Source organism: Uloborus diversus, chromosome 8 (genome assembly GCF_026930045.1).
Source record: "Uloborus diversus isolate 005 chromosome 8, Udiv.v.3.1, whole genome shotgun sequence".
Lineage (NCBI taxonomy): Eukaryota > Metazoa > Arthropoda > Arachnida > Araneae > Uloboridae > Uloborus > Uloborus diversus.
In genome coordinates, this window is record NC_072738.1 from 141,111,668 (window position 1) to 141,255,846 (window position 144,179).

General features: G+C 34.6%; 3 protein-coding genes and 1 long non-coding RNA gene across 4 annotated transcripts; 3 read left to right on the forward strand and 1 right to left on the reverse strand.

Moving 5' to 3' along the window:
* The first annotated feature begins 7,970 nt into the window (after positions 1–7,970).
* LOC129228639 (uncharacterized) lies at positions 7,971–17,727 on the forward strand. The gene is made up of 4 exons (XM_054863322.1): positions 7,971–8,120; positions 11,112–11,164; positions 14,782–14,898; positions 17,662–17,727. Exons 1-4 carry the CDS (start codon positions 7,973–7,975, stop codon positions 17,725–17,727), a joined length of 384 nt encoding a protein of 127 aa, XP_054719297.1. The 5' UTR covers positions 7,971–7,972.
* A 3,607-nt stretch (positions 17,728–21,334) lies between these two features.
* Positions 21,335–45,606, forward strand: LOC129228301 (uncharacterized). The gene is made up of 3 exons (XR_008580915.1): positions 21,335–21,401; positions 31,117–31,173; positions 45,420–45,606. It is a non-coding gene; the product is annotated as an uncharacterized LOC129228301 (long non-coding RNA).
* A 7,209-nt stretch (positions 45,607–52,815) lies between these two features.
* On the reverse strand, positions 52,816–74,371 carry LOC129228185 (uncharacterized). Its single transcript, XM_054862848.1, has 6 exons — positions 74,167–74,371; positions 70,212–70,258; positions 58,628–58,744; positions 57,874–57,921; positions 56,602–56,655; positions 52,816–53,081 (listed from the first exon to the last, which is right to left on the reverse strand). The coding sequence occupies exons 1-6, from the start codon at positions 74,309–74,311 to the stop codon at positions 52,908–52,910; spliced, it is 585 nt and encodes a 194-aa protein (XP_054718823.1). The 5' UTR covers positions 74,312–74,371; the 3' UTR covers positions 52,816–52,907.
* Positions 74,372–106,936: 32,565 nt separating this feature from the next.
* Positions 106,937–126,562, forward strand: LOC129228640 (uncharacterized). The gene is made up of 6 exons (XM_054863323.1): positions 106,937–107,138; positions 108,434–108,486; positions 111,083–111,193; positions 113,185–113,232; positions 120,429–120,485; positions 126,506–126,562. The coding sequence occupies exons 1-6, from the start codon at positions 106,937–106,939 to the stop codon at positions 126,560–126,562; spliced, it is 528 nt and encodes a 175-aa protein (XP_054719298.1).
* The last annotated feature ends 17,617 nt before the right edge of the window (positions 126,563–144,179 follow it).

The following is a 144,179-nucleotide window of genomic DNA, read 5'->3' on the forward strand; positions in this document are numbered from 1 at the left end:
GCCCGACAAGGTCTCTTCTTCCGGTGCAAATAGAGTCCTTTACGTAGTTCAGAAGGCCTGATATATCGGATATATCTTGATTATATCGGACTTATTTGTAAAGAAATAAAATAAAAAAAAGGAAGAAACTTAGAAAAATAGATTTTTTTTACAATTGAAAAGAATCAGTCGGTGCGTTCTTGTCAATTTCCGAGTTATATTCATAAAATATTTAATTTTTAACTAAATTTTCGCCCCATTTTTTACTAGTGAAGTTATAATAATATTTTTCTGCATACAAGATGGATGTGTTAATTATCATGCAAATTTATAATCAAAGATGGATGTGTGTCATGTGTCAACTATTATGCAAATATTTAATCAATATCTAAATTTATCATGCTCATAAAACATACAATTTTTATTAGATTTTCGTAGAATTTTTTTTGTTATGTTCACTGGTGCGAATACTGCTCTAGAACAGATTATAATGCAATTTAACTAAGTCATTTTAATACATTAAATTTTTATTAATTAAGTGAAATAATAACTTAAGTACTTAATTAATAATAGTTAAAATTCATAGCCAACTAATGAGCGATTTTGTCTTATTGTTGAGAACTGAAGAAAAAACCCGAATTCAAGAAAATTGTCGTACGTAAGACTATATCTTTGAACATGCCCCTCCCCCCCCTAAAATGAAATCCTATATCCACCCCTGGCGGTGGCATAGAAACAATATAATAGATAGAGGCAAATCAATGAAATTTCGTAATTTAGAAGAAAGTTTTCGAACCTTTAGTGCGCATTATTAATTTAGACAACAGAAACTAATCAGTGAACATCACATCATATTTATTTCTTTATTTATTTTTTGTGGGTATTGTAATATTTGAGACTAACTTACTTGACAACTACTATTGCGTAAAACCTTGATTTTCACTAATGGTGTTTCCTTTCTTTCCTTTTTTTTTGATTTATTGGGGAGGGTGTGGGGGGTATGACTCATCTAAACCGTCGACACTATTATCCATCCACAATATGTTTAAATATTTTATAAATATTTTATGGACTTTAATATTTATAGCACTATTAGTAATCACTTTTTCTGCCAGGGTGCGATATTTTATAGTTATTTTGTATATAGGTGGTTAAATGCAGAGTTAAAACTACAATAGTCTCTTAACTGCTACCATTTTAACTATCCCTTTTTCATCCGAAACTTTCGATTTGTCGTTCGATTAATCGAGTTTCTACCTAAAACATGCCCCGTTAACCCCTTAACTTCATAAGCGGCCACCCTTGATGTTGTTATTCTAAAGAAAAGATAAAAGTAACTTTATCTTCTTTAACAAATCGGCAGTCAATTTCGGAACCACATCAGCTAACCCTAAGGTGTACAATAATTGCACCTTTCACAAGTTTGACAATAAACGAGGCGCTAAAACAGCGGCCTCCCGCAGTATCGACTTGGGTGGTCTCGCCACCCAAGCAGACCACCAACGACGATGTAACTTGGGTGGTCCCGCTTTCTCAACGGTGGTCCCCACCCCATTCGGTATCATTTCTTTGTTTGTAACTGCAGAGGAGAAGACCAGATATGGAGAAGTCCCGTCTTCTTTCTTGATATAATTAATGATATTACTCGGTTAGCTTCACTCATACAGAGGTATGAAATGACCAGAAATCTTCCAGGCGACAGTCAGGAAATCTGTAAAATAAAAGGGGGTAATGGGGTCGTTTCCAAAATTTTAAAAGTATTTTTTTCTGAAAGAGCATGCTTAAAAACATAGGATCTGACCATTTTTAAATAAATTGTTTAAGTTTAATATGTTTATAAAATTACTTAAATCTGTGCGCTTTCGTTGTTTAAGCTTCTGTCGTGTGACATCACAAATGATGAAATGCCATTCAGTGTTGCCAATCACAGAGTAAAATATTTAATTCGCTTCTTGATTATCATAACGTGGAAACGTGTTAGAAAGATGCGCCAAAGTGCATCATTTGTGACATCATAAAGACCACGCCTTGTTTTCAAAATCGGACATTTAAAAAAATTTATTAAAAATTAAGCGTTGGGAAAATGAAAGTTTTTTCCCGCTCCGTGGCATTTTTTTTTTTTTTGCTTACTCTATCAATTTCAGTGACTAAAAGTAGTACTTTTGATTGAAGGACACAACCCCACTGAACAAAATTTAAATCTTGAATGCGTAGAGGTTTTGAATAAGTTGGTGAAATTCACTTAATACATAACTTCATATTGCACTCCGGCAACATAGTGACAGACACAATTAAAAAAAAAAAGGTGAAAATTGATTTAAAATACATGTGTCCCTTGTATAAGACGGTTAATTCGTTCTGTGTAGTATCGAAATCGTGTTATGCAAGACGTTTTTTCTAAAATAAACGTTTTTACTAATTTTTAATACTAATTATGTACGTGCATGAGAAAAGTCAGGTTAAGATGTATCGTGTTATATCGAAACCAAGTTTCATAAAAACAAAGTTAAAACTTATTAGAGTTATCAACCGTTAACACAATGTATTAAACAAAAATGAAATTCCATCTTTTTTAAATATAACATTCGAGTTATATGAAAATCATGAAGTATTTAATTCAAGTTTCGTACCATATAATATCGAAACCGTGTTGTACGAGGGACGCCTGTATAAACATTGCTTTTGTTTTTTGCCCCAAAATTCACACTGAATTGTTTACAGTATTGTTGCTTAGTGACGCATAAACGGTGTAATCAATAGTTGAACATTATTAAACTTTTATAATTCAAAAGAAAAGTTCTCCAGTTTGAAGTATGATGATTAATTTCATTTACAAAAACCAAGCAGTGATAACATCATAACTGTTTTGTGCTTATTGTACTTTTCAAAGATAAATAACATGAAAGTAGTATTGCGTAAGAATTTGATTTTCTCCAACGCTGTCTTTTCCTTATTTTTTAGTTTTTATTTTATTTTATTTTCATTTTATTATTATTTTTTCATTTATTTAATTATTTGTTTTGAGATATGTTGCCTCTGTTGTCGGGATGTAATGAAGGATCTAGATACAAAAGAAAAACAAAAATTATTTCTTTGACGTTTTCAACTTTTTTAATTTTAGAATAAATCAGCTTTTATATTTAATCAGACTAATGATTATATTACATACTTCTTGTTGTACTTAGAACTTAGATAAGGTGACCAGAATTTTCAAACTAAAAATCAGGACATATTACTGATGGGGGAGGGTTTTTTTTTTTTTTTTTCCCACGAAGCTCAATGTGTCACCAAATTGAAGAGTTTCAGATCTCCCATGGAAATAAAAAACTAAGCTCCCCTCCCCTCCCCCGCTATACAGAGATTTTATGAAGTCACAGTAACTATTTTTTAATTTCGAAATAAGAGCATAACTAATAAATTAGAAATAATTCAGACAGAGCATAAAGAATTGAGGTAGATTCAAATCAAAAATTTTAAAATATAAAGACAAAATGTACTAAAGTGGATTCAAAATTTCACAAACGAATTGAATAATCTAGTTTATTTATATCCCCTCCCCCCCCCCCCCCCCCCAGCACACAAAGGGTAGAACTTGGCGGAGAAAAGCGGGACTTTAAGGGATAAGTGGACATTTTTGTAGAGCATTCAGCGGGTGGGATTGAAACAAAAAGCAGAATAGTCTTGCCAAAGTGGGAGGCGTCTGGTCCCTTTAACTGAGTCAGTTTTAACATAACAAATATCTTCTTAGTTACTAAAAAGATATTTATTCTGTTAAAATTACACCAGAAAGTATCAAAAATGAACCTTAACCACACCGGTTTCTGTACGATTCGCAAAGTTCACATAATGTAAAATAAGGTTTTTATTTTTTCCTTTAAGATTTAAATTCATTGTAGCCGAAAATGTCAAGTGTTTGGGAAAAAACTAAATTTGGTTATTATCTTTGTCACCTCTACTTAAAAGACATCTGTAGCGAAAGCTAAATTATAGCAATATTAGAGACTAGAAAATCGCCCATCAAGATATGACGGGTGAAAATTGCTTCTACATTTGAACGATGCAGTTGCCCGTTTGGTGATATTTTGATGGTTGAAATTTCAGCCCGAATTCCAGTGGATGAACCCTAAACTCCAGTAGGTAGCGTTTATTGTTGACCACTTTTTCGTTTCTTCATTCCCCTGAAATGACAGCCTTACCAGTTAAGCAGATAAGGCAACCAAACTGGTTAAAACAAACTAAATAATTTTAATAGGAACATTTCCAAAAACAATGTTGCCGAAATTTAAAATTAAAGATTTTATTTGTAAGCAAAATTAATCATTGAATAAGACTAAAATTTTCATTAAATTGAACAAAAATATCGTTGGATTAAAACGAAAGTTATTAACAAAAAGTAAATCCGCGAAAAAAAAAAATATTAAGCTATTAAAAATCCATTGAAATTTCCATTAAAATGCAAAGTTAAAAACAAGATGCGCTGAAATGGAGCAATGACATTTTTTGGAACCAATTCGGTTTATTCTACCTATGATGATGATTATTATAGTTGTTATTATTACTAAACTAGAAAATCGCCCGAGAACAAGGTATGACGGGTGAAAATTGCTTCTACATTTGAACGATGCAATTGCCCGTTTGGTGATAATTTTGATAGTTGAAATTTCAGCCCTAACTCCAATGGATTAATCCTAAACTCCAGTAGATAGCGTTCATTGTTGACCACTTTTTCCTTTCTTCATTCTCCTAAAATGAGTCTTACCAGTGAAACAATTAAGTGACCGGATCCAGCTCATCCTAGTCAAAGCAGAGAATTTCCCTGCTTGTCAAACTTTTTCCCCTCCAAGGGGGCTAGTTTTTGTCATAGTTTGTGCGAATTAAGGGGTTACAAACTAAAAAGTATTCTGAACCCAGGGGAAAAGTTTCATTGCTTTAGTTCAAATATTTAAAAAGTTATGAGTGGTTTTAGGCCATGCTCGCTATGTGTTTTTATGCAAAAGAAAAACTTCAAATTGCTTTTTCTCGATGATGGTTTTTTTGTTTTCATGTCATTAGAATCCCTAAGGATTTTTTTCTATTAAAGATACAGCTTCAATGTAATACTTTTTGCAATTGGGATAACATATTTGACAAAACTGTGCATTGTATAAGCATTTTATAAATTACTCAAATGTTTAAATCATGTTAAACCTTTTAAAACCATTTTTTTAAACCTTGATTTTTTACATAATTAGTCACAGAAAATTTTCTAATAAACTCATAAGCAAATGAATGCACAGATTTTTAGAGATGAGTGATCGTTTAGCAAAAAACTTTTTTCAAATTAGTGCAAAAATAAAAAAGCCTTAGGGATTTTAATAAATTGAAATTTCCTCAATCTTTTGAATTTTTAAAAAAAGTAGGCAATATCTTTAAATTTTGAAAGTAAATTATTGATTACGAAATAAGTATGCATGTTATGGTTTCAAAAAAATATAAAATTTACTTAAATTTTAAAAAAATGTTTGAAAGGTGCTGTGACCCCTTAAAATAAGTTACTTAAACCAACAATGAAAGATAAATTGCATTAACAAATTCCCTTTTAAAAATTCATAATTGCATAAGAGTTTCTTAAACATATGAGACTTTTAGGCTGCATTTTCTTTTGATTAATATTAAGCCTTACACAAATAAATCGTGGGTATTTTTTTCAGATTGGAAAAAAAAAAAAGTAATAAAAAGTCATACATTAATTTAAGATATGTAAGGCGAGTAAGATTTCTGATAGTCTAATGAAAATCTGAAATGGTTAGAGGGGTTGATCTTGTTGATTTGACATGGGATGACTCACTTACGTTGATTTCGTACATATTTAAAGTCTTTACCAGTCCATTATTTTGTTTATCATTTTGATATTTTGAGGACGTTGAATAATCAGTTAACTGTCAACTTCGATAGTACCAAGCTTCAGTAGCGGATTTTAAGGAGGCATAGCATCCTTAAAAATTTAATAAATAATATTGAACAAACTGTCCCATGAAATACTTTATAGTCTATTTCTAAAACGAGCTGATGTGTGCATCATATGACTTCCTTTTACTCCAATTTAATGTCATTTTCCCATTACTGGCAATTTTAATGTGATTCAATAATCTACTCTCTAAATATCACCAACAGTGGCTAAATTGAAACTTAATTTTAAAAAAACGTCAAATTTGTCGCCAAGTTAGCGACAAAACTTGGCGACCAAAAGACTGGCGATATATCGCCAAGTGTCCGCCAAATTATAACATCTCCTGAGTTTACATCGAAATTAACAATGATTTCCGGCCAAAAAGATGCAAAATACCCCTTTAGAAACACCCGAATGCAACCAAAAGGGGAGGTACACAACTAGTCCCCACTAGGAGTCTACATACTAAATTTCAACTTTCTAAGACATTAAGTTACTGAGTTATGCGACCTACATATGCACATACACATGTACGCACATCCGCATATACGCACATACATACATACGGACATACAGACGTCACGAGAAAACTCGTTGTAATTAACTCGGGAATCGCCAAAATGGTTATTTCGCGTGTCTACACGTTCTTAGGCACTTACCCGCGTGTGGTCGAGTCGAAAAAAAAACTTAACATTTATTCGGGGGTGAGCAAAATGGAAATTAAGGTAGATTTTTGAGTGAAAATTTTTTCGCGAATACAATACTTCCTTTTTTATAAAAGCAGAGACTAACATGGGTATCAGAGAGAATATACTTTATTGACTTAATTCAGTGATTTATAATTTAAAGGTTCATATATCGCTATTCGTCCATCAAATCTTCTCTCACAGAAGCAGGAAACTTTCCTGGTTTTTGCCAGGTACAGTGAAACGTGTGTATAATGTTACTGTCTCTGTCTATAGCGACATTTTCATGGGTCCCCAGCAAAATATCAGCATAAATAATCTAACTGTCTATAACGATAACCTGTCTATAACAATATAGTATATAATAACAAGATAACAAGAGTACAAAGATAACAATATAATATAAAAAGTATCGTTTTAGACAGGTTTTACTGTATGTTATTAGCAGAAATTAGACACAGTAGCTGCCCATTATTTTCTAGAAACGCTTCGATGAATGAAGAAAGAAAAAAATTTAAATTTCAAAAAGCATCACTACGTTTCAAGGCTATCTAAACAATGGGGTGGTTTCTTTCAGTCAAAAGTACTACTTTTTAATCACTGAAATTGATAGAAGGAGTAAAAAAAAATAACATGGAGCCAGAAAATGTTCTTGAAAACAAGGCGTGGTCCTTATGACGTCACAAATGATGCAATTTGGCGCATATTTCTACCGCGTTTCCACGTTATTATAATCAAGAAACGAATTAAATATTGCGCTCTACGTTTGCTATCCACCATATCGTTGCCAATACACGTGAGTAAAGTTGTGAATTAAATATTTTGCTCTGTGATTGGCAACACCGAATGGCATTTCATCATTTGTGATGTCACACGACAAAAACGTAAACAATGAAAGCGCACCAATTTAAGTACTTTTTTTGTAAATATTAAACTTAAACAAATTAATTAAAAATGGTCAGATCATATGTTTTTAAGCATGCTCTTTCAGAAAAAAATACTTTTAAAATTTTGGAAACGACCCCATTGTGACAACAACTGTCTAAACAAGACTATGTATGCAAACATGATGTCAGTCATTTAGATAATATTTTTCATGACAATAGATTTTAAACCGATACAAGCTGTATCACTGTTTTTCCGGGAAAACGCACAAAGAGTTACATTCTCACGCGATAAACGTATTCATTTATTTTAAAGTTCGAATGAATAAATTCCGGAAAAGATCCAATTATATCTTTTAGAAGAGGATGATGTTGTCCATTGTTAGCATAAACGTAGGGAAATAGTAGCTGTTTGTATTAAAATTTTTGAATATAAAATTAATAGCTGATAAAAGGATTGCGCTGCAGTTTTTTTACACATTCTGTTGAAGATCATGTTATCTAAAACAGTGATATTTCTTTTTGTGTGTTTAAGTGTTATTCATGGCTTTCGCTCAAAAAACTTTGGTTCAAAACCAGAAACTTCGGCAAATGAAGAAGAAAATGTCTATCCGTGTTACCGAGATGTTAATTGTGCATTAGGTACGTGAATATTGTTATAAACTGAATAAATATTAAGAAATAAGATTATAATACTACGAATGTTTAAATTAATTGTTGTGGGGAAGTTATCACAACCAAGGGTGCCCATATAGGGGGGCAAGGGGGCTCAAGCCCCCCCCATAAATAAGAACTTCCTTGCCTTTAGTGTTTTTTCATTGCAAAAATGTATAAAAATTTATTTTCCAACCATTAATGAATAAGTTATTAAAAATATCAAATTTTAATATCTCTAATCTGTACTGAAATCGGTTTCTAAGGGGAAAATATTCGGTTGAACCATTGGGGAAAATTTTGAGTCCCTCCCCCTAAAATTTTACATATGGGCGCCATTGATCACAACGTGGAACACTTGGCGAGTTTTCAGAAGTTTTTGATCAAACTGGTTAAAACAAACCAAATAATTTTCATAGGAACATTTCCAAAAACAATATTGCCGAAATTTTAAATTCAAGATTTTATTTGTAAGCAAAATTAATCATTGAATAAGACTAAAATTTTCATTAAATTGTACAAAGAAATCGTTAGATTAAACCATGAAAAAAAAGTAAATCCACCAAAAAAAAAAAAAAAAAAATACTAAGCTATTAAAAATCCATTGAAATTTCCATTAAAATGCAAAATTAAAACAAGATGAGCTGAAATGGAGCAATGAGATTTTTTGGAACCAATTTGGTTTATTCTACCTATGATGATGATTATTATGGTTGTTATTATTACTAAAGTAGAAACTCGCCCGTCAATGTCTGACGGGTGAAAATTGCTTCCACATTTGTACGAAGACATTGCCTGTTTGGTGACATTTTGATCCTTGAAATTGTAACCCTAACTACAGTGGACGAACCCTAAACTTCAGTAGGTAGCGTTCATTGTTGACCATTTTTTAACACTCTTTTATTATTACCTGTATTTTTATTTTTATTTATTTACCTGTATGTATGTATGTAACTTGTAACGGAATCTTGCAGCTCAAATTTCACCCACTTCCTGCGATCGGATTCTTTTGAAATTTGGCACGCGACCTCAGACCCGATGACAATGCAATATTCTATAATCAAATTAATTAATTAACTCTTTTAATTGTTAGAATCCTCCAATTTTAATCAATATTTTGGCATAAATCCAACAATGTGGAAAAGGAAAAATTTAAAAAAAATGCATTAAAAAATGCTCGCAAAAATTATTTAAAAATATCTACAAAAGCCTTTAATTTTTCTGCATCAGACAAAATTTGTTCCAATGTTCCAAGGTAATTAGAACATGAAATATAATTGTTTTTAACTAATTTCATGCTAAAATTTAGGTGAGCCTTCAATTGGAAATTCATTGCTGATCAGACCATTGTTGAACAAAACTTTTATTCAAATGCATCTCAAATTTTCAAAGATTTGTTTTTAATAGTTTAAACACCACATGCAGTTTCAATTAGCATTATGGTTTGGTTATGCGATTTACTTCATTTTGCTATTTTTTATAAGATGAAAAAATAAATCTATTATTTTGCAAATAGCTCCTTGGATTGAAATGACATAATTGAAGCCTCTTGGCACATTTTGACACGTTTAAAAAAAATTTAATTACTGATTCCATCAAAGAAGAATTAGTAAACGAATGGCGGTGTTACGTTTCTTTGAGTTCGGAACCAGTAAATTAAATTGGCGCTCTGGTCTCTGACTCTATTTTTTTTCCGCTTTGGCCTCTGACTCCAGTATTACTTCTATAGCAAACAAAAATGCTCTCATTCAAATGAGATTTATGTCTTTTGTGCTCTTTTAAATAACTGTAAACATTTCTTCATGTTGTACAGAGAAGTCAATTTAAAAATAATAATAATAAATGGTTAAAATAATTTTCCCTTTTGGGGGGTGCCGGGGCCCCCTAGTCCTTCTTTAAATTCCGCTATTAAGTAGGTGGCGCTAAAATCAGAGGAAATATTTCCCTATTTCACTTTCCCTGCTGTTTCACTTCTCAGCACACTCCCCTACGTACTTGCAGTTCTGTTTTAGCTTAGCTATGGTCCTGATAGCAAAGATGCTTCAGAAGTTATACTAGTAATTCAGGAAGATGCCAGCTATAATTCTAAACCTAACTAATTTTTCTCTGAAGGTTCCTGATTCGTTCCAGCTGGGCTGGAACGAATCTGGATGGCTCTTAACTGGAAAATTTCTGAATTCTTCAGGCATGAACAAATAAAGAGGACTTCCACCACCGCATCTCCACACCAACTCACACAGCTCCCTCTACAAAATCGATAGGTCGAACCCTCTTTTCAAAATTTCGCTTGCCCTTTCTTCGAAGCTTAAGTCAAATATAACTACTGTCTGTCCACGGATTGTATGGAAAGTCAAACATCCGTTTTACAGCCGGAAATGGACAAATCTATTATTTTTAGCGATATCAGCTTTTGCAGAAGCAGAGTCTCATTCAAATGAGCGGAATACACGCATCAAATTTGGACTTTTCCCCCTCATTCAGACAGATTCGTCTCATCTGGACGTTTGAAAATTCCATACAATCCGTGGTTGGACAGTATAGTTGGACCAAACCTAACCAGGCAACCAGGCAGAATTGTGAAGGCTAAGCAGATCCTAACTACAGCAGGTTAGGTTTGCCCCAACTATAGTTAACACGAACCAGGTCAAAAGAACCCTACAAGGGGCGCAATGAACCTCGAAATAACTTTTTTTATAGCCCAATTTTTGTATTTTACTTTAATTGTTTTTTTTTTTTTTTTTTTTTTTTTTTTTTTTGCATGTTTGAGTACAGTATCCTGAACAGATTAGTATTTATTTATTAGTATTTATTTCTTACACGTACGTTCTGTTATGAAAACGGCATCATTTACTTTCATGAGATATTTTGTATAAAATTTCTAAAATGGATAAAACGTTTTTGTTTTTTCATGTTTCTTTGTGCATCGATCTTTTTTTTTTATATAAGTATTATAAAAGTACCCCTCATTATACTTTTTAGGCAAGGAAGCGAAGGATAAGGCAAATGAATGTTACGATTATCTTAGTAAAGAGGTAAGGTTTTAGGATGTTATTCCAGTACCTTCAAAGTAAGTAATATAGGTAATTACTTTTTGTCACAAAGTATTGGATGTTTTACGACTCTTATTGGTCTGTTCTTTAGAAAACAGCCTTAAAAAAAGAAGAAGAAAAAGTAATAAAATAAAATTTTTATTTTTTTTTCCTGTTATACGATCGTTTTCCTCGGATAATTTAACTTTAGTTTTGTATGCTTACCTTTCTTTCGGATGAAACGAGACAAAATATTTTGTGCAGTGTTTCCAACACTAACAGTAAAAAAAAAAAAAAATCCGAAACAAAAAAAATCCGAAACGTCACCCATTACTTCCGGGTAACTATTCACACACACACACACACACATATACACACTCATATATATATATATATATATATATATATATATATATATATATATATATATATATATATATATATATATATATATATATATATATATATATATATATATATATATACTCTATAACAAAAAAGTCGACGCACCAGGAAGGAGTTGTCCGATTGACACGAAAATTGGTGGATAGGAAGACACTGTACAGAATAGTAATTGATTAAAGTCTCAGAACAATTGAATAGTTCATGTCAGAGTTACAGTAAGAAATTCAATACAGTGTTGACCTGCCTCTAGCCTGGATACAAGCCGACGGGGTATAGGCCAATCAAGCTCCCGGATGGTGTCCTGTGGCATTTCCTGCCAAATTCGCTCCGATTGTCGAACCAGGTCATCAACATTCCGTGCCAGATGCAATCGCCTTCCCATCATATCCCAGACATGTTTGATGGGAGAGAGATCTGGCGATCTGGTAGACGAAGGAAGTGTTTAGCAAGCTTGCAGACAGTTCATAGCAACACGTGCCGTATGTGGTCTCGCATAGGTCGCAGGATGTCGTCGACTTACTGCTGTGCTGTAAGTGCACCTCTAATTACGACCAAAGGGAGCAGGTTATCAAAGGAAATGCACCCCAGACCAGTTGCTGAGGGCCGGTGTGGAGTGCAATAGTTAAAGCAGGATCCCCCTCTCTCCTGGGTGTCTCCAAACACGTCTTCAAAGATCGTCAGAGCACAGTTGGAAGCGGGATTCGTCGCTAAGGACTATACGTCCCCAGTCGGCATCATTCCAACTTGATCAAGCCATGCACCACTGTAATCTGACTCGGCAGTATGCAGGCGTCAGTGGCAGGTGGCGTAACGTTCGGTAAGAGGGTAGATTTCGCTGTCTCAATCGTTTGTTAATGGTCTTGATGGACACTGGTGTTTGGTTTGAACGTCGGATGGTTGATAGAGATGAAGAAGCCGCTGTGACAGCTGATCGGACAATCACTCTGTCCTCACGATCTGTATTGGCCTACTTTTATGCTGTTTTAAAAACCTTTTATTGCTCAAAATGGGACTTCAAGGTGATAAATAAAAAATATTTAAAAAAGGTACATATTGTATCATTTCCTAAAGTTAGAAAAAAGCTATTCAACTCAATTCAAATGAACGTTTTACAATCTGTGGTATGTAAGATTTTAAAGGAATATAGGAGGACTGAATAAATAAAAAGTAACAGAAGTAAACGAGGTAGAAAAATTGTAACACCTGGCAGAGCCAAACCCAAATTAAAGTAAATCGTCCAAAATAATCGTTGAAAAATGCTTCTTACGTCCATAAGTGTTGGAGAGAATGTGTAGTTATCTTTCGACGCCAACTACACTTGGACGGTTGCATAAACTGCAGTTTTAACTGCAGATGTACGAAGTTAAGACCAAAGATAAACATGAATCAGAAACGTGCACGACTCTCCTGGAGCAAAGAGAAGCTCATACAAGGGCAACAAAGTAGGAAAAATGTTATATTCAATGATGAATCTTTTTTTGAAATATCTGTGAACAAAAAAAGGTGTTCGGGTTTAATGTTTAAAAAGAAAAGCGTATGAGAAATCTTGTGTAAGACGTTGTCTCCAATTTGACACATCCGTTTTGGCTTGTTGGTGCATGATGAGGGCTGCTGGAATTGGAAGAATATGTATATCTTAAATTAAAACAATAAGTGACTTCCGCTGTTTATCAATAATACTGCATGAGATTTCATCTGCGGCAAAACAGTTACTCATTTAGTGACGCATTTTATCTTTCAGCAAGATTCTACTCCGTGTCACATCTCTAAATCGACTCAGATTTTAAACAGAAAGAGGATCGGTATTAAATTGGTCAAGCAAGTCTACCAATCTTAATACGATCAAGACTTTGTGGTAAATCTAAAGAAAGCGGTTCAAGACCTGGTGCCCGCCAACAAAATTGAGCTCGTTGCCGCATTGAAGAGGGTATGGAAACAGTGTCAGAAACGATTAATATAAACAGATGTTAGATTCCGTGTGTGAAAGGACTAAAGCATTGAATCCAGAAAAAAATGACCCATTCTAGTATTGATAGTGCTTTTTTTTTGAAAGTGTTTCTCCCCCTTTAATTTGAATATTCTAATTTTTTGACTCAATGTAAACCTTCATCACTATAAACTTTTGAATTATTCTAAGTTTATTTTTAATTGAGTATATTTGAAATGAAATGCACACTTTAAGGTCTAAGAAAGGTAGCACGTTCATTTAAACACCTAATTTACACTTATATTAGGTTAAAATAAACTTTTCTCCAATAAAGAGAAGTATTCGATTATTTTAAATTTGGGTTGTAGCATGGCACCTTCCTGATTTACCTAAGGCTCCTATAAAAGGGGCGCTGACTTATTTGACATTTTGAATCCAAAAACATCGAGCAAAAAAAATAGTATTTCTGCAAAAGCCTCATTGCAGAAAACTGGTGTCCAAGCTTTAGGTGTTGCCTGATTGATGATTGATTATTTTGTTCTATAGATGCAGACGATTTAATTAATACAAATTAAAAACCAATAAGGTGTGAAAATGAGGTTTATTACAGTAAACATTAATTGATACATTTTTGTTGTATTTGTGAACTAAGTAACTTTTCTAGATTCACCTTAAGTGACGTTTTACTCAATATCAGTTGTTTTACGACATAGCAATCAGCAAATATTATAACGCATTTTTAAATATTAGAAACGAGGTTAGATCCAATTTTATCTTGAACCAAGATGTCAGATAAGTCAGCCTGTCATTTTCAAGGGGCTCCAAATGCGCAATTGCAAGCATTTTCAGATCAGAGGTAAAGTTGCAAGTATGTATCAAGAATCTAAATATCCTGCACTTCTTTCAAAACTGCGGAATTCAAAGACTTATGCACTTCTTTCGGGAACTATAGTCTGTTTCGAACGGCCGTCATTGAGCTGAAGCCGATACACTTAATGAATAACCTCAGTTTATCTTTAACCTGGAAGATAAAAACATTTTTTCACAACAGTGAGGTGTTTGTCTCTTTCAATTTTTAGCAATTCAGGAAACTTTCTGACAAAGATACTTGATTTTCACAGGATATCAGGAAGTGGATGAAAACCTGTGAAATCGAGAAACATTCCACTGAAATGATCAGAAACGTTTCGGAATTTTTTTACAGTGTTATACAGTTTTCTATTTCGGAAGAAACTAACAAAATGTTATTCTACTTGTCTACTTATATCGTGAATATATGTATTTTTAGAACTTGAAACTGGGGATAGATTGGCTCGAAGAAAGCTCAAAGATGATAATCAGTAAAAAAGACAGAGAAGGAGCAATGGAACAATTCTGTGAAATGGAAGAAGCACCACGCAGTGGCGTACCAAGACAGATGGGGGCCTGGGGCGCTACTCGAAATGGGGGCCTACCTGGTATTAAAACTGAAGTTTCTCAAACTATGTGTACGTACCATATATTACAATAATTATTTTAAGTGGTACATTTTTACATATTTCAGTAGTGTTGGTTTGATTTCGGACACTGTTGTAAATACCACGGCAAAACACATGGTTTTAAGTAAAATTAAGTAAATACTATATTTTTAATAAAATTGTGCTTTGTCAGAAAATATCAAAAACAGAAAAAAGTCCTAAAATTATATTGTATCTTAAAAATTTATTGCATCTGAACATCCAAGTACAGTGAACAGAAACGTTTACGCATTCCAGATTTAATTAATTTTAGGATATAAATTTTCTTTTACAGAAAAAAAACCCTTTACTATTCCTTTGAGTAAGACACACCAGTTAACTATTTACCTGATAACATCACCTAATCTCAGAGAAAAATATTTTTAAAACATGCTTACCGAAATAAGGATGAAATTCACACGTTCACAGTCTAAATAAAATTTTTCTGCTAGGTCTCACTCAAAAAAAAAAAAAAAACGCTCTTTATGTTTTTCAGACAAAAAAACTCTGGTGTGACCCTATACTTGCCTGGTGCGTTTGATTGAAGTGGAGAAAACGCTCCGCGCGGCTTTGCTGGTAGAATTAAAAATATTTAATGTTCGACAGAAATTAAGACAAAAAAATTTTGCGTATGCGTGGGTTTAACTAACTAATCCGATTTCTAAAGCGAAGAGCGTAATTTCCCCCGATTAGTAGTGTATGAATTAAGACTAGACCATCGTAGTCTTAATACACAAAACAAAACATAAAACAGATATTTTAGCTGTATACTGTAATGATCAAAAATTATAAACGTGCATCTGTTATGCATTAGTTTTTTTTTTATAAATTGTTTGGAAAAAAAAATGCATAAAACTTTGCTGAAAGCACTTAACAAAATAAAAGCAAATGATTTTTATTGGTTTAATTAATTTAAAAATAAATTTGGGGCCCCCATTAAATTCGTGGCCCAAGCGCTCATGTACCTTTGTACACTAGGACGAGTCACTGAAAAAAAGTCATATTTAACAAAATTTATGATATATACTCGCATATATAGGTAACTGATTAATATTTCTAATCATGATGTATATGACAGATCTACTGGAAAAAATAAGATACAATTTCAGGGCTTATGTCAAAGCGGGGCCTGTGGGACATAATTTGCCCTCTCTTTGTTTAGGCAAGAGTCACTGAGAAAATATTCATTCTACATAAAAAGTCAACTTTTTATTTATCTAAACCATGACATAGGCACGTCTGGCGAAAAAGAAAACGAATTAAAATTTTGGGGCCTATGTCAAAGCGGGGCCTGGGTATCATAAACCCTCCATTGATCCCGAAGAGGTTATTGATTGTATCCCTGAACAAATATTTGGTCTTTAAAAAAATTATGATTTATTAAGCCAACTTGTTTAAGCATTCAAACCAAGATATGCGACAATATTGGTGAAAACCAAAAATTGAAATTTGGGGGCCTATGTCAAAGAGGGGCCTGGGGCGGACCGCCCCCTCCGCCCCCCCTTCGGTACGCCACTGGCACCACGTGTAAGTATTCCATTTCCTTCTTTTAATTACGAATAATTAATTAAAATATAGAACTTTCTTTGATTCTTAACATTGTTACTTTCGATCAAATGACATTCTAAGAGCAATAAATAGTGATAAAACAGTACTGCTTATGCATGAAAATTATACGCTGATGGCAAGTTTTGAAGAATAGAAATCTTTTTGTTCCACAAAACGACTATTGCGTACCGTACACGGTATCTGCGCACCAGGGGCGGCGATTCGGACTAAAAAGAGGGGGAGGGGCAACCCCCCCTGAAACCATAGGATTTTTATCAAAAAAATGAAAAAAAAAGAAGGGGGGCGTACAAAATATTGCTAAGACTCGTTTTGGGAGAATATGAGAGTTAATTGATGCAAATCTAACAGCTTGACTCACGATTTTCTTAAGATTTTGATGAATTATGTAAACAATAACTTTCCTGGAAGAAACACTTACAAGGAGACGGCACGAAAGTGGGGTCGGAGATTTGCGTCAATTTTTTTTTGTGGTGAAAGAGGACCGTTAGTACCTTACGTGGTTAAAGTAATACGACACAATACTCAAATTATGAGAAAAGTCGATTTAAAGTCGCCATGGAGTCTCCTAGGCACCTTACGAGTTTAAATGTCAGTCTTTTGAGGAGCTGCCGCTAGCCTAGTTGGTTAAGGCGCAATCTTGTGCTCTAGAGATAGCACGATCGAATCCACTCTGGGCCTTTTTCTTTTCTCTTCTTTTTTTTTTTTTTTTTTTTGCTACCACAACAGTTAGTGGTAATGAAGTAGTGGTAAGATGAAAAATATGAATTGTTTTTAAATTGTTTTGCTGGAAGAAAAAGAAAATAATTTTAAAAAATGATGTAAATAAATTCTTGAAAATTATGTAGGGAAGAGAAACTATTCTAATAACTGCTGTGATAACAAAAAAAAAAAAAAGATTCGAATGTCCTATGAGCAGATGTTCCTTATAACCGTAAGGGGACCACAGGTCAAAAACCTTTACTAGGCAAATCAAACCGTACAGAATAACGAGGAAGAAGGTTTATCAGTGAATGAAAAAGTTAGCGATCCTTGGCAAAAATAAATTTCAGAAAGTAATATAGGGTGAAACGTGTTACCACTAATTGTTGTGATAGCAAAAAAAGAGAAAAGAAAAAGGTCCAGAGTGGGATTTGATCGTGCTATCGCTGGAGCACAAAATCGCGCCTTAACCAACTAGGCTAGCGGCGGCTGGTCAAGAGACTGATATTTTAAACTCATAAGGCGCCTTGGACACTCCATGGCGACTTTAAATCGATTTTTCTCATATTTTTCTGAGTATTGCGACGTATTACTTTAACCACGTATGGTACTAGCTGTCCTCTTTCATCACAAGAAAAATTGACGCAAATCTCAGACCCCACGGTCCTGCCGTCTCCTTGTTAGACACGAATTTGACTTACATTATTTACCCTAAAGTATTTTGAGATGTCACAAACACTTTGTAGTAATATCATTAAGCAAGTACAGGGTGATCATCGAATAAGACCTTATTTCAAAATTAAATATCTCTACAACAAAGATCAAAAACAATTCAGCGGTAAACTCTACGTTTATTAACAAAAATGTAAAAGTGGTGCACAAAAGTTTTGAAAATTTAGTTACGAAAATCGTCAACAGATGACGCTCTGAGCTCAAAACTCTTCCTCTGAAAGGAATCTGAAAAAGAAAAAACCGAACAAAGTGAAGCAGCCTTTGCAAGCAGAATACAATTTTTTAAAATACTCACCGTTCGAAGCAATAACGTGGCGTAAACAAACAGTGAAATTTGACATGACGTCCAGCAATGTCTCAACGGAAATGGAATCACATGCAAAACCATCAACGATTCAAGCTCATATAGAGTAGTGGTATTGTTTCCACAGACACTGTCGTTCAATGCGCCACACAGAAAGAAGTCACAAGGAGTCAGATCGGCAGAAAATGGAGGCCAATCTATTATTGTGTCAGTAAAACAAGTCAATAACTGGTCAATCCTCCAACGCTAGTTGATTGCTGACAAAAGTTTAACGTAACGCTCCAAACGTAACGTTCCAAAAGTTTAACGTAACGCTCTGTAGAATATTGAATTGGTTTTGAAAACCGCGACGTGCTGCCGTAGGACTCTGTTGTAATCGGAGGAATTCCAAACATGTACCAAAACGGAACGTATATCAAAACACATGTTCTTCAATGGAATACATTATTTCAGTTTCTTAAGCTAGCCTCTCTTCACTATCCAACAGTCGTACTGATCGCTTCATACTTCAAAGCTCATTTTAAAGGCTATTGATGGGTCATTGTGATTACAGTGCTATCTGTTGACAATTTTCGAAACTAAATTTTCTAAAATTTTGTGCACGATTTTTACAGTTTTGCTAATAAACGTATCGTTCAACGCATAATTTTATCGATCTTTGTTGTAGAGATATTTAATTTTGAAATCAGGGCTTATTCGCTGATCATCCTGTATGACTTGCATAAGTAAAACAATTGATTTACTGACGTCTAAACAATGAATACATAAACTAAAAGTTACTGCTTGTGCTAAATAGCGTTTCGTAAACAGATATAAAAAGTAAAACAAATAATTATGATCTGAACATTTTGGCACTTCATATTTTTTTTATAATTTCTAAGTTTTGGTTCCTAAATTGGAAAATAAAAATATAAATGAGCTATAAAAAGGTAGAGTGCCCCACCCGCCCCCCACGCGGAGTGACGGAAGACCCCACACGGAACTCCCACTTAGTGAGGAGGTGCTGAATACGATGAGCAGCAGAACTATATTGGAACATATGTCAGTTAACGCAATGCTGACGCACTACGTGCACACAAAACCCAAAAACAGATGGATGCGAAACACGTTACAGATTTATACATTAAGGCGATTTCACACAACATTGTAGTCGTTCATCTGTTACAAAAAATCTCCTATCTATACTAATATTATAAAGAGATAGTGCGAATTTTTGTATGTTTATAAGCTCGAGGTAATCTCCGGAACCATTGCACCTATCTGAAAAATTCTTTCACTGTATGAAAAGTGCGTTCTTAACTGATTGACATAGGCTATACATTATGAATATATGCATTTATACTAACTTTTTAAACCAATAGTTTGTCTTCGCTACCAGTTTGTGTTTCGAACTGCTTTATTCTTATACATGTAAAAACTACCGCCGTTTGTCCTGCAATTGCAACGAAAGAGTGGGTAAAGGTTCTCTTAAAACTAAATGCAGAGGGTTGAAAATACATAGACGAACGAAAATCTACAATGTCAACATAAGAATCGCAAAAGAGTGATTCCGTACCAACTCAACCACTTGGGGTTGCATGACCGACACGGATTTTGTTTAAATTTGATACACAGATTGATGATATAGAGGCATAGAAAAGTCCAAATTTTTAGGTTTCTGCTCCTCTCATTTTTTGAACAACAGGTCCTCGAAGTTTGTCCACCCGCTGAAAATGCCAAAAAATTGATGTCATTTAGTTTTTTCTTCTTAAAAATTCCACTCATGCAATATAGAAGTGTTTGGTATCTATGAAAACTAGTCACTCCAGGCATTCAAAAAAAATATTACAATGTTTAAAATGAAAACCGTACACTACTTTTCTAAAAGTAAGGTACACTACTTTTCTAAAAGTAGTGTACCTTAAAAGGTTAAGGTACACTACTTTTAGAAGTTGTCACCAAAAAATTTGATTTTGTCGATTTCGCTGAAATTGAGACATTGATTCCAAAAAAAAAAAAAAAAAAAAGGGGGAAACAAAACCAATGGTTTGCTTACTTTCTGGTAGTGTACTGGTGTTCCCTATAAATAATTACAGAATAAATTATTTGGATTTCACACTCCGTCTTGGAAATATTTAAAATGAAAGACAACCCATAAGGCAAAAAAAAAAAAAAAAAAAAAAAAAAAAACGAAATTTTGACCATATTGGCAGCTATTTTTCTCCTAAAGAGAGAGCATTAGGAAATTTTTATTTTTTTTCTAAATAAGCTACTGATATGTTAACTATTCACGGGAAAAGATTTTACTTTTGGTTATTATTTGCATAAATAGATATCCTGCTGATAGCATATGCATGTTTTCCTCGAATACCATATGCTTGTGTTCGTCCTCGCAGACTTTACAATAATAAAAAAAAGAAAAAGAATGCATTTTTTTTGTTCTATATCTAGAAGAATTCAAAAAAAAAAAAAAAAACATTAGTGCATTAAAAAAATATTTTTAAAAAAAAATCTGCATTCACTCTGTTTCTGGCTGCTCGTGTCAGCCTTGCGTTTGCCCATACGTTCCAACACTATTCTTGCTTCTACTTTCCCCTTCAAGATCGTACACGGCATTCGGGGACACGCTGTATATGATCTTAAACGGGTTATAAACAACTGACCGCTGAAAAATACGTCCATAAAATTTACGCTTTCGACAAAACACTTTTTGATAGCACAAAACAATTGATGTATTAAAAATAAACGTTTTTAAATAAGCAATATTGAAGCAAGAATTCTGCATAGATCATTATTAATTCTGACTTAGAGTTCGCCCTCAAATGGTCGGTAAATTTAAGCGCTTTGAATAAAAAAAATCCGTTTAACTATGAGATTGAAGTGTTGCTATATTTCATATTCATTTGGATGTAGTAGGGTATTTTATTGGTTTATTCATTGTTTATTTATTCATGTACGTTGAATTTTCACCCAGGATAAAATATTTAACAGTTGATTGGGATTAAATTACATCATGATGATTTATTTTCATGGAGCTTTTAACAACTGAAATTTACTTCTGAAGTATGTCTTCATTTGCAGCAAGAAACGTTCATAATGACACTAAAGAAAATTCTTGACGTAATGGGGGTAAGATTTCTTCTCATGTATCTTTGCATATATTATAAAAGACCGTTCAATTGTATTTGTTTGTATTTGTGTGTATGTGTGTGTTGTGGTATTATATTTATATACATATTACATATTTATACACACACACACACACACACACACACACACATATATATATATATATATATATATATATATATATATATATATATATATATATATATATATATATATATATATATATATATATATATATATATATATATACAGTCGGACCTCGATATAAGATCACTCCACGGGACTTCACAAAACTGACCGTATAAGCGGGGTGCGCTTATAACCGATTTATATATATATTTATTGATAAATAAGGATGTATTTACAAGGATGTATACATTAATTCCTTTCAATATTTAATTCGTTCAAAAACATCAGTTAATTAAATTATAATAGCTGAATCGATTTGAACCAATTTAAATTTTTGGAGTTAATAAGAAATTTTGAAATGCGTTTTAAAACTTCCATTTAGAATAAAACTGCATTCAAATATGCCCAAGCAAAAAACTGATGTGTAACTTACCTTACTTAAAATTAAATTAATACATGACTGGCGCGTTTTTTCTTTAGTTTAAGCACAATGGTTTCTAAGTAGCTTCTGAAAATTTTCTTCGGCTTCTAATGACTGGTAAAAAATTGCGATATGTACATACTGAGTGCCCACGTTTCTGCTTCATATTTTAGTATCACTGTCGTAACACTCACTTTCCACTGTTAATTTACTACGTTAATAGGAAAAATGATTTTTCTCTTTTTAAGGATAGTATATCGCGAAAAATTCGTGGAAGTGAATTTATTAGGAAATGAAATCATTTAAAGAAGTCAGACAAAAGTGACTTTATAAGCGATTAATATATATGACCTGACCATATATCCAATAATACATAACATAAAATTCCTATTCAGTAAGCCGGGACTTTAGAAAAGTGACCTTATATGCGGGGTGATCTTCTAAGCGGGTGACCATATATCGAGGTGTAACTGTATATATATACACACACACACACACACACTGCTCGACATTGAAAATGCAACACCAAGAAGGAGTGGTCAGAAAGTGAAGAAATTTTGAAAAAAGACACAGCAAGGAATAATAAATGATCCTAATTTCAAAATGATGGGCAGAATACAGAGCGAGAAGGCGTCGGCTCAGTAGGATGTAGGACCACCGCGGACAGCGATATACGAAGAAACACATCTAGGCATAGAGTCAATAAGGGTGCGGATGGTGTCCAGAGGGATGGCTTTCCATTCTCTTTCAACCATTTGCCACAGATCGTCTTCTGAACGACAGAGTCTGCAGGGACAGAATCTGCAAACGACGTCCAATCACATCCCACACATGTTTGATTGGTGACAGGTCAGGAGAGTATGGCGGCCAGGGAAGCATCTGTGTGCCTTGGAGAGCATGTTGGCAGATGTGAGCACTGTGTGGTCGGGCGTTATCCTGCTGAAAAACTGCATTAGGTAGCCCTTGAAGGTAAGGGATTGCTACCGGCCGCAGCACATTATCCAAATATCGCTGGGCCCTCATAGTGCCTTGAATACAAACTAGAGGTAATATGGAATTATACGCAATTGCGTCCCAAACCATTATGCCACGTTGTCGTGCTATAGGACGTTCCACAGTTACTGCCGGATTAGATCTGTCTCCACGTCGACGCCACACACGTATGCGGCGACTATCACAGGATAAACAGAAGCGGGACTCATCTGAGAACACGACATTTTGTCATTCTGTCATCCACGTCGCTCTCGTTACTAAACGTTGCTGTCTATATTGTGGGGTCAATATCAGTCTTCTTAGCGGACGCCGTGATTTCAGAATACGTGCGACCAACCGACGGGAAATGGTTCTGGTTAACATGGGAACATTCAGGGTATCTTGCACCCGTTGCAGAATCGAGGAACAAGTGACTTGTAGGTCTGCTACAGCTTGTCGTGGATGCATCGATCCACGCATTCTGACGTCACTCTGGCTGCCCCTGTACCCCTCAATCTTGCCACATTTCGTTGTTCCAACCATCTTCGGCACAGCCAATGCACCGTGCTCGAATCCATGTGGATATCAGCTACGATTTGACGTACGGACCAACCTCATCTTCTCAGTCCGATCACCATACCCCTCGTAAAATCGTCTATCTGCTGGAAGTGCCTTCGTTGACGTCGACCTGGCATTCTCTCGTGTTACACGTATCTTCCAAGACAAAAACAATATTTCTTCGATAATTCTCCAGTCAGAAATAATGACACGAATATTGCCCATTCTGCAAGTTCCTTCCCTTATATCTTACTTCACGTGCGTTGGAGAGCTGCGCATTTCACATTATTTACATAACTCAGTGATGTACGTCTACTCTAAAATTTGCATAAATTTCTGAACACTCCTTCTTGGTGTTGCATTTCCAATGTCGAGCACTGTATATATATATATATATATATATATATATATATATATATATATATATATATATATATATATATATATATATATATATATATATATATATATATATATATATATTAGGGTGTCCGAAGATATAATGGCGAAAAAAAAATATGTGAAATCAAATACGCATATCCTTCAAATTTTTTCCATTTTACATCAGAAACATGAGAAAAAAGTTTCCTTGCAATAAAATAACGGGAACCCGTGCCGACTTGAGGTCAAAGTTGGACCTGAAACCCTGTACGGCAACTACAGTGGAAAGATTGCTAACTGTAAAATTCCTTACCACACGCGACATCAATTTATTTAAAGCAGATATTTACAATATTAGACTACAAGAAACATTACTGCACATATTTGTAATTCAATGTTTGCTTTTTGCAGTCAGGATAGAGCTTCCGCTGCTCTTGAACGCAACGTAACACAAATTGTTTTTGTTTCTCATCAGCTGTTAGCAAACCATGAAAGTCCTGCATCATTTTGTCCACTCTTTCAGCTGCATCGTTTACTGCTCTAAGCATTGAGACAGTTTTTTTCACATCAAGGAATGAAATATTATTGTCCATACCATGAAAGCTGGATGAATTTTTGTAGAGCAGCTTTTGAGATAATTGGGTCCACATTTTCGTACACTTTTATCAAAAAGCACAAATCTTTGTTGGGTGCTTTGACTTCCAAATTGCATTGAAGCCATGGTTTCACATATATTGTCACTGACATCAAACAATGCTTCATTTTCCTTCGTATCTAATGTTAGTTGTGAACTAAATAGTAACTAGTCGACCCGTGCGGAACTCCGCACTGTGCTTCGAATCGTTTCATAAGGTATTTCGCTCTTTAAGAATTTCAAAGGATGAACATTATGAAGAAGAACCGAAAAAAAAGTAAGCGCAGAAGAGAAGGCATGTAATTTAAAGACATCAGTAACAAAACCTCGTTAAATACAACGTTGTGATAATTTGATCATCGCTCACCTTTTGGTCGTACATATTTTCAATTCAAACATAAATATCATTAAAAGTGTGGCTGAGTAGTGACTCGTGACAAAGCAATAATTGTGCATGTAAAACAACAGGTTGTGGCAAACAGAGTCCTGCCCATGTGAGCATCTGACGGGAAAAAAAGAAATATTAAAGAGATATTTATTGGCACGGATTCGAATTGGCGCCATTCTGAGTAACAGCCCGACACCCCAACAAACCTAGCAATTGCGCCTTCCTTTTCGAAAGCTATTCATTGAAGGAATGCGTAGTAAGAAACAGCAAAAAAGGTTTTTGCCAATAAAAAATAATAATAATAATAAGATCATGCTTCTATGTTCTGTCATTAACCAGAATGATACGATTTAAAATTATTCGAAAAGCATGGAATTTGATTAAAGAATGACGAAGATCTTACGTAGCGATTGAAACGAACATTCTAGAGAAGTAATAAATTAGATTGAAAATAAGTGTTTTTATCTTTGAATATTGCACTATTTCACATAGAAGGTTCCTTTAACAGTTACGGCTTAAATGCCCGCACATGTTTCTCTTTTAATCGAACACTTAAAATTCAAAACCAAAACCAGTTGAACTGAGTCCGTTTTTTAAGTGTAATTTTTCGAACGTAGACAAAATGTATTTTTTTTTTCAGCAGAAAGCAGAGTAAGCTTTATGCTTACATTATGCTGAGTGGTCTGGATGTAGTCAAAGCTTAAAAAAAGAAAGAACACTCTTCGATTAACAGTCAACTTATCCGAATGATTACTGTAGCCTGCATAAAGGAGTCGAAACACCAAGTAGCAATCCCACTGCATTTATTTTATTACGTTTGTATGTTATGAGTACATGTAATGCGTAATACTAATATAAATTTGATATTCTTTCGGACAACCTAAACTTGCCCGAAGTTCGAATAGTTTATAGCCGAACGCTCTACCGAAAAAAACTTATCAATTTAACCGAACAACTACGTCCAGTGCTTTTAAGCTTTATTAAAATATGTACACACACACAGGCTATTTTTTTTTTTTTTTTTTTGCTGAAAGTGACGTAAAAAATGGAAAACTGCATTAGAATTTTGCTTTTAAAAAATGCATAAGAACTACAGGCAGCATCAAGGTTTTGAAACAGCAAGGGGCGTTTTCGAAAACTTGATTTTTAGACCGTAAGTCTATTTTTCTTCATTAGCCAGCCTGATAAGTTTTAAAATGAGAAGGGAATAATATATAACATGAGAAATTGAAGAAACATTTTTTTATTCTTGAAAATTTTTACAATTTGTTACCGCAGGCTGCTTGAACCGTTATAACTTAGATGGCAGCACGTGTTCATCATTTAACAGAACGGTTAAAATACAAAATAAATTGAACTATGCTCTTTTTTTAAGCGTAGCTTTTCGAATCTAGTAAAAATGTGATAAGCTATTTGTTTTTTTGCAAAAAGAAGAAAAATATATATATTTTACCCTTCAAATTGAGGTAGTAATTTTTTTATTTGTACAAAGAGTCAAAAACTCATTAGAAGAATATATATTTCTATTTACGATTCATTATTTTTTTTCTGAACAAAAAACAATTCTATTGTAGTCTCAAATCTTAAACCTGTTACTTATATTTTCGCTTACATTATGCTTTAATTTTCTTACCAGAGCCAAAGCTTAAAAAGAAAAAAAAAATCGTACAATTCCGAAGTAATTTAGCACAACGTCACTTCAAGTTTTCATATCAGCAAGGAGCATTTCCTTCTCATTTATTTTATTCCTTCATAGTCGTCATTCACTTAATTAAGTGTTCATATAATGCGCAATATTTCTCTTTATTTTTTGTTGCAGATTGTCCGGACGTGGGCCCGAACACGGATTCTCCTGGTTACGAAGAGAACGCTCTGCCGATCAAGCTATTCAGCTCTGTCGGTCATAGCGCAAATTAAAGTTATAAGTTTTACCGAAAACCTCATTCTGGTTCTTTAAAAGAGGTTTTTGGCTGAAAAAAACAATTTTTAGACCGTGGGTCTATTTTTCGTCAGTAGCCAGCACCATAAGCTTTAAAATAATGCGTAAATCAAAGAAATCGATCAAGAATTGAGGAAAATCTGGCGTAGAAACCAAAAACAGGCTACAGAAATAATATATAAGGATAGTTTTAGGGAGTAAATCGCTCGAGCCATCCATCGAGCTTTGTGCATGACTCCCGGTGATCTTATTTTAAATTCATTTTCTGTATCTCCACCTAAAAATATGATAGACAGTTCTATCAATTCTTGATAGTCATCCCTGACCGTAATATTAGTAAGTTCAGCACGGTAAATGTCAAGTAAATTTTCCAAGTTAGGGTACAGTTTGGAACAACTCCGCAGCTCCTCCATAGCACTGTATTTTAGTGGGATAAATCAGTTCATATATATGATGGCGGCAAGCAAAGGAAAGCATTTCTCTATCAAATTTTTGCTCATGAATAGCGCAAGAACCACTGAAAGGAGCTGTAGTATCACAACACAGAGTTTTAACTTTATCTTCGAGATTCCAAGCTAAAACTGCCTTTCGAACAGCCTTTGTTTGTTTTTTTTCCTGTGGAATTATCCAGTTTAAACTCAGCAATGAATTGTTCGTCACATCCATATAAAATAACTATAGATAAGCGATCTTCTTTTGATTTTTGAGCACTCAAAGCAGGCAACAGTTTCATATCCCAAGGTAAATTCACTACATATGGTACCTCGTTCTGAAAACCAATTTTTATTCTTTCCTCGTACTCCTTCCGCTTTTCGGTTCGAATTCTTTGAATCGAAGATTTACCTATGGGAAATTTATCAATGTTGCACCCAAGTGCATCAATAATAGCTTCAAGAATAAACACATAATCTCGTATACTTGGACCCCTGTCCAATGCAGCAACTGACTTTGGAGTAATAAAATCGCTCCTCATTACTTGTTCCAGGTTCTGATAATACTTGTTCTAGTTTCTGGAATACTTGTTCCAGGTTCTAATATACTTGTTCCAGGTTCTGATAAACTTGTTCCAGGTACTGATTTATATGTTTCAGGGAAATTTTCTGAATTAATATTTTCACTAGAGCTCGAAGAGGAATCTTCTTGTACAGGTTCACACAATTCCGAGGATGTTGAAGCGGAATCGTATTTAATGCGCCTGTTTTCTTCTTTGACAGCTCAGAGTCGAGCCATTTCCTCTTTGTCGGCCAGTTTTTTATCCACTCCACCTAAAGTGACCACGTCGGCCGGGCTCTTTTTGGAGTTGCAAGAAAATCCCATCTTCCTCTATTTTGATTAACTTAAGTCCATCAGCATGTGCAATATTGAATAAATTGTTTAAATAACTCTCAAATTCTTGTTGGCGCTGCCTGAATACTTCTTGCAGTTTTTTTGCAGTTTTTTGTAAGTCTCTCCAAATTTGATTCAGGTTTTTAAGTTTATTCACACAATTTGACAACGATTTGGTGGGAATAAGTGCCTTTTCCCAAAAGATGATGCATTCCCGAATAGCGAGATTTGCACTTTCACTAATGGTTAAATTTACTTCTCGAATGATATAAAACAAAACAAAAAGAACTTGTCCGTTTGAGGGAAGTTTCAAGCCCGTAGTTTGGTGTTTTACGACTCCTATTAAAAATATCTCTTTTTTCAAACTTTGCAATTTGACTGCCATGTTTCGTTCCCTATGGAAGGACTATACTGCGCTCGCTGACCGGAATATATTCGTACTGACATGTTTGACGGTTTGCAAATTGCCATAGATAAGCCCCCCCGCCCCCCAACATATGTTTTCTGTGCACTATTTACAGCTGTTTTGAGCTTCGCAAAGTATCGCGTCGCCAGCGTTCGCTTGATTATGAATACAAGTGCTATTTACACGATTAGGCCTTTAGGTGCAAGTCGGCACGGGTTACCGTGCTTCAAATTGCATGAAACTTTTTTTACAACGGTTTTGATATAAAAGGAAAAAAATGAGAGGGTATGCGTTTAAAAAAAACGACTTTCATTTTTTTGGGACACCCTAATAATATATATATATATATATATATATATATATATATATATATATATATATATATATATATTCATGAATAAACAATCTAAATAAAATTGAAGATGCAAAGAGCAAGAACACGAAAATGAAAAAAAAGGTGAACCAGGGACTGACACTTTCTCAAGGGGAGGACTGGTCCCTAAGTTCACAAGACTCTTTCTGTTTAGCAAGAGGGAAGGTCCCAATAACTTGCTACTCTCCCTGAGAGCCTTGGAGGAAAATTGAACAAGAAAACATACCTTAAAAATAATAAGCGAAAGCGTTTTCAGGAGAACCATCAAAAGGAAGAAACAATCAGAAAGTAGACCTTGAAAAAGAAATGATATGCACGTGCCTGGCAAACATGCAGTTAAGACACGGCAGCAGCAGAACATGGAATTGTAAAACATGAAGTTGAAAAACCCTGGAGTTAAAAAAAACCCGAAGTTGAAAGAAATCTCTGGAGAGGAAATAAAAATGATAATAAAAAATAATACTAAAAATAAAAACTGGATCGGAAATTACATCAGAAATTTTTTAAGGAATTGCCCAGTAGAGTGAAGTATAGCGCAATTGTATTATTGCAGTAAGGCCACCTAAGCTATGAAGGTCTGTTGCAGAGCCGTGTCCAAGGGGAGGGTTTTAGGGGTTAAACCCCTGCCATTGGAGAAAAATAATATGTCAAATGAAGAATATGTATGTTTGACTTTTATTTAATTTTTCTGTGAAAATTAGTGTGCACCGCTTCTTTATAATTCGTACTGAAGTTTTTCTGATATTTGCGAGTGTTAGAGCTTTACCAACTAGAAGAATATTTTTACACTATGGTGGAAGAACCGCTCAGTGATTTGTCAAGACAAAGCCTTAACTGCGTTAATATTGCTAAAGGATGATGTAATGATGAGTTTGGCTTATGTTGCAGCTATGAAAGTCCATTAGTGATTGAGTTTGGAAACGTAATTTGCATCTGCAATAAGCTCTTTGTTCTTTAGTTTATTAAGAAGTAGCAGTACCCGCACAGCGATGCCCGCGCTAAAAAATTAAGGGAAGTCCGTTGAATAAAAAAAGAATCGACGCCCCCTCCCCCCTGATGTGAGATCATCATTTCTCTTTAACAAAATGCGTACACCTTTTTAAAAGTACAATTCTTTGAAATTTAAAATAGTTTACCAAATAAATAAAAATTCCATCAAAATTACATTTGCAGTAAAATAGTTTGCAACTCAAAATTCATCGCCAAATTCGCCAAGCGACTTTCTAATTTAAAAGAAAATCGATTAACATACGCAAAATGAATTTAAGATAAAGCAATAACAGTAAATTATTCATAAGCAACAAAGGCAACTTTCCCCAAAATGTTTAAAAAGAAAGTAATTGAAAATTGTCTGGAAAATGAACCTAGTGTTATAGTTGAAAATTACGGTGCAGTGTTTCGGTGGTCAACATAGACAGGTGGTCAACTTATAAAGGGTGGTACTGATTTTTTTTTTTTTTTTTTTTGTCATTTTTTGCATCATGTTTTTCATTTGTTGACTAATTCACACTTACTCTTTCTGTTCAACTCACTTTCCTTGACTAACACTACTTTGAAACAATAATTAAAAACGTTATTCAAATATTTTTGTTTTTCCCCCTTGTTTTTTACTATATTAGACACTGTAGTTTTAGAAATTCCATATGTGTCAGCTAATTTTCTCTTGCTTTCCCCCTATTCAATTAATTTTAATATTGCATACTTTTTATCAACCTCAAGTTCAACTAATTTTCTTTTTGAAGACATTTTATGTAAAACTTGTGACACAAAGAGCAACAAGCTGGACTATCCTAGTCATAAAGTCAGTTCAAAATGAAAATGATCTATCAAAATAAAAATTTAACAGTTTTTACATTATTTTTGAGATTTTTCACCTTGAAAATATCAATATTATCTGAATGTGTTGTCGCATAATTTGTAAAGCTTAAGGAAGGCATATTCATCAACCATTTGTATATGTATTAACTTAGTTTATAAGGAAATATATTAAACTCTCTTGTATTATAAGTACGATACGCGAAGTTAATTTCATTGAAAAAATATGAGCATTTAATTTTTATTGTGAATTAGATTGCTGTAAAACATAAATAGAGAAATAACGGCGTCTGCTTTCAGCGGAGTTAGTTTTAGAAACACTTCACAACTGCTCAGATGATAACCGATAAATATTGTGTTTTATTTTTGACAGATCCAGTGCCATGACAGTAAGACCAACCCTTTCTGCGAAGAGTGGAAGGGATTAACAGTAAGAGTATTACTAATGACATTAGAAATTAACACTGATTGGTTTTTCTTTTAGTGTTCCTTATTCACAGAAGTTTGATTGCCCACTTACAGGTCTGATCCAGCTTTGATCTTTGCAGATAGATAAATTCCATGAACGAATCAAAAAGAAAAGAAAAAAGTAGAACTCAATTGGAAAAAACCAAAGAACATTTTAACTTTCACTATATACAGTAAAAAGAATATAGATAATGACGTAGTGTAGCTCTGGTAAGGGGCCATTCATTAATTACGTAAGGGCCCCGAAGGGGAGGGGAGTTGGAAGAATCTCTACAGGGGGAGGGACTTACCTTACATCCTTACTTTGGGGGGGGGGGGAACTTAGCCATTCTTACGTAACATTTTCCAAGTCGATATTTTATATTAGAAATCGCGCGGTCAAGTGTTTGGTAATGTAAGATAGGAGGGTAAAATATAATAAAAGAAGAGCACTGTGTATGGAATATCTTATTTTTAATTAGTATCGCATCATATAACAAAACATATTTGGCGAAAAAGCATTCAGTCTAAATATTTCTATGCACAAAAAAGTTTTTAAATTTTTTTTTAAAAATAGTGAATTTAACAACGATTCCAGTGATGTAAGATTCGTTATTTTATTATTTTGAAAAACGAAATGTAATCTTACGTAAGATAGGGGGGGAGGGGATCTGAAAATCTTACTTACCCTTACATGGGGGGAGGGGGGCAAAAATTGCCAAAATCACCCTTACGTAATTAATGAATGGCCCCTAACCGGATGCTTTGCCTTGGACGAGGTCATTTACGTACACTCTCAGAAATGGACTTTCAAATTTGACGAAATTTTCTTCGTTTTTGACGAAACCACTTCCAGGGATATGCTCCGAGCGAACATTTCGTCAAATTGAAGAAACTGCTTTTGTTAGTGGTTTGAGGATGCGAATTTCGTCAAATGTAACGAAATATTTCTTCATTCTAGTTTCATCAAATTAACAATCATTTTCGTAGTTTTGAGAGCATTAGTTTCGTCAAATTAATTTTGTCGTATATGAGGACATTAATTTCGTAAATTTTTGAGAAAATTTATTTCCTTTTTTTTTTTTTGAGCACATTAGTTTTTTTTTTTTTTTTTTTTTGAGAATACAGTCGAACTTTGTTAATTCGAACACGCTTAAAACAAATAACTGCTGAAATGAACTTTTTTGCAATCCTTTCCTTGTCTTATTGTTTATTGTTTTTTGGATAAAGCGAACCACGTTTTATAATAATCGATTTTAATGGTCCCTTTAAGTTCGTTATAACGAGGTTCGACTGTATTTTATAAGATTTGTGTGCGTGTGATCAAATCCTAACTTCAGAATCTTACCACCGTAGTTTCCCACTTTATTGCGTATAGTCACTTTCACAGGCCCGTCATTTACGGGGTCAGGGGGTGAATTGACCCCCTCCCCCCCCTCCCGTCTTGATTTTTGAACATTCATGTTTTTACACATGACTGGCCGTTGTTTTAGTTGGTTTTCTGTAAAATTTTTATTGAGTACAGACTCTTTGTCATATTTGGGAAAAAATTGAAACAACGGGCCTGCAGCCCCCCCCCCCCATAAAAAAAGACAAGTAATTGTTAAAAAAGAGGCACATAAAATATGTCAAGCAAATTTTTATTTATGTAAAAATGCAAACAAACAACTTCTTAAAAAGGTAAAACAAATCATTGCAGATTGAACTCCCCATGGTATCTAATTAACCTCCCCCCCCCATAATGGGGTTTTCCTTCAAAAAATCTAATTTTTGTCGGATATTTTCCAAATCTGGCACAGAGGTTCGTTATTTGAGGCTCGGGAATTCACACAAGGTCGTTTATGTCCCTCTATGTGGGGGGTGGGGGGGGACAGACGACCCTGCATTGGGGGTTCTCCATATTAAAAAAAGTTTTTGTCCGATCTTTTTTAAATTTGCCACAGAGGTTCTTAGATGCTCAAGAATCATGCAGGGTAGTTTTCATCACTTTATAAGGGGAGGGGGGGGTCCTTGAAAAAATCCAATTTTTGTCGGATCTTTCCAAAATTTGACACATAGGCTCTTTGTTGCTCGGGGATTCACGCAGGGTGATTTTCGGCCTTCTATGGGGGTGGGGGGGCAACCCCTATAGTAGTTTTCCTACAAAAAATTCAGTTTTTGTTGGATCTTTCCGAATTTGGCTGAGTTTCGTTATTTGATGCTCAGGAATTCTCATAGGGTGGTTTTCTTTCCGCAATGGGGGGGGGGAGCAACCCCCATACGGGAGGGGTTCTTATAAAAAAATAGTTTTTATCATATCTTTTCCAAATTTGGAACAGAGGTCCTCTGATGCTCGGGAATTCACACATGGTAGTTTTCAACCCTCCATGATGGGGAGGGGGGAGCAACCGCAACCCCGCATTGGGGGTTCTCCTTATATAAAAAAAGTTTTTGTCCGATCTTTTCTAAATTTGCCATAGAGGTTTTTTGATGCTCATGAATTCACGGAGGTTAGCTTTCGTCAATGTATGGGTGGGGGGGGGCAACCCCGATGGGGGTTTTCCTTGAAAAAAAAATCAGTTTTTTGTCGAATCTTTCCAAAATTTGGCATAGAGGTTCGTTCATTGATGCTCAGGAATTCTCATAGGGTAGATTTCTCCCCGCTACGGGGGACAACCACCAAATGAGGGGTTTTCTTACAAAAAACCAGTTTTATCATGTCTTTTCCAAAATTGTCACAGATGTCCTTTGACGCTCGGGAATTCCCGTTTTCGTCCCGCTATGGAGTGGGAAACCACGTGTGTGTATGTGGGGGGAGGGGAGGTCTGATCTGCTCCAAATTTCGTACATTTGTCTTTTAATGTTTCGGAATTCTCAAGTGTAGTTTTCATCCCGCTATGTGTGGCAAACCCCATAGGAGTTTTCCTTATAAAAATCCAGTTTTCGTCGGATCTTTTCCAGATTCGGCCCAGATAACCTTTGATGCTGGAAATCCACATAGGATAGTTTCCCATGGGGTAGTATTCATATGGGGTGCTACCCCATGTGATTAAAGAACCTGTGTGCCAAATTAGAAAAAGATCTGACAAAAGCCTGGATTTTTGCAAGGAAAAACTTCCCTAATTGGGGAGGGGGGTGCCCCTAAAGGGGAAAGAATATTTCAAACTGTTTGAACTACATCGCTACACCGCGATGCAAGGATGGCGATGCATCACGATGTAGAAATTCCTACATCGCCCTGCCCCTACTAGGAATATAAAAGTGCTACTTCCTCAGCAGACATTGGGTTCTGGAAAAATAAATCATGTGCTACTTTTATGCACAGTTAGATCGATACATGCTCGAAAGAAAATTGCTGAGAAGTTTCTTCTTCATTGAATCGCATGAAAAAATTCCAGAAAAAAAAAAAAAAGATTTTTATCCAACTTATACCTCAAATTTCAAAGAAAAAGTACAATAAAATGGACAACTTTAAGTTAGTACATATTTGTTCTAAAATTAGATACAGAAAATAAAATTAGATAATCTTAAGAAAAAGCTTACCTTTTTCTTTTTCCAATTAATTATTTGTTTTATTAATTTTGCTTGTATGTAGAATGTTTATTTGGCCAAATTTATGTTTAATACAAGAACTTTATTATTGCATGCATTTCATACTTCATACTTTGAAAACAATTCTCTGCCAAAATTGCAAAAGGTATTTGAAAATATAAATCTTAAAAAAAATGCAGATGTGAAATAAATCTTTTGGTAAAATTAATTTAGTGTAATGTTTGTTAAATAATTATAAAAATATATCTTTGCTTTTTACCCCTAAGTTTTTATTTTTATTTCCAAACATGTGTAACATGAAATCAATGTATAATATACGAACACTTAGAATATTGTTATAATTATGAAAAAGTCTTCGTCTGTCCTTGTTCCGATTATCTCCGTGATGTTGGATCCATCCTAAAAAAGTTTTAAAAAGAGAATATATACATAATAAGTAAAGGTTTAAGTCGATGGGTGTAAGCCCTCATGCACATGGATCTTTTTTCTATTTCGAGGAAAGTTTTACGATTAAATTCAGCAGTTTATTTCTGAAATAAAACATGTTTTCACGATTTCTTTCAAAGTCTGAGGGGTTTTTTTTTTCTTAAGTTAAAATGCTGCGATTCACTTGTGACTTTGAAAAGCATCTGATTTAATTTTCATATTTTTCAAAATATATGATTATTTCAATGCTGACATTTTTTTTTCAAGCAGATTGCAAGAATGAGTTATATTTACAGCGGATGAACAAAATTTTTATTTAGGCAGCTAGACTCTCAGTTAGTTTCTGAAATTAATTTCTGAATAATATTCCAGAATTAGAGTTTCTTCAATTTATCGATAATCATCATTATTTAGCCATTAAACGAGTTAATTCTCTTGCACATTAAGTAGTGAATTTTCATTTTTTTGAGTTATAAAAAAAATCAAAAGTGCGAAAATTGTTAATCTGTGATTTTTTTTAAATTTATTTTTTATTTTAACCGATAGCCAAAATGCACCGTTTTTTTCCGATTCTCGTGTTCCGTTTTCTTCACGAATGTTTTCTGAAGTACTCTCCCCCCCCCCCTACCTAAATTAGTTCCAATAAAGTATTTATGAGTTAAGTAGTACTGAAACTGGTGATTATGATTTTATTTGCACATTTTTCAGAGATTTTATTGTGCTATGTTATCAATAAACAACATTTACTTACCGAGCTTTACCTTCTTAAACCACTATCAAATTAGAGTCAAAAACCCAGGGCTCCAACACTCGAAGCCACGCTCCATTTCATAAGATAACTAGTAATTACATAAAGCTACCTTCTAGCTGATGGATAGGGATTTAGTAGGAAAAAAAAACTGATTTTTCTGCTATACTGGGGATAGAGTACTTACAAAATGAGGCGTAGCTTAAGGGCGTGTGTACTTCGGATTTTTTTAACTCAGCTGGTAATGATTTTAAGAGGGAATGCTTGCCAAGTAAAGTTGTTAATTGATAGTATTTTACCTTGAAATCTTTAAAAAATATTCAAACAAAATCATTAAATCATCAGAATCAATCACTAGTACAAAAATATTCAAACGTAGCTCTACTTACTAGTTTGGGACGGAGACGAAGGGAGTATCACTTTTTAACTAAGCATATTTGATTTTTAAAATATGCAATTTTCACGCAGTAAATAAAAAAACGCCAAGGAAGAAGAGCTGCCAAAGATAGGGGAAACCCAATAACAAAGTGCACTTTCTTGTTTATTTGTGTCTTGAGAACTAATTGACTGATATCAATGGATTTTTTTTCAAAGGTATATAATGAAAAGAGGGACTAATGTGGTGAGCTAAGCTTGTTACATATATAAAGCTTATCATATATTTTCATTATCCTTTTAATTTTTCATATATTTTCACTATCCTTTCAATTTTTCAATTGAAGTTCGGTTAAATTTTCAGACATTTTACTTTATATCCAGCAAAATCACAACTCCAACTAAAAGATTTGGATTTATTGGAAGTTCATCTATAAAATGCTTCTTAGTCTGATTTAATGTAGACCGGGATTTCTCACTTTTTGTTGACGATATCTTGAGGCGGCAAATATGGCAATAAAATTAATGCTGCATTTATTTTAGCTGTAGAAACTATGTATAATGGCAAAATTCATAATTATGACAAATCATGTAACACAAATTGACATAGGAAAACTTATAAATTTAGTGCATGAAGTGGGAAAATAAACAACAAAAAATGCTTATTATTGTTATTACAATTTTCAAACATGCTATAGGATCTTTTCTTTTTTTCTTTTTAAATCGAGGTTAAACATTAAAACTTCACTTCAATAATCCTTATATATTATTTCTGTAGCCTGTTTTTGGTTTCTACGCCAGATTTTCCTCAATTCTTGATCGATTTCTTTGATTTACGCATTATTTTAAAGCTTATGGTGCTGGCTACTGACGAAAAATAGACCCACGGTCTAAAAATTGTTTTTTTCAGCCAAAAACCTCTTTTAAAGAACCAGAATGAGGTTTTCGGTAAAACTTATAACTTTAATTTGCGCTATGACCGACAGAGCTGAATAGCTTGATCGGCAGAGCGTTCTCTTCGTAACCAGGAGAATCCGTGTTCGGGCCCACGTCCGGACAATCTGCAACAAAAAATAAAGAGAAATATTGCGCATTATATGAACACTTAATTAAGTGAATGACGACTATGAAGGAATAAAATAAATGAGAAGGAAATGCTCCTTGCTGATATGAAAACTTGAAGTGACGTTGTGCTAAATTACTTCGGAATTGTACGATTTTTTTTTTCTTTTTAAGCTTTGGCTCTGGTAAGAAAATTAAAGCATAATGTAAGCGAAAATATAAGTAACAGGTTTAAGATTTGAGACTACAATAGAATTGTTTTTTGTTCAGAAAAAAAATAATGAATCGTAAATAGAAATATATATTCTTCTAATGAGTTTTTGACTCTTTGTACAAATAAAAAAATTACTACCTCAACTTGAAGGGTAAAATATATATATTTTTCTTCTTTTTGCAAAAAAACAAATAGCTTATCACATTTTTACTAGATTCGAAAAGCTACGCTTAAAAAAAGAGCATAGTTCAATTTATTTTGTATTTTAACCGTTCTGTTAAATGATGAACACGTGCTGCCATCTAAGTTATAACGGTTCAAGCAGCCTGCGGTAACAAATTGTAAAAATTTTCAAGAATAAAAAAATGTTTCTTCAATTTCTCATGTTATATATTATTCCCTTCTCATTTTAAAACTTATCAGGCTGGCTAATGAAGAAAAATAGACTTACGGTCTAAAAATCAAGTTTTCGAAAACGCCCCTTGCTGTTTCAAAACCTTGATGCTGCCTGTAGTTCTTATGCATTTTTTAAAAGCAAAGTTCTAATGCAGTTTTCCATTTTTTACGTCACTTTCAGCAAAAAAAAAAAAAAAAAATATAGCCTGTGTGTGTGTACATATTTTAATAAAGCTTAAAAGCACTGGACGTAGTTGTTCGGTTAAATTGATAAGTTTTTTTCGGTAGAGCGTTCGGCTATAAACTATTCGAACTTCGGGCAAGTTTAGGTTGTCCGAAAGAATATCAAATTTATATTAGTATTACGCATTACATGTACTCATAACATACAAACGTAATAAAATAAATGCAGTGGGATTGCTACTTGGTGTTTCGACTCCTTTATGCAGGCTACAGTAATCATTCGGATAAGTTGACTGTTAATCGAAGAGTGTTCTTTCTTTTTTTAAGCTTTGACTACATCCAGACCACTCAGCATAATGTAAGCATAAAGCTTACTCTGCTTTCTGCTGAAAAAAAAAATACATTTTGTCTACGTTCGAAAAATTACACTTAAAAAACGGACTCAGTTCAACTGGTTTTGGTTTTGAATTTTAAGTGTTCGATTAAAAGAGAAACATGTGCGGGCATTTAAGCCGTAACTGTTAAAGGAACCTTCTATGTGAAATAGTGCAATATTCAAAGATAAAAACACTTATTTTCAATCTAATTTATTACTTCTCTAGAATGTTCGTTTCAATCGCTACGTAAGATCTTCGTCATTCTTTAATCAAATTCCATGCTTTTCGAATAATTTTAAATCGTATCATTCTGGTTAATGACAGAACATAGAAGCATGATCTTATTATTATTATTATTTTTTATTGGCAAAAACCTTTTTTTGCTGTTTCTTACTACGCATTCCTTCAATGAATAGCTTTCGAAAAGGAAGGCGCAATTGCTAGGTTTTGTTGGGGTGTCGGGCTGTTACTCAGAATGGCGCCAATTCGAATCCGTGCCAATAAATATCTCTTTAATATTTCTTTTTTTCCCGTCAGATGCTCACATGGGCAGGACTCTGTTTGCCACAACCTGTTGTTTTACATGCACAATTATTGCTTTGTCACGAGTCACTACTCAGCCACACTTTTAATGATATTTATGTTTGAATTGAAAATATGTACGACCAAAAGGTGAGCGATGATCAAATTATCACAACGTTGTATTTAACGAGGTTTTGTTACTGATGTCTTTAAATTACATGCCTTCTCTTCTGCGCTTACTTTTTTTTCGGTTCTTCTTCATAATGTTCATCCTTTGAAATTCTTAAAGAGCGAAATACCTTATGAAACGATTCGAAGCACAGTGCGGAGTTCCGCACGGGTCGACTAGTTTATTTTAATTTGCGGAAAAATTGAAAAAATATTGAAAATATTCTGCTGAAATATCAAGCACAAAGATAGAGTTCTTTATAGAAATCAATATTTTCTCTATCTTAAAATTATTTCATCAAATTGATATTTACTTTACTTCATGTTTTATGCAAGTAAAAAAAAAAGACTGCACAAATAATGAACATAAGCACCTATTGCTAGAAACATCTGCCGCAGGGAAAGAGATTATATAAACAACGTGGGGTAAGCTGGTAAGCATATTGGGGGATTGGTATATAGTATTTGTTTAAGAAAATAAAAATGCAGAATGAAACAAATTTGAATTATTAAACTAAAAAATACACTTCGTTTAACACAATTATTTTTTTTAATTCATTGAGGAGAATGAAAACACATAACCATGTAATATATTCCATGTTGAAATTAAAAGCTTCAAAGTTCTATGCCTTTTATAAAAGCGCTGTATTTATCATCTGTGTTAGTTAAGCTACGGTGGAGGGTTTTTTTTTTTTTTTTTTTTTTTTTTTTTGTAAGTTTAAATTCGTACAAACTCTTTAGTCATGTTTGTAATTTTTTGTAACGAAATAAAGGAAGTACGCTTTTGAAAACAAATGTCAACAAACCAACATTTTCTTTTTACAAATAAAAAAAAAAAACGCTAGCTAAGCCTAACGTGGAGGTGACTCAAAGTTAACACACACAGAATTCTAAACCTAATCGAACCGTTCGTTTTCAATTTTAATGTGTTTTAAATACAACTATAAACACAACACTAAACAAAAATGTAACAATACACAAAAGAAGGCACATTGCACATACAAATTTCAATAAATACTAACCTTTTTTATGAATCCTTTAGAATAAATTGAGGTAAGATAATGTAACGAGCAAGTACAAGATTGAAACGAAAACTCCCAGAATGCACTGCAATGTGACGAAATCGGGACGAAATAATTTCGTGAAAAATTTGAGATTTCTGGTTTCGTTAAATATCACGTGATTCGGCGACGAAAGGATCGTCGAAAATAACGAAATAGTGCTCGAGGATTGCCGGATCGTCAAAATTGAGCGTTTCATTTTTGACAGTGTATAGGTTGAAAGATTACAAGTTCTTGGAGTGGCACTATGCCAATAATCGTTATCGCCATGTATCCAAATTTCTTCGCACCTATGTTAGCCTGGACTGCGGGATCAGCGTAGGAGTTGGAGAAGTGGAGTCGGAGTCGCACTGATTTAGGGGTAAATAAGTCGGAGTCGGGATTCAAAGGTCGGGATTTAAATTTCAAGAAACGGAGTCGGTTATTCTCTTTCCGTGTCCACAACTCTGCCAGGGCTACGGAGTCGGTGTTGTAGTCGGACTAACTTTGGCATAAAAGATTCGGAATCGAACTCGGTCATTTTCTTTCCGTGTCCGCAACTCTGCCACGGATACGGAGTCGGTGTTGGAGTCGGACTGACTTTGGCATAAAGGATTCGGAACCGAAGTCGGTCATTTTCCCTTTGTGTCTGCAACTGTGCCAGGGCTATGGAGTCAGAGTCGGGTTGACTTCGATATGAAGGAGTTGGAACTAAAGTCGGTCATTTTTCCTGCGTGTCCGTAACTCTGTCAGGGTTACGGAATTGGTGTGTCGGAGTCATACTGATTTCGGCATAAAGGAGTCGGAACAGAAGTCGACCATTTTCCCTCCGACTCCGCAGCCCTGATTGTCAAGAAACAAATTGTCCGAAACACATTAGATTATCAAGCACATTTTACGTTGATTTACGGGTAATAAACATGCTAACTCCATTAATCCACGTTTTTTTTTTCAGTTCTTTTATTTTTTTTTAATTAAATGATTTATTATTTATGGCTAGTTCCTTGAATGAGCTCTTCTTTTTGTTCTGATTTCGGTTTCACGCATAGCATTTTTGTTCAAACGCAGCTATTGACTTCAAACGCAGCGATTAGAGAAGATGATGTTAATATTGGAAAAGTATCGTCTCTCGAAAAGAAATTAGAACAAGATATAAATTCACGCAAGAAATCGAACTATTTGAAAATAAAAGCCTTCGAAATAATCAGAGGAGGTGCGTCGCGCATTGTTAACAGTACCACCAACCTGCGTAAATTCAAAAAGGTTTTTTTTATCAACTGCAGAACATTTATGCACTGAAATGAGTTCCAGGCATAGAGACACTTCATTCTTACAATTATTGATTTTTTATTATGACATTTGTTTCTTCATTATATATTTGTTCATAACACGTTTTCATAAATAATACTATTTTTGCAGAAAAATATGAAATATGTCGACAAAACAAATTGTTTCGATGATTTTTTTTTTTGTTTTTGTTTCTTAAATGCATCCGTGAGTTTTTCAAGTAGAATTCATATTACTAACAAGTAACCCTACCCAAGTGTGAATCACCGATTGGAATGAAACTTTGCACATCCGATAGAACACTTTAAAACATTGAACCCTTTTTTTTTCTTTTTTATGGCAACAAATACCTTTAACAGGGTGAAATTTACCACTAAATATTGGATAATTTGGAATTAGAAACTGCAAGGTATTCTTTAATTTTAAATTTTAATTACAAAAATTTCAAAAATTACTGAAAATGTGAAAAACAAAAGAACTAAACAAATTAAAGTTGACAGGTTTCAGGATTTTTCTGAAAATACTATTAATGGGGGTAAAACATTCTTCGCAATATTACCCCGTCACGGTAAATGACCCTAAAATTTAAATCTATCATAAAAGATCATGTTGCATATCAATAGAAAGCTCTATTTTTTTTAGCTTTAAAATACGTTTTCAATTTTTATTCTACTATTATTAGAAGGAAGAATCATTTGTAAGAACACAATTTTAATTTTTTTTTCGCACATTTTTAAGTTTTTTTTACTGGATTATATTTTGAACAATTTTCAAAATAGATATATAAAATTGGCAGGAGCACTTATCGCTTATCATATGTGTTCTCCATGCCAAATTTTATTGAAATCGAAACTGGTTAGGTAAAGAAGGTGATTCTTCTGACATGGAATTGCTCACAGGCAACTACCCGCGCGACGGGATAAGACCACTCGACGCCTCTTTATAGGGTAAGAATCCTATAAAGAGTAGAGTAAGAAATAAACAATGTCAGAAAAGCACAAATTCGCAAATTACTGCAGACACTTGTTTCGGCGTTACAGGGAACGCCTTTTTCAATGCAAAAAGTAATGAGCTTATGGATGAAAAAAACATCCGACAAAAGCCAAGAGCACATAAGCGTACAACTTAAAAGATAAAAATAGCGGATTAGCCAAACACCAATGAGAAAATAACAAACCAGTAAGGAACCAATAGAAATGCAAATAGTGGCCAGGAGCTCTCTCTGTGGTACAGTAAGCCTGAAAGAAGGAATTCATTTGGACAAAAATAAAACCAAAGCTTAAACAAAAAGAAAATGTCAATAACCGTGAACCGCAAGAAAGGAAAAGCAGAATGAAAGGGGAAACAAACACCAAGAAATGAAATAAACCAAAAACAAAAACATTTTTGAGAAAAGGAAAAAATAAAGATAAATAGAAGAAAAGAGGGGGGGGGGGGATGTCAACAAGACAAAAAAGTTAAAAATAAACAAAGCAAGATAGATAAAAATGAATGGGAAAAAATGGATGGGGAATGGACAGTGTTAAAGATATGGGAGCCAGATTTCGGAAAAATACGGAACTGCTTTAAAATCATTAATAACTAAGTTAGATCTATTCTTCAAAATAGGGAAAGATTCCCAAAATTCAAGATCTGATGAATTAAAGCTTTTTTGAATGCTTATCTGCTGTTGGCTTTTGTCAGATGTTTTTTCATCCATAAGCTCATTACTTTCTGCATTGAAAAAGGCTTTCCCTATAACGCCGAAACACGTGTCTGTAGTAATCTGCGAATATGTGCTTTTCTGACGTTTTTTATTTCTTACTCTACTGTTCAGCACAGAGGTATTTATTTATCCTATAAAGAGCATTTTCGGAAAAATCCTGGACCATATCAACTTTAGTTTGTTTAGGTTTTTTTAAATTATTTCATTATTTGAATTTTTGTAATTAAAATTTAAAATAAAAGAATATATTGTACGCTCTAATTCCAAATTATACATTACTTAGGAAGTAAATTAAACCCTGCTAAAAGTGTTTGTTGCCGATAAAAAAATAAAAAAAACACGGGTTCAATATTTTTGAGTGTTCTATCGATATGCAAAGATTCATCGCAATCGGTCACTCACACTTGGGTATGGTTAATTGTAAGTTTTTTGCGCCATGAAATGACTGAAAAACATATAATCATCTTTTCGTAGTTCCTGAACAAAGAACAAATCACAGCGGCTTCTTGTTCCTGAGATAGAATAGAATTAGAATACAATCGAACTCTCTTATAATGAACCTTGATTTAACGGGTATCCGGATTTAGCGAGGAAATCAGAAATACTTGGTTGAACCAATGTTAAGTCTATGGGAGCATTACTCGCTTTTAACGAGCAAACCCCGCTTAAAGCGAACCATATTTTTGAGATTCGTAGACTTTCTATTGACTCTAACTCAGTTTATCCTTTTCTGGTAAATTTTCTCTAACATTCCAAAGTCAATTAAAGTTAGTGATAAATTATAAACCCTGAGAACCTGCGATGATAGCACTCTTATTAATTTGTAGAGTAAAGAAACACTTAAAAAGTATATGTATATGTATCCCTCAAATACAATCATATGCACTGTAAAAACAATTCAGAAACATTCCTGGAAAATAATGGGCTGCTGATGTGCCCAGTTTCTGGCAGTAACATATCTTGCAAAATTCAGCAAAGTTTTCTGCTAAAATTGAGTAACCTTCCTGATATTATCCAGGAAGCCCCCTGAAGAATTCAGAAATCTTCCCGTTTAAAGCCAGTTGTGTCTCTGGAAATAATATCTTGGCATCTTCCTGATTTATCAAGGAAGTTAAAAGAGCATTTATTGCAAACATGGCCTAAGCTAAGCCAGAATTGCTGATAAGTAACGATAATTTTACTTGCCTACAAGTCTTGCAAAGCAACGTAGTCCTTACTTTTCGCTCCCTTTGAGAGCTTAAACAGCATGGACGGGCCGTGCTTGAAGTGAAGCCGATACACTTTATAAATACGCTCAGTTAATCTTTAAACTGGGAGCTAAAAATATTTTTCACAATAGTGAAAAGTCTGCATTCGTGCAACTAGTAGCAATTCAGGAAACTTTTTGACGATGGAACTTGATTTTTCCAGGAAGTGGATAAAAAGTATTAAAATCCCGAAACGTGACGCGGAAATACCCAGTAACGTTTCGGAATTTTTTTACAGTGTGAGAAAGAGACATTCAGACGGCTCAAAGTAAAGTTGCCAATATATTTGGTAACGTTCAGAATTGAAAAGAAGAAAAAAAAAAACAGGAACTACGATGAATTATGATTTTTTTTCACGAACTCGCTTTTAACGAGTACGCCGTTATAACGAGAAAATACCACAGTCCCTTTGTATCTTTATAAGCGAGTGCGACTCTACTTACTTCATTTAGTTACCAAAGAGGTTTTAGAGCCGAAAAGCGTGGAAGGCAAAGTGGGGCTATTTTAAATTCTCTCAGCTTTAAAGCAATGTGAATCAACTTTGGATCATTTTATTTTGGAAATATAAAAAACTCATGCCTAGTGACAGTGTGAAAGATTTTTTTTTTTTAATTTTATAATTCGAGACTTTTTTACCAGAAAACTTTCTTAATTGCTAAAAAATATATCCAAAGCTGATTAATAGCTAGATATGCCCCATCTTTGAGAAACGATGCTATTATACAGATAACTAAGCTCGTTTCGTTTTAGACGATCTTCTTTTTCATTCTAACGCACCAATTCATGAAAACTTCACGATGTCCTAAACAAATGTATTAAGTTTGTTTTTAATTGTATAAATGTTTATAATTCTTATTCTTATACATTTCATAACTTCTGAATGTCTTGTGCAGATTTTCAATTATCCTTCAGCAAACCTAATTTTAAAAATATTCTTTCAACAATTAGGAATGTTTTGTGACGGTTATAGATGAATACTCTGGTAAAGAAATGTGTGGAATTGAAGTTGATGCCAGAAGAAAATCCGAACAAGATGGTTTCCCTGGGAAGCCATTTAAATGATCATATTTGAGATATAAATTCTCAGAACTGTAAAAAATTCTAATTAAATAAACTTGATAAACATTAAAATTTATTCCTAAGCATTCGGTGTTCGTACATTGTTCTACTAGGTTCGCATTTTTTTAACACTTGAAAAGTTTAATTTCGGTTTCCCTCAAATTTAGCAGGGGAGCCCAGAAGTTATATATTTGGGTGGAGGGAATTTTTCAGTTGCCCGAAAGAAACTCTGAATTTCACTGAATGATAAAATGCGGGCATGCCCACAATCTGCAGGGTATCCATAATTAAGGGAGTCTGGGACACATTTCGAAAAATAAAAATATTAAACAATTTAGAGTTTTGAATTTATTTGCACTGATTCACAATCTATTTAAAAAGCAAAATCATGACATAAATATTTTTTTAGAAACATATCTAAATTACTGTTTTTTTTTTAAATGGGGTTGCTTTAAATATCTAAAACACAAAATATTCTTAGACAATTTTCAGATTTTTTTCAAAAAATGTGCAAAAATATCTATGCTTTACTTTTTATTCATCGATTAAAAAAAATATTATTTCAATAAAAAATGTGAAACATTTAAAGAAAATTTTCAAATTATTCTAAAATACTTTTTTTAATTTTAAAATCACATTTCTTGCAGTTAATGTTTTTTTTTAACTTTGTTGGAAAAAAAAAAGGATTTTATAGTACGTTTCCATAAATACCATTTATACGCTGCATAAATCAGATAAATTGCTTCTTTTTCATTTAAACTGTCTATCATTAGTTTATTTATAGAATACCTAGTTATTTCATTTTAGGTAAATTGTTTATTTTACAGTTTAACCGTCTCTCATTAGCTAATTTATAGAAAACCTAGTTATTTCATAGAATAACTAGTTAAACTGTCAAATTAATAACACGTTACACACTTTAACGGACACGATCAGTTATTTCATGGAATAACTAGGTATTCTATAAAATGACTGCATTATATACTTTAACAGTAACATATGGAGTTAGTTTTTTTTTTTTTTAAGTGATATTTTTTATGGTTCTGCATCAAGGCCTTTGGGTGGTTAAAATAAAAAAAAGTGTTGATCCAATGAATGAACAGTAGACAAACACAGCATTTTGTAGTACAGTAAAACCTCAATAAGAAGACAACCGTTTAAGTGGTCACTCCGCTTAAGCCGTCGTTTTTCTTTGATCCCGACAAAGTCTCATTCACAGTAATGTAAAATGATCTTTCGAGAGGATTGAGGAAGAGATGATTCTCTTTTTACTGGTTACCAAATTTAATTTTACCCCGGTTAACTAGTCACTCAAAAATTGTTGTCTAAAATTCTCTTTTCTTATCGGATCTTAGAAAATAGCGTTAGACTTAGTTGAAATGATGTGTGGTGTGTGGTAGTCATTTTTCTTGAAATCTCCCTTCTCACTTCTGGTCATTCAAAGCATACTTCTTGTTGCGACTCTGTCCAGTACCAAGCATATGACTCAAACTCCATCCAGAAATATAGACAAAATTTAATACCTGGAGAACGTTTTTCAGTATTTAACATTCGTTAAAGGTACAACAGACGCAGAATTTAAAGCTTGAAACACATTAGAAGACAGAGTTATTTTCAGTAAGCAACAACTTCATCAGTCAACATTGATAGATTGTTTAATGAACAGTAAGTACATTAAAATGAGTTATTATGATTAAGTAATGTATAAGTAAAAGAAAATAAAACTAAGTAACAATAATGAGTGTTTTTTCCTTCCTTTTAAAGTTTCCACTAATTTATAGACATGGATTACACAAGCTTTTGGTTTTCCTCACTGAATTCTACAGCTATTCATGAAAGTACTTGTAAGAAGTTTTTTTTTCCCTTCCTTAATTTTTCACTCCACATAAGAAGTCCGCGTACGTGGTCAAACTTTTTTGGTCCCTCGAGTGACGACTTAACGAGGTTTTACTGTAGTTTTCTTAAGTGAGTTACTACTGTCAGCTCCATTAAGAAAAATGTTTTAATCTTATTTTTCACAAAAACTACGAGGTGTTCATTCGCAGTGTGGTGTTCATTTATTGGTCGTTTTACCCTACATCAAGTTAAAATATTTAGCCAATTTGGTCAATCTCGTAAGAAATGTGAAATGGAGAAAAATAAAGGAAACATATAGAAAAAGTTGATTACATCCTTTCTTTGAAGTCGATTGTAAACTTACCTCACCAATTAATGTAACGTGATCAAGCAAATTCAAAAGTCTTAAGTTGAAAATTGTTTGAAAAATGAATTCTAAGAACAATCAATATTTAAAAAAAAAACAACGGTACGTTTTCTTTTCTTCTTCAAATTAAACAAAATTTGGATGAGATCTGGAATTTGTTCATTTCTTCATAAAATTGTGTTCCTCACTTTTGTAAAGTAACATATACATTTCATAACCAAATCACATTAAAATAATAAAATATGAATACGAAACACGAAAAATAGCTTTTCCAACTCCTCAACAGCATTAGTTCAACCATATAACTACGTTTTAGTGCTGGCTAAAGAATCCGGAAGCATCAAATAATCCCGAAATACTCAATACCAACTTACGTTCATTACACAGGTTAGCGTAGAAGCAGTTGTACATGTCTTCCTCTTTCATTTCTGAAAACTGTTTTGCATTGGAAAAGGAATTTGAAAAGAGAAGCATCAAAAGTAAAGGCACCTCAATAGGCATAAATATTCCTAAAACCTTCATGGTGGAATTTACAAAATTCAAACGACTCGACGAACGATTTTTTGCTTTTTAGTTCCTGGGTATTTTTTGAAGGCGGTTTTTTTTTATTTAAAAGTAATTACGTCTCTTCATTCCCCTAAAATGAGTCTTACGAGTAAAGCAGTTGACTTACCGGATACATTTGTAGCTGAGTTATTTCTCAAGCTGCAGCATCGGTTAATTTTATTATTTTTTTTTTCTGTTTTGTGTATTTCTAATTTCTGATTTATGATTTAACATGCATCATCAATAAAATTCTCACGGATGCATGGTGGTAGTTTTCTTTTTCATTGAACTTCCATTATTTTTTTGAACTTATCGAATTCTGTAAACTTTCTGCCTTTTTAATTCACATATGATAAAAAAAATAAAAATGGTTAATAAGTGACATGCGAAACCTCGCCAAGGGTTCTTAGCTCTCACAATACTAAAATTACAACCCTAAACAAATTTTTCGTGAAACTCTTCAGCTGATAATGTAAGCAAAGTAAGTTGGCGCACTATTTTGGCGATGAAAATTCTCAGCGCTTTAAACATTTTTCAATTCGTTCTTCGATAATATATCAAGAAAATATTTTGTAAACTATCCATTCCAACTAAATGCTGCAGTAAAATAAGGTTAGTTAAATTAATTAATTTTAAACTAGACGGAGATGAAAGCCCTAATTCATCTGCTAATGTTACCAAATCTTTCTTTCAAGCCTAAGATAAAAAAAAACCCCATATTCTTACAAATTCGCAAAAAAAAAAAAAAAAAAAAAAAAAAAAAAAAAAAAAAAAACCCTGGTATAACGTTATTCTCTTTCAAAAGAAAAAAAATATGAATCGAACAGACGAGCATATTCCAGAGTTTTCTTGTATTTACGCTGTCGCCATTTACGACAATCAACTCTCTTTTTAGGGAGAAATAATGAAAACTAACATTATTTTGAGAAGCTCGAGAATACCATTAAGGGACGAAACAATTTCTGTTTCTGAAAGCAATCTAAGGTACATCGAATGCATTAATAAATACTCATAACAAATTGCCTATGTTTATTAACAGACACACGTGGAACGCAATGTTTTATCTTTTTCTTTAATTTTGTAAATCACCGCAAGGTATCGTATTCGAGCGCTGGAGTTGCGAATATATATAAAGGTGACGGTGTTTCTTTGTTTCTTTCATTGTTTGTACCCGATGGCTAGAAGACCCCATAACATCTACAGCCCTGAATCTTGGCACAAAAATTCAAACGCAGCCCGGGCCCGTGCACCTCGAAGCCGAAATTCCAAATTTCGAATTAGTTTTTTTCTAATTATCTAATTAAGCTAAATTTTGGCTAATTAGGGGTGGAAATCCCCCACCCCCAAACATTATACATCTTTGGAAAGGGTTTTCCTTTCCAAACAAGATGATGTTTGTTTCATTTTTCTCATTTAATTAGAACAGGAGGTATAAGCGATTCTAATTGAGCCAATTTTCAAGGCCTATCTTTCAAGAAATTGCTATAACACTAGTTCTACTTTCCAGACAATTTTCAACTATAACACTAGGTCCATTTTCTAGACAATTTTTCAGTTACTTTCTTTTTAAACATTTTGAAGGAAGTTGCCTTTATTGCTTATGAATATTTTACTTACAGACTTTATTTTGCTACAAAGTTTGTTTGAAGCAAATTCGCCTCTAAGTACGGCATTTATATTTGTCTTGATTTTACCCGAAGGCGTAAAAGTTAAGATTTTAAACTGTTCAAAATTAACGAAAAATTGTTCAAATCAAAAGTTGAAATATGGGAATGAGGTCTTCTCACCGAGATCTTTCGAGCAAGAAAAAAGGGGGTTCGAACCAGACTATTCACTCAAAAGTTATTAGGGGAAGGGGGGGGGGGGCAAACAGAGAGACCAACAGACATTTTCCCCAATCTCAATACCCTACTTTCAAGTTTTTAATTTTTCGATATTTAATTATATATTTTATTTATTTTTGACTTTCTTTTCATTCGCGATATTTTTCCCGATGCATCTAGCCTTCTTTCATGCTTTTCTCCTCTTTCTCTGCCTTTTACTGGGAAAGTAGGCTAAGAAGAGAAAACCAACTGCAACAAAGAACACATTTGATAGCAGTGAAAGCAAAGAAATAACAAGCCACAGGTGGCAAAGGATGTGCTATGTGCATACTAAATGCATATTTCAAAGCCATTTCACCAAAGTCTAGGTTATTCAACTTACATCAAGCATTTATTTCTCTTAATTTTAATTTCAACCATTCGTAGTTTCAAATGAGAATTAATTATACTTTACCATTTCATTGTCACCAGTTTGGCAAAAAACCAGGCTAAATACTTATTTATTGAAAGTCAAGTGGACAGCTAAAGCTATTATTTGATTTAGCTGAAATTGTGTATGCTAAATAGGTTTGGAAAGTGGCAACTTTCGCACACATAAGCGTTACATATTTTTCAATTTCATTTTTTTCACTCCATCCTGTTACGTAGTCTGGCTCTGATGTATAGAAATGAGGGCGCATTGTTGTCTCTGTATGTACTTCAATGTTTTGCAAGAAATGCAGGCAAATAAGATAATCGCCTTTCGCTGATAATTGAGCCGCTCAGAAGCCAATGCGGTTAAGTCCAATTTTTGATATTTTCTGATTTTTGGAAATTTTGATGAAATAAATAATAATCTTCTTAGTTATTAAAGGATTTACTCGTTGGTTACTTTTCTAGGTTAGACAGCCCTTTTTTTATTGCTTCCGAAATTATTGTATAATAATTTCAGAAGCCATTGTGAATAAGTCCACCTTTTATCAATATTGTTTTACATAAACTTTGAAATAAAAATTAAAATTATTCTTCTTCTTTCGGTATTTGTTGGCAATACTGAAAAACAAGAAATTCATAGTAACTGTTACCGTTACCTTCTAATTAGAATTGTTTGAGTTTTATGCATGTGCGTCAGAACACAAAAATAGTACGTTGAAGTGTTTGCGAGAATTATTGTGTCATCAAAAACATTAAATAAATTTTTTAAATAACTAAAAACTCTGAATTTTTAAAATAATAAAAAAGATTTATTGTAAGGGTATAAATACTAAAAATGTCAATGGAAATAGAATATAGTGAAAGTGATACGATATTTCATTCTAATTCAAGGAGAGTTAACTGTATTGATTCCGATACATTGTCAGATAACGAATATATAGACAATAATCAAAATAACGGAAAAGTTGGTAGAAAACGCAGCAGGAATCCCGCGAAATGGTCGAGAAATGTTGAGAAACAAAAAAGGATACAAGGTAAACAATATCAAAATAAAAATAAAAGAATACTTCCTGCAAAGAAATTTGATAATAAACCTTGTAACTGTTTACGACTTTGTAATCGCAAGATGACCTTTTATCAAAGAAAACAGGCGACGAAATTTTTTTACAAGCTTAATGATCATCATAAGCAAAATTTTTTTAAAGTAAGTTAATTAGAGTTCATGCTATCAAAAGAAAACGACCCAGGGATAACACCAAAGGACCAAGATCTCAGTTTTTTGAATATTTTATTAGACTTAACTCCCAAGATGTGAGATGAGATGATACCTTTGACGAGGATGATACCTTTCATGTAATTGATATTAAAATAAATAAATAAATAAATAAAATACAAAAATAGGTAGGCCAGTAAATTTTAAAAATATAACTCAACCTATATTATATCCTAACGGCAGAACATTTTCAAAAGAAACAAAAAAAGACATCATGTGTTTATTAACGTATATACCTCCAATTAAACACGTCTTTTACAGGACATTAAGGACAACACGTGGAGATCAAGATTTACATTTAAATACCTCGGAAGAAGATGATGTTTGTTATGATGAATAAACATAAAACTTATGACAATAAATGTCATTTTATTATTTTTACCTAAATTTCTTATCTTTTTCAGCAGCCAAAAGGTATAAGTCCTAAAATTTTTAAGATGCTGTATTATTTCAATAAATACTTACGTTTTTATTAACACATCCTGTACATATCTTGTTTTTTTGCAGAGTTTATACCTTAAAAAAAGACTTTATACACTTTTCTAATTAAATTAATAAACCAAGAATTTTAAAAACTAATGTATCAAAAAACATTAATTTTCTCAATTTTTGTGTTTTGGACTTAACCGCATTGGCTTCTGAGCGGCTCATTATGCGTTAGCTGTGACTATATTTGTTCAAATGATTTAGGAACTTTCCAGTTAAATAAGAATGGTGCTAAAAGCTATTACTTTTAACGTATTTAAGTTTCTCGGAAAGTCCCTGATTGTTTCAAAAAAAGTGACTGGCTTTTTTTGGGAAGGTTTCTGAATTCTTCAAATAGATTCCAGGTTAATTTCCGGAAGGTTACCGACTTTTAACGAGAAACTTTCCTCGTTTTTGGTCAGATCTCAGATATGATACATGCAGAATTTAGGCCCATTAGTTGCCTTTTAATTTCGAGGAACGTTTGTAAATTATTTTACAGTGTGTGAGGGATGTGGGGTTAATACAAAGAAATGAGAGACGTAATTTCCCATGCACATTTTATTAATACAAAACAAGCAGGTAGTGCTTATATGACAACAGAATAGTATAAACTGCTTGGGAGGGGGGGGGGGGTGATCCAGAAGTCGTTTTCACCACTTCGCCGGGAAGCTTTTCTCCGCATTTTTGAACTGATCCATTCCTTCCTCAGCCATTCCTTCAGCCATTTCTCCGGCTTTTTCAGCTCCAACTTCGGCCGCGTGAACGGCCTCGTTGGTGCAAGTGCCCTTAGCTGTGTAAACGCCTATCACTTCTTCAAACCTCACCTAAAAAAATGCGAAGCAATTTGTCAAAATACATGTTTTTAAACTGTGCCTCTTTTATTCTCTCTCGGGCGATAAAAAATAAAATATATATATATATATATATATATATATATATATATATATATATATATATATATATATATATATATATATATATATATATATATATATATATATATAAAAATAATAATAATAATTAATTTGAATTTTGATCTCTTGAATTCAAATTATGTTTTTCGCAATCACGAGTGTGTGTATGTAGGCGTGTGTGTTTATGTGCGTACGGGGTATGTGTATGTGTGTATAGGCATATGTGTTTGTGTCTGTGTGCAGGCGTGAGTGTGTGGGTAGTGGTGTGTAGATGTGTGTGTATGTGTAGGTGTCTGTACGTATGCGTGTGTATGCATGTGTTTGTGTGTGTATGTGTATGTGTTTGTGTATGCGTTTGTGTGTATGTGTTTTGTGTATGTGTTTGTGTATGCGTTTGTGTGTATGTGTTTGTGTATGCGTTTGTGTGTATGTGTTTGTGTGTGTGTGTACGTGCGTGTATGTATGCGCGTGTGTGTAGGATATGGACGCAACCTGGAGACGGTTTTCGCTATAGGAGCAGCATAGTGAGGCGGCCGGTCGACGGTGATGCTGCAGAGGGTGCTGGCGGGAAAATAAAATCATAGGACATCAAAACAGTCAAATGAAAACAATAAGCCATCGTGATTGCTCAAAAAAAAAAAAAAAAAAAAAAACGGCCAGAAAACGAGTAAAATTGAAGCAGAAGCGACCGTCATAAAATTTTGGTACAATTTCCGTTTTGACAACAGCTTGGAGATAAATTTTGAAATTTGGGGCCGGAAAAAACCCTTAATTCATTGTCAGTTTGGCGATATTACTGATGTTTGGCAAGGTAACCGTAGAGCTACTTGTCAATTGACTGGTGTGATTTCTATATATAGTCTCTAAAACTATTTTTCCTGTATTTGAGTCAAAAAAACCCTCTGTGTCCGGATTTAGAATGTTATGTTTCCAAAAAACACGAGATCAAAACATTTAAAATGTTACTCCTCCCTCAAGAAGGCGCTTTTTTACTGTATTGTTAACATTCTATTTAGTAAAGAAATAAATGTATATTCCTTTGTGCGGAAAGTAAATGACAATCAACAACGTTATGACGCACAAAACTAGCAGATTACTGCAGACACATGTTGTGGGGTTAGCTTTTTTAATGAAAAGTAGTGCAAAGACATCCGGTAAAGCAACGAGAATGAACAACAGACAGCTTAAAAAGTAAAAATAGCAAATTAACAAAACGAACAAGACATCCAGTTGAGTTCCATTTAGTCTTGTTTATTTCTGTGCAAAAATTTAGTCAAGTGCACTCTAGCCGCGCAAACATGGAACTTTTATGCCCCAGAAAAAACTTGCTTTTAACCACATTCCGGTTACTTTCCGGGTAAATAGGGATCTTTCTTCCTCCTGCCACCGATAGGAGTAAATGCGGCGTTTTTACCCAGAATGCATTTCTCGAAACGAATGTTTTACTAGCCGGGTTTAGTCGCTAAGGATGCTGGGTAAAACCGCTTTCTCGAATAAAAGGTACACGCTTTTTTCGCTTATGAACGGTTACTTTAAAACTTTTTTTTTTTTTCGGAGTTGGAGCGGGGAAATGCGAGGTACAAAAGTCTCATGTAAGCATGGCTACTGCTATAAAATATATGCACCCAGAAGGAAACTAGCTATCATCACCAAACTTAACTTGTAGGTAGCCTATGAGAAGATAAATGATTATAAATTTAGAACAAAAGATCGTTTTATCTTGAAGTTATGACATGACAGAGATTTCAAAACCGTAAGTAGTACGATGCACGTTTTTAAAGCAAGTACCGTTTTGAAACATGAAAAGAACAAGAACAGGTAGAGCAAATAAATTTATTGTCCAAAAACTACCACCCTTACGCTATTTAGACATAGCTCCCGTGATTTTCCAAGCATTTTTTTTTTTACGTGGTACAGGTTTTTTATACCTATTCCTTAAAAGCCGCCTGTGTAATAAACCATGGGGTAACATCTTTTCCAGGCTCATCATTGATGCTGTGCCATCGACCGCCAAGGAAAGAGAAACAAATGAAAGTTGCTGCGAGCGAGGTCGGGGCTTCCAGAGGATGTACAAAAACGTCCCATCGTAAGAGTTTTCATGGTTGACTACACAAGCGGCAACTTTCTACGAATAAGTATACAAAAACCTGTACCACGCTATTACAAAAACTTGGAAAATCATGGGATGAATGTTTAAAAATAACGTAAAGGTGGTAGATTTTTGTCCAATATTTTTTTTCTCTATCTGTATTTTCTTTTTAATTTTAAAACTCTATTTACTTTAAGAAACGTGCCTCATATATGCATGGAAGGAAGTACTAGGTTACCGATGTGGTATTTCTCTGTTTTGTTGCTTTGCTTGGAGATGTGCCATCAAGCTGGCTTAATTTTAAACGCTAATTTAACTTCAAATACCGAAATGTTGCCTAGTTTAGTAGCAATTCCAATCTAACAGATAACTTCAAAATTTTCTGAAAAATTGCCGCATTTTCATCCGAGATAATGAATAGTAGCTTCTCCGATATTTAACTTAGTGAATTAGTAGTCAGTTATCCGTAAGTGAGTTGACAGCTCAGTAGTTGTTTAGCTCTGTTGCCTACATGCTCTTCAGCTGTAATTTATCTCAGTGCTTTACTGTATTCGGGCATACTCCGGGATTTTAGGAGTTTACACCAGTTTCCTGTAAAAAACAAGTATTTTTGGGAGAAACCCTTTCTGGATCGCTATAAGTTCCATGAATGACGATTGAAAACTGTTGCGAAATACAAGTTTATCTGCCACTGTAAAAAAATATACTCAACTTCTTCATTAGGAGCTTCACTTTTAACTTAGATATCAACCTTCCGGTTTGACTGAGCCCAAACAAGGGCAAATTGCAATCTCTGGATATTGTAGTTTGTGAGGAGTTGCAAACAAATAAGCTACTCTGAAATTGCTTGCAATTCCGAATTAGCTTCTACCGTGTTTGCTTTGGGAGCTTTCCTGCTAAATCAGGTAGGTGCCAAGCTAATATTTTAAACATATCGTCGCCTCAGAGCAACAGTAAGATACCTTAGTGTTCTTCCTGGGATTAGATATCTTACTGTTGCTCTGAGGCGACAATATATAAGTTTTTACTGAAAGTTCCTGAGTTATCTCAGAATCTGATTTCTTCTAAAAGATATCAACGTATTTTCAAGATTGTTACTAGTTTTTAGCAGGGACTTTCCTGCTTGTTCCCCGGGTATTTTACTGGCAGGGATTGTCATATTTGCTGCCTATTCTTCCATTGCTGTCCAACGTCTTCCAGGAACGCTTCGAAAGTTTTTTTTTTTTTTACAGTGAAAATAACATTTACAAACTAAGGAATCTCGTTTAATTCCACGATGCGCTGCTTGCACCATTCTGCAAGAAAAGCGACCTAAGACTACAACCTCATAAGTATACTAACAGCTGCTTCTCCGGTTTTGATGCATTCTTCAGACTCTTGATCCTCGCACACATCCTGAAATAACAAAAAGTGAGATTCAGTCAATGACTTTTTCGCAATTATACTTTTACTCTAAGACCTCCAACACACGATGCAACTTAGTTAAGTCTACTTTTGAACGTGGAGTTATCGAATGTGTAATCTGGTAGAAAAGTGCAGGAATTTCCAGGGACGGATGCAAGGGAGGGGCGGCGGGGGCGATCGCCCCTTCCTTGAGAGACTCTCCCAGAGGTAATTTTTTCTAAAATGACGTTCAAAAACGCAAATTTAGACGAGTTTCATTGATGTTGGGAGAAGGAAGGTTTGGGTTTGCGACCCTATCTCGGAACTATTTCAAAATTAAAGTCAAAACTTTTGTGATCAAGCTTTTTAAAACCAGTATACATAGTAAAAAGTAAGTAATAAAAATCAATCGCTCCTCCCTTGAGAATTTTCTGGATCCGCCCTTGGGAATTGCCCGGCATCTTTTCCTTGAAAGGTCAACTCATCGGACATGCAAGACACATGTGCCGCTAGACTTCATATCCCGTTGAAGCAAATTTCTAGTTACGCTTCAGATAAATAAACTAATTGAGAATCAGCTCGGTTCAGTTTTAAGAGCGTTGTGAAGCAGCTGCTGAATAAATTCTGTTTATTAGAAGAAAAATTGATTTAACTAAGTTGCCTCGCATGAAAATAACGAAAAACGCCAATGAACTTTTCGATAAATTGATTCAGTTAACCGCTTCGTGTGTAAGATACCTGAGGGCGATTCTTGAAAAAATGTCCTGTGCGTAACGCTAAGTTTTTTATTTTATTCAAGTTACTATTAATTAAATAAGGGATTAATTATTATGCTACGTTGGTATAGTAAAGCATGTATCATTCCCCAATAGCATTATTTAAAGGCTTTGATTAGCTGGAAAAAAAAAACTTAGCGTTACGCACGGGGCATATTTTCGAGAAGCGCATAGGAGTGCATCAAATTTAGTGTTCCAATGCCCAGATATTATGAAACAACGGAGATAGCAACATAAACTAACTCAATGGCGTAACTAAGTGACGTTGGCCCGTCTCAGGGTGTAACACTTCCGAAACCAAACTCGAAATTATAACAACAAAGTCCCTTTTCAAAAATCTAAACTTAAGTAGAGACGGATTCATTTCAAATAATGATACAGTGATAATTTTACTGTAAAATTAATTAAGGATTAATTAATTTTATAGTGAAAAGTAATTAAAAAAACCACTTACGGCCCAATATTCACCACATCTTCTTGTAAATTCCTCGAAAGAATAACGCTGAAAAAGAACAAAAGTTGAACATGTGAAAAAGTGTTGAACTATTCCATTGTAAAACCTTTTTTGACACTAGTGCATAATATTTCTCTACGCAATCACTTCAGCTTTTAAAGCTCACTGAATTAAGCAAATATATTGTCTTAATTTAAGTGCAAAGAAATATTCCAACTGAAATTAACCGGCTGCTAGTTTTTTTTTTTTTTTTTGAAGTTTTTTAGAACATTCAGTAATATTTTAAGTAAGCTATAAAAAAATCAAGTGTATCGTAACACATTTATTTTCTCAAAGTTATGATTTCACAAATTTTATTATATTAGGTGAAAAGATAAACTTCAGCAGAAAAAATTTACTTTTGTACAACCCAAGAGACTAACAAAAGCCCAGATTGGATAGATGAGACAACACCACACTTACCGCACCCGTAGAGTGTGACTCTAGTGTGGTGTTGGTACTAGTATCTTATTATAGCTTGATGGTTTTAGCTTTGCAATTTCAGCTAGACATTCACAAGCCCTATGAGCTGAGAGTAAGTACATAATAATTTGTAGAAAACGCAATTTTAATAGATGGTGAATAAAGGATCATTATTTCTTTACAATACATTTAAGAACAGTAATAGAAAATAATAATGGTAAATAAATATTCTAACGATTACGGGGTAAAGAAGGTGTGTAACTTGTTCTAACCAGGGAGGAAAAAATATTACCTTTTGTTCTTCGCTTTGGGCACATTTGATGTCGGGGTAAGACTCCCAAAACTCTGGCGTGTCCTCAGCTTCGATGCCGCAGATGTCATAGAACCATTCCAGAACTTTGGCATGGAGCTGCAAAGGGTAATTCATAAGCTTAAAACGTGAAAGGAAATGCAAAGGTTCACTGTAAAAACGATTCAGAAACGTTTTTGGAAAATAATGGGCAGCTGATGTGCCCAATTTCTTCTAGTAGCATATCTTACAAAAATCAGGAACGTTTTCCTCTAAACTTCAGTAACCTTCCTAAAATATTCCGGAAGCTTCCCGTTTAAAGTCATTTGTATCACTGGAAGTAGAGAGTACGCTTTGGTGGACGTACTATAATGGCTTGGCACCTTCCTCGGTTTCCAGGAGAGCTCCAAAAGTAGTATTGCAAACACGGCCAAAGCGAAGACAGAATTGCAAGTTAGTATCAAGAATTTTGCTCGCCTGCAATTCTTCGCAAAGCTACGTTCTCCATAGATTGGATTGCACCCTTTGGATGCCTTATCAGTCGGGACGGGCCGCAACCGAACGAGAACAGGTATCCTTCATAAATACGCTCAGTTAATCTTTAAACTGGGAGCTAAAGCTATTTTTTACAACAGAGAGTAGTCTGCATTCGGACATTTTGTAGAAATTCAGGAAGCTTTTTGACAATGATACTTGATTTTTCCAAAAAGTGGATAAAAACCATATAAAACCTGAAACGTTGCACAGAAATAGTCAGTAACGTTTCGGAATTTTGTTACAGTGTTAAGGGCTTGGTACTTCTATCATTTTTAGTAGAGCGGTTTAAATACTCTAATACAGGGTGTCCAGGAAAGGACTCCCTGATTTCAAAATTAAATATCTCGAAAACAAAGGCCGGTATTGGGATAAAATAAACGGAATGTTTATTGTGAAACCCATAAAACTAATGTTCAGAAACTTGGACATCAGTAACAAAATAAAATAATAGTTTAAAAAACTAAAAAAACACGCTTTCGTAGCAAAATGAACTAAAAAGTGAAAAATAATCTTTGGATGATAGTAGTTGACCAATCACTTAATTTTAATGCAATACAAAAAAGCGTGGGGTGCTGTCTATTTACGTTTTTGCTTGGACAACAAATGGAAGAAATTCAAGGCAACTGATAAGAAGTCCCCCACGCTTTTTTGTATTGCATTAAAATTAAGTGATTGGTCAACTACTATCATCCAACGATTATTTTTCACTTTTTAGTTCATTTTGCTACGAAAGCGTGTTTTTTCAGTTTTTTAAACTATTATTTTATTTTTCTGTTTTTTAGTCTTATGTTGGTGAATTATCAGGCGACGAAATTATTTATAAAACGAGTGCGAGGTAATATCTTAAAGTTAAAACAAGGACATCCCGATGGGAAGCTACTGTGAGTCATCGATGTATGTTTGCGGAAATGATATTTATATTACTTTGAAAATTTTCAGATGCATTTGAATAAAAGTTTTGCTCAACAATGGTCCGATCAGCAATCAATTTCCAATTAAAGGCTCACCTAAATTTTGGCATGAAATTAGTTAAAAACAATTATATTTCATGTTCTAATTCGCAACTCCAACGAACTATAGGGGGCACTGAAGTCACTGTCTAATGGCGGACTTAAAAACTAAAACAAACGCACATGGCAACGAAGAAAATGCTAAAAGTATTGTGATTTTTGTTCGTACGTATGATTTTTTCGCTTTATTCTTTTTAAATTAATTTTCAAAGTCTTGTGGATATTCTGGCCCACGTAGAAGGAAATGAAAATTCAAGAAGCATTACTAAACGTCAAAGATTAATGCAAACTACGTGTTGTTGTTGCAAATCTCCGGTGTTTAGCAGCGCTAAACCAGGTCTATGAAATTCGTCACTCTCAAAAAATCCAACACCAACATTGGATCCGCCAAAAGATCCAACCTTGAAAGTCCCAGACAATTCAGTATATGTTCGGGGGTGGCTTGATGGTCGGCACACTTCACACAGGTTGAAAAAGTCTTTTTTCCATTGCAATAAGTCAAAGATTTTAGATGTCCACTAATGAGCCTAGTGATAGTCGTCTGATCTCGCCTACCACACTTGAGAGATAATGCACCTCCCGGGCACTTCGCCTGGTACCAATTATGGGTAGGAGGGACAGTCCAGGAGGACTTTGCATCTCTTTTAGCCTTAGAAAATAGCTCCAAGTAAGTCAAAGAATCAGGTGTATATAATGGCTCACCAGTCCCTTTTTTAGCCAAGATATCGGCCATATCGTTACCGTGAACATCAACGTGAGATGGAATCCACTGAAAATGCACCTCTCGAAAAGAAGAAATATGCTCCAGTTTGTTAATAATAGAAACACCAGTACCATCACCCACTTTATGCCAATTAGAGAGGTATTGGATGGAACTTCGGCTATCTGACAGAATCCAAACGGCTGAAGAGCCGGGAGAAGACAAAATTGAACCGAGCCCCTCATCGATAGCAATAAGCTCGATTCTAAACACTGAGCAACAGTCTGGATTTCTTCTGCTTAATTTTGTTGCACATCCTTGGAATAAAATATAAACACCACTACCAGGGCAGTTACGTTCATCCATACTACCATCCGTTACCTTGTATAACGTTATCCAAGTTTGTTAATCCAGAATTTTCGCTTTCACCAATTATTAAGGAAATAATGAAAACTAACATTATTTTGAGAAGCTCGAGAATACTACTAAGGGACGAATTAATTTCTGTAGCTGAAAGCAAACTAAGACACATCGATTGCGTTAATAAATACTCAGAACAAACTAGCCTGTGTTTACGTCAACAGGCACACGTGGAACGCAACGTGGCAATGTTTTAGTTTCATTTGCAGTTTTGTAAATCACCGCAAGGTAGCGTATTCGAGCGCTGGAGTTCCGAATTACCTTGGAACATTGGAACAAATTTTGTCTGATGCAGAAAAATTAAAGGTTTTTGTAAATATTTTTAAATAATTTTTGCGAGCATTTTTAAATGTATTTTTAAAAAATTTTCCTTTTTCACATTGTTGGATTTATGCCAAAATATTGATTAAAATTAGAGGAAACTAACAATTAAAAGAGTTAATTAATTAATTTGATTTATTGCATTGTCATCGGGTCTGAGGTCGCGTGCCAAATTTCAAAAGAATCTGATCGCAGGAAGTGAGTGAAATTTGAGCTGCAAGATTCCGTTACAAGATACATACATACATACATACCGGTGAAGCTAATAAAAGCGTGTTAATAATAAAAAAAATGGCCAACAAGGGACGCTGCTCGCTGTAACTGCAATGAAATTCCCATAAATAGTGCTGCGAAGGAGTTAGGCTCTTCAGCAGTAGTTTTTCCTCTCAGATGTTTTTAATTTACGTTAGAAATTATCGTCCAACCTCTTCGCAGCGCTATTTATGGGGACTTTTATTGCAATTACAGCGTGCATCGCTCCCTGTTGGCAAGTTTTGTTACTAACACAACATGATTTTTATGGGTTTCACAATAAGCATACCATTTATTTTGTTCCAATATCGGCCTTTGTTTCCGAGATGTTTAATTTTGAAATCAGGGAGTGCTTTCCTGGACACCCTGTATTAATTAGAGCCCCTTGAAAAGGACAGGCTGACTTATCCGACATTTTGGTTTCAAGACAAATTTGGATCCAACCTCGTTTCTAGTATTTATAAATACGTTATAATATTCGCTGGATGCTATGTCGTGAAGCAATTGATGATAAGTTGAGTAAAAGGTCACTTAAGGTGAATCTAGAAAGATAACTTCGTTTACAAATTCAACAAAAATGTATCTGGAAATGTTTACTCTAATAAACCTCCTTTTCACATCTTATTTATTTTTTATTTGTATTAACTAACCGTCTTCATCTACAGGATAAAATAATCAACGATCAATCAGGCAACACATTTAAAGCTTGGGCACCCGGTTTTTGCAATGAGACTTTTGTACGACTAATATTTTTTTCGCCCGAAAATTTTGGAACCAAAATGTCGGATAAGTCAGCTCCCCTTATATAGGAGCCTTAGTATTAATGAAAGTATCCCACTTGTGTACAGAGCGATCCGAAAACGGGCGAACCCCCTGTTATTTTTCCTATTAAATTACTTATGGGTAGACGACTCTTATACATAATTTCTTTGAGATCTTACCATGAAACCACACAGTAGCGTAATAATGATTTTTCTTAAATAAGTAGCAATTGAAAGAGCATTGTAAAAAAGGTTTATGGAAACATAAATTATCTGCCCTCATGACCCTGTTACGAAAATATGAGGTCTCGAAGTCTGTCGAAATTTTAAGAAAAGTCGCCAAATTTAGCGAGTTTCGGCGAGTAGAGGAAGACATTATTTCACACGCCTTGTTAATGGATGCAGTTGGTGGAATTGCGTAATCAATTTCTCGCCAAGTCTTTAAATTTGGCATTTTTTTTTTTTTTAATTTCGGGCGATTTTAGGATGTTATATCTTAATAACGAGAGCACGAGGGCAAATAACTTTTGCATCAAAAACGTGTCTTCATATACGTACTCATTTAATGGCTACCTACTTCAACCTTTTTTTCATTATTAGTGTGGTGTTTCCTGGGTAGGTGTCATAAACACCGGTAGAGTGTCATCCATATCGTAACATAACTGAATTCTGCACCACGTTCTGGCAGATGTTTTGCGACAGAATAACTAAGAATCACCGAAACTCTGTACAACATCTACGAGAGAATTGTGCAGAATTCACCTGTGTTTGGAAATGAATGACCTTCCACCGGTATTTATGACACTAAAGGCTTCAAGAAAACTTAGTATACCTTAGGTGTACCCCACCGGTCGCCACTTTAGTCGCTTCTTTGGTTGTAACCATAGACTAATAATAAGAGTAGACCGAGCTATGGCAACCCTTTTGCTGCTCATAAACCAAACCATGTGACTGGTGGATATCCTAGCAACAGCGGGCGTTGATCGTAGCAGACGATCAACGCCCGCGAGAAATAAAATAAATAGAATTGATGGAACACGGAAGAATGATCTTTTATGGAGTCCGATTTGTAAATTCGTTATTCTAAGTTGTAAATATTTTGCTAATATAGTGAGTTTTTCTTTAAGATAGTACTGTGCATTTTCTTTAGTCAATTTCAATAACTCTCTAAGCAAGGAAAGATGCAAGCGACCAAAAAGAATCGGCAAACGGTAAGATTTTTACCTAATTTAAGATACCGATTTACCGAAGTACATTTTTGTGTTAACGCAAAAACGTTTACGCCATTACGTTCACGCCAATGTTGACATAGCAGTTCCAAATGAAATAAAAGTTACTGAAAACTGTGATCAAAAACTAATTACTAATGTCAAAATAATGCAAAACTAAAAGAAAAACAGTTCAATCTCTGCACCTAGAAAAAAAAAATTATAATGAAAATACATTACGTCTTAAAATACATGTCGAGTGCCAAACTATAGATAATGTTGCCATCTAGCAACCATGCCGCCAAAGTTTTCGCCAAGCCTTCCACCAGTCACATGATGTATCAATGAACCAATTTTTTCATCAGCAAGTCTGGGAAAGCTCGGTCTACTCTTATTATTTGTCTATGGTTGTAACTTTACTTATCAATTTGATGGTTGCGTGTAGAGCACTTTCAGGCGTGGAACACTATCTCAAAAGACGACGAACTTTCTTGGTTAAACATTAAAACACATTTATTAAGAACTGGTGATTGCTAAAACGTTAAGAACAAATTAAATAGTAAACGCGAACATAACTAGTCAACAAGCCGCTCTGCACGAGCGCAGGGACACGACACAAGCTAACACGCGCGGAGAGAAACTGCTACTGACACATCAATGGCGGCTATTTTTCTGCCGCATTGCTGAGTGGAAGTGAAAGTTAGTATTTCTGGTGGAAGTGAAAGTTCGTATTTCTTGGTGGAAGTGAAAGTTCGTTATTTAGCAGAAAGTTACAGTTTATATTGTTGGGTTCATCACATACCTAATCATTTACCTATAACTAACATAATATTGAAAATATAACGGGTGTACGGCCACTTTTGGACAACATGCGTATAGTAGAATTTCTATGTCACATAAAAATAGCTTCACATATTAAACATAGAAAAGCGTCGCAGCTAAGAATAATAAATTAATGAAATTAGAGCAACAAGTTGAACTTTATTTATACCTGTGTCTCTGTGACGTAAGTAACATTTGCTAATGAATCTGGAATGCTCTAGAAGTTTTCTAGAATGAGAAAAACAGCGGAGAATGAAAGATTGAGTCGGACTTGAATCTTCGGTTATCAAATTATAAGAACCGTCGAGCCGACCAAACTTGTGATGTCGAGGATCGTGGCAATATAATGAATGCATTGCATTAGGCACACAACATTTTACAAAGAAGTTGTCTATTTGTGTATTTTACAATTAAAATGATAAATTGCAGAATAGTATGTACATTCAATAACAGTTGGGAAAGAAAAAGGAATCATTATTTATTGGCGACAGGTGTATCTGAAACGAAAGCAAAACCTGCATCTACGAGTACTACTTCTAAATCGAGAGTAAGGGAGGAACATTGTTACTCTGAGTAAACTTTAAATGCACATATCTCCGTCTCTATCTTTCGTTTTTATGATGTTGGTGCGCAAATTTTTCAATCTCACAAGCAGCCATTTTAAGCAGTTGTCTTTGCCGCAGTTTTTATTGCGTTAAAAAAAAAAAAAAATAACAAACAAAAAAGAGTCATTCCAATCCTGAGGAACCAGGTTTTCAAAAAAAAAAAAAAAAAAAAAACTAATCCAAAACGGATGAGCTTTTTGTGACAAATTGCCATTTTCAGACAAGTTTGCAGAAAATTTTGACGCACTAGAACCCTGAAATTTTAAGAGCTTAAAGTACAACTGGCTGTTAATACATTCAAATATTTTTTGTGAATTTGAGCTCATTAGATTATTTGTAGCACGCGTGTAAGCTCGTCAAATTGCCCGAGGAGGAAATTTTTTTCTTGGATTTTAGGTTGTCATGCGCTGTAACTCAAGTTTGTCACCTTTCATCTTCTTTTCGTTGGTAGCATAACATATTTTTTCCTATAAAAATAGTTTTTCTTTCCGGTGGTGTTCTTTCAGACAAGCATGAAAAAATAAGCTAGAAATACTTCTTTCAGTCGTTAGCGAGAAAATCTCGCTCTACAATGGGCGAATACCGTGGAAACCGGTTTATGGGCGATTCTCGAAAAAATGATGTCCAGTGCGTAATGTTTTTATTTTATTCAAGGAACTATTAATTAAAATAGAAAGTACCCGTCAAGGTATGACAGGTGAAAATTGCTTCTACTCTTCTACATTTGAGCGAAGCCGTGAAGCAATTGCCTGTTTAGCGATATTTTAATATTTAAAATTTTAACCCAAACTTCAGAGGATGAACCCTAAACTCCAGTAGGTAGCGTTCTTTCGTTTCTACATTCTCCTGAAATGACACAGTCTTACAAGTAAAATTGTTAAGTTGCCGGATCGAGTTCAGCCGTGTCACAATACAAAGTCGTTCCCTGCATGTTAAGCATTACCAAAACATATTATCAAATTATCATGCCGTGGCGCGAGTTTCATTGTTGAAACGCGTATTACTTAATCATCGGCTATTATTCATATAAGGATTGTAGAACGAGATTTTCTCGTGAACGACAAATAGTATTTCAAGCTCATTTTTTCATGATTACCTGAAAGATCACCATCTAATTACTATTTTTATAGGAAAAAAAATATGTTCTTTCTAATGGTACCAATGAAAAGAAGATGCAAGATGACAAACTTCAGCTACAGAGCCTTAAAAATAGGCTATATTGACAATGTATATTGACGATAAAATTACAAAGTACGAGCTCTTGAATCATTTTTGTTCAGAATTTATGACATTCTCAAATACAGGAAAAAGTTTCTCCACTGCGTTTTGTCAAAATTTTGCATGTGTGCTTCACAAAAGTGAATGAACTCAAACTCATCAAATTACTAAAACTTATTAGCAACCAAAAATACTTTAAACTCCTAAAACTTTAGACATCCAGTGAGATAAAATTTCCGCAACCTGAGCTTAAAAACTCGTTGGCGATTCGTTATTACCAACAGAATTTCAAGCTAATTTTTTTTTATCCTCAATCAAAAGAACACCATCGAAGAAAAAAACTTATTTAAAAAGGAAAAAATCTGATCTTCCTAGTGGTAGTAACGAAAAGAAGATGCGAGGTAGCTACAGCGCTTTAAAAATAAGCTATTTTTCACTTGAACGGTTTTGATAACCACTTTAGGTGGCAATATCTTTTAGAAAATAGGTATTTAAGCTCTGGCGCTCTAACGCATTAAAAACTAGTATGTTGTGGCCATCACGAAACTTTCTTCTATATTTTTCTTTCTTTTTTTTTTTCTGATCCCTCCCCATGCTTGACGAGGAAGCAATATTCCCAACAAAAACAAAATTACACATGCAAAAACTTGACGACCATCCCAATGTCTGAATTATTGCAAAAGCAAAGCAAAGAGCGAAAATTGAAAGTTATTTTAAAAGCCTTGCTTGAATTAATTACAAATATTTTATTTGTTAACAAACATAAGATGGCAACAGTTAAAAATTTTAAATCATTGAGATAATATTTCCGATCATTTCCATACAATTAAAATCACGAGAAATACGCAGACGACAATCTATTACGATTTATCTTTCTTATTGTTGCATTAATAAAGCTATTTTTATTCGCAAAAAAAAAAAAAAATCAACACCTCTTGGAGCGATTGGCGTCAAAATTGAACCAAAGCCTGTTTACGTATGGATTCACATATATTCCAAATTTCAACCAGAACGTAGCATTACTTCTTGAGATAGGGTACTCACAATGGAAAAAAAGAACGGGCGATTGCGCTACCCCCTTTTTAGCTGTTGACACCAAAATAAAATCAGCTCTTATACCCACTAAGGGCTACTTGCCGATAAATTTTTCTTTCATTCCGTTCATTATTTCTTGAGATACAGCAGTCACAATTGACGACAAAAAAACGTTCTATAGCTCAACCCCCGTTTGAGTTATTGACACCAAAATTGAATCAGCACCTGTTCCTAGTATTGACAACATATGGACCAAATTTTGTTTGATTCCGCCAGTTACTTCCTGAGGAATAGCAAGCACGCGTAACTCAAAAAACGTCCGATTGCTCCACCCCCCTTTGAAAAAATTCGCGCCAAAAACCAATGGGCACAAGTTCACATACGGGCACATATGTGTACCAAATTTCGTTAGATTTCATGCGGTAGTTTTTGCTGTAGAGCGGCCACAAAAAACTGGTCACACACAGACTTGACACACATACATACACAGACACACACATACATACATACACACACACACACACACACACACACACACACAGACAGACATTTTCCAAAAATAGTCGAAATGAACTCAGCACACCTCAAAACGTTCGAATCCGTCAAAATTCGAAAATTTGCACGAATCCAATACTTTCTTCTATATATTAGATATAGAAGAAAGTAATAAGTATTTTTGCAATACAATCATGAAGTATGATCCTGTAAATTATTTTTGTTAAGATTTTATGACAACCTAAAATCCAGAAAAAAAAAAAATTCCCCGAGTTAACACGCGTGCTTTAAAAAAATCTAACGAGCTTTAAGCTCCAAAATTTTCAGGATTCTAGTGTGTTAACATTTTCTGCAAACTTAGTCTAAAAATGGCAATTTGTCACAAAAAGCTCTTCCGCCATTTTGGATCACTTTTTTGGGAGACCCTAGATCCTCAGGATTTGGATCTTTGAAGCTGAAATTTTGCATAGGTTATTTTTAAGTGTATCTCTACGCCATTATAATTTTTTTCCCCAATCCGGAGATGGTCGAGCTGGCTAGGACGATTTGAAAAATTAATTCAATTGACGTAGAATGACTTAAAAGGTGTTCTGTGATCAGACGACAAAACAATTATTAAGTTTTCAATTTCTTTCCAAACGTATTATATTTCGGTAGTGATATGGGTTTCCTCTTTTTTTTTTTTTTTTGTATATTAAGTTACAAATTACCGTTAAGTAGTTTTTTTAAACCTAACCCAAAAAACTCACTTGAATTTTCTTTTCGTTTTGCCTCTGCAGGGAACTGGGTGACACTGTATTGACTAATTACTGACAAATGATAGGGCAATAAATATGTTGTTAGCTATTTAGAAGTGACAAAGTTAATTACCATTTCTACTTTCCTATTAGCTCAATATGGCGATGCTATTGTTAGAGGTTATTAAAATTGTGATTCCTCATGTAAATGTCACACACTGAAAAAAAAATTCCGAAACGTTCCTGAGTGTTTCCGTGTTACGTTTCGGGATTTCAATGGTTTTTATCCACTTCCTGTAAATATCAAGTATCATTGTCAAAAAGTTTCCTGAATCGCTACAAGTCGCACGAATGCAGACATCTCTCTGTTGTAAAAAAATATGTTTAGCTCCCAGTTTAAAGATTAACTGAGAGTATTTATAAGGTGTATCGGCTTCAGTTCGACAATGGCTCGTCCAGACTGATTAAGCTCCCCAAAAGAGCGAATACGTTTGTAGACTACGTAGCTTAGCAAGAATTGCAATCAAGCGGGATGCTCAATACTTGCAATCCTGGCTTAACTTTAGCCATGTTTGCAATACTGCTTTTGCAAATGTCTTGATTAAGTCAGGAGGTGCCAAGCTGTTATATTATCCCTACTTAAGATTACTCTGAAGTTCCGGAGACACGACTGGCTTTAAATGGAAAGAATTCTGGGTTTTTCAGGAAGGTTACTGAATTTTAACGGAAAACGTTCCTGGTTTTTGCGAGATATGTTACTGGAAGAAATTGGGCACATCAGCTGCCTATCATTTTCCAGGAGCGTTTCTGAATCGTTTTTACAGTGCAGCAAGAAAGATCAAACGTCAGACAAGTGTCGCTTCTTTCCCAAACAAAATTATAAACAAATTTAATATTTTTCAGAAATGTTTATTTTTCTCTTACTGTTTTTTTTTTCTCTTATTGTTATGTTTTCTGCTATTTTTATGTTGTAACACTGTGCGCCCTTATCCTGTACCAGATACGGGACTAAGGGTAACGATCGACTAATTTAATTACAGTGCAATTTAAATCAAGTAGTTGCTAATGATGTTCATGTTTAAATATTTTTAACTAAAAAGAGATTATTATAGTTTATGTGCATGTCGAAAATATGCTGATTAAAACAATATTTTCGGCGCTGCATTCTAGTTTTTTTTTTCTTTGTAGCAGAGTACCCCACCTTTTTCTGCATCTAAAAAATACAAGAACTTTTTTCCTCTTTTATTTAGTCTGAGCCCTAAGGAAGAAATAATAAAAAGCAGGGCTGCGGAGTCAGAAGTCGAAGAAGTAAAATTTCAAGATTCTGTGTCGGAGCTGGAGTCGGACAAGACATTTTCCCTCCAATTTCGCAGCTGTGGTAAAAAGCACCAAGGAAAAACGATAAATGAAAAGAGCTTAAGTTCGTTATTTTGTAATAGTAATAAATATAATATGTGTATATTTACACCAGGGCCCGCATTGTCAGCTACATCCTTGAATGCCCATACATCACCTGAAAGTAAAAGAAAGATGAGTGATATTCATTATTAAAAAAGAGAAAAATCTGTACCACGAAGTCCTACAATACGTTTATAGTAGGGGAATGTGGAGCAAAGTGAACTAGTTAAGATACCGTATTTTATTTAAAAATAGAAAAGCTGGGTGTTTGTTTTGAAAATTACAGTTCATAAAGAGATAATAATGTTTTTGTAATAAAACTTGAATTGAAATATTATTTTAATTTTTTCAATAATCTTGTATCTTTGAATTAAAGTGGAAATTTTTTTAAAATATTTTTTGATGAAATACTTTGTATTTCATGATTAAGCAGAATTTTTCTTTTTCCTTTTTTTTTTTTGAAAATTAGTAGGTAAATAAAAGAAACAAGTTTTAAAGAAATAAATTGATTAAGAAGTGAGTAAAGAAACAAGTGAATAAATTACGAAAGGAAAAAGAAAGTAAAATAATGAATGAATAAATAGTTGAATGAATACTTAACAATTATTTTCAAAAATATAAAAAATCATTGCTTAAATAAATACATGTAAAGTAAATGAGTAAAGAAATGAAATAAACTACTTTAGTTCCTCCATCACTTTGCCGCGTATGTACTTGAAAAATTATTCCAAGCATTTAAAATTGAAAAATGCCTACTATTTATTAATAAATACTGAAATCCCCAATAGTAGGGGTCAATTTATTTTAAAATTCTATCAATAACTTTAACATTTTAAAATAATGAAATATATATCTGATCCACAAAAAATTACAATAGAAGCATCTAATTTTGAAAATGACTCCAATTATCATACACCTCGAACTTTAAAAATATTTAACCACACTGTAATAAAATTCTGAAACGTTCCTGAATATTTCTGTGTAACGTTTCGGGATTTCAATAGTTTTATCTACTTCCGGGAAAATCAAATATCGTTGTCATCAAGTTTCCTGAATTGCTACAAGTTGCACGAATGCAGACTTCTCACTGTTGTAAAAATATTTTTTCTCCCAGTTTAAAGATTAATTGAGTGTATTTTTAAAGTGTATCGGCTTCGGTTCGAATACAATCCGTCCGTGCTGATTAAGCTCCCTGGGGACGCAGAAGTATGAACTACGATGCTCTGCAGGAATTCCAAGCGAATAATATTCTCGATACTCTCGGAACTTTCTTAATAAATCAGGAAGGTTGCCAGGCTGTTTTATATACCTGCCTAAATTTACAATAAAGTTCCAGGATCACGACTAGCTTCAAATGGAAAGATTTCTGATTTTTCCAGGAAGCTTCCGGGATAATTTCAGAATGGTTACTGAATTTTATCAGAAAACGTTCTTGGTTTTTGTAAGGAATCTTACTGGCAGAAATTACGCTCATAAGCTGCCAATTATATTCCAGGTACGTTTCTGATTCATTTTTACAGTGCATTTACCGACTGGAATTCACTATCTGTTCAATAATGTAGTTCAATTATTGACTGATCGTGGAACTGAAAATAGAGAACAATGTATTACAATTTCACTTTCCCCACTGTTTCACTTAGTCTTCCTTTCCCAACTTGAATGGCGACGGATGGTAGAGGAAGTAAGCCTAAAGCGGGTACCTAAACTTTGATAGTCAGAAAAAGGTTCTGTTTACACTTAGGCCCTTTTCTGGCATTCATAATTTTCTTTAGTTATCACTGTTTATATTTAAGCTGGCTGTGTCGCCCGGCTTTGCACGGTCCATCTCGAAAGTAAAAGTTCTGTCACGTGACGCGAGTTCAACACTCAGGCTTGAACCAAAAAAAAAAAAAAAGTCATTGAAATTGTGCGGCAAATTGCGGAAAACCCCCAAAAAGTAAACATTTTAAATCCCCTGATTACAGGAAAAGCCGCAGAACAAAAACAAGAATTTTACCTGTTCGTATTCGAGAAAAAAAAATGGCAACAGATCTTTCATCTCAATGATTTGCTTCACCGCTATACATTTTAATAAAAGCGTTGTTGCGGAAAGTTGAGATGAAGCACTGAATAATAATTTGAATGGAGAAAAGCCTTCGAAAAATAGGAATTTGATTTTGAAATCTAAGAGTCATAACTAAGAGTTTTTAATGGATATCTCCGCTAATTATTATCGGAGGATTATGTTAAATAGCCAAACATGAAGACGGGAAGATTACGCATCCATCGATACCTGGTTCGATGGTCAGTTCACTGTCGTTCGGGAGAAGAAGCTTGGACATACATAGATACCCTCAGTTTTTAATTATATAAGAGATGAAAACAAAAAACTTAACTCTTCAAAATTCCGCCTCGCCGCCGGGGGTAGGCCTAAAGCGGGTAGTTAAATTAATTAAATGGTCAAATTATGCCAAGTCGGACGGAAATGCAGCTCAGAGCTCTGATAGACAATGCTATCCGAATCAGTGAACCCATTTTCAATTGTACGAAGTTCAGTTTATCCGCAGTTGCTTCAGATTCAGTTACGATCCACCCAAAGCGGGTGAGTCTTTGTATTTGTGTGGGTTGTAATCGGAATCTCATGACACCAGAGTTGTTTTCTTTTGTATTTACTGACCACTTACAAAATAAGCTGAACTAATAGGTCTTCAAATAATTTGAACAAATAAAGGCCTAGCCGTTTTTCCCAAGGACATGAATTTATTTCATTGTATAACTTTAAATCTAAGTCGCGAAATGCAAAGACACTTTTTAAATAACATTCATAAATGTCACAAAAATAATGCTTAATATTAAAAAAGGCATATTAGGAACCATTTTAGAGTTATCAGAATTTAAAACACTTGGTTTTTTTTAAAATGAAAACAGCAAAAAAAAAAAAAATGTTAGCGTCTTACCTTAAAAATGGGTACGCTCGAAAACTGGTTAGTGCCCGTAATTAGTCAATTTCAGAAGATTCTTAAAAGTCCCTCTGATTCTTACCAGCGATGAAGAAGCCGCAAATGCAAAACCCTACCCACTTTGCGCTGTTACTTCCCCCTACTTTAAAAAAAAAAAAAAAAAAAAAAAAAACAGTTAAATTTACTTCCTATTTTTAACCATTCTCTCTACCCTGATAAATTTTATTATGATCATTGCATTCTATGCTAGGATAATTTGATGTTTTTATTTCTTTAAGTCCTTATGTGCAGCTGAACTTACATGCCAAACGGTTTGCTTGTAAATGCATAAGACATAAAGTTTTTTGAACTTTCTAAGTTGATTAGAACGTACGTGATTAACGTTTAATGTAAATGAGAAAAAAACTCGGATTTTTCGTGGTTTTTTTTTTTTTTTTTTTGGAGTCTTTCTTTTTTTTTCCTTTTTTTTAAAGATTTTTTTGTTATTGAAGGAGAAGGGGGGTTTTCTTTCGACTTCGGGTTTCCTGATCAAAATGTCTACTTTCTTAATTTTACTTCCCTCCTTTTCTAATGCATATTTGGTTTACTTTCAATAAGTGGCTCCAATTTCATTCAATGTTTTAAAGTAGAACATCTTATGCACGTTACTTTTTAAAAAAAATAAAATTAACGATTTTTTTTGTTTAATGACTTAATTATAACATGTCTTTGAAATAATTTAGCATGTTTACATTGAAAAGTATTAGTTAAACTGAAAAAAAAGTACATTTATTTATTTTGGTAATAATCTCAAAAAAATAATGGATTTTTAAAAACTATAATTTTGGCCAGCAGTATAGAATGCTTGACATTTTGGATTTAAAAAATAACAAACATGCAAATGTAATTTTAAAATTCCAGAGGGTCATTTTCCATTTCCGACGAAGCTAAAGTTTTACTCAAATTATATACCCTGAAATACACTTGACTAACTTTTTGAGGCACATTTCTGATCTCCAATAAAAGAGGTGCACTTGCTGATGCGTTAAAAATATCTCTGCTGAGCAAAGAATAAGATAATTAGAAACCTTTGACACAAACTTACGTTCGGTACAAAGGATGGCATAGAAGCACAAGTACAGTTCTTCTTCTTTTATTTCTCTATTATCCTCTTGAGCTTGTGAGAAAGAAGTGGAATAATAGAGCATTAGCACCAAGAACACTTCAGCAAAGACAATTAACCCCTTCATAGTAAAAGCTCTAAATTAAGGAGTACTCATTCGACTCCTGGATGAAGCAGAAATGAACGAAACAGGAAACTTTTAAATAAATCCATTGTAATTCCGTGTTTTGAAGAGCATGAAATATTGGACAAAATAAGTTTTCCGTGCATGTCCGTGAATAAGGTCGACAATATATGTCATTCATTCGTTTCGTACCATTTGTAAATTCAGCAAAGAGTAAAAAGTTGTTAACAATATTGAAATAATATCTATTGAAATCGTTATTTGTTATATTTGTTACATCTTTTTAATTTTTTTTTTCGAGTTCACACGGATTCTTTGTTGTTGTGGCTTATCCTCCAGCTGTTTGACGAAGCCAGACAAGATCCAAAAGACCTTTGACCTTGAGAAAGTCGAGGACGAGAAGAGAAGAAGAATACTTGTTCTCTTTGGAAAGTCCGAAAGAGTCCAGGATGAGCACAACATTAACTTGCTACGCTTGACACTTTGAGCAAACCGCAGAAATATTTCTGCCCTCAAAAAACGAGAAGATTTTAATGTGATCGGATTTACTAGTTTTGAGGAGCAACATGCGTTTTGACAATTTTTGGTTAATTTCTGTACGTGAGTTTGAACGATTGTTTGTGAAAGCTCCAGCTCAAACAGTGCTACTTAAAATGGAACGAAACTTGGTATAGGTAAGGCCCCTATAGTGGAGGAGTCGACGCATCCGCCATTTTGGAGCAAACTTGATCCAGTGCTTCGTAGCGATAGCATTGCTGCTGATGTTTACATTTCTTTAGCATGTGTTAAATTGAGTCAAATAGGTGGTTGTTCGGCTGTTAATTGTGCAAACAGCTCCAAAAGAGGATAATATAATCCAAAAGAAATGGATAATTAATAGCCGCGAAGTGACTCGCAGCCTGGAAACGACGCCAACTGTTTACAAAATTTCGCCAATGTTCACCTTCGCTCTCTGACTCTCTTGTTCCCTGTTAGGCGAATGATTGCCAATAAAAGTAGCTTTCCCTGTTATACGCTTGCTCCAAAATAACAGATGCGTCGGCCTCTCCAGTTATAGGGTTCGAGGTATAGGTGCACCAGGTACCCTGATGAGAACTAGTCGGATTAGTTCTTCAAGAGGTGGAGCAATACACTGCAAACCTTTTTGAACAAGAGGGCACTTGTCTCCCCTTTTAGCCGCGTTTACATGGACATTTTCTGCCCCGAAAAAAACCTACTTTTAACCACATTCTAGTTATTTGCTCGGGAAATGTGGAGTTTTCTTCCTCCTGCTATCCACTGGAGTCAAAGCGGGGCTTTTACCCAGAATGCACTTCGCAAAACGAGTTTGTACACTATCTAAGAATAGCCGCTTCTCGGATACACGATACAAGCTTTGTTTCCATGTGAACAGCTTATTTTCCATCTTTTTTTTTCGGAGTTGGAGCGGGGAAATGCGAGGTACAAAATACTCATGTAAACGCTGCTCTTGAAACACACACCATTTTGGAAAAGTTTTCAAACAATTATTTTAACACGCACACTTTTTAAGGGCTTTTGGGGACTCATTCGAGACCATTTTTTGAACACTGACGCGTTTCCCTTCTTTTGGAGCTGATTGTATCACATTTTTCACTGAACTTGTGAAACGCTCCTTTGATTATAGTATACAGATAGTTTTAGCAGTTCGTTTTACAGCAATCTCGAGGGGCCAGTCTTTTTTCTTGTCCATCGCAGAAACCTTCAGTGAAAGCTTAGAAAAGTACACAGTATTAGCTAGGCACCTTCCTGATTTCCCATGAAGGACCCTTCAGCAAATATGGTCGAAGCTAAAACGGAATTACAAGAGCAACTCCTTGAAAACTATCAGGAGACTCAGAGGCGTATATATGTTTTTATTTTGGAGGGGGCCCATATAACCAAGATTAGCTCCTCCCCCCTTAATTTGTTTTTTGTATTTTTTGGGGTGGGGAGGGGGAACAATAGTGCCTTGATCTTCTCAATTTTTTTTAGGTGGGGCAAGAACTTTATGTAAGACTAGCATTCCCGTACCCGGCATTGCTCGGGTAATGGAATTAGCAGGTTTAACAGTGCTTGGTGCACCTAGTTTCGAAAATGCCCTATAATAATTACTTATTACCAATAATTTTTTCTAACTTTGGGAGGATCCCGGGGCGCCTGGACTCCCTACATATATGCCCTTGTCCTTAACTGATCTTTAACTGTTATTAACAATCCTTTTAAAGTATTGATTATCTTAGCAAACACAGGTCATCCACATTTTATTGTTATACCTATGTTTAAGCAAGAACTTCTTAGTATACAACATTTTTTTTTTCTGGTGCTAAAATTATTCAGCTGCTTGATGAACTGACTTTGGAGCTAAATAAAATTGGCCGTGTGAAAAAAAAGTCTTCTCTTAAATCGATCCCTGCTACTTTTAATGTCTGCCCTTGTGACTTATAAACGGTTATTGCAAAGCAAACTTTCACAGGAAACTGCACTCTTCCAAATTTAAGAGGATAGTCCGCCTGTGATGATGTTCTTAAAAACATCGTTTCTAGGTTTGAAAAAATGAAAACAAAAGACAGAAAACATTATTATTCAGTAAGTTACCGCCCATTAGCCAGGGCTTTATTTGACTTGAGAAAAACCTCGAAGAATCACGTGAGAAACAAAAACAATATCAAAATTACAGTTCGTTATCGGCCAAAAGTTGAGATGTAGTACTAAATAATGATTTGAATGGAGGAAAGCCTTCGAAAATAAGGGATTTGAATTTCAATGACAGGTTTTTAATTTCGCAGAAATTAAGGGGTTTTAATTAATTTCTCCCAAACTAATTCAAAACTCCAACGAACTATAGGGGGCACTGAAGTCACTGTCTAATGGCGGACTTAAAAACTAAAACAAACGCACATGGTAACGAAGAAAGTGCTAAAAGTGTTGTGATTTTTGTTCGTACGTATGATTTTTTCGCTTTATTCTTTTTAAATTAATTTTCAAAGTCTTGTGGATATTCTGGCCCACGTAGAAAGAAATGAGAATTCAAGAAGCATTACTAAACGTCAAAGATTAATGCAAACTACGTAGTTCGTGGTTCTAAGCAGCTATTTCCACGATGTTGAATTCGATATTTATCAATTCTTGATAAAACTAAATAATAATTGTGGCCTAACAAGAATAACAATTAATGCTAGAAAATTCAATATGACATTACAAATTATTATCGAAAGAAGATTATACTTTTTTGCTTTGCTTGGCTAGCGCTTATTGTTTTGCATTTGTATTTGAGTTATTTCTCTCGAATTCCCGAATCGGTTAATTTAAAAATTTTCTGTTTCGATTTTTCTAATTTCTGAGTTACGATTTAATTGTGTCATGTTATGCAAATCATCAACAAAATTCTCACGGATATATGGTGGTAGTTTTCTTTTCAGTTGATTGACCATTATTTCTTTTCACTTATCGAATTCTGTTATCTTACTACCATTTTATTCTACTCATGATAAAAATTAAAAATGGTTTAACTAGAAACGCGAAACCTCGCCAAGGCTACTTTGCTCGCACAATACCAAAACTATAACCCTAAACAAATTTGGCGAAACCTTTCAGCTGAGAATAAAAGGAATACAGTAAATTCTTTCTCGGTTAAACATTTTTCATTTTGTTCTACGATAATATATTCAAGAAAATATTTTGCATACTGTCCATTCCAACTAAATGCTGCTGTAAAATATGGTAAGTTTAATTAATTTAAGATTAAAAAAAACCCCATATTCTTACAAATTCATACAAAACAAAAATTTTTTTTTACCTTGTATAACGTTATCCAAGTTTGTTAATCCAGAATTTTCGCTTTCACCAATTATTAAGGAAATAATGAAAACTAACATTATTTTGAGAAGCTCGAGAATACTACTAAGGGACGAATTAATTTCTGTAGCTGAAAGCAAACTAAGACACATCGATTGCGTTAATAAATACTCAGAACAAACTGCCTGTGTTTACGTCAACAGACACACGTGGAACGCAACGTGGCAATGTTTTAGTTTCATTTGCAGTTTTGTAAATCACAGCAAGGTAGCGTATTCGAGCGCTGGAGTTCCGAATTGAGATTTCGAAAAATCCTTTCTTAGTGGGTTTTTTTTTGTAATCATGCGGACATGCCTGCCAAATTTCAAGTCTGAAGCTTCAGCGGTTTCGGCTGTGCGTTGATATATATATATATATATATATATATATATATATATATATATATGTTATCTCAGGACATTGATTTTTATATATTAAGATTTGTCATCGAGTGGCGTAACCAGATAATAGTTTTAGGAGGACACTCTCAAGAAATAATCGCTTCTGTTGGTGGGAGGGGGTCCGGGGGTTTTCCCCCGAATATTTTTTGAAATTCTAGTCCTAAGAACACAGTTTTAGACAGTCTCTGGTGATGCTAAGGAGAGGAAAAATTCGGGGGCTTCTGCGGAAGTTTTTAGAAATTGAAATCTTAAAAACGTCATTATAGGCTGGATTTGTTGACGTTAGTGTAATGAAAAGAATGGGACTTTTTGAAGTTGCTCCCTATTGATTTTTTTTTAAAACAATAGAGCGAAATCCCACACCCCTCCGCCCAATTTTTCGAAATTGAAGGTCTAAAAACGCAGTTTCAGACTAATTTCGATGATGTTACGGGCAATGCGGTTATGGGACAGTCCTCAAAAACTATTTTGAAAGTAAAGTCCTAAAAAACGAAGTTTTAAACAGATGTTAAGTAATACTAGGTGGAGGGATTTAAACATTCTCCACCTTGAATTTTCCAAAATTGTAGTTTTTTTCCTTGTTAGATTTCATACGGGAGTAGTCGGACCCTCGTCCGAAATTTTTTCGTAATTGAAGTCTTAAAAGCGCGTCTGTGGACCATATTTGGTAACGTTACGGGTTCGACCATTTTTCAAAATTGAAGCTCCATAAAGGCAATCTTAAACAATTTTCGATGTTTTCAGAAGGCAAGGCGTATGGTAGTTGTCCCCTGGAAATTTTTCGACATTGTAGCCCTCAAAACGAGGCTGGAGAAGCTCTTTAATGGTTTTAGTGGGTGGAGGGGACTTTGAAGTGTAGACTTTTGAAGACTTTCTTGTCTTAGACCGACTAGGAAAAAAAATGGGAGGGGGGGGGGGGTGAAAACAATAGGAAGTGTTGGACGTGATCAATAGTCATCAGTAACTTTTGAAAAATTTTATTTTGAGGTTCTTTTCAAAAGCAATTCAGACTTTTTCCCAACATTAGGCAATCTTCGGAAGTAAGAAGGAGTTCGAGAATCCTTCTCTGAAAGGTACAACGCAGTGGTAAGGAGCGGTTTTAGGGATCTTCCTCTGAAACTTTTCAAAATTGAAATCTTAAAGGCACAATTGCAGACCATTTTTCATAGTATCCTCAGTGAAAGGATGTTGGTTCGGGGATCCTCCTCCAGAAATGTTTTGAAATTGATGCTGGAAAAACGCCTAAATAAATGCGTTTTTAAGACATCAATTTACATTATTACTCCAACTGAACAACTAAAACTTATTTTAAATTTCTTTTAGAGAACGAGAGTTAAGGAGAGAATCATTCTGAAAAGAAAAAAAAGGGGGGTGGTTAAAGAGAGAGGAACTTAAATTGCTAAGCAATTAGCTGCATTTGTTAATTTATTTTTAATTTAAAGATTTCTTTTTGAAAGAATTGAGGTTTTTTCCCCCAACATTATTTGCTTTTCTTTTTGTTGAAATAACTTCGCTTTCTAAAGACCCATTCTTTTCTGGAGGACGGGGTACGGATCTTCTAACCCCATCTGAATACCACATCCTGGTGCCATCTAAAGCAGGGTTCCCAAGCTTTAGCGATTCACGGCACTATTTGAAGAATTAGAATTTTCTCACGACATCCTAGTCTAGTTTTATATGCATACGTATTATTGTTACTACGGACGCTTGAAGGCACCCCTCGCCTCCTACCTGCGGCACCCAGTTCGGAAATCTCTGCTCTAACGCATTATAATTATTATTATCGCTATCATATTTATTTATTCATTTTTTAAAGCTAAAAGTTTGGAAATTATTTGTGAGCAACTAAAACCAAATAAAAAGAAGTTTATATAACTTTGAAGTATACCATAAATACAGACAACCCAACATCTTAAGAGTAATTAAAGCCAATAGAATCAGATGGCTGGGGCACGTATTTAAACGTGCAGATCTGGATCCGGTTAAAAAGCATACTTTTTCGAAGATTGAAGGCACAAGGAGAAGGGGAAGACCAGCAACAAGGTGGCTGGATAGTGTTGAGAAGGACCTAAAAATTTTGGGAGTGAACAGGTGGAGAAACCTGGCAACGTGTCGTACCGCCTGGAGGAAGCAGACGGAGAAAGCCTTGGCCTGCACCAGGCTGTTGTGCTGATGAAGAAGAAAAATAAAAATAACAACCCTTACTTAAGCTTTTTTCCACATTTTGGAGGGGGCCCGGGCCCCCTCAGCCCCTTCCTTATACATTCCCTTGAGGAGACTGCAGTTTGCCCTTGCATGGGGCGCAGTGTCAGTCGCGCTGGTGGGGAGCGTAAATAAATTGCAGGAGAAACACTTCATAAAGAAATCTAATATTTTTAACACTGGTAGATAAAAACACCACAGTATAAAATCGGCATTCACGGAATTGGTTGCGAATCAGGAATATTTTTCACAAAAAAACTTGTTTTTCACAGAAATATGGTGTAAACCTTTAAAATCCCGAAACGTTACACAGAAGAAATCAAAGAAAAAGTGATCAAAAACTATTTCAATGTATAAATTCCCTACAGCAGTAGATTTTTTAAAAAATTTATAGGAATAAACATTAAATTTTCACGGTTTTGTGTGAACTTCCATTCATAAAACCTTGAAGTTCAATTCATATAAAGTCATGTCAGCAATTTCCGTCAGTAAAGTATTTTACTGGGGGTTCAATTTTACAAGGGCATTTGTTCTTTGTGCACGCTTCATCTATCAGTTTTATATGGATAAGTTGAATTGCAAACAAATCATAAATTAAGGCTCATCTAAAAGGAAACAGTTCTGAACGCTACATTATTGGCAAACCAAACACATTTTCACTCCAAAAAAATACACTCCAATTAAACAACAAAGGTTGCCTGATACGATCCTTGTAGGCGGAAAAATCTTGAATTGATGAGGTTATGTTAAATTGCATGTTTGAAACATCTTTGTTTGCGCTTCGATCATGAATGGGTATTTGAAGTCGAAATGACAAAAATATTCCTGTTATTACGTTATATACTATGTCGTTCACTATTGTTATTAGTGCAAATATTCTTATGGACTTTGTCTTGATGTTTTTTACTTTTAAATCTGCACGAATACTGGAATATCATTGGGCGAATTCCCGAGCCTTGATAGGCTTTGCATTTTACGAATCTGGGTACAGAGTCCTTTTTGAGAGAGTCACAAGGAATCTGATTCATGTTTTCTTTTCATTGTGTCGAAATGTGATTTACGTGTCCTATTTTCCAAAAAAATATGAAGCAAAAACCCTTTTTTTCGAGGTGGACTTTTTGTGAGTGTTCTTGCAAATTTTCGTTTGGTGGAGTAACCGAAGAAACACAATGTTTTTGAAATTTAGGCTGTTAATATATTAGTTCCCTTATTAACTGTTTTCTGCAAGGTTATGTCAATATTTTTTCTTATCATCAATAAAATAGGAATAGTAGATGTTAAATGTATATTCCTACAATTTGCTTTTATTATTTTGGTCGCAAAGTTTCCATCTCTTTGCAAGTAACACACCTTTGTTCCTTTGAAAACACTATATGCAGTTTGAATTTAAATTTGTGCTTTATTAGACTGGATAGTTTTAATTGTATAAGTATCCCAATAACGTCAACCAAAAGTTCGGGGCTTAACATCTCGCACATCTGTGACTCAATTGGCTAAAATGTTCGTACATTCATAAAATGGAGGATAAAAAATAAGAAATAGATCATTCCATAAGATAAATAAATACCTTTGTGCTTAACAGTAAAGTAAGAAAAAACGTCAAAAAAGTACAAATTGCGGCGTTACAGGGAACACCTTTTTCAATGCAAAAAGTAATGAGCTTATGGATGAAAAGACATCCGACAAAAGCCAAAAACAATATTCCATGTAAAAATAATTGCATTTGGAAACAGTTTCAAATTAATGGCGAATGGGTCTAAGTAGGAGTCTAGGTTTCTAAATAGACCAGCTCCGAAAAAAGGTCAAAAATGACAAGCAAACTATAAACATTTAAAAATATCTTCATTGTCAATATAAGAACTTTTTAGCTATATTTGATAAAGTCCACAACATTATCACACATTATATAAGCACTAGCCCCCCCCCCCCCATAGTTATAGATGATAAAGTAACCCACGTGTTTCAACAATGAAACTCGCGCCACGGCATGATAATTTGAAAGTATGTTTTGGTAATGTTTAACATGAAGGGAAAGACTTTATTGTGACAAGGCTGAACTCGATTCGGTGACTTAACTGTTTTACTGGTAAGACAGTCATTTTAGGGGAACGAAGAAACGTAACAATGGTCAAGAATGAACGCTACCTATTGGAGTTAAGGATTAATCCACTGGAGTTAGGGTTGAAACTTAAACTACCAAAATATCATCAAACAGGCCAGTTGCTGAGTTCAAATGTAGAAGTAAATTTTCACCCGTCATACCATGACGGGTGACTTTCTAGTTTAATATTAACTTCAATCGAAAGAAGAAATACAATTGTCATGATAAGTCACTGATTATGGTCACTTCTGAGCGGTTTGGGGTCAAAATGTCGCCACCGAAATGTCGCGGGACAAAATGTCGCGGCCAAAATGTCGCCGTTCCAAAATGTCGCCGGGCCAAAATGTCGCCGGTCTAAAATGACGCCTGTCCAAAATGTCGCCAGTCCAAAATGTCGCTGGTCCAAAATGTCGCCGGTCCAAAATGTCGCCGGTCCAAAATGTCGCCGATCCAAAATGTCGCCTGTCCAAAATGTCGCCTGTCCAAAATGTCGCCGGTCCAAAATGTCGCCTGTCCAAAATGTCTCCTGTCCAAAATGTCGCTGGTCCAAAATGTCGCCGGCCCAAAATGTCGCCGGCCCAAAATGTCGCCGGCCCAAAATGTCGCCGGGCCAAAATGTCGCCGGGCCAAAATATTGCCGATCCAAAATGTCGTCGGTCCAAAATGTCGCCGGTCCAGAATGTCGTCGGGCCAAAATGTCGCCGGGCCAAAATGTCGCCTGTCCAAAATGTCGTAGATCCAAAATTCGTTTACTCAGTTGGTAAGAAAAATTTAAATGTACAAAAATGATGTTTAACACCAAATTTGCAGAATAAATGGTTACTGCCTTTAATGAATGTCTCCGTTAAAAATGGGACTGGACTAACTGAGTTTCATGATAAATTCTAAAAAGATTATTCCGTTTTGATTCGCAACTCTCAGCTGTTTTTCAGCAAAAAAATAGAATACAAGCGTTACGTTATCTTATTTCTTGTGACTCGCTATCTACCAGCTGTAAAACGTTCTGACGTCGTTCAGTTCTGACGTTCGCTAAATTATTTTAAACTTTTCTTCAAGAATAGTGTGCGTTTGTATGTGACCGATTTTTTGGGGATATTCTACGTCAAAACCTGTAGTAAGAATTCGAACGATACCCGCAAGTACCCATATATGATTTTGGGCTGCGTGGTTTTTTGCGTCAATTCGTTCAAGATAGTGGAGTAACTGAACGTTTTCATCGATATGTGTGACTGTCATTGCTCAAAAAATGACGAACGGAATCAAATAAAATGTTAGATTTTGGGCTCAATAACACCAGAGGGTGGAGCAATCGAATGTTTTTTCCTTTCTTTTTTATTATATGTGATTGATATATCTCAAAAAGTAATACAGTAGACCCTCGTTTTCAGCGGGTTTATTTTACGCGGTTTCGATTATACGCGGTTGAAGATTTGACACCTTTATTTTATTTACGCAGATGAGTTTCGGTTTTACGCAGATGCGGCAATGCAAACAGGTAACATTTTCCTCTCTTTCAAAACCCAAGCTCCTAAAAATTGCAGATTACACGTAACTAACTGCATTTTGGCGTGCTAATAATCAAACTTGGGTCCTTGGAGACATTTTATGCGATTGGTTCCAGAGCTTTTTCCATCAGAAGTAAAGTGATTAAACTCACACAGTTCAGAACTCAGTGGAAGAAGAGCTTTTAGGAGTGACAAAGGAGGTCAAAACCAACGCGGATACCGACTCCGGTGACACACAACCAAAAATGCTCACATTGAAAATTTTCGAACCATCCGTAGACAATAGGAATGATCTTTCTGATTTGTTAGTGAAAGAAGATTCTATCATGGAAATGACGCAAGTGATCATGGATGAGTTAATGCTAAGCAAAGAATTGGAGGAAAAATTCTTAATGACTACCAAAAAACTATCATAGTCAGCTCTTCTTCATAAACAGAACACGAAATTAGTTTGTTTTCTTTATGCATATTGTGCATAAAAATTGATATAAGTACACATTAAACTTATTATACAATTAGTCATCACTAGAATGAAGTATTTTTTTTAATCTACGGAACCTAATTCCTATTTACGCGGTTTCGATTTACGCAGCTTTTCCGTGGAACATAACCCCCGCGTAAAACGAGGGTCTACTGTTCAAGGGTTAAGACAAAATTTGGTCTACAGGTATATCTTAAAGGGCGAGTTGCTCATTTATTTTTGGCTTCAGTCATCCCAAAAGGATGGATCACAGAATAATTTTTATCGTTTTATGTGACTGCTATATCTCAAGAAGTAATGCGAGGATTCATACAAAAATGTAGTATACAAGTGAAATTAAACGAAAACAAGCCTTATTTTCGTTCTAAGTTGAGTTTCGTAATCGTTTACGTGAGTAAGTGTACTTAAATAAACAATGAAAAATATACTGAATTTATATATGAGAGGTTGAGCATGATATCAATAAAATCTAAATTAGCCTTGTATTCCTGTCATTTTTGTAGCACTTTAACTAGCGTGAGTGTTAAATAAAAACTGAGTTTGCATTCTTATATAATTTGCGTAGTAAAAATTCACTAATTAAAACAGCAATTTTTTTCTGAGAGAGAAAAACTTATTTGTTGATTATTATTATTATTATCAATATTCTTTTCTTTCTGAATTACCAAGCTATATTGAGCTGGAACTATTACTTTTTGAAACTCATTTTAAAAATAAGTCTAGGTCAAAATTGATCTGAATAATCTCATTGATATCAGTTATTTCACCCTACATTGTGAAATTTTTTCTTTTCTATTTAAAATTGGAAAATGTGATTAGCTGACAAGCGCTACTTCGCATGCATGAAAGTATCCTCTTGAAAACCTTCAATAAAATAGCTGTTCTGAAATTGTCCCTTGATGTTCTATCGAATATATAAATTTCATGAATGTTGAGAATTGAAAATATTTGTCATCGCGTAGAGTCGTTTTTCAAAAATCTGAGTGAAAGACACCTGTTTTAGCAGTTACGGGTTTCATTGATTTCAAAAGATTTGACGGTGAACATTTCGACGTAATTTCAGAATTTTACTCATAAGAAATGGGAGTTCCCACGGCAGTTTTGATCTTACTTTAACCAACGTATATCTCACTGAAAACGTAGTTTTTTTTTTTTTTTTTTTTTTTTTTTTTTTTTTTTTTTTTTTTTTTTTTTTACAGTTCTTAGGGTAATGGTGATAAATCTATGAGAAAATTAAATTTCATTAAGATACTTTTCTACTTTATTTCCACCCTGGCCAGTGATTTCGAATTTTTCCAGTGAAAGGGGAGAGGAAGGATAACGGGCGTATGTATAACCAATGCAAATTTCATAGGATTGCTATAAAAACCACTCCCACTTGTATATAAAAAAAATTCAAAGTCGAGGGCCATTCCGCCTGATCCCCTAAATGACTGACCTGTCGCTACCGTAATAATATGCTAGAGTGAAGGAGTTATTTGTTTTTACTTCATTACGCTAAAAAATACAAACCGCCTATTCTCTTGCCATATTCAAATTGCGCCTCACTATTCCTTCATTCGCGTTTAGAACAATTTAGTTTTACTTCCATACCAATTTTTTGTCTGAATCCTTGCGTTACATCTTGATCCTTTATGTTACATCTTGAGTATTATTATTAATCAGATTAAACGAGAAAGAGAATTCCGTTGCAGCAGCCTTTCACATGTTTACGTTTGTAATAGTATACAGAAAAACGTATGTTTTTCTGAAAACTATTACTTTTCTGGAATTAATCTGATGTTTACAAATTAAGACAGGAGAAAACGTTTGGAATTTTTGAAGGAACTTACTTTGAAAGGCAATTAATATTCTTTCGCAACTTTTATGCTGGAAAGCATCGATGTACATTTAAATTTTTCGTACAAATTGAACTAGCGAATTTTAGGCCGGCGACATTTTGGACCGGCGACATTTTGGGCCGGCGACATTTTGGACCGGCGACATTTTGGGACGGCGACATTTTGGACCGGCGACATTTTGGACTGACGACATTTTGGACTGGCGACATTTTGGGCCGGCGACATTGTGGACCGGCGACATTTTGTACTGGCGACATTTTGGACCGGCGACATTTTGGACTTGCGACATTTCGGGCCGGCGACATTTTGGGCCGGCGACATTTTGGGCCGGCGACATTTTGGCCGCGACATTTTGTCCCGCGACATTTTGGCCGCGACATTTTGGGCGTATACCCTTCTGAGCACATATTTGCAGCATGTGCAGTTCTGAATCAAACATCCACACAACCCTTCGACTTCTAAAAAATGACACGGGAATTCTAATATAGTCAGTCTTACAGTCTACTTTGTTTACGGTTATCAGAGGGCAGGGAAAAAGGGCGGCACACAGCAACAGTTTTCTTTTTGAATTCGCCAACTACATAAATAAAGTTTTTTCTAGAACAATTGACGACTTTTTTTTGATATAAACCAGTAAACTAGAGTGAACCATGAAGGATTAAACTTAACTATAAAAAAACAAGACTCCTTTGAAATACACTAATTTTTCCTGTTAGTATCAAGTTGCTTATTCACTGCAAAACAATATTCAGAAATGTTTCTCGAAAATAATAGACGGTTAATTGTCGAATTTCGTCCAATAACATATCCTGGCAAAAACAGGAATGCTTTTCACGAAAAGTTAGACCTGAAATTATTCTGAAAAGTTCAAAAATCTCCCCGGTTAATGCCAGTCATGTCTCAGTTACTTTAAAGCTGAAGTAGCACATACAAGATAGCAGACAACCTGATGAAACTAGATCCCCTCGAATAATACAGGCTGACTTATCCAACATTTTGGTTGCAAGACAGCTTTTGTTCTGGTTCTTATACATTTTCAGGTCCCGGAGCTCATTTTACCAACCAAAGATCTAACCCAGTTTCTTGTATTTAAAAATACGTTATAATACTCGCTGGTTGCTAAGTCGTAAAACAATTGGTGATAAGTTGAGTAAAATGCCACTTAAGGTAAATCTAGAAACATAACTTAGTTCACAAACTGAAGATAAAATGTATCGGGAAACGTTTACTGTAATGAAACTTTTTTTCACACCTTATTTGATTTTAATTTGTGTTGAATCTTCATTTACAGAATAAAATAATCAAACAACATTCAGGCATGAGAACCGGCTTCCTGCTATGAGACTTTTGTACAAACACTAATTTTGTCCCGCTACAATATTGGAACCAAGTTAGCAGATAAATGAGATCGCCGTATAAGTGAGCTTAAGGTCACCCATCAGAGCTTGCATTTACGTCGTTGCGTTAGTTTTAACAGTCTGAAACAAGAATGAACTACGCGGAAGACAAATTTCATGTCATTAAAAGTAAGAGCGCTAACAAACTGGTAGATACGGTAAAAATTTTTCAGCAATGAGTGTTTTCAGCATAGTGCGGTTCAACTTGTGAAAAGAAGGCAAAGCTCGTGTATTCAACTATAAATGCTCCATTAACGTGTAAATAATTTGCAAAATAATTATCATAAATAAACATAAACATCCTATTTAAATAGAAATTAGAAGAGGGGTAAACACTGTAACGATGTAAGCTTTTTTTTTTATTTCTTTTTTTTTATTTTATCCAAAGTAACACGAAGAAAGTAATGCGTTTTCATTATTGAACAACTATTTGAAAAATAATGAAAGTTTGGGCGGGTCAATCAGTTTACTGTTATTGGCGCTCGATATCGCAATTAGGTAATGCGCAGGTGGTTGTGGGATTGCTGACATAGACGTTTGACTTCAAATAAACCCATAGGGAGAAGTCTAATGATGTAAAGTCACACGATCTAGGGTACAATTCATATCACCGAGACGAGAGAGTACACGAACAGGAAATTCCTCATGCAGTGATTGAATTGTTTCGCTGACTGTATAATAGCATAACACTCCATTTTTACTAACCCTAAACTCTCAGCTGTCAAATTGTTCTTTTTCCGTGGCTGCCAACAATTCACAACAAAAATTGTGGCAAATTCAAATCTTGCGTTAATTTTGGGACACCCTTTAGAAGCCATGGATAAAAAGAACTAAAAGAACTAAAAGGTTAGGACAACATTATGAGATGACTTAAACAAACTTACTTTGAATCAAACCACTCCTTACTTAATTACTTTGAATCAAACCACTCCTGTGCTTCCCTACTCTGTAAAAAAATTCTGAAACGTTCCTGAGTGTTTCCGCGTAACGTTTCGGCATTTCAATGGTTTTTATCCACTTCCAGGAAATATCAAGTATCATTGTCAAAAAGTTTCCTGAATGGCTACAAGTTGTCCAAATGCAGACTTCAGTCTGTTGCAAAAAATATTTTTAGCTCCCAGCTTAAAGATTAACTAAGAGTATTTATAAAGTGTATCGGCTTCCACATTCGATTACGGCTCGTCCACGCTGTTAAAACTCCCAAAGGGAGCAAATAGGTATGGACTACATAGCTTTGCAAGAATTACAATCCAGCGAGATGCTTGCAATTCTAGCTTAGCTTTGTCCATTTTTGCCAAAATTCTTTTGCAAATGGTTTGATTAATCAAGAAGGTGCCAAGCTGTTATATTATCACTAGCTAAGATTACTCTGAAGTTCCGGAGACACGACTGGATTTAAATGAGAAGATTTCTGGATTTTTCAGGAAGGTTGCTGAATTTTATCGGAAAACATTCCTGGTTTTTGCGAGATATGTTACTGGCAAAAATTGGGCACATCAGCTGCTTATTATTTTCCAGGAGCGTTTCTGAATCGTTTTTAGAGTGTAGATGAACGCTTACAGATATACTTCAAGTCTATTTGAATTCGTTTCCTTTCAGTAACTCTTTACGATATCTGTATCTTAAGAACACTTTGAAAAGCCCATACTTCTTTACTAATAATAAAGCTGAAAGTCTCTCTGTCCGGAGGATGTCTAGATGTCTGGATGTCTGGATGTCTGTAGGATGTCTGTGACGCGCATAGCGCCTAGACGTTCGGCCGATTTTCATGAAATTTGGCACAAAGTTAGTATGTAGCATGAGGGTGTGCACCTCGAAGCGATTTATCGAAAATTCGATGTGGTTCTTTTTCTATTCCAATTTTAAGAAAAAAAATATCATAAGATGGACGAGTAAATTACGAAATTATCATAACGTGGAACCGTAACATGGACACAAGCCAATTGGCGAGATACGAAATTATCATAACGTGGAACCGTAAGATGGGTACAAGCCAACTGGCGAGAAAATTCACCATACATTATTTGTAAATATACAGCCGAACCAAAAGACCTTTTGATTTTTCTATTACGGGCAAAGCCGTGCGGGTATCACTAGTATTCTAATAAAATTAAAAGCGGTATTCCAAAATTAATATAGATTAATATGATTTAGAGAATTATTCTTACTGGAACAGCAGCAGGTCAATGAGCTCATTTTTCTCGAATTCTCCCATGGTCTTTGCACATTTCCATTTCAAATATAAGTTATTGCAATTTCCAATGAAATTTTTTTATGCCATCACAATCATCAAAGCTGAAAGTGAAACGTAGAATTATGCGCAGTACGACGTTGCATTGAAGAAGATTATATTGTAACCGGGGAAGTAATGGCTATTCTTTCTAGATTAAGAAAGGAAGTGTATCAATTTCTTTCAAAACCTCTTATAAACGGAACAAAAAATTTATATATCATGATGTTTTAAAACAAAATCATCTTCATAATAATTATTTAATTCTTAATAATATTTTTTTAACCCGAAAATGTTCGGGACGAGCCTCTAGTCATAAATAAAATGAAAACTAGTCGACTCGTGTGAAACTCCGCACTGTGCTGCAAATTGTTTCATATGGCATTCCACTCTTTTAATTTTTTAATTCTCAAAATTTCAAAGAAAGCACATTATGAAGAAGAATAGAAAAAGGTAAACGGATATTGGCACAAAAGAAGGCATACAATTTAAAGACATCAGTAACAAAACCTCTATAAATGCAATGTTGGTAGTGATAATGCAATCATCACTTACCTTTTGGCTGTACGTACTTTCAATGCAAACATAAATATCACTAAAAGCTTTTACTCGGCGAAAAGCAGTTATTGTTCACGTGAAAAAACGGTTGTGGCAAATACAATTCTGTCTATGTGAGCCTGTGACGAAAAAAAAAAGAAACATTAAAACGATATTTATAGGCACGGTTTCAAACTGAAGTCCTTCTGATTATCAGCACCACAGTCCAACCAACCGAGCAAATGCGCCTTCGTTTTCAAAAGCTATTCATTGAAGCAATGTGTAATAAAAAGCAGCAAAAAAATTTTGTGCCTAAAAAAGAAAAGAAAAGGACCATGGATCTACGTTTTGTCAGTAGCCGGTAGGATACGGTTTAAAAATATTCGTAAAACATGAAATTTGATTAAGGAATAAGGAAGATCTCTCGTAGCGATTGAAACAAGCAGGCTAGAAAAGTAATAAATAGGATTAAAAAGAAGTGGTTTTATTTTTGAAAATTGATACAATTTCTCATAGCAGGCTGCTTAAGCTGCTTGGATGTCAGCATATGTTTTCTTAATGGAAAGTTAAGAGACAAAACAAAAATCTGTTAACTTGAGTCTGCTTATTAAGTGTAATTTTTCGAACGTAGACAAAATGTAATTGGTTCTTTATTTTTCACCAAAAGCAAAGGAGAAGAAAATGATTTCTTACTTATGAAGTTGATAACAATTTTACTGTTTTCCTTCGTATTCTAATAAATATATCAAGGTTTACTGGATGAAATGCGTAATTTCAATTTGGGGTAATAATTATTTATTTACACAAAATATCGAAGACTGCTATTACAAAAATACACATTTCAGCATACCAAGAAAAAGTTTTTCAGAACAAAAAGGTACCTCCCCCCCTACAAAACCTCAAAAATAATAAAAATAAATTTGCTTCTTGACGTTGTTCTTCCTTTTTTTAAAAAAATTTTTGCACAAAAGTATTCATTTATCTAATAGTTAACTTATCAGAATAATAACTGTAGTGAGAATACAGGAGTCGAAACACTAAGGAGCGTTCACGTCGCATTTGTTTTATTGTCTTACGTGTGTTATCTATTGTACGTTATGCTTGCATGTAATGCGAAAAATTGATCTAAATTAGCTATAACGGAAGACAGCCCGGTCGGGCCAGAAATTCAGCTAGTTTATAGCCGAACGCTCTACCGGAAAAACGTATCAATTTAACCGAATAACTCAGTCCAGTGCTTTTAAAGTTTATTTATTTATTTAAAAAAAAAACTAGCGGATGTGTGCATCACATTACTTCTTTTTACGCCAAATTAATGATAATAGTGCGTTGTTGTAAGCAAAGAAACTTGAGATATTTTTACCCCAAGTTTGTTGCGAACTGAAGCAAAAAAAAAGTTTTATACAGATTAATTTTCCAAATATTGGACATTTTAATATGATTCAATGGTTAACTCTCTAAATATCGCACATAGTGGCCAAAACAAAACCAGATTGAAAAAACAAAATCGGCAACTTTGTCGCCAAGCCAAGTTGGTGAAAAAAATTGACGACCGAAATCCTAACTCTATATCGCCAAGTGTTTGCCAAATTATAACACCACTTGAGTTTACATTGAAATCAACAACGATTTCTCCCAAAAAAGATGTAAAAGACCCCCTTTGGAACAGCCGAATGCAACCAAAAGAGGAGGTGCACAACTAGACTCCACCAGGAGTCTACGTACCAAACTTCAACTTTTTAGGACCTAACCATTTTTAAGTTATGCGAGAAACATACGAAACACACACATACGCACATACAGACGTCACGAGAAAACTCGTTGTAATTAATGCGAGGATCGTCAAAATGGCTATTTCGTGTGTTTATACATTCTTAGGCATATATCCTCGTGTGGTCAGGTTGAAAAAAAAATTCAATATTTTGGGTGAAAATTCTTTCACGGATACAATACTTCCTTCACTTCGTAAAAGGAAGTGAAAACAGGTGAATTGTTTTTTTTCCCCCGCTGAAAGCGGCACAAAATTTTTTTAAAGTTGGATTAGAATTTTGCTTAAAAAAATAAAATCTGCATCAGAACTACAGGCTGCAGTAATGATTGTTTCCAAAAAAATGATTTTTAGATCGTAGGTCCATTTTTCGTCATTAGCCGGAGCGATTTGTATTAAAATGAGAAAACTCGTTGTAATTAACTCGGGAATCGTCAAAATTGATATTTCTAGTGTCTATATGTTCTTAAGCACTTACCCACGTGTTGTCGAGTCAAAAAAAAACTCAACGACCATTCGGGGGTGAGTAAAATGGAAATTAAGGTCGATTTTTGAGTTAAAATTTTTTCGCGAACACAATACTTCCTTTTACAAAAAAGGAACATTCCCTCTACGAAAGTGAAGTTCTTAAACGCAATTTTAGAATAACTCTTTCAACGGAAAAATAAATTAATAGGTTCGGGAAAACCGTTTTGATTAAATATTTTTTTTTAGTTATGTTAGTTAAAATTACGTGTCAGCCTCCACCCCCCCCCCTCCCGAGTCCTCTGGTCTAGTCTGAGGCAATACATAATTTAGTTTTACTTTGAGCTCATGTTTTAAACATCAGATGGCAGCACCACAAATTATTTCATCTGTGGAAAAGAAGCTTCTTAGACGTAATTTCCAAAATAAATACAATATACTTAGTAAAATAAGAGATCAATTTTTTTTACTTTCTTCTATATCTAATATATAGAAGAAAGTATTGAATTCGTGCAAATTTTCGAATTTCGAATTTTGACGGATTCGAACGTTTTGAGGTGTGCTGAGTCCATTTCGACCATTTTTGGAAAATGTCTGTCTGTCTCTGTGTGTGTGTGTATGTATGTATGTGTGTATGTATGTGTGTCACGTCTGTGTGTGACCAGTTTTTTGTGGCCGATCTACAACAAAAACTACCGCATGAAATCGAACGAAATTTAGTACACATATGGGCCCCTATGTGAACTTGTGCCCATTAGTTTTTGGCGCGAATTCCTCCAAGGGGGGTGGAGCAATGGGACGTTTTTCGAGTTACGCGTGCTTGCTATTCCTCAGGAAGTTACTGGCGGAATCAAACAAAATTTGGTCCATATGTTGGTATTAACAGGAACAGGTGCTGATTCAATTTTGGTGTCAATAACTCAAACGGGGGTTGAGCTGTAGAACGTTTTTTGTCGTCAATTGTGACTGCTGTATCTCAAGAAATAATGAACGGAATGAAAGAAAAATTTATCGGCAAGTAGCCCTTAGTGGGTATAAGAACTGATTTTATTTTTGTGTCAACAGCTAAAAGGGGGGTAGCGCAATCACCCGTTCTTTTTTTCCATTTTGAGTGCCCTATCTCAAGAAGTAATGCTACGTTCTGGTTGAAATTTGGAATATATGTGAATCCATATGTAAACAGGCTTTGGTTCTATTTTGACGCCAATCGCTCCAAGAGGTGTTGATTTTTTTTTTTTTTTTTGCGAATAAAAATATTTTTATTAATGCAACAATAAGAAAGATAAATCGTAATAGATTGTCGTCTGCGTATTTCTCGTGATTTTAATTGTATGGAAATGATAGGAAATATTATCTCAATGATTTAAAATTTTGAACTGTTGCCATCTTATGTTTGTTAACAAATAAAATATTTTTAATTAATTCAAGCAAGGCTTTTAAAATAACTTTCAATTTTCGCTCTTTGCTTTGCTTTTGCAATAATTCAGACATTGGGATGGTCGTCAAGTTTTTGCATGTGTAATTTCGTTTTTGTTGGGAATATTGCTTCCTCGTCAAGCATGGGGAGGGATCAGAAAAAAAAAAGAAAAATATAGAAGAAAGTTTCGTGATGGCCACAACATACTAGTTTACTGAGCCTTTCGTAAAGTATTGCGGCACAATTAATTCAATAAATAGTGGATTTTAAAGAAATTCTTGAATGATTTAATAATTCATTAATTGGATTCCATATGAATTTCCTTTTGAAGTTTAACCACTATAGTTTAACTCCAAACTTTGATTCCAACTATTTCCGATAAAGCAGAATCGAAACGTTAAAAATTCGAACGCACTCCCCTGAATTTGTACCTCAGAGCCCAGACTGACGTTTAATCATAAACGACACATCCGTAGTTAGGCATAAATTCACTTACAAAGACTTTCTGTTATTACAATAAAATATAACCTAATTTTTTTTAGTGATGAAAACAGGTAAAAACTATTAAATCAATCATATAATAGTTACGTTTAGAGGGCAAAACAACTTGTTGTACAATGCTGTTTCCATACTGTTGAATTTTTTTACGTGTGCAAACAAGTTGATTTTGTATAATATTCCAATGTAAATTTTCCGTGGCAACACTAAAATGGAAACGTTCTTTTAAAAGAAAACGGTTACTTAAATCTAATAATCTTTTCACTTTTTTTTTTAAATTTACCGTTTTACATTAAGGGTAGTTCGTAGTATCACCATCAAAGCACAAAGACAATCTTTAGAAGTGTTCAGCTCGAATTAAAAAAATAATTTTTCTCTCGTGGGCAGTTATATTTTGCATGGTCTAAAGTCGGTAAACCATCTGATCTTTAAGTACATTAAGAAGACGGATAAACGAGAAATGTAGAAAATGAAAATGATTTTCAGTGAAAAATATTTTAATTCGTTTTCATTCAACAGCATAGCCAAACAACAACAACAACAAGTGTTGTGTTAAATTAAATAATGTGTTTTCTCGGTGGGGGAACCATGTTCATTGAAACTCTTTTATCTACTCACCCATTAATTTACACCAGATTGAACCACAACGAAGCGTTGCCCGCTTTAGCTGGTTTCTGGTTTTTACAGCTTAGCTATTTATGATGAAGGAGGATCGAAACTCGTTTTTCGTTTCTTTGCTGGTCCCCTAAATGCATGGCTGATTTAAATTTTATTGAAAAATGTTGACACCAAAATAAAATCAGCTCTTATACCCACTAAGGGCTACTTGCCGATAAATTTTTCTTTCATTCCGTTCATTATTTCTTGAAGTACAGCAGTCACAATGGACGACAAAAAACGTTCTATAACTCAACCCCCGTTTCAGCTATTGACACCAAAATTGAATCAGCACCTGCTCTGTTAGAGGCAACATGTGGACCAAATTTTGTTTGATTCCGCCAGTTACTTCCTGAGGAATAGCAAGCACGCGTGACTCAAAAAACGTCCCATGGCTCCACCCTCCTTGGAGGAATTCGCGCTACAAACGAATGGGCACAAGTTCACATAGGGGCACATATGTGTACCAAATTTCGTTCAATTTCATGCGGTAGTTTTTGCTGTAGAGCGGCCACAAAAAACTGGTCACACACAGACGTGACACACATACACACACACACACAGACAGACAGATATTTTCCAAAAATAGTCGAAATGGACTCAGCACACCTCAAAATGTTCGAATCCGTCAAAATTCGAAATTCGAAAATTTGCACGAATCCAATACTTTCTTCTATATATTAGATATAGAAGAAAGTAAAAATGAACAAAGACAAGAACAACAATATAAGCAATTGATCTGCTTCTTCGTCAGTGGGTGGGAGCAGCATACCCTAACGGAGCCTCACAGGTTTCGGAACGCGTCGCGAGTCAGCAAGTAAACCATATAATATACATAATCAAACAACGTTTGCAAAAGATACAAAATTTCATTAATTCATTAGCGTATATTGCAAATAGCAGCTAATAAATATTCTAAAGAACAGCCAGATATACATTTTTCTTAAAACCACAATTTATAAAAAGGACAAAATGGAATTAACGTAAATATGGCATCAATGTTTAAAGGCAACTTGCTGAATCGGAACGTCCCCATCCATACCTGCAAGGCAAAAGGAGGGTAACATTACTTCATATAAAAATTGTAAGACGTGTATAAGGAGCTTGGCTGCTGATGCTACACTGAATAATTCCTCTTTACCTTTTTGCAAATTCAATAATATAATCTATAAAATCACATGCAAAATTTGTGGTCAATGTTACGTCGGTCAAACTTCCAATAATCTGCATATTCGAATAAATATACACAGAGCACAAGTTAAAAAATGCAACAACCCTTCCTTTGAAATACTTCATTTTCGATTACATTCATTTGAAAATATTGTTATCGAAATACTTGCTCATGTTGAAGACTACAAAGAAAGACTAAGGGTCGAGAATGATTGTATTTTTAAACACGGGTCTCTATACCCCTATGGTTTAAACACCTATATGAATGATCTTAATATCAGCAAAATGGGTAATATTTATAAATTTTTATATCAGTTCAATAGTATCATTAATATAAAAAGAGGGCATCGGGGTTCACATAAAAATAGCAAATTTAACAATTTCATCAATGCTGTTACTTGGATCAAAAATACTGAAAAGCAGTTTATGGCTAACTTTAACGTTAGATTTGTCAAAAAATCTGTTTTCCATCTTAAAAACTATTCTTTGCGGAAAATTTATGATACAGCTTCAAAATATAAATGCATGAATAAGCAATTTCAAGACCTTTTACTTGATCTTATTAACTTCAAAATAAACAATAACAAATTAAAAACAAAAGATATTATTTACTTGACTGTTTTGTTCCAGCAAAAATCTTTCAATAATTTAAATCTAAATAAAATTTACAACGAAGTTTCCTCTTTTTTTCCTATAAATGATACTCGTATTAGCATTACGTATAAATACAACAAACCTTTCAGTTCTACTATCTTTAATTATAGAAAGTTTGCTTCCTCTAATTCAGATGACGAGGAGCAGTGCAACTGTGATTAAACTGATTTCATGGAATTTGTTGATACACATCATAAGCACATTATCACAGGCAATCTGAACATAATTAAGAATGAAAACGTTAGACATATGATGTCCTTCGGGACTAAATTTAGACTAAATAAGCATATAAAATATAAAGTGGCTTTAGATATGTTTTCACAGGACTTAAAACAACTTCATTTTAAATACTGCTTACAGATTCAGCATTCCTGCTGATGCATTTTTTGAATGGAAGTACCATGTTCATACACTGTAAACACGATTCAGGAAAGTTCCTGGGAAATAATGGGCAGCTGATGCGCCCAATTTCTGCCAGTAACATATCTTGCAAAATCCAGGAACGTTTTTTGTTGAAATTCAGAAACCATACTGAAATTATCCCAGAAACTTCTTAAAATATTCAGATATATTCCCGTTAAAAGCCAGTCGCGTCTCTGAAAAATTTGAGTAAACTTAAGAAGGTATAACATAATCGCTCGGCATCTTCCTGATTATCAAGGAAGTTCCAAGAGCATCATTGCAAACATGGCCAAAGCTAAGCCAGAATTGCTGGTAAGTAACCAGAAGTCTACTGGCCTGAAATTCTTGCAAAGCAACGTAGTCCATACTTATTCGCTCCCTGCGGGAGCTTAGTTAGCATGGACGGGCCGTACCTGAACTGAAGCCGATGCACTTTATAAATACGTTCAGTTATTCTTTAAACTGGGAACTAAAAATATTTTCACAACGGTGAAAAGTCTGCATTCGTGTGACTTGTAGCAATTCAGGCAACTTTTTGACAATGATACTTGTTTTTTCCAGGAAGTGGATAAAAACCATTGAAATCCCGAAACATAACTTGGAAATATCCAGTAACGTTTCGGAATTTTTTTACAGTGTAAGACCTTCAAAATTTTACTGAAGTTTTTCTCAACGATAAGGGTTATGAGTACTTCATATTATACAAAGATGATATCAATTACATCAAAAAAATGCAACAAAGTTTTATCTTTGTGCCTGTCGATAAGGCAGCTAATAATTATGCTATTATATGAAAAAAGTTCTATATGACAAAATTTTTTTCTGAACTAAGTGATTCTAAATATTATGAAAAATATAATTTGAATGAACAAATTATTTATAAAAAGTTCAATGCCTTTATCAGGCAATGTAAAAACCTTTTTTCCAAAACTTTTTCCATTTCTAATAATAAAAAAATGCCATTCCTGTTTTTAACACTTAAATTTCATAAAACTCCTGTAAAATTTAGATTTATTTGCTGCACTGTGGGCAGCATAAACAAATGTTTCAACATTAAATTACAAGAATATTTGAAATCCATTTATGCTTTTCTCAAAGAAAAATTCAAGAATACTAGCTATTTTTGGTCTGTTGATAATAGTTATGAAATTATCGAGACTTAAATCTGGTTGCACACCCGTATCTATTCAAACGTTTGATTTTGAGAATCTTTTCAACAACATTCCCATCGAATTACTTTATAATAACATCAAAGATATTTTCGATTTATTTTCTTTCGATGAGGAACTCGGAATTAACAGAGATCTTTTTTTAAATCTCTGTAATTTTTGTTTCAACAATAATTTTATTCATTTTCATAGCACAATCTACAGGCAAACCCACGGCATTGGCATGAGTACTAACTATTCTAGTACAGCTGCAAACCTTTTTCCATTTTTTTACGAATATAATTACGTTATCAAATCCAATAAGAGCCTGAAAATTTTTCGTTATATAGATGACATTTTGGTTTTAAATTCTGATTTTACTAATGAACACAAAAACGTTTATCCTGATTGTTTATACCTTAATTGTGCAAATGAAGACGATAACAACATTAACTTTTTGGATATTAATATAAAAAATGAAAACAATGTTCTAAATTTAGATTTATACGACAAACGGAATAATTTCAATTTCAATACTCTTTCTATGCCTCACTGGCATAGCAATTTACATAAGCGCGTTTTTATCAACATCATCATCGGACAATTAAACAGGTTCAGTAAAATTTGTAATAATAATGAAAATTACAGTAAGCAAATGTTCCGTTTCTTTGCTAATCTGTTTTACAATAACAATTTCCCTCTAAAGTTCATTCGGTATTACAGTCAATTTTTTCAGAAGTAGCGGCAGTATTGCTCCTAAACACTTGGATGCACGGTTATGCAAATAACCGTGATGATAACTGCTTGCTCAAGTCCCACGTGGAACGCTTCCAGTTGGATGTTGGAATTTGTGTGCCGTGCAGACTGGACTGAAGACTTGACGTTAAATCCCGGTTATCACAAATTTGCCATTTCAACTGCGCTTGCGCACGGACTTTGCTGATTTCGAAACTCTTGCTCAAACTAATGAAAAGCATTTAAATTTGTTAATATGAGATAAGAACAGATAAAAATTAGAAATTACGAAGCTTTCTTTGATTTAGTTTTTACGCCTCGGTAAAGATTGAGTTTTGCGTCTTAATTATTAATGGATTCGGAGTTTGTTTTTTCTATCAAACAAAGGCCCTTTTCAGGGCCAAATTTTTAACCTCAGAAGAGCGTACTCGATCTGCAGCATCACTTCCAATACAAAGCCGAACCCTCAACCTAAATACAAATGTATAATACAAAGCTGTTTACGCTTAACGTAAAATATCCGCAAAAGACGGATATTTGTAATATTCCGATCATTTTTGAAGTACATAACGTGTTTTACGTTTACGTTAAATAAATATTTCCAAACCAATAAACATTGAAGTGCAATTTTTCTCTTTTCTTTATAAAGATTATCAGTTATTCATATCCATAGTTTCATATAATGTATCCCGAAATTGTTGTGAAAATACTCTAATCGCATTCATTAATTTGTTGGGACACTAGCACAGTCTAAATATAAACAAGCAACACGAAATCTTAAAACAGAAAGCCCAAAAAGCTAAGTCCGTGCGCAAGCGCAGTTGAAATGGCAAATTTGTGATAACCGGGATTTAACGTCGAGTGGACTGAAGAGTACTGATTTTGGATTACGGAACGACTTGAGTTTATCCGAATAAGTTTCATTGGATGAATTTGAAGCAAGATTTTTCGTGGGGGCAATGAGTTTTTTAAGTCTTTTTATATGAAGTAATGTTACCCTCCTTTTGCTTTGCAGGTATGGGTGGGGACGTTCCAATTCAGCAGTTGCCTTTAAACATTGATGCCATATTTACGTTAATTCCATTTTGTCCTTTTTATAAATTGTGGTTTTAAGAAAAATGTATATCTGGCTGTTCTTTAGAACATTTATTAGCTGCAATTTGCAATATACGCTAATGAATTAATGAAATTTTGTATCTTTTGCAAACGTTGTTTGATTATGTATATTATATGGTTTACTTGCTGACTCGCGACGCGTTCCGAAACCTGTGAGGCTCCGTTAGGGTATGCTGCTCCCACCCACTGACGAAGAAGCAGATCAATTGCTTATATTGTTGTTCTTGTCTTTGTTCATTTTTAATAATGTTGTTCATTTGTCGTTTGCATACCTACAAGTTATCACAATTTTTAAATCCTAAATATTTGATATAGTTTTAAGTGCTGCAGTTTTGCGCCTAGTCTGTATTGATTTTTCGTTTGTTTAAATATATATATATATATATATATATATATATATATATATTATCCATACACTGTGAAAATGATTCAGAAACGTTCCTGGAAAATAACGGGCAGCTGATGTGCCCAATTTCTACCAGTAACATATCTTGCAATATTCAGGAACATTTTCCGCTAAAGTTCAGTAACTTTTCTGATATTATCCTGGAATCCTCCTGAAAAATTCAGAAATCTTTCCGTTAAAAGCCAGTCATGTCACTGAAAAATTAAAGTAAACTTAGGCAGGTATAATGTAATAGCTTGGCATCTTCCTGATTTATCAAGGAACCTACAAGAGCATTATTGCAAACATGGCCTAAGCTAAGCCAGAATTGCAAGTAAGTAACGAGAATTTTACTCGCCTACAATTCTTGCGAAGCTACGTAGTCCATACTTATTCGCTCCCTTCGAGAGCTTACTTAGCATGGACTAGCAGCCAGTATTAAAGCCGATACCCTTTATAAATACGCTCAGTTCAACTTTAAACTGGGAGCTAAGAATATTTTTCACAACAGTGAAAAGTCTGAATGCGAGCAAATTGTAAGAGTTCAGGAAACTTTTTAACGATGAAACATGATTTTTCCAGGAAGTGGATAAAAACCATTGAATTTTTTTACAGTGTACGTTAGAAAATCTCTCTTAGAAAAACACGTATACGAAAGTCTAGATAACTGAAATTGATTTTCAGCTTAAATAGTTTGATTCCAATCGAATTGAAAACCGAAATATTTATGTTTTTGAACTGTAATGTTATTATCCTCGTATAATTTATATAGCAAGCCGTGATAATAAAAAAAAATTTAAAATAATTTCTTAAACCAGAAAAAAAAAGGGTGTCTTCAGGCTTGAGGATGCAATGGCGCATAGGCGGGAGGGCGCAGCGGCCCGCTGGCCGATGGGCCGGCGGGCCAGTCCGCCTCTGAACTTGTCAGTGCCTATATTATAGTGAACAAAAGAGAGAGAGAAAAGGTGAGAAAGTGTACACACTTCTTAACTGATCGCTTTCTAAATTCAATTTTTGAGATTAATAGTGAATTAACATCTGATGTTTCTTGAATAATAAAATAAAGCTTCAACTACTCAAGAAAATTAAATTTCTTCTTTTATTTGAAAATTGATTTTTGACTTTTTGACTTTCGGCATTGATTTTCGATATTTGTGGTAAACAACGTAAGGGGATTTAGAACTATCAAGTTCTTACACTTTGCTTGACAACAGAAAAAACACATTGTAGATAATATTTATTTAACAGGTTTATGTCCCTTAAAAGTTCAAAACAGCAGTTTAAAATGAGCTCCTCCCTTCTTTAATGACATTTGCAATATTGGCGACCAAGGCGTTTGTTCTAGAAAATGTCATAATAATGTTTCTTTGCTAGTTGGCTTTAAATAAGTAGAAAAGGATAAAACCCAAGTACTCTCTGAAGTACTTGTATTACTGAATAACCTTGTAGTAACTGAATGGATATTCAAATACTTTCTGTGATGTTGGCTCTATAGTTGTACAAAAGGATTAAAGCGAAGTAAACCTTGTAGTACTGAATAAATATTCGAATACTTTCTTTGATAGTTGGCTCTATAGTTGTGGTAAAGGATTAAAACAAAGTAAGCCTTGTAGTACTGAAAATATATTCGATTACTTTATTTGATAGTTTGCTCTATTGTTGTAGAAAAAGATTAAAACGAAATAAATCTTGTTGTAATTGAATGGATATTCAAGAACTTTCTTTGATAGTTGGCTCTATAGTTGTAGTAAAGGATTAAAACAAAGTAAGCCTTACAGTAGAGAATGGATATTCGAATACTTTCTTTGATGACTGACTCAATAGTTGCAGTAAAGGTTTAAAACGAAGTAAGCCTAGTAATGTGGAATGGATTTTTGAATATTTTCTTTCATATTTCTCTCTAAAGTTGTAGAAAAGACAAAAACATCATTAAGTCTTGTAGTAGAAAAAACAGATTCCAATTTTCTAGCACGCTTACTCGAAGAACAAAAGTTTGATATGCTATGCATGGAAATAGTTCCTTACTCGGGCTAAATGAAAAGAAAAGATTGCGTTTATGAAAATGCATTTTATAAAAAAATATATAAAACAGTGAATCCAGTTTCCCGCAATACATCTAAGAATGCCAAAAATGATTTAGTGTTAAAGTATAAAATGGCTTTATGAACATCAAGTATGATTTGACAAGACTATTTTTCTCTTAAAGTTATTATTACTCGCCTTTATATAAAAAAAAGTTATTAATGCTTCGAGAAAATTCGAAACTTATTTTACGATTAAAACGCTTTTTACTTCTCGACAAAAGAATGGTAGGAAAACAATCCACCTCTAATTTTCGGGAATTCTTCAAGCCAATTATGTTCCTTCTCAAACTCTATGGTGTGCCAGTATCATTGAATCTATCGGGTTTTAGATTCTTCATTAGAGTGCTAGTCTTGTTGTTAAGTATTTTTTCTATTTTTTTAAACTTTTTTCTCGTATTGAATATCATACAGTTCTTTTACCGTGTGTCTGTGACCAACATGTATTTTCTTGAAATACCGTTATATTTGGTTGAGATTATTCTTGTACTGCATTTCTGTTGCATGTACAGAAAACGGGCGTCCATTTGCAATGTAACGACACACTCGATTATAATGTTAAATGAAATGCTGACCGAAGTGGACTTCAAGTACTGCAAAAAGTACGTGACTTTGTTGTGTACATTAGTGTACATCACTCACGTGTGTTTTCCTGTAATACTCGTTTCTTCCTTCTTTTACAACAAAGTTGCTGAGCTCCGTATTTTTGAACTTAAAGTAAACTCCATATATATACAGTACGTAGTTCATGTCTTGTTAACCTTTTCAGAATGCAATGGATATGCATTGGTACACAGTTTTGAAATATATTACTGCATGATGTGCTGGGTTTTTAAGAAAGCATTAATTACCTATAAGAAACTCCTGCTCGAAGACCGGTGCATCAAAAAGCTTCTAAAAATCCATAACAAAATCACGGAATTAGTTTCTCAATTTGATAATTTCGCGTCATTTCAAATATTCATGTGTCTGGCAGCGACTGTGCTAACGACATTTTTTGAAGGTTTTATGATATTTAGAATACATCGTCCACTTATATTTTACAGTACGCCATTTGCAATTGTCAGCTTTATATTCCTCACTGTGAGTTTGATTTTTGCGTCCCAAGTGTCACAAGCTGCAGAAGAAATCAAGCACAAAGTGCATTTTATTACATCCGTGGGATCTCCACTTTCTTCGAACCGCCTTCTTTTGAAAATTTCGTTGCATGACATCGTCCTCACAATCTGGAACTTCGTTGCCATTAAGAAAAGCATAATTCTCAGTGTTTTGGGATTGATGATAACTTATGGCATCATTATTGGTCAGCTTGGATCCAGTAATATTCCGACGGAAACCACTCTCAATAATATTACGAAGGAGAAACCGTAAAATGTATTCTGTTATTGGGTAAAATCACACATATATCTTACCGGCGACTATAATGCCTCACAAGTTTTTTTCTTATAAATGTAATAATTGACGAGCTGTAATAACAGTGGTTTAGGTTAAAAAATTTGCAGTTAGTTTGAGTTAAACTTGTATTTGGGTTCGACTATAGTTATTCTGTTACTCTACACTGTTAAAACTTCAGGAAAAAGTCAGTAACCTTCCTGAAATTATCCTGGAAGCTTTCTGAAGAATTCAGAAATCTCCTCAGTTACAGCCAGTCATGTCGCTGGAACCTTCAGAGAAAATTTAGGTAACTTTAAAATAATAGCTTGGCACCTTCCCGGTTTTCTTAAGAAAACTTCCAGAGCATTATCGCAACCAAATAGCCAAAGACAACACATAATTGGAAGTAAGTACCATCACTTGCCTGCAAACCTTGCAAAGCTGCGGAATCCAGTGACCTTTTCTCTCCCATTGGGAGCTTAGTCAAACCGGACGGGTCGTAATCGGGATGGAGCCAATACACTTACTAAATACGCTCAGTTAATCTTTAAATTTTTAGCTAGAAATATTTTTCACAACAGTGAGAAGTTAGCATTCGTGCAACTTGTAGTAGTTCAGGAAATATATTGAGAAAAAAACAAGATTTTCAGAGGAAATTGATGAAAACCTGAAACGTTCCACTGAGATAAACATTGACGTTTCGGAATTCTTTTACGTGAATATTATTGTAAAATTGAGTGTTTACCCAACGTATACAAAGCTTTTACAGTAAACATTACAGGAAAAAGTAAGCGGTCTTAGAGTCAATTTTTGCACCACGTGACTGATGGTATGAGTCATATATTTCTTCATTACTCCCCTAGAGGTGCATTCGGTGGACTGGAACACCGTAGTAGGAGCACCAAGAGCCAGGTTGAACCCCACCGCTTGAAAACCCGTTATTTTTATTCATTTATTTAATTATTTATTTTTTATTAATTCGGTGAACTAACCACAGCTTTCTTGTTTTTCTACCGTAAAACAGAATTTTACGGTAAAAAGTACAGGCAACATGGATGCCATTGATTAACGAAAAATTCGAGGAAACTTTTTTACGAAACATTGAGAACGTTTCTGGATTTCACTGGATTTCATCTATTTCCCCGTAAAATCAAGTATCTTTGCAAAAAGGTTTCCTGAATTGATACCAGTTGTACTAATGCAGACTTTTAAGACTATTCACTGTTGCAAAAAATATTTTTAACTACCAGTTTAAAGATTAATTGAGCGCGTCTAAGTGCAGCAGCTTTGGTTGAATTACGGTTCGTCCAGACTGACTATGCTGCCGATAAGCGGGAATAAGTTACTGGATAGCTAGTTTTGAAAAAGGATGACCAAGTTCCCAATGAGAATGAAACGTTCCCAATAAAAAGTTCACTTCTAGAATGAACCAAAAAAATTAGTGTATTTGAAACCTTAAGTTTCTCCGCTACAGTTTTGTTTTGCGTTGTGTCATTTTAGTCACCAGTGACCGATACATAAAGAGATTTCATGCACTTTGTATATGAGTGTAAATAAAAATGTTCGCGGCCTCAATGTCTAAAAACTTTACTTTTTTTGAACGGGGGTTTTGTTAATCTTTAGTTCAATAACTTTTACTTTTATTTTTCTGAAAAAAATTTCTGATATATGTACTGTTAAAACAAATAAAAGAGAATTCTAAGCAAAGAATGAGGCGAACTGCCAAATGCAATGTAATTCTTCAGTTGAGGCATAACTTAGCTTGAAAATTAGTAAAAAAAGGCTCTCGTAAAATAGTTGAACCGGAAGCTTGCTGTAACATTCAATAATTTTAGTTACAAGGTCCTAAAAACTGATAGACACCACACTGAAAATAAAATCAGGAAAAACATCAGAATTGAAAAGGCTTCAAAATGACGGGAAAATGCAACAAAGCGAGAGGTCTTGTGAACACAAAATGCAAGCACTCAAAAACAATTTACGAGGAAAAATTCCAAAATATTTTTTGGAAAGTGTGAATAACGAACCACTATTATCATTTTCGTAATAGTTTTTTTAATCGAAATTCTGCAACTGCTGTGAAAAATTTCACACGGAAGGTGTTATTTTGGGGGATTTGTCCACAAGGGAAAAGGAAGCGAAAACTGTTTAATGATTGCTTAAACTGCACGCAGTACTTTTATGATACGTTTAAAAGCATTTTTCCTGACGCATCTGTTTTTTTCAATCATGAACTTCATCTTGGTGGTTTTTGCTCTGGTTTGTGTACCGGTGCTGGTTCATCCGATTGACTCGTTTGGAGCACCAGAGCCACCTGCAGGAATGTACAAAATGGCAGAAGAAGGGGAGAATATGAAATCTGAGGCTGACGAAGCCGGCATGTCAGAAGAGCAATTTTACCGCTGCTTCGCGGATATCAACTGCAAATTAGGTAAGGAAGCTTGAAAAAAGTGCAGCTCACCTTTTTTCCCTTCATTTGCTTTTCAAAGTTACAATAATATGCATTATTTCTCACGTTATTTTTTTTCTTTGTACGCCGTAACTTCCTTAATATTTCATCAAACTTCATTCATGAGGCCTAATTTTAAAGATTTTTTCGACCTCTATCCGCGCAAAAATAAACAAGAAATTCCCCTTTTTGTTTTAGTGCTGTCATCTAGGAGGAATGATTTCGTTAAAAGTAAATTTCTAAGGTAAAGTTCATTGATTTTGTCTTTTAGGAAGTGCTGCAAATATCGTCGCCTCAGAGCAACATTAAGATACCTTAGTGTTATTTCTGGGATTAAATATTTTGCTGTTGCTCTGAAGCACGATATGCAGATATGTTCACAAATATTAACATGACCGTTATATTTAAAAAGAGCATAAAAATTGTAAATGCGTCCATCAAAACCATCAAATGTTAAAGCGCTCACTGTACTTTTCTATCTGCATTTATCACGTATCAGAAATTGAACTATCTCTTATTTTGTATCAGAAATTAATTTATCTCTTATTTTGGAGTTTGTTCAAGAGCAAATGCTGCGTATAGGCAAGTTATTTTTATTAATTTAATTATTTTTAGCATTTAGAGTTTGTAATTTTTCACGCTGTTAATATAGCAAGCAATCAAATGCTCCAGTTAATTAATTCATATAAATGAGGAGACAAAACCAATTAAAAAGGCTGCGTCTCAGTCTCAGTGTCGCTGTCTGTGAAATAAATAAACACAGTTCTGTAAATTGTCTGCGAGATAAATATCTGTGTTCTCCCCCATGCAATAAAGTAATTGTTTCATTTCTCACATCAGATTTTTTTTTTTTTTTTTTTTTTTTTTTTTTTGTATTTAACACGAGAATTGCCTCTTGCACGCACCAAATTTCTTGTTGGGCCGCAACCCCTTAAAATATTTCAATTTACCAACTTTTAACGAAAAACAAAAATTGTCTTGCGTAAACGCAGTACGAGAAAGATGCCAATTGTAGTAACTCTCTCTTATTTGTCCACCACTTTTTTGCGCATGAGGGAACAGGCACTAAGACTTCTATTGGCGTACTAGAAGGTTCTAGTGTTAATCAACTGTGGCAATTCTTCTGATCTGAATCAAATCAAATTCATGAGATCATTCGCCCTCATGACCTTCAACATAAGATAAAGTCATTTCTGCAGATACTCCCTGTTTATTGTGATGTAGTATATAAGAATAATACAACCTTAATTTTGTTATTAATAATGTTCATATTCTAGGTCCTGAAGTTTTCCAGCAAGTAAAATATTGTTACACTTTGCTCTCACCGGAAGTGAGTATATTTTATCATTGAAAAGGGGTTTTGATTGTTTGTCCTTGATTGCTTTCTTTTTGGAAACCTAACTAAGCGTTTCAGAACACCTAAAGCAATAAGAATAAAATACTTTTGGATTTTTTTTTCTTTTGGATTACATGTACGCCTTGCAACAAGTCCATTGTCCCACGTAAAAAAAAGTAATTTACGCAAGCAATTTACTTAATTATGTGACAGAAAATAGTTAGCACGCTAGGAAAAACATCACACATAGAAAAAAATTATTAGTTAGTATTTATACAATAAAGAACAATGTAGAAAAAATTATTTCCATCAGAGAAGCGTTGGCGCAAAACACCGTCTGAGGAAAAGCTGAACAGCAAACCAATGGCCATTGATTAAGGACATGACCTCCCTTACCTGTAGCGGGCACATAGATACTGATTGTCTATCCATACTCACACTAGATTATCTACGAATTCTTGGGTTAATAATACACGGTCCTCATTGAGATTGTGCTACTTGTTTGGCATTCTTCGGGAATATGATCTTGACGTTAGACTTCTGACAAAAAGGCAATTCCATTTTATCAGAAGTATCAATTCAGTGCCTCTTATAAGAAAGCCACCTCACTAGTGCCGTGACGTCATAGCAAGGGGTGGCGAGGACTTTGACTCAGCCTTCTGTTGTTGCGTCACACTGTGAAAACGATTCAGAAACGTTCCTGGAAAATAATAGGCAGCTGATATGCCCAATTTCTACCAGTAACATATCTCGCAAAAACCAGGAACGTTTTCCGCTGAAATTCAGTAACCTTCCTGAAAAATCCAGAAATCTTCCCATTTAAAGCCAGTCGTGTCCCCAGAACTTAAGAGTAACCTTAGGTAGCGATAATATAACAGCTTGGCACCTTCCTGATTGATCAAGACAGTTGCAAAAGCGGTATTGCAAAAAAGGCCAAAGCTAAGCCAGAATTGCAGGTATTAAGCATCTCGCTTGTTTGCAATTCTTGCAAAGCTACGTAGTCCATACTTATTTGGTCCCTTTGGGAATTCAATCAGCATGGACGAGCCGTAATCAAACGGAAGCCGATGCACTTTATAAATACTCTTAGTTAATCTTTAAACTGGGAGCTAAAAATATTTTCTACAACAGAGAGAAGTCTGCATTTAGGCAACTTGTAGCAATTCAGGAAACTATTTGACAATGATACTTGATATTTCCAGGAAGTGGATGAAAACCATTGAAGTCCCGAAACGTTACACGGAAACACTCAGGAACGTTTCGGAATTTTTTTACAGTGCATGAGGACTTATAGGTCCGTTCTGACGTGGCTTTCCTGTAGGAGATGCTGATCTATTGCAGCACAAACTATCCCACAAAGACTTTAAATATCCTTGTTTCATTGCATGGACTCTATATGGAACACGAACTCTACAACTATATGATGCAATTGAATTTTGAAGATTTTCAGGAAAGGTATTTAAATAACTGTTTTTGGCTTAGTAAGGAACATATGAGCTAAGTCTAGTACGGAGCAGGAAAAGTAGTATATAAATATTGTTTCGGGAAAAATTAATTTAGAAGTAGAGAGCATGCTTGTCATAAAGCTCATGCAGTTGAACAAGGGTCTTACAAGTTTGGAGACTTGGTAAGAAATTGGGAAGTAACAGAAAATGCCCCAATGTAAATGGTGATGAAATTTTATTTATCACTCAATTCTTCATTTCTGCCCTCATATTAGGAGCAGTTTTCTCAAAATCTGCTTTCTGTTGCTCTTGTCTTCACATTTTTTAAAACTATATAGTTTTTTTTTAGCCTGCACGCGCAGTCGAGTAAATAGTGACGTGTTTAATTTGCATATTTGAGAAAATAATTTAAACATATGTACAGCTGAAATCCAACTACGAGTATATCCAACCGATTTCAGGATTTCAGAGGAAAAAAAAAACAAAAAACGTATAGCAATTCGCAAAAGTAATGAAGCTGTCAACGCGCTATTGCCTCTATAACTATCTAATTGCGCTAAAAAAAAAAAAAAAAAAAAAAAAAAAAAAAGAAAAAAAAAAAAAAATCAGGTATAAACGTACATTGAATTGAAAGTCTCGACTAAGACGAACACCAATTTCTGATTTAGCATTTTGTTAGGTAGTAGACGACCCCATTGTGTAAAGGAAAGAAAATATTAAATATTTTACATAGAAAATATAGCCCGTACATTTGTTCACCTGTAGACCCTGCTTTAAATTTACTCGGAGATAAAACTGTTCATCTTCCATTGTGGATTACAGCATACTCCGCAATTGTCGATTATCATTTTCTTTTTTCAGCATTTTACAAAAATATTGTAGTAGTTCAGTATTTGTAAGAAATATGTGATTTTTTTTTCTGAATGTACAAATATTTATATTACAATGTGTGTATCAGTAGTAATGTTTTTAATATATAGGTAAGCATTTCTTCCATTTTCCACAGTATCACTCATTCGCGGTTGCTACGAATAACAGCTAATACGAACAAACTCGTGGATTTTTGACATTTCATATTAACCGAGTTCAACTGTATCTGCACTTTAAGAAGGAATAAAAGATTACCATTAATGTTTTGACTACAGGAAGTAATTGAATATGCAGGATGGTTTCAAGATTGTCCAGTCGGAAATTTCGATACACCAACTTTGGAAGCAGTTAACACGGAATTTTGCACCTTGGATTATCCAGCGCAGGTAGTTATTTTTTTTCTTTGTTCCCGAAAAAATGTCGGTTGCAATTTTTACTAGACAGATTTGAATGTCCTCAAATATAAGGTTCTTTAAAGCTGACACCGGCGCGATGTATTTTATTGTTAATACATTTTTAATGAGTTTAAAATGCGATTAAAGTAAACAAAAAAGTTTTCTCTTTTTTATCCCTGATATTTGAAACGGAATTTTTTTTTAAATGGGTCTTTCTCTTTTTTTTTTTTTCTGTCTTTTATACATAAATGCTGCAAACACTTCCGCACTCTTTAACTAATATTTAAGTCAGATCTTAACTTTATGATGTTGATATTAGTCGATTAAAAAAATAATAATAAATCCTCATATATATAATAGCAAAAATCACTGATCGAGTAACGTTCTGATGTCACCAACAATGAAACGCATGATAATTTGATATTTTTTGGTAATGTTTGGACATGCAGGGAAATGCTTTATTTTGACAAGGCTGAACTAGATCCGGTAACTTGTCTGCTTAACTGGTAAGATTGTGTCATTTCAGGAGAATGGAGAAACGAAAAGTGCTCAACAATGAACGCTACCAATTGGAGTTTAGGGTAAATCCACTGGAGTTAGGGTTACGATTTCAACCGTCATCAAAATATCACCGAACAGGCAATTGCTTCGTTCAAATGTAGAAGCAATTTTCACCCGTTATACCTTGACGGGCGACTTTTTAGTTTAGAAATAACTGAGAATTAAATTTGAAATATTTTCTTATTGTAGGCAGTTGTTTCTTGTATTTCCAAGTGTTGAGCGAAGTAGCACTTCTAAAAATGACAATCCCATGTTTTTTTCTTTTTTTTCTTTTTTTGTAGATCAAAAGAGTTTTTCTAATTTTGAATATTTACCACTTCTCAACCGCGCTGTACTGCTGTACACTATCTATTACGCGTACTTTCACTGCCTAATTAGTGTATCACGAAAATCTACAGATAAACACAGAAATAGTATCATGTAATATAAAAAATACAAGCTACAGTTAGTATAGGGGAACTTTATTGTCCTGGTCTTCTTCATTTTAACTTGATTGATATTTTCACTTTGATTTGGAATTTCAATTAAATTTTTTTTTTGTTGCCATTATTTCGAATGGCATAGAATTTCATTTTGTTCTTAAAACAAAGCATTTGACGATGTAGCTTTGTTTTTATTTCACGCTAGTGGTACCCGCACGGCTTTGCCCGTAATAGAAAAATTAAAAGGTCTTTTGGTTCGCCTGTGTATTTACAAATAATGTATGGTGAATTTCCTCGCCATTTGGCTGTACCCATGTTACGGTTCCACGTTATGATAATTAAGTATCTCGCCAATTGGCTTGTGCCCAAGTTACGGTTCCACTTTATGATAATTAAGTATCTCGCCAATCGGCTTGTGCCCATGTTACGGTTCCACGTTATGATAATTAAGTATCTCGCCAATTGGCTTGTGCCCATGTTACGATTCCACGTTATGATAATTAAGTATCTCGCCAATTGACTTGTGCCCATGTTACGGTTCCACGTTATGATAATTAAGTATCTCGCCATTTGGCTTGTACCCACGTAACGGTTCCATGTTATGATAATTTCGTAATTTACTCGTCCATCTTATGATAATTTTGTTCTTACAATTGGAATAGAAAAAGAACCACATCGAATTTTCGAAAAATCGCTTCGAGCTGCACACCCCCATGCTACAAACTAACTTTGTGCCAAATTTCATTAAAATCGACCGAACGGTCTAGGCGCTATGCGCGTCACAGAGATCCTGACAGACAGACAGAGATCCTTTCAGCTTTATTATTAGTAAAGATTTTTGCCTTTGTTGCTTTTTTTTTTTTTTGAAAAATAAGCAACTTAATTTAAAAGCAACTTTATAACTTTACTCGAATGATAAGGAATAACGGCTTACTTTATAATGCTTTAATGATATGGAATAAACAGCATTACTTTAATTGTAGTTTTTATATTTTTTAGAGGAAAGTAAATGACTGTTTTGCTGATCACTGCATGGAAAAACTTACGGTAAGAAATGTTTTCCCCATTTTTTAGACCTCGGATAAAAATGAATGCCCACCCCCCCCCAAAAAAAACTTTCTTTCAAAATAAACACTTTGGATTCGTTTATTTTGAATTTTTAGCGTCAGGGTCAGATTAAGGCATGGGTACATAGGGCATGGGTACAGGGACCCAACATTTGTGGGTGTACAACAAATCTGAAGTTTTTTTTTTAAATATAGCAATTCGAAATGCACCATAGAAAAAGCAAATATTAAGTTCAGAAAAAATTCTAGTTAAAATAATAACCTCTTTCACAAAACACAAAGCCACTCAAGGCTAAGCATTACTTTTTATTGCATTTTAAATGTTATGTAATGGATATTTTTGATATTTACGGCCAATTGTAATAAGGATAAAGTTTGACGACATGTCATATTATAAGGTTTATTTATCGCATGGTACCGCTTTTACAAAAAAAAATTGCTATCTATATTTTTAGATAATATATTATGCAACATTTGATACCACTACATTTAACGTGGTTGCAGTAAAAGCTTAACTAAAAAAATATTTAATTAATGTATAATATAGTGCGACTGTGATAAGTAGAGCTGTGACTTTGACAATGTTTGCTCTTCCTTGGGCAATAGGGAAAGGTCTTTGGTATTGAGTTGAGTTGTGTTACTTTCACAGTAGTTTTTTAAAAGTATTCCATTTCAAATAAAACCAAGAACATATCCCCTTAGACGGAACTCTGCTAAAAGAGGTAAACATTGTCAAGGTCATAGCTCAATTATTCAGAGCCGCACTATATATGTTACGGTAGGGGGTACTAAATAAAGTTAGTGCCTAGTATCCCCTCAAAGCACCTTAGTCCTGTTTACCGCTAAAAATTAACATGTTGTTTCTGCTATCTGTTCATGCTATCTGAAATGTCCTTAAAGTGATAAATTACCTGCAATGTTGACGCTTAGTCAACACTATTTAAGTTAATTGTCGTTTTGTATCTGAACAAAATCAAACATTAATTTACTTTAATGGCAAAGTTGATGACATTTACCCTTTCCTGATACATCCGTTTCTCTAACTAATCACTGTCATTCCATTTGAGTAAGACTTGTTTATCAAAAATTATCAGCCCTTTAGTAGTCAGCGACGTGTTTAATTAACATTGGCAAAATTTGATAAAGAATGTGTAATTAGGATGCCAAGCAGTTTTACGCATTTTCATCATCAAAAACCGTTTTATGAACAGCACCCGATTAGCAAATTTTCTGAAAGCAAGTAGGGACCCTCTTGAATTGCGCAATTGAAGAAAATACTATAGAATTTCACTCGCACATTTTTTTCTCATGGAATATGTATGACTTTTTGCTGCAATACTAGTGTGCAATTATTTGGTACTCAATATTTATTTTGCTCAGATCACAAACCACATGACAACTATTTCACATAGGCCACAACCTAAAGGATAATGAAGATTCATTTCGGTTATAAATTCATTTATTTTTTTTAATAATGTGGCTTCAATTCACAAGTTGAAGCGAGCCATGTCTACGGATTCTCAGTGATGCGATAAAATTGCTTTGACCACCACTTTGTTGGCCCTTTCAGCTTCAATCAGATGGTATTGGCCTTCAGCTCAGCTATTCGCTATTCCAGGGACGCAATTGAGTTATGGCCACTACATAAGAGGAACTGAATCATCCGCATTTTGGTTCCAAAACTGTCCGTTGTCAAAATTAATAGTATTTGTATAAAATCCTCGTAGCAGAAAACTGGTGCTAATCTTTAGATGAGCTGCTTGATTGATGTTTGCGTTGTTGATTCCTTAAATGAAGAAGATTTAATTGATGCGTAATTAAAAACAAGAAAGGTGTGAAAATGAGTTTCATTGCAGCAAACTTTTTTCCGATACATTTTTGTTGAATTTGCAAACTAAGTTATCTTCCTAGATTTACCTTAAGTGACATGTTACTCAATTAATCATCATTTTTCTTACGATATAGCAACCCGCGAATATTATAATAATCTATATATATATAAATGGATGTATGTTTGTGGGTATGTGTGTATGTTCCTTATACAAATCCAGTTTTCGTCGGATTTCTTCCAAATTTGGCACAAAGGTAAATTGTTGCTCAGGAATTCATACGGGCGGGTTTTTGGAATTTTAAAAACACCTAAAGAGGTCTAGTTTCATATTTTGGGACATAAAATTGCTTTTTTCTGCACGAACTATTTTTTGTATAGTTATGAATTTAGTATAAATGAAAAGCCCGTAACTGCGCTAGATGAAGTTTCTTCAAAGATTGACTTTAATCGTTAAATTTGTGAACCTTGGTTCAAAGCAAATGAAAACGGTTGTCAACACATAACCACCAGGAGCTATTTTAAATGCAATCAACACAAAACGTATCCTAAACGCTCGCCGTCAATGCTTTTAGCGATAAGCGTTAAAGCATGTTTGGAGCGAAAACCGTAGATATAATAAATGATGCTGTACATCGTTTCTTAAACTGCGTCCTGCGAAGCCCCAGAGGTCCATTGATGCTACTAATGGTGCTACTTAATTTGAATGCTACCGTTTAATTGTAGTTTTTAAATATTGTTTAAATATAAACTCCACATTAGTAAGGCTTCGTGTAATTTTTAATCAGTGTTTATCCCGTCAATAGCAAGAAAATACAAACATGGGTAAGGTAATAGTATTGCATTCAATATTGACGTTCAATCTTCGACTGTTTCAGCATCAGACTACTTTTATTAAAACCACATCTATCATCCTTGCAACAGAAATTTTATTTAATGCTATATGATCCTTATCAAACCAATTTGCAATTTGTAAATTTTCTTTATACTATTCCTTGATTTACGTCAAATCCTTAAGTAATTCGGTTCAACTATATCGGTATTTGTGAATCTTGGTTCAAAGCAAATGACAATGGTTACCAACATATAACCACCAGGAGATATTTTAAATGCAATCAACACAAAAAGTATCCTCAGCAATGGCTGTTAATGTCGATTAGCGACAAACGCATAGCATGTTTGGCAAGAAAGCCGAACGAAAAAGAAATGCTGTTTCTCAGTAGTTCTTAAATTGCACCCTGCAAAGACATAGGGATGGATTGAAATCACCATCGGTGGTTCTTCTTCAATTTATTTGCGCATTTCGCTAATAAGTTTTCAAGTAATAATACCGTAACAGTAAACGAAGTTTTGATCTGTATTTTCTATACATAAACAGCACAGAAAATACCCAAATGAGATAGGTATTATCGAAGTACAATCTTCAGTTTTACAATTAGAATACTAAATTTATATTAAAACGACATCATTGCATCGGAAACATAATTTAATATTGTATTATCCTTAAACAAATCAATATGTATATGTTATTTATACTATTCCATGATTTACCTAATTCGGTTCACCTAAGTATCACAGAAATCGCTCCAGGTTATCAGAGACCAGGGGTAAAAATACTAATATAGCTAATGAATTGCAAAATAATCATTTTTGTGCATAGTAGCGTAGATTGAATTTATCTTTCAAGGGGGAGGGGGATAGTCATGGGGTTCATTACATGTACATAAACTATCATACTAGGATTTCTAATGTGTGGTAGAATAAAAGACTGTGCACCTTTAGACTCGAAACCACACGCAAATTTGATACGGCGGAATTCATAGTTTTAGAAGGGTAAAAGTTTAAAGTTTGAAAAATGTAAAGAAATATTTATTTACATTTAAACTTTTAAAATGCATAAAATGTCTCCATTTTTTAGTAAACAGATTTCTTAATCGTTTAAAATTTTATATTACTTTAACGCTCGAAGCAATAGTACACCTGAAGGAGCAGCTTCGCTGACTAGCAATAATTTTAAACCAGTTAGCGGGTATGAGGCAACTTTTGACATGAAGAGATTGCTACTGAAATGGACATGATGAAATATTACGCCACATTATAAAGTTTTTTCGTTTTAGTCTTCATCGTGAAATTAGTTGAGCAAAGCTCCATTTTCAGTTACCAGACTCTCAGTTCGATAACTTTTATTGTAAACAATCGAAAAATATTACTCCTTGTAACTACCACTAAGTAATTCAACCGTCATTGAAAAAATGCTGTAAGATAAAAATGGACACGTATCAGTGTTATAGAAGCAACTCGGTTCACAGTGGAGGGATAAGGTGAAACAATTTGTATCGCACGCATATTCGCTAATCGCAATACATCATTCTTTAAACTTTAAGAAATTAAAATCTCTAGTGAGACTTAAGTTCTGTATCACGGTCAATAAGTCAGAAGGGCAGGCGAATAAGTACTTTAAATGCATGTTAAATTTACCTTTTTCCCATATAGATAATTTTATGTTGCATGCTTAAGGTTGGGTTCATTCAAAAATGTATTTCATTTTGCTGCTGGAAGGGGGACTAAGAATTGTATTTAGGAGCAAGATTTGAGTTAAATTTAAGAATTAGAAAATTTTGAATAATTTAACTTTTTAGTATTTGGATTACGTTTCTAAACGTGGAAATACATTTCCTTCGTTTTGAAGCTGCGGATATGGGGAACAGAATGTGCAACAAGCTTTTGTAAAACATAAACAAAATAATTGTCTACTATACAGTTGTAAGTAGAAACACGACGGTTTTTTCCTTCTTTTAATTTCTTGGCCTGCAAATAATTAAAAAAAAAAAAAAAAAAAATGACGCGGACAGTGACCAAAATGTGCACACCTATTTCTTTTTCTGTTAGGCAGTTCAATTGACGGGTTTTATAGAGTTCGTTCTTTATGTTCGCGTCCACGTACTCCATTTTTAATGCTTTATATATCTTAAAATAATAACTGTAACTGTTTCTATGGTAACTATTATTCAGTAAACCATTCCTACCCCTGATTAGGACTGTGCCTCTGCAAATTAAAATTTCGATGTTCTCAAAGGAAAACTTCAGAGCAGCAAACTTAAATAAGTGCTCTTACTACATGCATCAGTTTGAGTTATCATGTACAACATTTACGGCAAGTGTGAGGTTTTAAAAATTTGAAATAAAATTTTAATCGAGACAAATTTTGAATCGTTGCAAGACACCAATATTAATATCTAACTGTCATTTTTGCCTACGAAAATAGAAATTTGACACAAATATAAGAAATAAAATGTAGTTGACGTACGTCTTTTTATGCAATTTACACTTATCTAATATTACTCCATGGCATGCTACTAAATCGCCACGGAAAGGGCAAACAGACACATTTTGTGAAGTTATTTATGCTAAGTGAACGTTTTCTACGGAATGTGCTTACATTCCTGAACACTTACAAAAAATTATAAAATGAGTCTACCTAACCTGTGAAACCTTTAAAGTAAAAACACCGCCATTTATCCGTAAAACGAAATGTTAACGGCTATTGATAACAAAGACCGAATTCTTTATTTTCTGTACAGTGGATTATCTGTTTAGCTTTTGGGCCATTGAGGATGATTTTCATATCTGAAAATATTGTAACGGTGGCATATTTTGCATATATTTGTAACTGATAAAAGCCATTGAATTTATTCACGACTCTTTCTAGGAAAACACCTCAAGATTTTTTTTCTTGAATAAAATGTATGTGAAGAGTACTATAGCATGCTTTAATGTCTTGAGGTATACAAAACCGTCAAAGACAGCACAACGGTTTTCGTATTCGAAGCACCACGCAAAAGGTTGTCCCATAAGATATGCAAGACAATCATTTGTCTCTGCATTAAGACATTGGATGTACCGCCCGTCTGTTTCAACAGCAGACAACGTGCCAGTGGACACGGCAGAACCAAAGAATATCGTTGACAGAACCCCGATAACATGTCTCATTGCTTTTTCGTTTTTACTTGATGCTATTTTTCCTGCAAATGCTCAACTTTCTGTGCTATTTACAGTCTTTTGAAAATTTGAGCCTAGAGTAGTGTGAATGCAGTTTTTTACTCTCATTTAGATAGAATTCATCCATTTAATTATCTAAATGATATGTTGCATTGAGAAGCACCCGGGCAACGCCGGGTAATAAGCTAATGTATTCATAAATACTGGAAACAAGGTTGGATCCAAACCTGTCTTGGAGCCAAAATGTCGGATAAGTTGGCCTGTCCTTTTCAAGGGATTTTAGTATGAGACAACTGGGCTGTCGGTGTATTGCATGTAATAGTCCTTACCGTGTCTAATGAAATGTTGGTCAATAACTTTTGGAGTTCCCAGAGCTGGGGGTTCATGGGCCTACTGGTAAATCCGGTCCTGTTTATGAGGGGTTCAGGACGTTTTTGAAGCATCCTTGTCTTTTCTCCAGCATCAATGCTTTGGCGTAGATTGGGGTTTCGCTTAAGAGGGTCCGGGACACAAAAATCGTCAAGTTTTGAATTTTTTTTTTTTTTAATCGTCTGAAAAATTACTCCGTTTTTTTCTGCTTAAGAGGACGTTTGAATATTGTTTCTATCTTACATAGAACAAAAGATATAATTATTTTTGTTGCATGCATCTAACTAATGTGTACTTAACTTTAAAACTTTAAACGCGTTTTTCTCCATGATGCAATTTTTACGATTTCTTGCGTTCGAACTCTTATAAGTCAGGAACCGATAAGGATAAAGTAATGGAACTTGGAGCATATCTTTTTCAAACAGTTTACTTTAATTTTTATTCGGCGAATTTGAAAAAAAAAAACGTTTACAACAAAAATTATGATTTTTTTTTTTAAGTATCTTCGAATTTTTAGAAATTTTTCTTCAAAAATTTTTTCATTCATTGAATCACTATTTTTAAAATCGCTGAATAAAAATTAAAGCTTAGATATTTGTGCGTAACTTATTTTAAAAAAATTGAAAATTGATCAAGGATATTTTGAGTTATAGCAATTTAAAGCAACCCCATTAAAAAAAAAAAACTATTAAAACTTGAATAAAATTTTTTTTTCATATTTATGTTATGATTTTGCTTATTAAATAAATGGTAAATTAGTGCAAAAAATTTCAAAACTCTAAAGTATATAATGAAAAAAATCAAAATATGTCCCGGACCCCCTTAAATATAAATATTTGGGAAGAAAACATCGATATTTTAGTTTTGAACACGATATTTTGAAACACTGATGTTTTTTCATAGATATCGCACCTCTACTGTCAATTATTTAATCTTAAGCGCCTATATGCAACTAATTCACTTTAATGCAACTTCTGTAGGAATTATGCAAGCAGCCAGAGAACAAGAAACGATGTAATAGACTGAAAAAGGCAGCGGTAAGAATAAATTTTGTCTGTATCATACCTTGTAGCAACACCGACGCAGAGAGGTCATGATAGTTCTCACAATTGCCATATTAGAAATGCTAATAGTGTTTAACTCAAGGATTCTGGGAGTTTGACCTCCTCCTTCCAGCCGTGCGGCTGCAATAATGTTTGAATAAAATTATTTACCTTTTGTAACTTGTTTCATGACGTGGACAGTTTCAAACATGTATTATTTGCGCCAGGCTTTAAACAGCAAACAACGAGCTACATTCTTGTTACAAAAAATAGAACCGAATAATAATTGACGCATGGTTAACGAATTATAAACTCATTTACAAGGAATCAAAAATTTAAAAAAAAAATCGTTGGAGTGAAATAGCAAAAATCAAGCGATTTCCATTTTAAACCTACCTAAAAATTTTTCTGAAGGTTCTAGATAAGTGTCTGGCTTTAAACCGGAGAGATTTCTGAAACCTTCAGAAATATTACAGGAAAATTTCAGGAAGGTTACTGAATTTTAACGGAAAACGTTCCTGTTTTTTGAAAGATATGTTACTGGCAAAACTTGGGCACAATAGCTGCCCGCTATTTCCCGGGAATGTTTCTGAATTGTTTTAACAGTAAGGGTAAAAACATTGAATTTTTCCAGCCCGGATGGCAAACCTATCCTGAACTTCTCGAAGCGTTTCTTACTTTATTTCTTTTGTTAAATACACTCATGTTTGTGAAAATTGCAACACCAAGAAGGAATTGTGCAAATGAACTGAAATTCACAGGAAATGTATAGCAGGATAAGATGTGCAAATGATTATAATTACAGAGACGTCGCGCATGCGGGGACCGAGTTACGCCCTCTGAACTGCGGCGTAGACTCTGTACATAAATGGCTCTAAAGGTATTTTGGAATCATTGTATGATTATCTGACAATGGTAGATGAGTCTCTAGTAATCAATATGCCTCGTACAAAACGCACAGCGTCACACGAACGAGTAACATAGTTCGAATGGGGCCGCATGATTTGCTTGCGTGAGGGTAAACTTACGTATAGAGAATTAGTGCCTGCAAGTGGTGTAATGCGTCAACTGTAATGCGTATTTGTAAAAGATGGACAGAGGACGATGCAATTATCCGAAGAAATCGCACCAGACCGCGCAACTGAACGACGCCACGGGATCATCGACACCTCACCCGCTTAGCAGTAATGGATCGTATAGAGTCTTCTCTTACGCTAGCACAACGTTGGGGTATGACTATACAGGTGTCACACTTGCTGCAGCCACGGTTCGTGGCATATGCTGCGCCAAAACCTGCATGCAAGGATTCCCCTAAACTGTAAAAACTATTCAGTAACGTTCCTGGAAAATAATGGGTAGCTGACGTGCCTAATTTCTGCCAGTAACATATCATGCAAAAATCAGGAACGTTTTCCGCTAAAATTCAGTAACGTTCCTAAAATTATACCGGAAACCCACCTGAAAAATTCAGTAATATTCCAGTTTAAAGTCAGTCGTGTTTCTGGAACTTTCGCGAAAACTTAGGTAGGTATATTATAATAGCTTTGCACCTTACTGATTTATTAAAAATGTTTCATAAGCAGTATTGCAAACACGGCCAAAGCCCTTTGGGCGCTTTATCAGCATGGACAGGCCATAATCGACCTGAAGCCGATGATACACTTTATAAATACGCTCGGTTTATCTTTGAACTGGGAGCTAAAAATATTTTTCACAACTGTGAGAGATCTGCATTCGTGCATATTGTAGCAATTCAGGAAACGTTTTACAATGATACTTGATATTTCCAGGAAGTGGATAAAAACCATTGAAATCTTGAAATGTTACACGGAAATACTCAGTAACGTTTCGGAATTTTTTTTTTATAGTGCATACAGGATTCTCTTTACCCTCAATCATCGTCACTTTCAGCTTCAATGGACCCACCAACACTCCCAGTGGCTTGCGAACTAGCAACAGGTAGTGTTCTCGGATGAGTCCAGATATAATCTGCACTATAACGATAGACATGTACTCGTTAGACGTTGCACGTGGGATCGTCACCTCCCAGAGTGTGTAATTGGACCTCATACCGGCGTAACGCCAGGCGCCATAGTCTGAATCGGTATTAAATATAAAGGGCTGTCCTATCTAGTCCGAATTACGAGTAACCTCAATAACGAGCGCTAGTTCAGGGACGCTGTGACGCCGGAGGTACTACCCTTTCTTCAGAGAATCCCTGGTGCAGTGTTTCAGCAGGATAATGCACGCCTACATGTCACACGTAACGTATTCTTCGGTGCACGACAGGTTACGCTACTTCCTTCGTCTGTCCGTTCTCCGGATAATTAATTAAGCATGTCTCGGATTGCGTTAGTCTAAGACTCGCCCATGTGTCTCGTTCGGCATTTTGTACGGATGAACTTTGGCTTCATATTGAAACGATATGGGATGTCATTCCCAATCGTGACATTCAGAACCTCTATGATTCGATGCCTCACGATTATGCCAAAACGTGTACAGGCTCGCATAGCTGCGGGTAGCTAGATTCGATATTAATTTACGCCAGTTATTTTCATCTCATTGATCCGTAATTTTGATCGTTTATTTTTAGCACTATGAGTAATATGTGCAGCAAATTTTATCCTTTTCCAATGAGTCCTTCATAATGTTGCAATTTTCACAAACATGAGTGTATTAAAAAGAAATATTAAATATCTTAGTCTTAGACGTGTTTTACATAACTATGGAACTGTTTAATTTGAATGTTTTTAAAAATTAAACCATAGAGGTATAACAATGGGTAGAGAGAGCGAAAGTTCAATAAGCAGAAGTGGGATCCTGCCTGCATCACGTGAGAGAAGGAAAAAGTTTACCATATTTGGCAAGTTCTCTTAGAGTTGTCACGCACGGCGATGAACTGTTTTTTAAATTGTACTCCAGTCAAATCCATGTCCCAATCACGTGTCTGTAGCCTGCTTGGTTATAGGTCTTTTGGTCACTCGATGAAGAAGTCATGCTCTCTCTCTAGCCCATTATGCCTCTATGATTTAGACTGATTATTGTATTTTTGCAGTTAATGGAACTCGATTAAATATTTTTGTTTTACTTACTTTCTTTCTGAAATATTTCAGAAATGCATAGATGACCTCATTAAAGAAAAGGTGATGTCAGGCGAGTGCGAAACGATAGCAGCTAAAGGAAGGCCGTTCTGAGTTGCTTCACGTGGGATGAAACGTGCAGTGCGATTCAGGAATAAATCAATTCTTATTTCAAGTTCTTGTTTATGTTAACTTCAATTTGTGGAATTTTTGAGCCAGAAATAAACAAATTCGAAACCAATTCAGAGTTATTCTTGTATTTGAACATTTATTTTAAATTATCAATAAGAATCCTCATATATATATAATAGCCAAAGAGGGAGTAATGGTCCAGACATCGTCAACAATGAAACTCACTCTCCACGGTATGATAATTTGATAATATGTTTTGGTAATGTCTAACATAAAGGGAAAGGCTTGATTGTGACAAGGCTGAACTGGATCCGATAGCTTAAGTGTTTTACTGGTAGTTTTTGAGTGAAAATATTTTCGCGAATACAATACTTCCTTTTTTGTAAAAGGAAGTAAAAACGGCTAACTTTATAAGCGGCATTTATTGTACTTTAAATCAACGGTTTATTGAAGCAGAAATTATAATATAAGTTCATTATATCTTAGATGAAAATTATGGTATAAACTCCTGTTATATTTGGAGAAACTTTCGCAACTCTCTTTAAAAATGTGTTGAAAAAAAAAAATTGTTAACTTCTGTCATCTAATTCTACTTCTATCGACAACTAACTATAGAAAACAATTTCCAATGTGATAATGCCACAAATAACTGATTAATTATCAAAACTAAACGTTTTTAAAATTCTTTAATAATAATTTTGGGGTTCTAGGAAAAAACGTCCCCAGCAAAACGTCCCCGGAAATAACATCCCCGGAAGAAAAGTCCCCGGAAAAAATGTCCCCTAGGAAAAAACGTCCCCTGGAAAAAACGTCTCGTATAAACAAAATTGAGATGCTAAGTTTTTTTTATCATTTTATGCAATCGTTTAAAATTTTATCAGCATTTGGTTGAATATATTGAATTAAGAAAGGATTTTAGTGGTGCCATCTGTTAAGTAGCTGGTTAACAAGACGCGTACGTCGCTGCCTTTGTTAATTGCTCCAATCCCCTACAGTAGTACGGCTCTAGTTAACCAGCTAGCTAATAGATGGCGTCACTAAAATCATTTTAATTTCATGTGTAGTTTTCTTGTTACTTTAAGTTAAAAACTGAATTTCGAATTTTAATGGGAGATTTTTTTTTTCTCTGTTTTTTGTAATCGCTAAAAGTGAATTTCAGGTTTTAATATTTTAATGCTTTGCTGCGTCCCTGCTGAGGAAACTGTGCAGAGGAAAATAAGAAACTGATGTCAAGTGCGCGTGCGCTGCTTTGAAAACTACATTTTTGCCGCCAAAAGACTCAGTTGCATATGACTGCTTGAAGTGGAAAGTATAGTTAATATTTGTTGAAATGCAAAATGCCTTTAAGGTTTACAAAATCAAACAAAGGTAGAAATGTTTTGCACGATGAGGGATATTCCTATGTTAAGCAAAAGAACGGAACAGATGAAAAAGAAATATGGAGATGCGTAGAGTGGTACGTTAATAAGTGTGCCGGACGAGTTCACACACGAAGTGGTGAAGTCATCAAAAGACGCGGATGCCACAACCACGTTGAAGCAACGCCTCCTAAATACTAAATGCCTAACAACTTCTAGCTTTTATCATAGTACCTTGACTGCTGCCATCTATGGAAGATATTAGAAACTAATAGCTAAATATTTAACAATTTAAATCTGCGTTTGTCAGTTTTTTACCCGCGGATCGGAAAACTATTCTCGGATCGATAAGATGTTAATTTATATATATTTGATAAAATAAATAAAGAAAGAAAGAAAGAGTCATTAAGAAACAAGTAATTTATTTACTAGCAATGATATTTAAATGTAAAGAACAATTACTGCAATTATTATGCGTAATTAAGTAAACCTTTAAGAAAAAAAAATACAAAAAACTATAAAAAGCAATAAAAAAATCAGTATAAAATTATTGTAAAAGTTATAATTTCTATTAATTCATTTATTTTTTAAAAATAATTAGAGTATGTATGATACATTTTTATAAATTTTAATAAGCATTTTTGTTCAAATTATCGTGGACAGGTCTATGAGCAGGGGCGGACTGGCCCGCCGGCCTGCAAGCCGATGCGCCCTTCCGCCTGTGCGCCCTCGAAAGCCCACTGTGTGCCACTTTGTTTTGTTGCTATCGGTATTTTTTAAAATTTTTAATCAGAATTTTTTAAATTTATTTATTTCTTTATTTTTACTCCCACAAATTTGTGTGACTTCGTTTCTTTTTTTTTCATTTTTTACGATCTTGAACCTGTGCACCTCCGTTTTTTTACGCCCTCGAACCAGTGTGCCTTCTGTTCCCCCCCCCCCCCCACCATCGAACTTTTTTTTTTCTGCATTTTATTTTATTTGCGCCTTAGAACGTGTGAGCCTTCGTTTTATTTTTCCCCCTTTCTCCTTTCTTTCTTCTCTTCATTTTCTTGAGCCCTTGAACCTGTGTGTGCATTTTCGTTTTTTTGCCCCCTTAAAGCCAGTGCGCCTTCGGGGATTTTTTTTGAGCAATCACGATTGCTTATTGCTTTCATTTGAGCGTCCTTGATGTCCGGTTCCTTTTTCAGAATGGACCAGGGGCCTCTGCAGGGCCTGATTACTGAATAAGCCAACTAGGCCCTTGCCTAGGGCCCCGGATATTTAGGGGCCCCCAAATGGCTGAAATCATTTTAGTCTATGGTTAAAATTGTTTGAGCCTACGGCTGAAGTTACAAAGCTTGAATACATGGGGCCCCCAAAAAATATTTGGCCTGGAGACCCTCGATATCTTAATCGGGCTCTGCCGTTGCTGTATTTAAAGTGCAGCAATTTTTATTTATAGGTCCGGTACCGATCCGATGGACCAGTTACTGAAAATCACAAAAAGTTAAATCACTAATAACCTTTCCAGAATTATTTTTTTGGTAGTCTTGAAGCCTTGACTAAAATTCTGTAACGAAGAAACGTGAAAAAAGCTTCTGATCAGTGAATTAAGTTTTTTTTTTTTTTTTTGAGCACTCACGTTTGCTTATTGCTTTAATTTGACTGTTTTTGGCGTCCTATCATTTTATTCCCCCCCCCCCGCCACCCTCCGCACCATCACCGTCGACCGGATCCTCACGATGCTGCTCCTCTAGCGAAAGCCTTCTCCAGGTTGCATCCATGTCCTACACACACGCGCATACATACACAACTACACACACACACACGCACACATTACACATACACACACGCATACATATAGACACCTACACATACACACACACACACATACACGCAACTACCCACACATTCATGTCTACACACAGACACAAACACATATGCCTACACACACACATTCATACACACAACTACGCCCACACACTTATGCCAGCCCACACACATACACATACTCCTACACACAAACACAAATACCCCTCATACACAAACACACACGCTTACATACACACACTCGTGATTGCGAGAAACATAATTTGAATTCAAGATATCAAAATTCAAATTAATTTTTCTTTTTTTTTTAAAATTTTTCTTTAAAAAAAAAAAAAATGCTTATATTTGAAGACCGTTAAAACATGCTATTTTTTACAAACCGGCAAGGTTTTCCCTCCTCTCCCCACCCCCCTTTTTTGCGGGGAAAATCTTTCGTCTCGGGGTCTTGTGAAAATTTTTTGTGAACGGCTGAAATGTTTTTCCCTTTTTTTTTACAAAATAATAATCATTATAAATTAATTAGTAAATATATAAATAAAACTTTATTATTAAAACTTTATAAAACTTATTTTTATATCTAGAAGTGCAAAATGCTATACAACAAGTTGGATGCATTATTGAAATGATTACATTTCAAAAAAAAAAAAGAAAGAAAACCGCACGAATCTTTAAAACGCTTGATATTCTAAAGAAAAAAAACCACAGAGACAAAAATTTCACAAGATATTTAATTCGAGCAAACGATTATAACCCAAAAGCAAAAGATAAAAACAATTCTAAATATCAGACAACATAAGCGAAGCAAATGTTTGAATTGTTTGGATTCATCGTCATAGCAACGCCATCCTTGTAATTGCCGCCAGGTAGCGTAGTTTGTGTACCGGTGGGGACACTCTTTTTGAGGCAAAGTGGTTAGGCATTTAGTATATAGGAGGCGTTGGTTGAAGACAGTGTATGCCAAAGAATGCGTATTGTAAAAAATGAAATTAAAAGAGCGGCAGAAAACACTCAAGAAGCACCTGGACGCATCATAGCCGAGGCAGTCATGAATTTGCCATTGTCAGCGCAAGCAGAACTACCGACCAAAGATTCATTGAAAAGAACGATACGGAATCAAAGAAATCGAGTTGCAGCACCTCTTCCAGAACCGCAATGCTTTTTGGATTTTGATATTCCGGTGCCATATAACGAACACAAAGGCGAAAGCTTTATTGTTTACGACAGTGGAAGAGGACCTCACCGCATAATTATATTTGGCACTAACCGCAATTTGGATCTTTTAGCTTCGGCGGAAGAAATATTTGCTGATGGGACTTTTAAAGTCACTCCCAAACCCTTTGAGCAGCTCTACACTATACACGCTGTGAAATATAATCGCAACTTTCCGTTAGTGTCTGCTCTCTTGCCAAATAAACAACAAGGGACGTTGAAAGGGTTTTGGATGAGATGGTTTGGGGTCAAAATGTCGCCACCGAAATGTTGTGGGACAAAATGTCGCGGCCAAAATGTCGCCGGTCCAAAATGTCGCTTGTCCAAAATGTCGCCGATCCAAAATGTCGCCGGGCCGAAATGTCGCCGGTCCAAAATGTCGCCGGGCCAAAATGTCGCCTGTCCAAAATGTCGCCGGCCCAAAATGTCGCCGGGCCGAAATGTCGCCGGTCCAAAATGTCGCCGGGTCAAAATGTCGCTGGGCCAAAATGTCGCCTGTCCAAAATTTCGCCGGGCCAAAATGTCGCCTGTCCAAAATGTCGCCGGGCCAAAATGTCGCCGGGCCAAAATGTCGTAGAACCAAAATTCGCTCATTCAGTTGGTAAGAAAAATGCAAATGTACAAAAATGCTGTTTAACACCAAATTTGCAGAATAAATGATTACTGCCTTTAATGAATGTCTTCGTTAAAAATGGGACTGAACTAACTGAGTTTCTTGATGAATTCTAAAAAGATTATTCCGTTTTGATTCGCAACTCTCGGCTGTTTTTCAGCAAACAAATAGAATACAAGCGTTACGTTATCTTATTTCTTGTGACTCGCTATCTACCAACTGTAAAACGTTCTGACGGCGTTCAGTTCTGACGTTCGATAAATTTTTTAAAACTTTTCTTCAAGAATAGTGTGCGTTTGTATGTGACCGATTTTTTGGGGCCATTCTACGTCAAAACCTGTGGTAAGAATTCGAACGATACCCGCAAGTACCCATATATAATTTAGGGCTGCGTGGTTTTTTTGCGTCAATTCGTTCAAGATAGTGGAGTAACTGAACGTTTTCATCGATATGCGTGACTGTCATTGCTCAAAAAATGATGAACGGAATCAAATAAAATGTTAGGAAGCAGCAGGGGGACAGATTTTGGGGCCAATAACACCAGAGGGTGGAGCAATCGAATGTTTTTTTTTCCTTTCTTTTTTTTTATCTGTGACTGATATATCTCAAAAAGTAATACAGTAGACCCTCGTTTTCAGCAGGTTTATTTTACGCGGTTTCGATTATACGCGGTTGAAGATTTGACACCTTTATTTTATTTACGCAGATGAGTTTCGGTTTTACGCTGATGCGGCAATGCAAACAGGTAACATTTTCCTCTCTTTCAAAACCCAAGCTCCTATAGATTGCAGATTACTCGAAACTAACTGCATTTTGGCGTGCTAATAATCGAACTTGGGTCCTTGGAGACATTTAATGCGATTGGTTCCAGAGCTTTTTCCATTATAGAAGTAAAGTGATTAAACTCACACAGTTCAGAACTCACTGGAAGAAGAGCTTTTAGGAGTGACAAAGGAGGTCAAAACCAACGAGGATACCGACTCCGGTGACACACCACCAAAAACGCTCACATTGAAAATTTTGAACCATTCGTAGACAATAGAAATAATCTTTTTTTCTGATTTGTTAGTAAAGGAAGATTTTATCAAGGAAATGACGCAAGTGGTCATGGATGCGTTAATGCTCAGCAAAGAATTAGAGGAAAAATTCTTAATGACTACCAAAAGAATATCATAGCCAGCTCTTCTTCATAAACAGAACACGAAATTAGTTTGTTTTCTTTATGCATATTATGCATAAAAATCGATATAAGTACACATTAAACTTTTCATACAATTAGTCATCACTAGAATGAAGTATTTTTTTATCTACGGAACCTAATCCCTATTTTGAACCCATTCCCTATTTTTGATATTAGGTCTTAAATTAACGCGGTTTCGATTTACGCAGCATTTCCGTGGAACATAACACCCGCGTAAAACGAGGGTCTACTGTACAAGGGTTAAGACAAAATTTGGTCTACAGGTATATCTTAAAGGGCGAGTTGCTCATTTATTTTTGGCTTCAGTCATCCCAAAAGGATGGATCACCGAATATTTTTAATCGTTTTATGTGACTGCTATATCTCAAGAAGTAATGCGAGGATTCATACAAAAATGTAGTATGCAAGTGAAATTAAACGAAAACAAGCCTTATTTTCGTTCTAAGTTGAGTTTCGTAATCGTTTACGTGAGTCAGTGTAATTAAATAAACAATGAAAAATATACTGAATTTAAATATGAGAGGTTGAGCAAGATATCAATAAAATCTAAATTAGCCGTGTATTCCTCTCATTTTTATAGCACTTTAACTAGCGTGGGTGTTAAATAAAAACTGAGTTTGCATTCTTATACAATTTCGTAGTAAAAATTCAATAATTAAAACAGCATTTTTTTCTGAGAGGGGAAAACTTATTTGTTTATTATTATTATTATCAGTATTCTTCCTTTCTGAATTACCAAGATATATTGAGCTAGAACTATTACTTTTTGAAACTCATTTTAAAAATAAGTCTAGGTCAAAATTGATCTGAATAATCTCATTGATATCAGTTATTTCACCCTACATTGTGAAATTTTTTCTTTTCTATTTAAAATTGGAAAATGTGATTCAGCTGACAAGCGCTACTTCGCAAGCATGAAAGTATCCTCTTGAAAACCTCTAATAAAATAGCTGTTCTGAAATTGTCCCCCTTGATGTTCTATCGAATATATAAATTTCATGAATGTTGAGAATTGAAAATATTTGTCATCGCGTAGAGTCGTTTTTCAAAAATCTGGGTGAAAGACACCTGTTTTAGCAATTACGGGTTTCATTGATTTCAAAAGATTTGACGGTGAAGATTTCGACGTAATTTCAGAATTTTACTCATAAGACAGAGTTTCCACGGCAATAATCTGTCATCTCTGTTAAACATTTGTTTTGCTGTCCCAAAATCCCGGTCGCAAAGGACATACAAATGTCCTCTCAGAGGAAGGTCTCGAGCAGTCTTGTTAAACTTCTTCAGTTTCATTTCCAGAAAAAGTCTCAGAACAGTTTTGATCTTACTTTAACCAACGTATATCTCACTGAAAACGTACAGTTTTTTTTTTTTATACAGTTCTTAGGGTGATGTTAAAAAATCTATGAGAAAATTAAATTTCATTAAGATACCTTTCTACTTGATTTCCACCCTGGCCCGTGATTTCGAATTTTTCTAGTGAAAGGGGAGAGGGAGGATAACGGGCATATAACCAATGCAAATTTCATAGGATTGCTATAAAAAGCACTTCCACTTGTATATATAAAAAAAAAATTCAAAGTCGGGGGCCATTCCGCCTGATCCCCTAAATTACTGACTTGTCGCTAAGGTAATAATATGCTAGAGTGAAGGAGTTATTTGTTTTTACTTCATTACGCCAAAAAATACTGTAACGGATTCGGTGCGACTTCCACTTTCTTGAAATGAAGACACAGTTCTTGATAAAAACACAGGAAATTTATTTACACTATGTACAGGAAAGATCTTCAACAACTGCTAAATTATTCATCAGCAATTAAGCAATTATCACACAACACCGTAAACTCAACGTTTACACACGTATTTACTTCCAAATACGAAAACAACACAGCGAAATGCCTCGCTATAAACAGAGCAAAAATCTTCTCAGTTCGAAATATCAATCGAAACTAAACTGTTTATCCATCGCTAACGGCTTAAATACACCGAAAAGAAATTTCTCAAATATTCCACACGCTTCTGTAAAGTAGTAGACCGTTATCAATGAAAAGAAAGAAAATAGGGGTCGTATACTTTAGCCGAATGAAAAAGGGGTTGTATATTCATTACGGGAAACTATTTACAGGTTACGTTCCTACAATAATTACTATTTACAGAATTTGTAACATTGCCCCCTTCCTAAGGACTGCACGTCCCGGGCAGTACAATCCCCAGAAAGGGTGTCGAACTTCTATCAAAAGTTTACAAATATTCACATTAATTAATAACTAAGAGATACATAGGAAACACAATAATAACAAGAAATATTACTAAACATTAAAAGCAAAAAAAAAAAAATTATCTACAACTTTTATGTTATCAACCATGGTTGTTTACGTAATACTCATGAACTATGGCCATAGTATGGGGCTAACCGATCATAATGTACAACCCTAGGTTTTGCATTAGGTGATTTTTGGATCCTCACTACGACGTCATTTAGTCGGTTAAGGACTTTGTAGGGTCCATCCCAATGCGACTGCAATTTGGGTGACAGACCTTTCCGTCGGATGGGATTCCATAACCAAACCTTGTCGCCTTCGTTGAATTCATGTCCAGTAGACCTTGTGTCGTATCGGGTCTTCATCTTCTCCGCCGCGATGTTGATTCGTTCTCGTGCGAAGTTATGAACGTCTTCCAACCGGGCCTGGAGATCCTGGATGTACTCCTCAGGCGATGCAGGCGCATCCGGAGGACGACCGAAGACGAGATCACAAGGTAGCCGAAGCTCTCGTCCGAAGAGCATCTGAGATGGGGCATATCCGGTAGTCTCGTGGACAGCACTGCGGTAGGCCAGCAGGAACAAAGGTAGCTTCTTGTCCCAATCCTGTTGATTTCTGGATACCATAAGTGAGAGATTGTTCAGGATTGTGCGGTTAAATCTCTCCACCATGCCGTCCGATTGTGGGTGTAGTGGTGTTGTCCTAGTTTTCTCAATTCCGAGAATTTGACATAGGCCCTTAAACACAGCAGAGATGAAATTCCTCCCTTGATCGGAATGAATCTGCAAAGGTGTTCCATATCTCGAGATCCAGTGTTGGACTAGAGTCTCTGCTACGGTGGTAGCTTCTTGATCTGGCATGGGATACGCTTCGGGCCATTTGGTGAAGTAGTCGATGGAAACAAGAATGTACTTGTTCCCATCAGCAGTTCTTGGTAGAGGACCCAGGATGTCGATCCCAATTCGTTCGAAAGGAGCTCCAACGTTGTACAGATGTAGCTTCCCTCTGCTTCTCTTCTTCGGTCCTTTACGAGCAGCACAGGCGTCACAAGAATGGCACCACTTCTCCACGTCATCCTTCGCCTTGCTCCAGAAGAAGCGCTCCCGAACTTTATTGAGGGTTTTCAAGACACCAAAATGTCCTCCAGTCGCACTACTATGTATTTCTTTCAGAACATCTGAAATCCTTGATCGGGGAAGTAGTAACTGCCACCTAGATGTTTTGCCGTCGTCAGATTCCCATTTCCGGTGTAGCACGCCGTTCCGTAAATGGAGTGAGTTCCATAAAGCCCAGTATCTTTTTGTTGCAGGACTGAAGATAGAAACGTCCTGCCAGCTAGGGCGTCGACTGTCACTTTCCATGAACTCCAAAATTGGTTTTATGTCGGGGTCTTCAAGTTGATCTTTTCGAACTTGGTCGTCACTCCATGGATCAGGTTCTGATGATATTGGAGTCACTGTCACCTGATAGGCGGTAGAGCTAGTCGTTCCATACTGTTTCTCGATTCGGGAACAATAGTGGCAGTTCTCAGGACAGGGTCTCCTTGATAAAGCGTCAGCATTCCCGTGAGATAACCCTTTTCGATGCTTGATCTCCATGTCATATTCCTGGAGCCGCTATATCATTTTTTAATTGTTCTTGATTAGCCGCCATATCATTTTTTAATTGTTCTTGATTAGCCGCCATATCACTCTTCACAGAGGTGATTGCGTCAAGAAGTTGTTTTAATTGTTCATCCATTGCGCGAGTAATCACCATAAAAATAAAGTCCTAATTCAAAAAAAAGTCTTTATGAAAAAATGTCCAAAGTCACTTACTCCAAGAAAGTCCAGAAGAAGCCCCACGTTGGGCGCCAAATTGTAACGGATTCGGTGCGACTTCCACTTTCTTGAAATGAAGACACAGTTCTTGATAAAAACACAGGAAATTTATTTACACTATGTACAGGAAAGATCTTCAACAACTGCTAAATTATTCATCAGCAATTAAGCAATTATCACACAACACCGTAAACTCAACGTTTACACACGTATTTACTTCCAAATACGAAAACAACACAGCGAAATGCCTCGCTATAAACAGAGCAAAAATCTTCTCAGTTCGAAATATCAATCGAAACTAAACTGTTTATCCATCGCTAACGGCTTAAATACACCGAAAAGAAATTTCTCAAATATTCCACACGCTTCTGTAAAGTAGTAGACCGTTATCAATGAAAAGAAAGAAAATAGGGGTCGTATACTTTAGCCGAATGAAAAAGGGGTTGTATATTCATTACGGGAAACTATTTACAGGTTACGTTCCTACAATAATTACTATTTACAGAATTTGTAACAATACAAACCGCCTATTCTCTTGCCATATTCACATAGCGCCTCACTATTCTTTCATTCGCCCTTAGAACAGTTTAGTTTTACTTCCATACCAATTTTTTGTCTGAATCCTTGCGTTACATCTTGATCCTTTGCTTTACATCTTGAGTATTATTATTAATCAGATTAAACGAGAAAGAGAAATCCGTTGCAGCAGCCTTTCGCATGTTTACTTTCTTAATAGTATACAGAAAAACGTATGTTTTTCTGAAAACTATTAATTTTTTGGAATTAATCTGATGCTTACGAATTAAGACAGGAGAAAACGTTTGGAATTTTTGAAGGAACTTACTTTGAAAGGCAATTAATATTCTTTCGCAACTTTTATGCTGAAAAGCATCGACGTACATTTAAATTTTTCGTACCAATTGAACTAGCGAATTTTGGGCCGGCGACATTTTGGACCGGCGATATTTTGGACTGGCGACATTTTGGGCCCGCGACATTGTGGACTGGCGACATTTTGGACTGGCGACATTTTGGGCTGGCGACATTTTTGGCCGGCGACATTTTGGGACGGCGACATTTTGGACCGGCGACATTTTGGACCGGCGACATTTTGGACTGGCGACATTTTGGACCGGCGACATTTTGGGACGGCGACATTTTGGACCGGCGACATTTTGGGACGGCGACATTTTGGGACGGCGACATTTTGGCCGCGACATTTTGGCCCGCGACATTTTGGCCGCGACATTTTGGGCGTATACCGGATGGGTTATTAAGATTGCGATCATACTGGAGGCCGAAGTTCGCTATAATAGATTTCGAAAAAGCAGCAGAAAATGCTATACGGGAAACATTTCCGTCCATTGAAATACATGGCTGCTTTTTTCACTTTTGCCAAGCTGTTTACCGAAATGTTACAGGGGAAGTGCGAAAAAATTACTGTGATGATAATAATCCAGATTTTGCACTGTATCTTCGACAACTCCCTGCTTTGGCTTTCGTTCCTAAGGGTCAAGTAGTCGAATCATATGAGCAATTATTTTGCTCTCCTTTTTTTGAAGAACATGAACAAATGCTCGGCCAGCTCTTGAATTATTTTGAGAGCACTTGGATTGGACAACTCGTGCGAGCAAACAGAAGAAGGTCTCCCCGTTATTCGGTAGAAATGTGGAACTGCCATGAAGTCACAAAAAGGAACATACCGAGGACTAATAATTCGATAGAGGGCTGGCACCAATCATTTTCTTCTTTGTTGTCTGGGGATCATCCCACTATTTGGAAATTTACTGATGGCCTCAAATTAGAGCAATCGAAAAATGAAGCTGAGATTGAACAGTGCATTGCTGGTTTCGTTGCTCCACACCCAAGAAAATCATACAAAACACGCCATCAAAATATTTTGACAATTGTTAATGATTTTGAAAATAGAAACCTTTTGGACTATTTGCGTGGTATCGCACATAATTTTAATTTTACAGTTTAAAATTGGTTATCCCAGCTGTCGCATTTATTTGAAACATTTTTGTTTGAATTCCTATAATTACACGTAAGTAACTTTGATGAAAAGGGATAATGTTAAGTTTTGTGTTAATAGTTAATTTGCCTTTTTTTATTTTAGTCCATTACAAAGTAATATGTAATTTTAATCATTAATGAAAGAAATTATATATTGTATCAATCGTTTCAAAAATTGTCCTGAGTTGAATGTTTTAACAGTCATTTTGCTATATGTTATTTTGATCAATCATGAGGTATGTAATTGTAAGGAAAAGTGAGTAAAATTATATATTTCGTCAAGTGTTTAAAATAGTTTTTTAATTTAGTTGCTTTTACAGCTTGTTTGCAATCTTTTACCTTACCTCATTGTAAGTTTCGAAATTTAAGGGAAACTGAGAAAAATGTTATATTTTATCAACCGTGCCAAAAATTGTTCCTAAGTTGAATTGTTTTAACAGTTTCTTTGCTATATTTTGTGTCAATTCACGATAAGGGGAGTGACTGAACGAAAAAGTGTGCAAAATGTTATGTTTTGTCAATTAATTTAAAAAATTCTAAATTAACTTGCTTTAAGAATTGGCTTTCAATATTTTACATCAACTCATTATAAAGTACGTAATTCTAATGAAACGTGAAAGAAATGTTATATTTAATTAACCGTTTTAAAAAATCTTTTTGGATTGAAATGCCGTAACAGTTTATTTGCATTTTTTGCTTTAACTTATTACAATACGCACAATTTTTACGAAAAATGAGAACAATATTGTGTTGCATCAGTTTTTTTTTAATTGTTAAACATAAATATTTTAATTGCGATGAGAAGTGAGCGAAATGTTGTTTCATAAAGTGACTTAAAACTTTTTCCAAATTGAATCGTTTTAACAGTTAAGTCGTAATATTTTATTTAAATCATCATTTAAATCATTTAAATGAAACTTAGAAAAAAAGTTATATTTTATCAACAGTTTCAAAAATTGTTCTTAAGTTGAATTGTTTTAAAAGTTAATTTGATATGTTATAGTTTAATTAATTTTGTAGTATGAGAGTGTAAGGAAAAGTGAGTAAAATGATATGTTTCATCAAGTGTTTAAAAAATTGTTTCTAAATTGAATTGCTTTACCAGTTTATTCATTTTTTTTAATCAGTAAATAAAGTATTTGAAATTTATCTACAAAAATTAGTTTATGTTTTTTTATTGCACTAAATGTGCTTTAAAGTTATGTTTATATATTCTATCCAATTATATAACACAATTATACTTATCTCTGAAGTCAGATGAATACTGAAAATGCCAGTCTGTAAATCGTGGCTAGATATTTAGTGTATTTTATTTCTCAGTTGCATTTGAAAAGAAATATGGTGTGCCATAATTTAAAAAAAAAAAAAAAAAAAACAGTTGACACTTTATTTTTGTTGGCCAACGCTAACTGCCACCAATAGGCTGAAAAAACTGCAGTGATTACGCTACAAAATATTGCTACATATGCTACATTTGTACTTTGACTAAATTCAATTATAATTTGGTTTCAGATAAAAGTCAGCTGAGATACAGTGAACAACGCAAATCTTCTTTCTGTCACCGGCTTGTCTGCGGATATTTTTTGATCCAAAATTTATAGAATATTCTTAAAACCATGCATAATAATTCACAAAAAAGTTTTTAATAAATTTTATTTCCTACTTGTTAATATTTTTACGTTACTTTTGTAAGAAGAAAAACTTTGTACGAGGAATAAAAATCTGAACAATTCCTTGCTTTGGCGAGGACTTTTTTTTTAATTTGGTTTTGATCGAGTTTTCAAAATCCTCACAAACTAATCCGACATTTATTTTACATGTTAATGTTATAAATCTGTACCTCAAAGCCCGACTAATGTAATTCACCCAACGCTAATTTACGGAATATGGGAAATCATTTGTCTGATGCATGCAAAGTGTACGACGCACGCTCTTTTAACACCGAATAAGTAATTAACACATAAGTAATTAAAGGCTTTTTTTTTTAGAATTACGTTTGCATGTGCACCAATATTTTAGCGGTTTTATTTAGCTTTAATAAACAAAAAATATAACGTTTAGTATAGTGTCAAGTAGCCACCAGTAAAATTTACTTACCAAATATTAAAGGTATATAAAGTATGAAGATTAGTCGTGAGCATCGAAAACTACCAGTTTTTTAAAATCGATTAATACGTATTTATTTATTTGTTTGATAACTCGTTGAATAAACTTCTTATTCGCCGTGTATAAAACATTCGTTTTCATTTTGTTAATGAAACGTTATGTCTGTTTACATACAGTAATTCACGCACAGTGATGCTCTTTAATTACCATAAAACAGAGTATTCCAACAAATACTGCACAAAATTCAATTCGTCAGTGAAAATGGTAACACACTTTGCATCTCAATTTTGTTTACACGGGACGCATTTTCATCGGGGACGTTTTTTCCAGGGGACGTTTTTTTCCTAGGGGACATTTTTTCCGGGGACTTTTCTTCCGGGGACGTTATTTCCGGGGACGTTTTTTCCTGTCACCATAATTTTGTTCTAATTTTGAAATACGGACATTGAAAAAAACATTGATACTTAAAAAAAGCCTTCCTTGAATTAAATATTGCATTTGGGGTGCCCACTCTCATGAGTAGACGTTCAGGAGCTTTATAAAATAAGAATTAGACGTATCGCCGAATCGAAGCGGTCGTAGTATTTTATCTAATATAAATGAAACATTACACTGGTAGTTTAATGCTTCTTAAGAAAAATAATCAGTAATTTATGAATCCGTAAATCAAATATTGTTTTCAGAGATTTCTGATCAATTATAATTTTCAAATTTTCTCCTTTTAGGTTAAAACAAAAGTGCAAATCGTAAAAGTAAAGTCACCGTTTTATTTCCGTTTGAGGCTCATATTTTCGAAAAGCCATAACATCTTGTGCATCACATATTTGTCATTTCCATTTTTTTTCTAAATTTTAACAAAATGTTCTTCCTAATGCGCTTAGGTGTTTTCGAATAAAGCAACATCAGTGAGATAGTGTTAATATAATTTTTCCGGAGGGTGGTGGGAAGATGCTGAAACGCGGTGAACACATTTTGTGCAGTAAGGGGGTGACGATGTGCATGTTTTGAGCGGTAGGGGGCGCACAGTGGGGTGCGAAAACGGTTAAAAAAGCTAAAAAATATTTATAAACTTCTCTCGTTTGTTTGTTTACCCAGGCATGTTATTAGGCAGCTTTTTCGATTTGTTTGAGCTCATTGTCCAAAGTTCGCAGGTTTGCGCAGCTAATTCATTTTCAGTGTCTTTCTACAGACCATTGATGACTAAATAATACTAATGGGGTCGTTTCCAAATATTTAAAAGTATTCCTTTTTCAAAGAGCATGCTTAAAAACATAGGATCAGACCATTTTTTTTCAATAATTAGTTTAAATTTGATATTTTTAAAAAATTACTCAAATCGGTACGCTTTCATTGTTCATACTTCTGCCGATGACATCACAAATGATGAAATGCCATTCAGTGTTGCCATTCACAGAGCAAAATATTTAATTCGCATCTCTACTCCCATGTATTGGCAACAATGTGGTTGATAGCAAGCGTAGAGCGCAATTTTAATTCGCTTCTTGATTATCATAACGTGGAAACGCGATAGAAAGATGCGCCAAAGAGCATCATTTGCGACATCAGGACCGCGCCTTGTTTGAAAAATCGGACATAAAAAAAAAAAAAAAAAAATTAAAAATAACTGTTGGGAAAATAAAAGTATTTTCTCGGTCCCAGTTACTTCTAGTCTATTCTATTTATATTCTACTTTCTATCTAGTCACTGAAATTAACTTCTATCAATTTCAGTGACAAAAAGTACTACTTTTGACTGAAGGACACACCATTTCAAAGAGGAAATTTTTCTAGTTTTCGTTACTGATCAAAACCGATTTTCGGGTTGAATATTCGATTATTCTTTTCTATCTTTGGACACGAGATAAATTAAATATACCCGCCTTTAATAAGAAAAAAAAAGTTATAGACTGCTTAAAATCAATTCTCGTAAATTCCCGCATTTATGGTTCTTTACCGTGTAAAGGCTCCCTTCAGCTTTGTGGTGGACGAAGGGCTCTAAAATTCCAGTTCTGATTGCCTAAGATTGCCTCTGATTGCCTGTGCAAATATATTGATCCTGAATGGGTTGAATGTAGGAAAAAAATAAATAAATTTAAGCGTCTTTTGGCGTTTTCGTCCCACTCAGGGGTGGTGGAACTATTTTGGGTTTTAGAGGTGGAGATCTTTTTCGGACTGTAGGATGCCCTTTCTTTTACATCGTGAAAGATAGCTTTCAATTTTGTTTTCTGGTATGTCCCCCAAGCACTGATCTTCCTTCTTGAAATAGTTAGTAGGTATTCTATTTCAAGATATTTGGGAAGGAGGCAATCTCTTTCCGTAACGTGAATATCAAAGATCGCTTGAAATTGCTTGTTTAAAAATTCCCTTTTGTAAATAGATCGAGGGATATCGCTGATTCTACCCCTATCCACGTATTGTCTTCAAAAATAGATAAAAATTGAGAGTTCAAAAAGTTTCTCTTAAATAAAAATCAAGCTGATGTGTGCATCACATGACATTTTTTTACTCCAATTTTAATGTCATTTTCCCATTATTGGCAACATTAATATGATTCACTAGTTTACTCTCTAAATATCACCACCAGTTGTCAAATTGAAACCAGATTTAAAAAAAAAAAACCGCCAAATTGGCGACAAAACTTGGCGACCAAAAGCCTTGCGATATATCGCCAAGTGTCCGCCAAATTATAATACCACTTGAGTACACATCGAAATTAACAATGATTTCGCCCCAAAAAGGGGCGAAAGACCCCTTTAGAAACACCCAAATGCAACCAAAAGGGAGGGGGGGGTGCACAACTATACCCCATTAGGAGTCTATGTACCAAATTTTAACTTTCTAGGACATACCGTTCTTGAGCGTTCTTATACGTTCTTAGGCACTTACTCGCGTGTGGTCGAGTTGAAAAAAAAAATCAACATTAATTCGGTGGTGAGCAAAATGGAAATTACGGCTGAATTCTGAGCGAAATTTTTTCGCGATTACAATGCTTCGTTTTTTGTAAAAGGTAGTAAAAAAGTAAGGTCAAAGAAAATTTTGAATGGAAGTCTGTGGCGCGCCTGCGTCCAGGAGAACCCATAACACCTACAGACTTGAAATTTTGTAGAAAATTACTTTGAGTCCCGGTGGTTTGCACCTGGGGTTTTGTTTTTTGAAATTCCAACTGGTTTTTTTGTAAATATTTTTTTAATCTCAAATTTCGCGTAAATTGCTTATTATTGCCTATTAAAGGGGTGAAAAAATGACTTGCATGTATTAATATTATGTATCGTTGGAACGCAATACCGCACCAAAAATTCAATACCGGTATTCGGTATTTTTAAAAAGTGATACCGGGATACCTGTAATAATACCGGTATTTAATTTCTCAAAAAATGCTTAAAAGCATATTGTTCCTTTGCCACATGTCATAATTTTGTATAAAAATTGTATTATTGATGAAAACGTATTGTATATTAATGAATTGTGTTATTTGCGAAGCGAACAAATACAAAATGAATTAACAAATGAGGCAGTGAGAGGGAAAAGGGTAAAAGTGCAAAAATTAAAAATTCGGAGATAACCAGTACAAATGGTAGGAGAACCTCTCCTCTGTTTTGGAGCAAGAGATGGAACTAGCTGTCCTCGTAGGTGCTGAAATTAGAGCATTGTTTAGCAATGTACTTAAGATCGGGACTTCAAATGTGATTTTCTCAAAAACTTTGGTCCACTAACATCCCTTTGCTTCTCACTGCTACAAATGTCATAATAAAAAAAATAGTATTAGTTAAAAACAAAATGCATCGATTGAGTTGTCGCTAAGCCTAGAACTCATTTTGTGCTCAACTTTCCTACAGTTGAAAAGGCCCTTTTTGAATTCTCGCAGGTCGGTGGTATTGTTGACAATGCGCGATACATCTCCTCAAATTGTCTAGAAGACGTCCTTCATCTTCAAATTATTCAGTCTCTTGCTTGTTATATTTGGAAAAATAATTTCGTGTGTGTGTGTTTTCTTGTATTTTGTGTATTATTATTATCATTCTTTGGATTTATACAGCTAGTCGTAATTTTTTTTCGAGAGACGATACTTTTCTAATAACCACATCATTTTCTCTTGAGCAAGAGAAGTTTGTGTTTGATTTTTATTATTAGCCGTTTTATTTGAAATTTACGATAAACTTGACTAAATTTGATGTTTTTAGTATCTTATTTTCGTTTTCGCGTTCTTTTCAAAATTCTTCAAAATTATAATTATATAAATATCTGAAAATATGTTTCAAATGATCGGTTTAACCCTTATGCATATTTTCAAGACACTATATAATTTCTAAATCTTATCTTGCCAAGCATAAAGCGAGATATGACAACCAACTAATACCGGTGACAACAAATTACCATTTGTGTTGTTAACAAGAAAAAGTTTTTGCTAAAATTCAGTACTGCTGAGACTAATATTTAAACGAGCTGGCGTGTACATCACATGACTTCCTTTTTACTCCAATTTTAATGTCATTTTCCCATTTTTGGCAATTTTAATGTGATTCAATAGTTTACTCTCTAAATATTACCACCAGCGGCCAAATTGGAACCAGATTAAAAAACTTGGCGACTAAAAGACTGGTGATATATCGCCAAGTGTCCGCCAAGAAAAACACCACTTGAGTACACATCGAAATGAACAATGATTTCCCCCCAAAAAGGGGCAAAAGACCCCTTTAGAAACACCCGAATGCAACCAATAGGGGAAGTGCACAACTAGACCCCACTAGGAGTCTACGTACCGAATTTCATTTTTCTACGACATACCGTTCTTGAGTTATGCGACATGCATACGCACATATGCACATTCGCACATACGCACATTCGCAAATACGTACATACGCACATCCGCACATACGCACATTTGCACATACATACATACATACGGACGTCACGAGAAAAGTCGTTGTAATTAACTCGGGGCATGTTTAATCTTTCCGCTGCTTTTGTTAAATGATATTCTATTAGTTCGTGCTTTTGAATCCAAATTTTTGCATCAATAAATTGATTATGGTTTTATATAATGGAAAAATAAATGTACGTGTAAAATATAAGTAGATATTTAATAAGTTACATTGAGAAAATTCTTTAATATTGAAGCTATTTATTATTTTCAGCTAATACCGGTATTACGAAACTGCAAAAACTGCTCAAAAAACGGTGTAGAAGGGCCGTGGTAGCCCGATCGATAGAGTGTCGGATTCGGGGCCGGAGGGTCCTGAGTTCGAAACTCGATGGTCGAAGACCCACCGTCGTCATTAAAGGGGACTGGGCGACGTTAAATATGCTCGTGGTCTCAATGTCCTCCAAGTGAAACGATACCTGTGGGGGTGCTAGCACCAGGTAGCTATCAGCTCCGGGACTAGTTCTAAATTCTCATTAACTGTTCGATCCGGTGATTGTGCTGCCATCTATCGGTATAAAAAAATAATGGAGGCAAAGCACTTAATATGCAGTCCTCAACATAGATACAGTTGTAACTCGGAATCGGAAACCGATGTAGCAATCTCTAATCGCAACACATCGATATTTCCATGTCAGAAAAAAGTTTCATGTTTAACGAATCGATGACATCAGTTGAGCCGTCCACTCTCAAGAGTAGATGTTCAGGAAGGGCAAATGGTTGTGGGCCGGCTGCCGTTGATTGAACGCGGCTTTAGTTTTTTATCTAATAAAAAATAAAAATCATGCTGGTAGTTTAATGCTTAAGAGAAATAAACAGCAATTTAGGATTCCGTAAATCAAATATTGTTTTCAGAATTTAGTGCTCAACTGTTACTTCTAAATTATCTTCTTGAAAAAAAGATACAAATCGCAAAAGTCAAGTTACTACTTAATCTCCGTCTGAGGCTGAAATTTTCGAAAAGACAGATCTATGCATCACATATTTGTCTCGTAAAATTTTTTATTTCCTTTTTTTTTCTATATTTATGTATTTATTTATCTGTTTTTTTTATTTCATTTTATTTATTTATTTATTTAATTTTTTATTTATTCAATTTTTCCATTCTGGTGGTGCGTTTAGGTGTTTTGATTTCAGTTGGAACAGAAGCAGTTCCCACTACA

What these genes read in the sequence shown, in the direction of transcription:
- LOC129228639 (XM_054863322.1), top strand. Translation starts at nt 7,973, where the DNA reads ATGTTATCTAAAACAGTGATATTTCTTTTTGTGTGTTTAAGTGTTATT. An exon ending in ACGATTATCTTAGTAAAGAG is followed by an intron (nt 11,165 to 14,781) that starts GTAAGGTTTTAG and finishes ATGTATTTTTAG; the next exon opens with AACTTGAAACTGGGGATAGA. An exon ending in AAGAAGCACCACGCAGTGGC is followed by an intron (nt 14,899 to 17,661) that starts GTACCAAGACAG and finishes TAGCAAAAAAAG; the next exon opens with AGAAAAGAAAAAGGTCCAGA.
- LOC129228185 (XM_054862848.1), bottom strand. Translation starts at nt 74,311, where the DNA reads ATGAAGGGGTTAATTGTCTTTGCTGAAGTGTTCTTGGTGCTAATGCTC. An exon ending in CCCAAAGCGAAGAACAAAAG is followed by an intron (nt 57,922 to 58,627) that starts GTAATATTTTTT and finishes GTTCTTTTTCAG; the next exon opens with CGTTATTCTTTCGAGGAATT. An exon ending in TCAAAACCGGAGAAGCAGCT is followed by an intron (nt 53,082 to 56,601) that starts GTTAGTATACTT and finishes GCATTTTTTTAG; the next exon opens with GTGAGGTTTGAAGAAGTGAT.
- LOC129228640 (XM_054863323.1), top strand. Translation starts at nt 106,937, where the DNA reads ATGAACTTCATCTTGGTGGTTTTTGCTCTGGTTTGTGTACCGGTGCTG. An exon ending in ACACTTTGCTCTCACCGGAA is followed by an intron (nt 108,487 to 111,082) that starts GTGAGTATATTT and finishes TTTTGACTACAG; the next exon opens with GAAGTAATTGAATATGCAGG. An exon ending in ACTGCATGGAAAAACTTACG is followed by an intron (nt 113,233 to 120,428) that starts GTAAGAAATGTT and finishes CAACTTCTGTAG; the next exon opens with GAATTATGCAAGCAGCCAGA.